The 123979-nt window shown below is 48.7% G+C and overlaps 3 protein-coding genes across 5 annotated transcripts; 1 reads left to right on the top strand and 2 right to left on the bottom strand.

Moving 5' to 3' along the window:
- The first annotated feature begins 2404 nt into the window (after nt 1–2404).
- LOC125627523 (hepatic lectin) lies at nt 2405–25648 on the top strand. 3 transcript variants are annotated; one of them, XM_048831692.2, is made up of 10 exons: nt 2406–2707; nt 8520–8570; nt 11576–11713; nt 11923–11973; nt 12763–12888; nt 14432–14494; nt 15571–15660; nt 16104–16273; nt 17064–17173; nt 23816–25648. In XM_048831692.2, exons 1-10 carry the CDS (start codon nt 2632–2634, stop codon nt 23949–23951), a joined length of 1011 nt encoding a protein of 336 aa, XP_048687649.1. In that variant the 5' UTR covers nt 2406–2631; the 3' UTR covers nt 23952–25648. The 3 variants fall into 3 exon arrangements, with proteins under 3 accessions (XP_048687650.1, XP_048687649.1, XP_048687652.1); XM_048831693.2 differs by lacking the exon at nt 8520–8570 and having other exon boundaries at nt 2405–2707; XM_048831695.2 differs by lacking the exon at nt 14432–14494 and having other exon boundaries at nt 2407–2707.
- A 9936-nt stretch (nt 25649–35584) lies between these two features.
- Nucleotides 35585–66284, bottom strand: LOC125627804 (adhesion G protein-coupled receptor E3-like). Its single transcript, XM_075121767.1, is given in 17 exon segments — nt 35585–37165; nt 38364–38468; nt 39582–39750; nt 41697–41863; nt 44038–44104; nt 46733–46968; nt 48892–49086; nt 49584–49745; nt 50678–50871; nt 51576–51661; nt 51663–51681; nt 52197–52374; nt 52889–52987; nt 53362–53438; nt 53871–54026; nt 64699–64842; nt 65830–66284. Coding segments are annotated over 17 exon segments (2196 nt in total). The 5' UTR covers nt 65951–66284; the 3' UTR covers nt 35585–37144.
- Nucleotides 66285–76354: 10070 nt separating this feature from the next.
- On the bottom strand, nt 76355–108002 carry ADGRE1 (adhesion G protein-coupled receptor E1). Its single transcript, XM_075121766.1, has 27 exons — nt 107767–108002; nt 102685–102735; nt 102273–102416; nt 99328–99471; nt 98252–98389; nt 97698–97844; nt 96594–96740; nt 96284–96421; nt 95731–95877; nt 94628–94774; nt 94319–94456; nt 93766–93912; nt 92674–92820; nt 92365–92502; nt 91762–91838; nt 90794–90877; nt 89381–89558; nt 88376–88495; nt 86886–87067; nt 85709–85879; nt 85205–85399; nt 84253–84488; nt 82446–82512; nt 79167–79258; nt 78140–78308; nt 77286–77378; nt 76355–76837 (listed from the first exon to the last, which is right to left on the bottom strand). The coding sequence occupies exons 1-27, from the start codon at nt 107795–107797 to the stop codon at nt 76832–76834; spliced, it is 3474 nt and encodes a 1157-aa protein (XP_074977867.1). The 5' UTR covers nt 107798–108002; the 3' UTR covers nt 76355–76831.
- Nucleotides 108003–123979: the final 15977 nt, after the last annotated feature.

Raw genomic sequence — 123979 nt, forward strand, 5'->3', positions numbered from 1 at the left:
CTTTGACATCTGAGGGGAGTTTCTGTTCTGGGCGTTTTCTTTTTTAAAAAACAGAGAGATTGTTACAAACATTTTGCCTGCGCATGCAAATTCACAGATCCCCTCTACTGGAGCATGGCAGCCTGTGTGGGTTTCTCTTTTAGTGGACGGTACATGAGTGGGTTTACCACATTTACCAGGGGCATATGGGTGAAAGTGTGAGACACCGTGTGAATCAGTGTGCGAATGTATGTGCATGCACACGTGAGTGTGTATGTGTGTCTGGTATGTTTGTATGTTGACACCAGCTGATCTGGCCGATTGAATTTAATGGACTTATTCGTGATTTACACCCGTATGTACAAGATCAGAATGAAGCCCCTTTTGTGTGTTATTCCTGCATGTCATGTTAAGGCGAGGAGCAGCAGAACGTTGGATTTCTGATAGTGCTAAGTAAAGATCTCCGGAGTAGATTCTGATCTTAGTTACACTGGTGTAAATCCAGAGTCACACCTTGGACCTCAGTGGAGTGACACCAGATTTACACCCGGGTAAGAGTGCAGAGCCTGGCCCTTTGGCTGAACTCTTCAGCGTATGTATGTTGTAGAGTTTAGGCCATGAGCCCCTGGGAGGAAGGATGGTGAAGATGGGAAAACATCTTTGCTCCATCCAGCATGAACATGTAATATGATTCAGCAAGTCAAGAGTTAAAGGATTACTTTAGGACCTCTATCTATAGCAGGTGAAAAGTCATTGCAAGCAACCCTTGTTTGGATGCCCTGGTCTCATGACGCCTGCAAGGCATCCCCAGGTGCTTCCAAGGTTTGGGTTACCTAGCTGCCTGGAAAACGGTCATTAGCTCAGGTTTGTCTGGATTGGGACTGGTTTCTTCCCACAAGAATTGCAGCTGCCCTGTCCTCCACCCCCACTTGTGACCTCCATCCCACAATTCAGTGCTTTGTGTTAAGAAATTCCCACAAGCCCCTTCTCCCAGGAACTACCAGACAGGTGAATCCCAGAATGCACTGAAACAACCATGGCTGCAAGGGGTGGATGGGCCTGGTGAGAAATACACACACATACACATACTGTAATGATCATAATAGGACCCTCACATCCGAGCTCACAGCTAGTATGGGGAGCCTCCTTCTTACCCTAACCCATGACGCCTTCCTGTGTGGGCAGGACAGGACCAGTTATAGGTGATGAGGATCACTGGGACTTAACAAATGTGATACATTATTAGCAGGTGCAGATACATCCTCTTCTAGCCCCTTCCTCACAGCACTGTGGTTTGCTGCATCAATGACCATCTTATTTATAAAACAAATAAATAGATGCTTAAAAATAAAAGTGTTGCCAGCCTATAACCTCCAGCCCTACAGCTGCTACTGGGCTACACGCTGCTCCGGCGATCTGACGGGATCGGTATCTCACAATGCACTAGGGGTGAAACAGACCTCACTGCAGAAGGCTAGCCCAAGGCTTAGGGCTTAAGGAGGATGTACATGGTGTCTCGGCGGGGGGAATGCTGTGTATGGATGCTCACTTTCCAACAGCCCAGCTCATAGCATAGGCACGCTTATTTGTAGCAGGGGCCTGCATTGGCACTGATCCCTGCTACAGGACTGAGGTATCGATTGAGTTGTAGGATAAAAATCTAGCCATTTATGCAAAGCAAGGAAGGACTGTGTGTTTTCTCCACGAACCACCCACAGCCAGGGCGTGGGGACATTGGTGCAGCTAGGACACACAGGTCTTCCTATGGACTCTAGGAGAAGCTGCAGTGGGGCTGGCTGCTGGTAGAGACAGGATATTGGCCTAAATGAACCACAGGTCCAATCCAGTATGGTGACTCCTATACTCTACAGTGTGGCTCTCAACCTTTCCAAACTACTGCACCCCTTCCAGGAGTTTGATCTGTCTTGCACCCCAACAAGTATCACCTCACTTAAAAACCACTTGCTTACAAAATCAGGCATAAAAAGACAAGTGTCCCAGCACACTATTACTGAAAAATGGCTGACTTTCTCATTTTCACCATATCATTATAAAATTAAATCAATTGGAATATAAATATGGTACTTACAGGTCAGTGGATGGTATATAGAGCAGTGTAAACAAGTCATTGACTGTATGAAATTTTAGTTTGTACTGACTTGGCTGGTGCTTTTAATGTATCCTGTTGTAAAACTAGGCAAATATCTAGATGAGCTGATGTACCCCTTGGAAGACCTGTGCGTACCACCAGGGATATGCATACCCCGACTGAGAACCACTGCTCTTCAAAGTGTGGGCAGTAGACCCATGCAGTTCACAGACCAGGTGGCCACCTCACCACCACTCAACCAGCCATCCCACGACTATGCACCCAGCGGAGGGGTTGTGGCATAGCTACCCTCCATGGCACGCAGCATGGTCTCCCCGCTTTCCTGGCTTCTGTGCACAACTGCTGCATTTCAGGCTATTTGCATAATCTTATTCATCCCACCCCAGCAGAGAGAGGAACTGAAAGTAAGGAAATAATACAACTGCTCTGAGCGAGGCACTGAGAGCAAGGGAGTGCCTCAAGCAGAACAGGGTCTGGGGTTGGGGTGGGGTCTGTTGCTTCAGCAGCAGCCCACCTAAGCCCCTGGTCCCCAGCAATAAGGAATGGCCCAGCAGGAGCTCTATGGGAACTGGCTGTGTCCTCCACCGTCACCAGGGAAGAGACTGGTGAGACAAACAGGTAAAGACAAAGTGGTTGGAAACAGGGCACCATCTGTATCCAGACTTAGAAGGGGCAGATGCGTGTTGTGTTGGGATTGTGTGAAGTGTGCAGCCATGTGCATTGTGGGGTATGTGCAAGGAACACGTACCTACATAGAATCATAGAATATCAGGGTTGGAAGGGATCTCTGGAGGCCATCTAGTTCAACCCCCTGCCCAGAGCAGGACCAATCCCAACTAAATCATCCCAGAAGTATGTGCTTTGTGTGTGTGTGTGCAGGGCTGTATGGGTACACACGTGCTGTTGTGTGTCTGTGTGTGTACATGGGTGTGTAGTACATCCATCTTTCCGTGTGCAGGGTTGGGTGTTCTGTGTGTGTAGGCAGGGGTGTGTGCCATTTGTATGGGAGGGGGATTGTATGTGTGTAAGTATGTGCAGATGTACATGCTGTATAGTGTGTGGTCATTTTGTGTGTGTAGCATAAAAGAATGCAGATATGTGTGCTCTTCGTGGTGTATGTCTGTTCAGAAGGGAGTGGGGTAAGATGGAATAAGGTCAGTCAACCATAAACACAATACATCTCCCACTCAAATCTAGTGGTAGCTGGGGAACCGCACTGCGGTTCTCACTTGTATCAGTTTAGATCTTTGTGGAAGAAAATTACTTGGAAAATAACTGAAGAACCATAACTGACTGTGGGCTGAATTCTGCTCCCACTCAAATGCAGGCAATGGGCTGATGGTGTTAGGAGGCCTAGTTCCTCTGGAGCTAGTAAAATTGCAACTGCTTGCACCCGGGTGGAATTTAGGGGGGCTGGATGTGGCCAGATCCCAAGCTGGTATAAATTGTCATCACTCCATTGACTTCAGCACAATGACGCTGTTTTACACCAACTGGGGATCTGGACCTTTGTCACTAAGGGCATGTCTACATCAGGGGATATTTTAATTTGAGGTTTACAAGCGTTTGGGAAGAATGCAAAACATCAACCATTACAAAGTTAACTTCTTCCAGTGAACTGGCTAGTAATTAACTTCAGGTCATAAACTCTTGTGTAGACAAGACCTGACGGTAGAAATAATATTAAAATGTCACCATGGTCATATAAGTCATGTCCAAGACTCTAGGACAGATCTCAGAGGCCGTTCAAACCCATACAGATCCTGGCTGTGCTGTAAGATTGAACTGTGTTTTAACAGTTTCTGGGAAAAGCATAACTGTAACCCCTGACCAGGCTGGATTCGTAGCAGGGATGGGATGTAGGAGGCTCAAGGGAGAGCAAAATCTCCCCAACCACGTCAGGACATACGACCTCCATGCCCAAGGAAAAATGCTTCTGAAGAGAAAATTTGTTTCCCTTTTGGAATACGCCAAGTATCAGGTATTTTCTAGGGCTGTCAAGCGATTAAAAAAATTAATCGCGATTAATCACCCAATTAAAAAAATTAATCAAGATTAATTGCACAACTGATCGCACTGCAAAACAATAATAGAATACTATTTAAATATTTGTGGGTGTTTTCTATTTTCAAATATATTGATTTCAATTACAACAAAGAATACAAAGTATAGAGTGCTCACTTTATTTTTATTACAAATATTTGCACGGTAAGAAACAAAAGAAATAGTATTTTTCAATTCACCTCATACAAGTACTGTAGTGCATTCTCTTTATCATGAAAGTTGAACTTACACATGTAGAATTATGTACAAAGAAAACCTGCATTCAAAAATAAAACAATGTAAAACTTTAAAGCCTACAAGTCCACTCAGTCCTACGTCAGCCAATCGCTCAGACAAACAAGTTGGGTTATAATTTGCAGGAGATAATGCTACCCGCTTTTGTTTCAATGTCACCCAAAAGTGAAAACAGGTATTCTCATGGCACTGTTGTAGCTGGCGTTGCAAGATATTTACATGCCAGATGTGCTAAAGATTCATATATGTCCCTTCATCTTCAACCACCATTCCATAGGACATGCATCCATGCTGATGGTGGGTTCTGCTCAATAACGATCCAAAGCAGAGCGGACAGATGCATGTTTGTTTTCATCATCTGACACAGATGCCACTAGTAGAAGGTCAAGAATTATTCAAAAACCAGTCAGAGAACACTTCAATCTCTCTGGTCACTCGATTACAGACCTAAATGTCGCAATATTACTACAAAAAGACTTCAAAAACAGACTCCAATGAGAGACTGCTGAATTGGAATTAATTTGCAAACTGGACACCATTAAATTAGACTTGAATAAAGACTGGGAGTGGATGTGTCATTACGCAAAGTAAAACTATTTCCCCATGTTTATTTTTCCCCCCTACTGTTCCTCACACGTTCTTGTCAACTGCTGGAAATGGCCCATCTTGATTATCACTACAAAAGGTTTGTTTTTTCTCTCCTGCTGGTAATAGCTCACCTTAACTGATCACTCTCATTATAGTGTGTATGGTAACACCCATTGTTTCATGTTCTCTGTGTATATAAAATCATCCTACTGTATTTTCCACTGCATGCATCTGATGAAGTGGGCTGTAGCCCATGAAAGCTTATGCTCAAATAAATTTGTTAGTCTCTAAGGTGCCACAAGTCCTCCTGTTCCTTTTGCAGATACAGACAAATACAGTCGCTACTCTGAAACCAGTAGAAGGTTGATTTTCTTTTTTGGTGTTTCGAGTTCTGTAGGTTCCACATCTGAGTGTTGCTCTTTGAAGACTTCTGAAAGCATGCTCCACATCTCGTCTCTCTCAGATTCTGGACAGCACTTCAGATTCTTAAACCTTGGGTCGAGTGCTGTAGTTACTTTTAGAAATCTCACACTTCGTTCTGTTTTGTCAAATCTGCTGTGAAAGTGTGAAAATGAACATGTACTGGGTCATCATCCGAGACTGCTATAACATGAATATATGGCAGAATGTGGGTAAAACAGAACAGGAGACATACAATTGTCCTCCAAGGAGTTCAGTCGCAAATCTAATTAACGCATTATTTTTTTAATGAGCATCATCAGCATGGAAGCATGTCTTCTGGAATGGTGGCCGAAGCATCAAGGGACATACGAATGTTTAGCATGTCTGGCACGTAAATACCTTGCAATGCCGGCTACAAAAGTGCCATGCGAACATGTGTTCTCACTTTCAGGTGACATTGTAAATAACAAGCAGGCAGAAGTATCTCCCATTAATGTAAACAAACTTGTTTGTCTTAACGATTGGCTGAACAAGAAATAGGACTGAGTGGACTTGTAGGCGCTAAAGTTTTACATTGTTTTGTTTTTGAGTGCAGTTTACATTTGTAAGTTACACTTTCACAATAAAGAGATCACACTACAGCACTTGTATGAGGTGAACTGAAAGACAGTATTTCTTTTGTTTATCATTTTACAGTGCAAATATTTGTAATAAAAATAATAATATAAAGTGAGAACTGTATACTTTGTATTCTGTGTTGTAATAGAAATCAGTATATTTGAAAATGTAGAAAAACATCCAAAATATTTAATAAATTTCAATTTTTATTTATTAAATATATAAAAAAATTTAATATTGTTTAACAGTGCGATTAATCGGGATTAATTTTTTTGAGTTAATCGCATGAGTTAACTGTGATTCATTGACAGCCCTAGTATTTTCAGAGGGCAGTTATCATGGAAACCTTCCTGCTACAAACCTTCAGTCCACCAACCTCCACGGGAGATGGCACTAGCTGAATTCTGTGCTTTGCTACCATTGGATAATTAGGGCCAGATCCCCAGCTCATGTTATTTTAGAGTTGTCTGCCCTAGAAATGTTTGTTGTTTTAACTATATACTGGTATTGCTAAAGTGGAAAACCCCAGGTAGCATGAATGCAGTTATACCAGCGTAAAAGTTTTTATCCTGGTAGTCTGCTGCAGTTTCCACGGCATGCATCCGATGAAGTGAGCTGTAGCTCACGAAAGCTCATGCTCAAATAAATTGGTTAGTCTCTAAGGTGCCACAAGTACTCCTTTTCTTTTTATCCTGGCATAGCTTCTTCCGATACAGGAAGAAGAATAAGCTATATTGGTATAAGGCACCTTTCAACCAGTATAAATGCATCTACACTTAGGCTTATACCAGAATTTGGTTAAAAAATCGTGCCCTCAATTGACAGTTGTACTGGTGACAGGTTTCAGAGTGGTAGCCGTGTCAGTCTGTATCAGCAAAAACAACAAGGAGTCCTTGTGGCACCTTAGAGACTAACAAATTTATTTGGGCATAAGCTTTCATGGGCTAAAACCCACTTCATCAGATGCATGGAGTGGAAAATACAGTAGCAGGTATATATACACATAGTACATGAAAAGATGGGAGTTGCCTTACCAAGTGGGGGGTCAGTGCTAATGAGACAATTCAATTAACAGTAGAATACCAAGGGAGGAAAAATCACTTTTGTAGTATAATGAGGGTGGCCCATTTCAAACAGTTGACAAGAAGGTGTGAGTAACAGTAGGGGGAAATTAGTATGGGGAAATTAGTTTTTGTAATGACCCATCCACTCCCAGTCTTTATTCAGGCCTAATTTGATGATGTCCAGTTTGCAAATTAATTCCAGTACTGCAGTTTCTCACTGGAGTCTGTTTTTGAAGTTTTTTTGTTGAAGAATTGCCACTTTTAAGTCTGTTATTGAGTAACCAGAGAGATTGAAGTGTTCTCCGACTGGTTTTTGAATGTTATAATTCCTGATGCCAGATTTGTGTCCATTTATTCTTTTGCATAGAGACTGTCTGGTTTGGCCAATGTACATGGCAGAGGGGCATTGCTGGCACATGATGGCATATATCACATTGGTAGATATGCAGGTGAACGAGCCCCTGATAGTGTGGCTGATGTGGTTAGGTCTATGATGGTCCTATCCCTTGAAGAGATATGCGGACAGAGTTGGCACTGGGGTTTGTTGCAGGGTTTGGTTCCTGGGTTAGTGTTTTTGTTGTGTGATGCGTAGTTGCTGGTGAGTATTTGCTTCAGGTTGGAGGGCTGTCTGTAAGCAAGGACTGGGTTGTCTCCCAAGATCTGTGAGAGCGATGGGTCGTCCTTCAGGGTAGGTTGTAGATCCTTGATGATGCGTTGGGAGAGGTTTTAATGTGGGGAAGTAGGTGACGGCTAGTGGTGTTCTGTTACTTTCTTTGTTGGGCCTGTCTTGCAGTAGGCGACTTCTGGGTACTCTTCTGGCTCTGTCAATCTGTTTCTTCATTTCACCAGGTGGGTATTGTAGTTGTAAGAATGTTTGATAGACTTCCTGTACTGGTATCACTCTTCTAGTGTAGACCAGCCCTTGGTGTTGCTCTCTTGGAGTCAATGAGCCAAACCGCAGCTGAAGAAAATCCGCTGTAGCTCCACTGAAGTAAATGCGGATTTACACCTGCTGAGAATCCGGCCCATAATTTGTAACGGACTTTTTCTTTGATGAGTTTCACCTCTTTTTTCCCCCCCGTTGGTGAACAGTTTCAATTTCTGTCCTAATTATGTGGTATCCGAAATGGTTTGCTGAGCAACTCCTCAGCTTGTAAGACCATTTGCCATATTTTGAATCCAAGGACACATGGCATCACTTCCTTTCCCTGACTGGATAACTGTACCTCCATGGATCAGGTTTCTAGTAGCAAAGGTTCACGCTTACAGGTTCAAAGATCTCTTACCAATGCTGCTTTAGTTTGATGTTGCCAAAGAGCAGCTGCAGTGAAGATGATTTGGTTTCACCAGCTTGAGGGCTGCCTCGCAGACTGTGGTATCAGCATCAGATCCCACAGTGGTATCCTCTAGAGAATTCTCACTTTCTCCAAACACATACCCTTTTCCTTCCTTGTTTGCAGGGATTTACTTATTATCAGGGGGACCAGCACATGCAAGTCACGTCAGATCTGGTGAGTACATATTATTTCCTCCTGATGTTCCTTGGATCAGGATTTCTGCATCTGGGCCAGAGCAGAGTCCTGGGCCATAGCATGGTGCAAAGCGAACCTTGATGAGATGCCAGTGTAGAGATTCTACTCCCAGCTCTGCAGGTGATTTATATGCGACCTTGGACCTCTTTTCTCTTTGTGCCTTGGTTTCCTCACCTGTGAAACGGGTATAACAACTTCAAACCCACCTTCAAACAGGTGCTTTGAGATCTGTGCATAAAGGGACTGATTCTCCTGTCCCACACACCAGTTTTATTATTTGTATTATGATAGCACCTCAAAGCCCCACCTGCGATCAGGGCCCCATTGTGCTGGGTGTTACACAGTCACATCATCAGAGATAGTCCCTGCCCTGTAGAGTTGACAGTCTAAATTTACAAGACAGGCAAATGTGACAGGACAGTGGCAGGAAGTGATTTGCTCAAGGTCACGTGGTGGGTCAGTAGCAGAGCAACAAACAGCACCAAGGACTCCCGAGTCTTAGACTAGTGTCCTATCCACTAGGCCACAGTGGCTTTTGGCTTTGCTCCACAAACCAAACCTACTGGACCAGCCAACGTCTCCTAACTTCAGCAGTTTCTATAGATTTTCACCATTAGAAGGGAGAAGAGAATGAGGCTCCAAAAGAAATGAGTAATATCATCATCATTCTTCCAGTAGTGAAGAGGGCAGTTGGTGAAATCTCACTGCAAGTGTTCTGTAATTCCAGAGCTACTAAGAGCTCCATGCCTGGAGCTCCATCCTCCCTATGAATGCTCTCAGATGCAAATGATTTGCTCTAATATAAATATATTAGCTCATTGGGCCAGATCCTCAGTTGATATAACTTGAAGCTATGCCCATTTATACTGTTTGAGGATTTGGTCCAGGAGAGCTGGCTGTATTTCAAGGAATCCCTGTTGAGGTTACAGGGACAAACCATCCCGATGTGTCGAAAGAATAGTAAATATGGCAGGCGACCAGCTTGGCTTAATGGTGAAATCCTAGCGGATCTTAAACATAAAAAAGAAGCTTACAAGAAGTGGAAGGTTGGACATATGACCAGGGAAGAGTATAAAAATATTGCTCGGGCATGTAGGAATGAAATCAGGAGGGCCAAATCGCACCTGGAGCTGCAGCTAGTGAGTGATGTCAAGAGTAACAAGAAGGGTTTCTTCAGGTATGTTGGCAACAAGAAGAAAGCCAAGGAAAGTGTGGGCCCCTTAATGAATGAGGGAGGCAACCTAGTGACAGAGGATGTGGAAAAAGCTAATGTACTCAATGCTTTTTTTGCCTCTGTCTTCACGAACAAGGTCAGCTCCCAGACTGCTGCGCTGGGCATCACAACATGGGGAATAGATGGCCAGCCCTCTGTGGAGAAAGAGGTGGTTAGGGACTATTTAGAAAAGCTGGACGTGCACAAGTCCATGGGGCCGGACGAGTTGCATCCGAGAGTGCTAAAGGAATTGGCGGCTGTGATTGCAGAGCCATTGGCCATTATCTTTGAAAACTCGTGGCGAACGGGGGAAGTCCCGGATGACTGGACAAAGGCTAATGTAGTGCCCATCTTTAAAAAAGGGAAGAAGGAGGATCCTGGGAACTACAGGCCAGTCAGCCTCACCTCAGTCCCCGGAAAAATCATGGAGCAGGTCCTCAAAGAATCAATCCTGAAGCACTTACATGAGAGGAAAGTGATCAGGAACAGTCAGCATGGATTCACCAAGGGAAGGTCATGCCTGACTAATCTAATCGCCTTCTATGATGAGATTACTGGTTCTGTGGATGAAGGGAAAGCAGTGGATGTATTGTAACTTGACTTTAGCAAAGCTTTTGACACGGTCTCCCACAGTATTCTTGTCAGCAAGTTAAAGAAGTGTGGGCACTATAAGGTGGGTAGAAAGTTGGCTAGATTGTCAGGCTCAACGGGTAGTGATCAATGGCTCCATGTCTAGTTGGCAGCCGGTGTCAAGTGGAGTGCCCCAGGGGTCGGTCCTGGGGCCAGTTTTGTTCAATATATTCATAAATGATCTGGAGAATGGTGTGGATTGCACCCTCAGCAAGTTTGCAGATGACACTAAACTGGGAGGAGTGGTAGATACGTTGGAGGGCAGGAATAGGATACAGAGGGACCTAGTCAAATTGGAGGATTGGACCAAAAGAAATCTGATGAGGTTCAATAAGGATAAGTGCAGGGTCCTGCACTTAGGACAGAAGAACCCAATGCACAGCTACAGACTGGGGACCGAATGGCTAGGCAGCAGTTCTGCGGAAAAGGACCTAGGGGTGACAGTGGACGAGAAGTTGGATATGAGTCAACAGTGTGCCCTTGTTGCCAAGAAGGCCAATGGCATTTTGGGATGTATAAGTAGGGGCATAGCGAGCAGATCGAGGGACGTGATCGTTCCCCTCTATTCGACATTAGTGAGGCCTCATCTGGAGTACTGTGTTCAGTTGTGGGCCCCACACTACAAGAAGGATGTGGATAAATTGGAGAGAGTCCAGCGAAGGGCAACCAAAATGATTAGGGGTCTGGAACACATGACTTATGAGGAGAGGCTGAGGGAGCTGGGATTGTTTAGCCTGCAGAAGAGAAGAATGAGCGGGGATTTGATAGCTGCTTTCAACTACCTGAGAGGTGGTTCCAGAGAGGATGGTTCTAGACTATTCTCAGTGGTAGAAGAGGACAGGACAAGGAGTAATGGTCTCAAGTTGCAGTGGGGGGGTTTAGGTTGGATATTAGGAAAAACTTTTTCACTAGGAGGGTGGTGAAACACTGGAATGCGTTACCTAGGGAGGTGGTAGAATCTCCTTCCTTAGAAGTTTTTAAGGTCAGGCTTGACAAAGCCCTGGCTGGGATGATTTAATTGGGGATTGGTCCTGCTTTGAGCAGGGGGTTGGACTAGATGACCTCTTGAGGTCCCTTCCAACCCTGATATTCTATGATTCTATGATTACTGCACTGGGATTAAGTCTTCTCATCTATTTAGGCTCACCTGATAGCTTTTCCAATGAGGAGGATTATGACGATGTGTCCCTGTCCGAGATGGGACATCAGATGCAAAAGAGGCTACCAGCTTATAAAGACAATACAGATGTAGCAAGCCAGAGAAGCAAGGAAGGCACAGGTAGAACCTACTTCTTCTCCTCCTGTTCACTCCCTGGCCTGAACTGATCCCTGGTGACGTCAGTGGGGATTCACCAGAGATGAGTTGGGGCCCATGACTGCATGTGGAGTTACATTCCCAGCAGCAACGTGGCCTGGAGAAGCCTGCATATTTGATCATGGGTGAATTGACACTTCCTCCAATGCCTGCATTTTCCTTCCTGTTTGCAGGCTTTTACGTGCTAGCCGGGAAACCAGCATCTTCAAGTCTCCCAAGGACAGGTTAGTTGGAATTCCTGCAGTCTCCTGTCCCTTGGACTCTACTGTCTGTGTTGCGCTGGGTAATTGGATTCATATGGGCTACGGAGCAGCCGTCAGATGGGAATGACTTTTGGTTGCTATAGACCTGGAACCAATCTATCTGTCTAAAGGTTTTATCCTGCCACCCATATCTGACCACCTTCCACATAAAGTTAATAGTATTAGCAGAGTCCCTAGTGGACTTCATGGAGTCTCTACCACTTCTCCCTTTTGGTTTGGATTAGGACTGATGCCCTAGAGATTAAAGTCCTCACATCCATTTTCCATGACACCCCACAGCCAACCCCCTGCCTGGAGCCAGATTGGAGCCAATGCTTTAGAGGTGAACGGTCCTGTATTCCCTTCCCCAACCTCTCAGTCTTCTGATCTAACCATGAGACTCCACTCACCTCTCAGAGCTGGGGAGAGAACCTGGGAATCCAGATGCCCAGTCCTAACCACCAGGCACCCCTCTCCTCTCAGAGATGGGGAGAGAATGCAGGAGTCCTGAATTCTGGGCCCCACCCAGATGTGACCACTAGACCACACCGCTTCCCATTACTCATTTAAAAGAGAGAGCCATTGTCTTTGTTTTCAGTGCAAGCCAACATGATTCTGAAAAGTTTAAATAACCACAAAGTCTTCCTTTAACATCAAGAGCCTGGGTGAAACCCTGTCCTGGGGTAAACGATTCCGGGGTCCTTCCTGCTAGGAAATGCTGAAAATACAGGGAGGTACGGTCAGAGATCTAACTAGTGCTGCTCTCCACAGCTGACCCCATTCCTGGCTCCAATCAAGGAATAGGCTACAGACCGAAGTCCATTGTGACACTCTATGTCCTGATGGGGATTTGTTTTGCAATGTGGGCAGTTCTCCTCTCAATAGCAGTGGTGAAATGTAAGTCTCAGCACAAGTTAGTATGGACACCTACGTGGGGGGGTTGGGGGTGGGAGGGGCCTACTGATGTTATTCTCTTCTCTAAATTAATATATCTGTGCTAGGACAGGCATGCCACAGGGGCAGAAGTGGGGAGAGAGCATCACAGAACAAAAATGCATGGCTATCAGCCCCCCCGGCCGCCCCACACACACTGATTTCAGTTACACTGGGGCTAAAACACCCCCTACACACACCGATCTACTATGCTAGTTCCAAAGCGTACACACACACGCACGCACCCCCCCCCCCCCGATTTCAGTGCCGCTGAAATCAGAATACACACTAATCTCGGGAACACTGGTGCAATAGCACCATACGCTGTGTCTCGGATCTGTTACACTAGTGTAAATCCAGAGTAACTCCAGTAAAGTCACAATGCTGTAAGCGTCATTTTAGGCTGTCCTGAGCCCTGTCCTGACTTGGTATTACTTTCCACTCACCTTGCACTGGTGTAACGGACTGCACAAGGTTCAGGGCAACAGGAGATCAAGCTCTCCTTTATCTACTTCCACAACCCATACAAGCAACACGGCTTTACCGCTGGATGTTAAATGGGTTCATGCGATTATTGAACATGGAGGATGAGGGTGGGGGAGTGCGACCAGCAACTCCAGACAAATCCCTGCTCCAGCGATTCACCCATCAAGTCCTCTCCAAGGGAGACTTAGTGCTACATCTCTTTCTCCCCGCCACGTGGTCTTATAATGATTTATTTATTACTATTCTTACTTGTATTACAAGATGAAGGCCCCATTGTGCTCGGCACTGTACAGGAATGTAGAGAAAGGCGGTCCTTGCCCTGTCAATCTAAATGGAGGAGGGTACATCTATACAGTAAAGAAAAGAACCCCAGAACCCGTGGCAGCGGTCTCAGATCAGGATCAGTTGACTTGGGCTTGTGGGGCTAAAACTAGCATGCAGATGTTCGGGCTTGGGCTGGAGCTGGGCTCCAGGACCCTCCCTGCTTTCAGAGCCCAGGGTCCCAGCCCGAGCCTGAACGTCTACGCTGCTAGTTTTAGTCCTGCAGCGTGAGGCCCGTGAGCCTAGCCAGTTGGCCTGGGCTCTGAGACTGGCTACCACCGGCCTTTTTTTCACCCCCTGTATAGACATACCCAAAGGGTGGGAGGGACTCCTGTCAGTGCAGTCGAGTCCCATACCAAGCAATCCCACCCTTAGGGATCAGATACTGCTCTTGGTTACAGTGGTGTAAATCTGGAGTAACTCCACTGGGTCAGATTTTCAGCTGTGTAAATCAACATCGCCCCACTGACTTCACGGCATAAGCATTATTGGGTCATGGGAGGAAACATCCCTTGGAGTCAGGTTATCACCAGTGCACCTTCCCCTGAAGCAGCGGGGGGAGGCCGCTGTTGGAGACAGGACACTAGACGAGATGAGATTCCTGATATGATCCAGTGTGGTCATTTCTAACTAGCTGAGGGGCTAGCCTCTTTATTTTAGCATGAATGGAAAAAGCCATATTCTTTTGTTTCCTTTTTAGACTTGGAGGTGTCAGAGGAGTTAAAAGTTTTAAACTATAACCACTCGGAGAGGCTAATGAACGGTAGGTTCTTGGACTGTAGCCAACGTGATGTAGGTACTTCTGGTTAACAGTGGAACTTGCTGGATTTGAATTAGGGGTGGGTGGGTCAATTTGGCAAAGCTAATCCTTTCAGGGATCCGGGGCCCGTCTCTAGCGCCACTGAAGCATCACAAAGCTTTTTGTAAGTAATGAAAAAAGCTAAACAAACCGCCCCCTGAATCTGATTCTCCTTTCATTTATATCAAGAAAAGAACCATTGACTTCGATAGAGTTACTTCTGATTTACACCAGAATTACACCTTTAGCCCTGATTCAGCTCTCACATCAGTTTATATTAGCGTAGCACCAATGGAATTACTGCAGGTGCCCACTTGTTTAAGGGCGATCAGGATCAGACCCACTGAGCTTAATGGAGTTACTCCTGATTTACACTGGATAGTATGAGAGGAGAATCAGATGGACAAACTGAAGCTGCAAGAGGCAAAGGATTTGGTTAAGGTCACACAAGAGAGACTGGACACTTAGAAGAGCCTTAGCTGATGTAAATCAATAAATGCCAATTGACATCAATTGAGGCTTATTGTTATCGTTTATCTGTATTGTGGTACCACATAGTGGCCCCATCCCTACCATGCCAGGCGCTGTGCAAACATATAAAAAAGTCATGGTCCCTGATCCAAAGAGCTTACACTCAAAGACAAGAAATATCAGGTGAAAACAACAAATAAATGGTAGGAGCACACAGTCACAATGAAGGAATTAAGGATCTGGCCCATCATGAGGAAGGCTGCCTCTCATAAGAGCTTAAGCTTAGTTTTTCAGCTCCAAATGGAGCTGAACTGAATTTCAGTTGTTACTTGCATTACACCAAAGTTAGGGCTCCATTGTGCTAGGCACTTTACAGGCACATGAAGAAAAACAGCCCTTGCCTACACAGTCTAAATAGGCAAGACAGACACAGGGTGAGAGGGAAAAGAGACTTGCCCAAACTTGCAGACAGAGGTGGGAATAGAACCGAGCTCCTTAGCACAGCACCTCATCTGCTAGACCATGCTGCCTACTTCCCATTGCTTCATATGATGCTTTGCACTTTTCAGTGGTGCAGGACCTGGCTGATGGACGAATAGAGCGAAAGAGAATCCAGAGCGACATGAACAAAAGCTATAAGGAATTGTGGGATTTGGCAGGTGAGAGAACATCGGGCATATTTTCATCGCTGTTATTTTCTCATGGTCTGTTCATGGTACCATGAAAACTATGGTTGACTGTTATCAATTTTACCCCAAGAAGCATCAGAAGGGGCTGGTGAATGAAAGTCAGTTTCTGCTCTTGGTTACCCAGTATAAATCCAGAGTAACTCAACAGAAGAATATTGAGTCACTTTGAGTTTATGGCAGTATGAATAAGAGCAAGATTTGGCGAAAGGAGGATTCTAAGGTAGGCAGAATCCAAATAAAAAAGGATTTACAGGTCAAAATGGCTCATGGAAACAAATTAGAAGACTGAAATTTCTGGAAAACATGTGACATGCTCCCAGTGAGCCACCTCACTAAATAAGCAAAAAACTGCTTTCTGCATGAGCCAGAGTTTCCAACAGTAAAGCAAGGCTGTCCTGAATTCTCCCTTACAGCATCCCTCTGCAGTGTTCTCCCAGAGTCTATAAAATGTGCAGCCGGCTGGAAGAAGTTTGGGAAAGCATGCTATTACTTTTCAAATACGACGACAGACTGGATGGGTGCGAAGCAGTTCTGTACTGATCAAAACTCTTACCTGGTTATCGTTAACAATGACAATGAACAGGTAAGCTATCCCCTCTGTTTGCTATAGTACGCCATTCAGAATGGAAAGAGTGAGGCATAAGGATCAGATCCTGCTCTCAGCTCCATCCATGTCAATCCAGAGTAACTCCAGTAAATTCAGGGGGGTTTCACAAGTTTACACTGCCTCATCTTCCTCTCTGACTGATGTAACTCGACTGGCTGCAATTAAGTTACGCTGATGGGAGAAGAGAATCAAGCTTGGGGTATCAGAGTAGCAGTCTGTATCCGCAAAAAGAAAAGGAGTGCTTGTGGCACCTTAGAGACGAACAAATTTATTTGAGCATAAGCTTTCGTGAGCTACAGCTCACTTCATCGGATGCGTTTGATTTGAGATTTGACCAGACCCTGAGATTTGAAAATCAGCATAGCTCTACTGAAGGCAATGGAGCTCCGCCAATTTAAATCAGCAGAGGATCTGGCCCTTTTGACTTCAGTAGAACTACACCAGCTGAGGATGTGGCCCTGAAAGCCCATATGTGCTTCTTTTAGAGCACTGGGGAGGAGGCTATAGTGGGAGGACGTTTGTCAGAGCGGTGCACCCTGCCCCACTGGGAACCCCCAAACTCATCTCCCCTAAGGCAGTGAAAAAACATTCAGAAGGCCGTGACTTTTGATCGCTAGACAGCTGGCTGACATACAAGGGAAAGGCTGTTGAGATACTATGCCGATGGGTGCATTAGAATTGTACAGACTGACCGCTCCATTTCACCTTGCCAGTCCCCAGAGCCATCATGCTGGCCTTCGTCATATTAAATTCTTTTCCGTTCTAGGCTTTTTTGAAAGACTGTAATAAACAGAAAAGGACATACTGGCTGGGACTGAGTGATGCAGTGGAGGAAGGGACGTGGCAGTGGGTAGACAATAGCCCGTATTCTGTCAGGTAAGCCCCTTCTCATGCAAATTCCTTAATCAGAAAATTAGTCCCAATACTCAGGAGTTTTGAAGCCATGGCTATGTCTGTTTTGCCTCTTATCTCATGAAAGGGGACTGAGCAGGATAGGCTCAGAACAGGCACTGAGCACGGGAAGCAGGGATGCAGAACTGGGGCTGGAATCTTAGCATGGGAGAACTCTTTCACACGAAGTTAGTGCCAATAAAAAGTACCCTGGAGACTGCAGTCCTTTGTTTATCTGCAGGGAAGGTACAGCTGAGCAAGCCCCACTTCTGCGCTGGCTCTTCCTTGCCAATACGCCTCCCCTCCACCCTGGAGCGACTCCTCTGGTGTGAGAGGGGAGTTCAGTCTCCATGGCCTATTCCATCCTTAGCCTCTCTGATCTGATGGCCAACATATTTTTGCTAATTAGGGAGTGAGTTTCTCACAACATCCTTCCTGTCCCAATGTTGGCGCACAGGGCGGAAACCAGTCTCTTCCACACTTATGGTGTTGAGATAGCCTATTCTGCCCTCCTTGCTAAGGGTTCTTCTTAAGGTTTTTCTTGGGTGCCCTAGATTCCTCACACCAGTTGGTTTCTACCTGGCAGCTTCATGTGGGAATCTGTGTGTTTTCATCCTGAGTGCAAGCCCCACATATGTCCAGCACTTCCTTCTGATTCTGATGGAAATGAGTTGCGGGTTGTTGATTTCTCAGATATCTTCATTGGTGATGATGTTTTTTTCAATCAACTCCCAGAATATTTCATAGACACTAAATTTCCAAAGTTGCCTAGTTTTCTGTCTAAGATTTTAGTAAATCTCCAGGTCTCGCAGCAGTATGTTAGCACCGAGATTATATTTCAATTGAAAATTCTCAGGTTTTGTTCTAGTACTGTATCTCTTTGATTTCTAGATGTTGCTGAATTTAGAAAGTGCTGTGGGTGGCTTTACTATCCTTGATGTCACTTCCTTCTTGAGGCCTCCATTGGCTAACTTTCTTGACATTTTTGCATTCTACTGTGATGTTACTGCTTGATATCTGGGTTTCAAGGATGTTTGTTTCAGAGTAATTAATTCTGAGCCCCCCTTGGCGTGCTATTTTTGCCAAGTTCTCTGTCTTTGTTTTTAACTTTCTGGTGTATTTCTCAGTAACACAATATAATCAGCAAAGTCTAGGTCTTCTAAGCTTTTTGGCATCTACCCTTGCTATATCAGTGTTTGTGTTGCTAATACACTTCTTTCTTAATTATACAGTCTATTGCAATGCCAAACAATGGTGGAGATAAAATTCAACTCTATTTCATGCGGTCCACTCTGAATCAGTCCGTGTTCTGGTTGTTCACCCTTACAGAGCACTTTGCATCTTTATACATGACTTTGATGTTGCCTATGACTTTAACTGGGATTTTGTAGGATTGGAGAATATTCCACAATGTATGTCTGTGCAGGCAGGCAAATGCCTTTTGAAAAAAAAAAAAAATCAATAAATCTGATGAAGAGTGGAGTTTGCTATAATGGTTCTTAGTGTGAATATCTGATCTACGTAGGATCTTTTGGGCCTGAATCCAACTGGTTCTTCTCTAAGCTTTGCATCCACTGCCTCTTTCATTCTGTGTAGTATCACACTGCAGAAGGCTTTCCCTACAACAGAGTAATGTAACTCCCCTCCAGCTGTTACCATCAGGAAGATCACTCTTTTGGGGTATTCTGACAGTGATTTCATGATTCCACTGGTCAGGAGGAAACCCCCTTTCCCCCAAATAATCATTGAACATCTCTGTCAATTTTGATAGGATAGTAGGATCAAATACTTTCATCATTTCTGCTATAACTTGGTCATCTCCCACCACTGTTACTTTTCAGATTTTTGACTGCAGCCTGTACTTCTGACATCTTTACTGGACTCTTGTTAATGTGAAGTTGATCAGCTTCCCACGTTCCATCAAACATGATGCTGAAATGGGACTGGGTCTATTGACGACTTCTTTGAAATGCTTTGCTCATCTGTTTTATCGGTTCTACTTCAGCTGTAAGCCTTTTTCTGTCTTTGCTTTTCATTGGCCCATGTCCGGTTTTGAAATTTTCACATGGGTTTTTAGTCACTTGGTAAACAGCTGTGTGGTTTCCTAACATAGCAGCAGCAGCAGCAACTGCTAGGTTTTCAACATATCTTTCCTTGTGTTGCTTCACACCGCTTTTCCTGCTTTCTTATACTCCTCTTTTGGCTTTTGCCTGGTCTTAGCATTCAGGAGTTTTCCTTTCAGTTCTTTCCTTGATGAGATACCACTGTCTCTTGGCTTATCCAATTCTTGCTCTATGTTGATAACCAACTCTGACTGCTGCCGCTTGAATCATATGGTTTCTGATCACTGCCCATTTTTCTTCAGGCCCAGTCTCTATCTCACCTCTCTCGGCCTCTGCCAGCGCCTGAAGCCCGTTTCTTAGTTCAAGCTGGAATTTCTCACACTACGCTTTTGCTTTCAGTTTTATAATGGTGATTTTCCTTTCCCGCTTTCTGCTTAGCATTGATGGTTCTCAATTTTAATTTCAGTTTAGCAATGCAAAGATTGTGGTCACCGCTAACATCTGCTGCTCGATATGTCCTTACATCTTGGATGGATTACTTGGATCTTGAGCTAGTGTGGATGTGCTCAGTCTGACTTTTCATTTTGCCATCTGATGAAATCCAGGTTTCTGTGTGTATTCCTTTGTTAGGGAACAGGTACTTGCAAGAACCAGGTAGGTAACCAAGCACAATTCAGTGAGTCTCTCACCATTTTGGTTGATGGTTCCCAACCCATGTTTCCCCATTGCTCTTTCCATTCCTTAGTTGTCACATCCTATTTTAACGTTAAAGTTGCCCATCGCACGGAGTAAGCCATGTATAGGTATTCAGTCAACCACACTTTGGAGACAATTGTAGAATTCATCTTTATCCTCAGCACTATGTTCCTTTGTTGGCGCTGTATGATGGACATTTTTAGGAATCTGGTTTGGTATCTGGCGCATATGATGCTTTGATTAATCAGTTCCCAGCCAGTGAGTAATTTTTCAGCAGAATCTGTCAGAATGAGAACTATTCCCCCGAGTGTTTGTTGTCACTACAACCTGAGTAAATGAGATGTTTCCTCTCTTGCTTGAAACGCTTATTATCCGCCTCTATCAACCGGCTCTCACTGATGCTCAAGATTTCGAGTCTGTCATTGTCCCTCTCTCTCATGACCTGCAAGATCTTTGATGTTTGAAACATTGTTCTCACATTCCAATAAACAACTCTGAAAGCCAGCATCAAACTTGTGGGGGTCCTGGCATCCACCAGGAGCCTTCTTGCAGCATGAAGGGTCAGCAGTGTTCGTTTTTACTGAAATGCTGAGATATTTTTACTAGGCTAGGTGGTTAGTATTGTGTTCAACCTGCCCCAGTTTATCCAGGCTTGGGGCCAACTTTCATGTGGTAAATAAGCACCCTGACTTTCACAATAAGCCAAAAATCAAGCTAATCCCATTTCAAAACAAGGCAAAAACAAGCCAATCCCTAAGAGCTCGGGCTGTCAAGTGATTAAAAAAAATTAATCATGCGATTAATCAGACTGCTAAACAATAATAGAATACCATTTATTTAAATATTTTTGGATGTCGTCTACATTTTCAAATATATTGGTTTCAATTAGAACCCAGAATACAAAGTATACAGTGCTCATTTTGTATTTATTTTTGATTACAACCTAATACAAGTACTGTAGTGCAATTTCTTTATAATGAGTTGAACTTACAAATGTAGAATTATGTACAAAAAATAACTGCATTCAAAAATAAAACAATGTAAAACTTTAGAACCTACAAGTCTCACTTTCAGGTGACATTGTAAATAAGCAGTAGTCAGCAGTGTCTCTCGTAAATGTAAACAAACTTGTTTGTCTTAGCAATTGGTTGAACAAGAAGTAGTACTGAGTGGACTTGTAGGCTCTAAAGTTTTACATTGTTTTGTTTTTGAGTGCAGTTATGTAACAAAAAATCTACATTTGTAAGTTACACTTTCACGATAAAGAGATTGCACAGCAGTACTTGAATGAGGTGAACTGAAAAATAGCATTTCTTTTGTTTATCATTTTTACAGTGCAAATATTTGTAATAAAATAATATAAAGTGAGCACTGTACTCTTTGTATTCTGTGTTGTAATAGAAATCAATACATTTGAAAATGTAGAAAAACATTCAAAAATATTTAATACATTTCAGTTGGTATTCTATTGTTTAACAGTGCAAGTAATCGCGATTAATTTTTTTAACCACAGTGAATTTTTTGGATTAATCGTGTGAGTTAACTGCGCTTAATCGACAGCCCTACTAAGAACCCCAACACTCTACGTGACTAGATCCCCCTGGCGTGCTGTCTGTGACTATGGTCGGCCCACCGTGCACCCCTGACTCTCTCCCCTCATTGTTCCTGCTTGCCCCTTGCCCTTGCTTGCCGGGATCCAAAAAAGCAACAAGCTACAACAAGCTCCAAGCCAAACAAGCAACAAGCTCAAGCCAAAAACTAGCCAACAAGCAACTCACAAGCCAATTAAGCCAAAAATAAGCCCAATTTCTGTGGTTTTTTTCATGGGTTTGGCATGTCTGACTGGCAGCCCCAGCATGCAGGAAGTGGGGTTCCATTATGGTGCTTTGTTGTTATTCTTCTCCATTGTTATATGGACTTGTCCCTCTGGTAAATGAATTGACACTAAGGGACAATTTGTGGCTTAGCATAAGTGGGTGCATCTCTGTGGAATTGCACCTGCTTTCACCAGACCAGACTTTAGTCCTCGGGATTCATTTCACATAGACCACCAAAGAGCCATCAGATGGTGACATCTCCTGGTTGTTTAGCCAACCTGGCTGGACTGACTCAGTACTTTAGAACTGGAACCCTCCAGTATTCAGAGCAATCCAATCTCCCCTGCCTTGGAATAACTCTGGCTGGAGAGTTGCCACTCTTGCCAGGGTTTGAGATGTTCTACAGAACCTTCCCCTCCTACAGCTCCTTCCCCGTATGTAGGGTGGCACCATGCCCTCCCAGAGCACTTCCTTGTGGTACAGCAAGGCCCTGCAGGCACACTTCCATCAGTTACCTCTACAGGGATTCAGAAATAAAATCACTCGCCTCCAGAATCTTTAAACAATATTCCCCTTCTCCTGGGGTCTAATTTATTTAGTGTATACACATAGGTCATCTGATTTTCAGCTGTAACAGGAAAAGACTGATAAAACACCATGATAGGAAAAGAAAAAAAAATCTGTGTTTATCCGATAAACACTGGAAAATATTACTTGTATCTAAGGGCTTGTCTGCACAGAGCAGTAATTCGGATTATGGGCATTGGGATGGGTGATTTTTAAAGCATACTAATGTGTTGTGCGTTAATTGGTCTGTGTAGATCCTGCTGGTGTGGACTAAAGGTTCTCAAGTGTGCTTTAACATAGTGCTGATGGAAACAATACTACGTTAAAGTGTGCCTAGGGAATATTACAAAGAGATGATTTACAGTATATACTGTGACAGACCCAGACCACTGGAATACAGGAGTCTGGTAGAAGGCAAATATACTGGCCAGCGGATGAAGAGTTTTCTGTTCCCTGAGTGACCAGAACAGGGGCTGCATTAGAGCAATCAGGAACCTGCTAGAACCAGTTAAGATAGGCAAGCTAATTAAGACACCTGGAGCCCATTAAGAACATACTAGAATCCATCATGGCAGGCATACTAATCAGGACACCTGGTTTAAAAAGGACCTCCCATCAGTGAGGGGAGGGTGTGCAAGGAGTGCTACTGGAGGACTGAGGAGTACAAGCGTGATCAGGCTTCAGGAGGAAGCTGGTCCTGCTTGGTTAGGAGAGGGTGGAGCCTTGCCTCACCATCTCTACAAGACTTCAGGTCCTGGACTCTTAAAAGAATAGCACAAGTTTTCACCAGTCAGACTCTTCCCTGGGACAGATTCTCCTCTCGCCATAGCTGCCTTTGTCATTTTCCAAGAACCTGGGGTACTAAACCTTAAAGGGACCACACTACAGGATAGGGGTGGGATGACCCCTAGGCCCTAACTGCAGGGCAACCATTGACCCATTGATCTGACTGGCATTGATTGCCCTCTTGCTAACACCAGTGCAAATCCAGAAAGCCAGATTCCCAGCTCATGTAAATTGGCATTGCTCCATTTACATGTCCACTTACATCAGATGAGGACCCGGGAATGTACTGATGACAGGACTTACTGGTGTAAGAGGATAATCAGGCCTGTAGCATTACCTTCTCAGGGTAAGCTTTTGGTCTCCATTACACTGGAGTAAATCTTTAATCTCTCCATTGACGTCCATTTGGCTTACTCTTACACTGTTACCAGAATATGGCCCGCTGATTTAATCTTAAACTCGATGGAAGAATTTGTAGATATCTGTCTCTGCAGTGGCAGAGCTGTATTTAATAAAGGGGGCTGAGATCTACAAAATTCCTCCTTAGAGGCTACAGTTATTACCACTGCCTTGAGAGGCGTGAACTTTTCCCATTTGTCTTAATGGGTTTTAACTCTGGAACCTGAAGGTGACCTTTTAAATGTCAGCACAGTTTAACTACATCAGCAGACTCTATGTGGCTTTGTTTTTCTTGGCAGCTTTTGGAACTTCGGGGAACCAGACATCAAGGGTGAGGAAGAAGACTGTGTCAGCATGAGGTCTACTGGGACATGGAGCGATTCCGAGTGCTCCCGGCCCAATTACTGGATTTGTGAAAAGACATGGATCTGCTGACCCACTTTTCAAACATGCTCTTGTTACGGGATTGAGCACAAGTCCCACTGCTCCTCCTGCACCTGCTCAGTGGCTGACAAGAACTCAGTCCGGCTCCCCAGTAGCTGAACTGAAGATGACGTTTCTCCAGATTGTTAATAGTGCTCTCCTGCATGCTAGTTAGTGCTGTAGGTTCAGGGGTCCAACTGGTCCCAAAAAAAGTGGCAGTATTATACCTCAGTCCTGCTCACTTCCTCGAGTTTTACCCATAAAATGCAGAGCAGTTGCACACTTCAGCTAAAATGATCAGCAGTTGAAATGTAACTGTGTTGACATGTAAATGGCCACCATTGAGCTTCAGAATCAACACCCACTTAAAACAAATGAGGAAAGTTCATGCCTCTCAGAGCTATGAGGCCCAATTCTTTACTTGCATCTGTTTTAAACTGAGGTAACAACAGATTTCAATATAGTTACTTCTGCATCAGTAGTGTCTACTTAACTCTCAGAAATTATACCTTCTATAGACTAATTCTTATACTTCAGATCCACTCCTCAAAAATATGACTGTGTTGACAAGACCCATTAAGGGGATGCAGCCACTTCACTCACACTCTATATTTAGGCTTGGCAGAATTAGACTGTTTTTATATATACAGTTTTGACAGATAAATAGTATCAACGTTTATTTATGTAAATTTTCACAGTTGTAGAAAATTATGGCCAGGTCAGACAATATTTATGACAGTAGATGTAGACATTCAAAAACTTAAACCATTATCACAGTTAAAACCACAAATTGTCAATGTCATATGTCAGAATGGTTGGTTTCAGAATAGCAGCCGTGTTAGTCTGTATTCGCAAAAAGAACAGGAGGACTTGTGGCACCTTAGAGACTAACCAATTTATCTGAGCATAAGCTTTCGTGAGCTACAGCTCACTTCATCGGATGCATACAGTGGAAAGTACAGTGAGGAGATTTTATATACACACAGACCATGAAAAAATATACACTGTACGGAGAGTGATCACTTAAGATGAGCTATTACCAGCAGGAGAGTGGGGTGGAGGGAGAGAAAACCTTTTGAAGCGATAATCAAGGTGGGCCATTTCCAGCACATATCCAGGAGTTAACAAGAACGTCTGAGGAACAGTGGAAAGAGGAATAAAAAAGGGGAAATAGTTTCACTTAGTATAATGACTCAACCACTCCCAATCTCTATTCAAGCCTATGTCAGAATAGACAAAGTAGATATCCTTAAATCAAACTCTAATATATGCTCAAGCAGTATTTTCCTTACTTTATCTGTCCGTAAATTCTGATTATTAGAAATGAACATTTTTTTGTCGGTTTGTTTGCATACTGTGAAATCGACATTTACCAACATTGAGTGATAAACATCTAATCCTTCCAATCTTACATATATTCCTCCTTCACTTTCTATCACTCCATGCAAATTGCATCTCTCCCTGCCTTAAGCCATGTCCTTTCATTCATTTGTGGAATAATAATTAGGTGATTCTGTAGCTACGGTCAAGTTGAGTATTGCCCTTTAAAACAGGGATTCTGCTTTATTGCTACATAGAAAGAATATAGCATATTTTCCTCAAACGTGCAGCAATTATAACTGATCACAGAATGAATTTTCTGAGGGTTTACAAATAAGTCTGTTGACTAGTTTGGATTATAATCAATTAAACTTGTGTCCTTTTAAGAAGTGCAGTGCACATTGCCAGAATTTTTTTTTTTGTACTGAATGAGAAAATCCTCTGTTGTGACAAACTGTCTGTTTAAAGATTGACTTTTCTAAGTGCTCTAAAATTGACATGTTTGTTGGATTTCTTTAAATTTGGTGTGCCTCAGGGGGATGCAGGGTAGGATTAGTGAAGCGAATTTGGAGTCATTCGAGCTAGGGATTCCAGAGATATAAGCCTGGAAAAAACAGATATTTTTTAAAAAAGGTTTCTAGGTGTTTTTTTTTTTTTTTTTTTTTTTTTTTTTGCAGAGAGCTAAAGATCAAACTATTGATGGGATGCAGGTAAAAATGGTCTCAATCTGTTGAGTTTTACCCAAGGTAGTGCGTGGCACTCACTAAATCTTTGAGGGACCCAAACTGATAACAGAATTTAAGAAAATGTACATTTTTACACTGCACATGCACCAATACAAAAAACCAGCTAGCTGGGTTCCATGCCAGTTTTTATATGCTTTAATCCTCAACTCGTAAGAGCTCTAAAATCTGCACAGTTAATCGGATTGCTTTGAAATCTGGTGTGCCTTACGGTGGCATAGGGTAGAGTTAGGGATCCAAATTTGGGGTCATTTGGCTGAGTTCCCGAGTTACTGGTCCCCTCCAAAAAACGATTTCCTTCTTTTGCCTTCTGCTGTTAATCTGCGAGGTACTAATGATTGGATGAATCTCAGGCCTGGTCTACACTACAGAGTTAGGTCAATGTAAGGCAGTTTATAGTGACTTAACTCTGTAAGTGTCTACACTACAATGTTGCTCCTGCCGATTTAAGTCGCCCACTACACCGACTTAATAACTCCATCTCCACAACAGGCATAGTGCTTAGGTTGATATAGACACTGCATTGCTTACGTCAGACTGTTCCGGCTGAGCCCGGGGCTCGTGGCTGGCAGTGCCCTACAATGCCCCACACAGACAGTTAAATCGATGCCAGCACTCCTGGTAAGAACATTCACTGCTGACAGAAGGAATTAGTGTGGACATGCAAAACCGATGTAATGACTGTGGTGGCTGTAGGTGTAACTGAAGTGGACTTTGTAGTGTAGACTTGCCCTCAGACCCCTTGATGGCTGTGAACTCACCCTGCAATTTCCTTAGCTAAGGATAAGTTAATCACAACCCCCCAACCTAAGACAAAAGGAGTTTGGAACTGAGTGGCTGGAGGTGTGAGTCATAGGTGCCAGATTTATTTTGGTGGAAATGTAATCAGACTATTTGGAGGGGGGAAAAGTCAGAATATGAATGCTTCTTGAGATGGGAGGGGTCTTAAGGAGGGGAAGGAATAGGGCTAGAGGGGTTTGGGGCTGGAGCAAGGAAAATTCTGGGGAATTGGATAAATAACGGATGGGATGGTAAGTGTGGTGAAAGAGTTTGGGGGCTCAGGGGAGGGAGGCATGGGACCCCCCACCTCTGCCAAACCATTCCAACCCACCAGCACCCCGACCACCAGCCCCAGCTCTGCCAGAGCACCTCAACCCCCTGCACACAAGCCAACATGCCTGTACCGCACAGCTCTGCCAGGGCACCCCAACCACCTTGCACCCCAACGTGTCCCCCATACCAGACCCTGAAAGTACACCTGCGGCATTTCCCTTTGCTCACACACTTTGGAGGATGCAAAACATAGATCTCCTCAGATCGTAATCACAGTTCTGTCACACACCTCAAAGTAATCCACATGTCCGCATATCACAGACTTACCTTTACTCAGCAGGCCCAACTACTGCCTCCACCATTTAGTGCAGGTACACCTAACACACTGACCGCACCTGGACTTTGGCCAAATTATTCCCGTTGGTCACTGCCAGCTCCTGGAAAACAGAGGGAAGAGATGCGGGCAACCATTTTTGTCGCTTTGTTTGTATCCTTTAACAGTGTTCAATGGAATTCTGTGGGTGGGAGTGAATGGGCTGCAAAAGGCGATGAAGGGCTTGTACATAGAATCATAGACTTTAAGGTCAGAAGGGACCATTAGGATCGTCTAGTCTGACCTCCTGCACAACGCAGGCCACAGAATCTCACCCACCCACTCCATGGGGTTGACACAGTAAAGGTATGTGTGTTAACAGGGTGTATTGGGGCATTGCTGAAAAAGGGCAGCGTTAAGGTTGCACAGGCAACCTTAACTCTGCATTTCCTGGTTTTCAGATGTTTGAGTTTTGCTCAACTCAGCGTTCTGCAAGGGGACGACGTACCACCTAGCTACATTAACGCAGAGTTAATGTAGGGTTTTTTGGTCACTGAATACATCTAGAAAAACAATAAGAAAGCAAAGAGAGAAGCCCCAAGCAGGGCAGGGGATATTGCAGTATCATGACTGTCGCAGTGATTGTGTCTTGGCCTGAGCATTATGCTCCAGCTCAGCCCAAACCATCCCATTCAAGTCACTGCAATGACCATTTCTATGTTGACTGTGGGCATTCAGATATCATCATGGCTTGGGAGAACTCCACATATTCTATGCACAAGTTCTTGAAATCTGATTCCTGGCTTTTGTGCTCACTTGGCCATGTGGGAGGTATCAGACAATAATTTTTTAATTACAGTAGATGTTGAGATTCAAAAAAAGTTAAAGCATTATAACAGTTAAAAATCAAATTGTCAGCATCACACTTTATAATTTATGAAGTAGATATCCTTAAATCAAACTAAGTTTTCATGCAACATTTTTCTTACTTTGCCTATCTGTAAATTTTGATTATTGCCGACAGAAATATTTGTCCATTGGTTTGTGTGTGTATGGTGAAATCAGTGTGACATTTACTGATAAAAATTTAATCCTTCCAAACCTGTGGATAATTCAGAGGAAAGTGGAAACTTCCCATAATTCAACTGGCCAATTGTGCAGTGCTGAATGGGGGGCAGTTTCCTTCCTGATTTGTTATGGTGAGCAGTAATGCCCTGAAGCAAGAGACTGGATGATCTTTATCTTATCACCTGGACCCTTAAGCTAATATCTCTTACACTGGCCTTTATACCAATGGTCATTGAAACAGAAGATTTTATAATTTTGGAATCAATTTGATTTTTTTCAACCCAAAGAAGTTCTTACCGGCTTTAATGACTTCCAAAATTTCCATCATGTAGTTCTCATAACTGCTCGATTCTTCAGTTTTTAAGAGCCTGATTTTATACACTAAAAAAAAAAAAAAAAAATTACACGAGTTAAAAGTTTGCAGAACTTTTCTGCAGAGAGTTCAGTGTGTGATCAACTCACTGGGAGTCAAAGGGATAAAGGGCGTTGATTCCATTGCTTACATGTGTTAAGAGAATCCTCCATGTCTCCCTGTAATAGGTTATACTTCCAGGGCCAGCTCCAGCTTTTTTGCCGCCCCAAGCGGTGAAGGAAAAAAAACAAAAAACCAAGCCTGGTTGAGCTGCCACCAAAATACCGCCGAAGAGGAAGAGAGGGACCTCAGGGCCTGCCGCTGAATTGCCGCCGAAGACCCGGACATGCCGCCCCGATGACGGACGGACTGCCTCCCCTTTCTATCGGCCGCCCCAGGCACCTGCTTCCTTCGCTGGTGCCTGGAGCCGGTCCTATATCCTTCTAGCACCTCTTTGAGGAGAGGATGGGCACTGCTCCTGGGGAGAGCCCAGGGCACAGCCCTCTGGCTGTGCTGTTAAGGGCTTCTGCCCCTTTCCAGAGGTATGCATCAAAGGAGTCCAAGCCAAAAAGTCAGTATGCTTCTGCAGCCAACAAAAAGCAGAGTCTGAAGCCCTCAAGAAGCCAAAGAGTTTTTTTTTTTAAATAAGGAGAGAGAAGTACCAGCCCTTCTCCTTTCTGAGGGGAGAGGGCATGGGCAGCTTAGGCTCTCAAGCCGTTTCCCTGGTCAAACCCTTCTTCCAGTCCTGGTCCCTTCATACTATTACCCTGCACTGAACAGGGATCCTCCTGGGGTTGATAAGCCCTCACCGGTGTGCTGGGTTGGGGACGACTGTGCCGAGTAGCTCTTTAACCCTTTTCCTGCCCTGGGTGGGAATCTACCCCGCCACACTTGGATTAGGAGTTTCACATTAAGAAAAGGAGTACTTGTGGCACCTTAGAGACTAACCAATTTATTTGAGCATGAGCTTTCGTGAGCTACAGCTCACTTCAGATGAAGTGAGCTGTAGCTCACGAAAGCTCATGCTCAAATAAATTGGTTAGTCTCTAAGGTGCCACAAGTACTCCTTTTCTTTTTGCGAATACAGACTAACACGGCTGTTCCTCTGAAACCTGTCAGAGTTTCACATTGGTTCTTGATCTGACTGTGACACCAAAAAGGGGCATTGGCGGGGTGTTAGGAGTTCCACCTAATTCATTTAACTAGGGGCGTCACAATGGCCAGCAGAGACAAAGCACCCCCCCCCCCACACACACACTCCTGTGTTCCCAACACGTTTGGTAAATTTTTGGCCCCGTGCTGGTGCCTCAGAGGCAGCAGAGTGCTAAGCCGGGAAGGGCGGGGGCAACAATGGAGGAGCTCAGGTTGGTACTGTTGCCTGTTGGCAGGGCTGGTGCTGCTTCTCCGGGGCTCCCCACATGCCCTGGTGCAAGTAGAAATCATTTCTTGCCGGTACTGCACTCATGGGAGGGACACAAGGGGGGGGGGGCAAGTGACCTCCCCACATGACCCTCCACGTGACTCCTCCCAGCTCCAGCCCGGGGCCCCGCCTTCTGCAAGTACAGGGAAATCTGTTCTCATTGTGAAAGAGGGTGTTTGGCGTCACTGGGCAAGTCATGTCCATCAACCCCATGCGTATTCTAGTGAGAACTTTCACAAAAAGTCCATTAAGTGTAGACAGACATTTTCCAGGGTCCATTGTGAGCTAAGTGTTCCTTAATAGGCCATTCAACTTGACTTGTCCCTTCATGTGCTGGCTAAACATCGCTAATATTCATAACTTCAGATACCAAGATGATACATGCATAGAAATAGCATAATCATAAGTACCAGCTATTTCACGTACATGACTATGCCCAAAAGAGAGTCTGAAAAATCACACCACGTACCTGAGACCCTATGTGCCAGCACCATGCCCCACTGGAGTTTTGTTATCTGTTATGTAACAACGAAGCCGGACCCAGTGACATGACTCTGTTTAGCCTAAAGGGCAAGGTTAATTTTTAGCTGTTCAGATGTGACTGAGCCTTTAGTTAAGTGAGGATATATGCTGGCACACATGCAGGGTAACGGGCTTCAGTGTTCCTTTGCGGTTAACTTTTTAATGTTCGTAAACCCAGTATGTGCTGAGATGGTTTAAAGCATAACACAGGTTTTTAGGTTTGCAAATCTGTTAACCTTTGCCTCTTTGAGATTTTAATATTTATTTATTGCTGGTCATATGTGGGGGAGGGGGTATCCTTTCCGCCCTCTACTCGTGGGGTTACGTATGTGTCTTGTAGCATTCTTCTGAACACCAGTTGGAAGGAATTTTTTTTCAGTAAGTGTGGACTGATTCTTTTCTCTGAGAAGGCATGTCATTTTTTCCAGGTACACACTGAGTAACACAGAAAACAATTGGGGCTGTTAAACTTTCTTCAAATTCCATAGAAAATTAAGTTCAACTATATTTTCCAGTCCAGTAATGAAATGGATGTTTGTATATACAAACATCAACATGCTTAACTACTCACTTTCCCCCGAAATATGTAGTATTTCAATCTGTTTATATGGAATATGGGAGTTGAATGAGGAGCCATTTCAGCATATGTAGGACTTATTAAAAGGAATTTTAAGTAGAACTGTATCCTAAACTGCATTATGGTATTGTACGCAAACATTGCATTTCAATGGGAGATTCAACTTCCTTTCTAGGAACAGAACAGACTCCTGAGACTCTTACCACAAAAGTGGTCCATAGTCGTGCAGATAATCCCATTGCCTTCAGTGGGATTGATCAAATGATCAAGGATTTACAGGGTTTGGTTCCAAGTTTGTAAATTGTTCTGGATGAAACTGACAATGTCTGAACTGTCAGATCAGAAGGAGCTTCATTCAAATAAAGGTGGGCAGATGTGTGATAAGGCTTAGCTCCATTGCTAAGATGAGGAACATATTTTCATCAAAGTTCTTGACAGATTCCTGAGGCAGCTAGTTTAAGGCTGTCAGTGTCTGGCATTATAATCTTCACTTAAGTTCTCTCACCCACAAAGCTGGAAAATGAGACATTTGTTTTCTTTGTTTTGCTGCTCCAGTTCCAGTTATCAAAATGCATGTTAGACTTATTTGGCTGCAAAGATGAATTCTGTGTACACTGGGGACAACACCTGATTCCTATCAGGCTGCAGAACTGGGCTGACATCAGAATCCAAACATCCTCTGGTCAGTGCAAGCAGAGGCATTCCTCTAATGATTTGGACTTGATGTGATGCAGTATGAACGTCATGGATAATTCAGACCAATGGGGAGAAACAGAATCAAAACCACTGTTTAAACACTTCCCCCCAGCCTCCCCTCTTGAGGATTCCTGACCAACTTACTAGCACAATACATATGCTAACAAACTTAAACAAAGCCTTTGTGTAAGTTTCCTAGCATATGTATTGTGCTGTTAAAGCCATATAAAGAATGAATGCTTGAGACACCAAGTGGTGCTCCTGCATTTAATAGCATAAATGATATAAGTGGCGCACAAAGACTACAGGTCTTAGCATGCAATGCTCATTTTGAGGCTAGCAGCCTTCCACTCAGTTCAAAACCGATCACTGGATAAGTCTTCATGGACCAAAACCAGTAACTTAAATCTGATCCCCTTGGAATTTTTCTGTGTGGGAAGCTGGATTTGAAACCCCACGTTCAAACTGTTTTGTTTCTGAGCTAGATCAAAACTTGGAAGAGACCGATCTTGCAGAGCTTTTTCAGAGACACATGAGAGCTGATGCAAATAGCTGATCAAAAGAGATGTATACCATTCCTCCAATTTGGGCCCAAAATCTCGTGAGATTTCTGCACCTGATTCAGCCTCAAACATGAATCTTAATTAGACTAAAAGAAAAGGAGTACTTGGGGCACCTTAGAGACTAACCAATTTGAACATAAGCTTTCGTGAGCTACAGAAGTGAGCTGTAGCTCACGAAAGCTTATGCTCAAATAAATTGGTTAGGTTAGTCTCTAAGGTGCCCCAAGTACTCCTTTTCTTTTTGCAAATACAGACTAACACGGCTGTTACTCTGAAACCTTAATTAGACTGATAGGAATGCCATAATTTAAGATTGCAGTGAAGTTTTATCACAACCCTCTGGATCCAGCTTGCAAGCTGCCGAGAACCTTCAGTGCCTATTGACTTAGGTCAGAGATGAGGGTACACAGCACCTTTTAGGTGTATCCCCAAGGACATATAAAGCACAGACAGCAGCATGGCAAGGTCCTCATATACACACGCTATTGCCTCACTGTCCAGGCCCCTCGATCCTCTTCTAGAAGGACTCTATCTAGGAGTAAGAAGACAGCTCAGTTTGTATGGGCCTCTCAACTCTTGGCCTTTGCTGAACCTGCCAACAAGGGGGCTGATTATTGCCAACTCACTGGGTGGGGAGTGTCTTTTATGATGTGGAAACCTTGGAATTAGTCTGAAAATGTCGGGTTTGTTCACACAAGGAATTCATGGGGAGATCATTGGTAAAATCCTAGCTCAGGCTGATGATGGCAAGTTGTTACTGTGGGATGGTTTCAGAGTAACAGCCGTGTTAGTCTGTATTTGCAAAAGGAAAAGGAGTACTTGTGGCACCTTAGAGACTAACCAATTTATTTGAGCATAAGCTTTCGTGAGCTACAGCTCACTTCATGATGATGGTTGTTTACCAGCAAGTAGGGTTGCCAGTTTTCGACCAGAACGCCTGGTCAAAAATGGACCCTGGCAGCTGCGGTCGGCACTGGCAGGCTAAGAAAGGTTCCCTACCCGCTCTGGCTTCACATGGCTCCTGGAAGTGGCCACCAGCCCCAAAACCAGCCATCAGATACTCAGGAAATTCAGAATTAAAGTTACCTGTAATGGTGTCATATAATAACAGCTTGATGATGATTAAAAACCTGGAACCACAAACACTATATTGTCTTAAAGTTTTTTAAACTGATTTTTAAAGAGAATTTTTCTCCTTAAGGCATCATTACAAGGGCAGAGATAAAGTTTTCTTGTGTGCTTGAAGAGTGCATTTCCATACTTCAATGCAATTGGATTTTTTTTTTTAAGTTTAACCTTAAATCTGACTGTCCTGCTTAATTTTGGAATGTTTACAACTTTTCTGTAATGTATTGTACTGATATGTACTCTCAACCTTTAACTCCATCTTAATGTAGCTATCATTTGGGAGTATTTCCAGGCATAAATGATACTAATAGAGTAATACTGACTTCAATGGGACTACTTAGAGTAAGCACTGTCCTTGACGGTAAGTATTTGAAGGACTGGGCCATTATGCTGTATCCCACATTGTTGTCTTTGTCTCCCTTTATCATTTTCGTTGCTCACTTTTGAATTCCCTTCCACCATGGCCACATCTTTCGGTTACTGAATTAGCCACAAAACTTTATCTTTCAAAGCTGTCATGAGCACCTTCTCATCATCCAGTTTGCCCAACAGGGCTAAAGCATAGGACGTTATAGCCACAGTGTAGGGTGTTGCCAGAGAGCTGTACCTTGTGGAGAAGTATTCCCCAGCTTTGCGGACACTCCCCTGAAAACTCTAGGAAGTTTAAAGAAAGACAAGGCAGAAATCATCATACTCCTGGATTAGGCTGAGATTCTATCTATTCATTTCATTAGTCACATAATTTTATTTTAGTTTGTCTTAGTTTGTTTTTGTGAATTCTGTTCTGCTGAAATGTATGAGACAGAGGAGTCTGGAGTTCTCTATCTACAGAATAGATACACTGCCAGGACATCTTTCCTCAACTCAGCCCCCACTCTGCCGCCACTATGCCTTTCCTTTGACCTGGATGGAACCCCCTGTAGAGGTTAGAGAGGTGAGTGCAGTTTCCCTGGCTCATTCAGTTCTTGGACTCCTCCTTGTTGTCAGGCAGAGAGACCTTGTTTCACTTAGACCACCAAAAACCATGAAATGGTAATATTTTTCAGTCACTACATGTCTGAGTCTAACTAAAATAAAGTATCTAGAGATGAAAGACATTATGTTCCGTTAACAACTCCGTGAGCTATCCAGTTTGCCCTACCTACAGTTCTTCTGTGCAAAATCACAGCAACAAGATGGAGTCTGTAGCCACCTGGGTAAGTCACAGGTCTATGAATGATTCAGCTTTTTGCAGGCCAACGCCATTGTTTACATGTTAGTTTGAATGTTCCCAGGAAAGCTCAGATGTGGATTGGCATCTCCCAAAGTCCATTCCTAGTTAAGTACTCCCAATTAGTTGAATAACCCCTTCACACTATGGTGACCAAATCTGCCTTATGAGCTTCCTACACTTTAAATACAAGCATAGAGCCAGCATTCATAATTTCAGATATAAAAATGATACATGCATACAAATAGGATGACTATATTCAGTAGATCATAACCTTTGCAAAGATATGTTACATGGCATATCTAGCTGTCAAGGTTCCTTCCCCACTCTGAACTCTAGGGTACAGATGTGGGGACCTGCATGAAAGACCCCCTAAGCTTATTCTTACCAGCTTAGGTTAAAAACTTCCCCAAGGTACAAACTTTGCCTTGTCCTTGACCAGTATGCTGCCACCACCAAGCGTTTTAAACAAAGAACAGGGAAAGAGACCACTTGGAGACGCCTTCCCCCAATATATCCCCCCCAAGCCCTACACACCCTTTCCTGGAGAAGGCTTGATAATAATCCTCACCAATTGGTACAGGTGAACACAGACCCAAATACTTGGATCTTAAGAACAATGAAAAATCAATCAGGTTCTTAAAAGAAAAATTTTAATTAAAGAAAAGATAAAAGGGTCACCTCTGTAAAATCAGGATGGTAAATACTTTACAGGGTAATCAGATTCAAAACATAGAGAATCCCTCTAGGCAAAACCTTAAGTTACAAAAAGACACAAAAACAGGACTATACATTCCCTCCAGCACAGCTTATTTTACCAGCCATTAAACAAAAGAAAATCTAATGCATTTTCTAGCTAGACTTACTAACTTTATAGGAGTTGTAAGGCTTACATTCCTGAACTGTTCCCGGCAAAAGCATCACACAGACAGCCCAAACCCTTTGTCCCCCTCCCCCCCCCAAACTCCAGCTTTGAAAGTATCTTGTCCCCTCATTGGTCATTTTTGTCAGGTGCCAGCAAGGTTACCGTCGCTTCTTAACCCTTTATAGGTGACAGGGTTTTGCCTCTGGCCAGGAGGGATTTTATAGCACTGTATACAGAAAGGTGGTTACCCTTCCCTTTATATTTATGACACTAGCATAAAACATATTCCAGTTATGTCATATTTACACTCATAAGCATATTTCTATAAAGCATTATGGAGTGCAAGTCACAACTCCTCAATATTCCCACAGCAAACACCTCATTTCACCTCTGACTCCTCTTGTGCTTTTCCAAAGCTTAACAAATAATAAAACTATAATTTTTCACAAACAGAGGCAAAATTTGAAGAGCAAATTACTAGCTGTACATTCTCCACTCGGCTCTAATAAGAATTTTGGATGTTTATAAGGAGCTGTCATATCTGGGGAGCATGGGTGAGCTTTTACACTTAAATGGAGATGGATCTTGACTCTCTAAAGCAGGCTTGTTTCTGTATTTTGCATCCTCACAGAGTTCATCTACACAATGTCCATCCAGCTGGCAGTAATTTGAGGAAAGACATGGCCTCATTTCAAACACTGGCTAAATCCTACGCAGATGCTAAGCAGTCAGTATTGGTTGAAGATCTTGCCTGGCTATTAATGCTGAACGGGTACAGGTACGCCAACCTCAGAGTTTTCAGTTCAACGTCAAGCACAATAGAAAGAAAGAAGCACAAGAGGCCACATTCTGCTTGCAGCTATCTTGGTGTGAATCCGGAGTAACTCCACTGACTTCAGTAATTCTGGATTTGTATCTGTCGAAACTGAGATGAGAAGCTGGCCCAAGTTCTCTCAGGCTGGGAAATGCCAAGCCTTAGGGTTTGGGGGAAGGTCAGGAAAATTAAATCATTTTTTCCACCTTTTATTAACTGGACAGATTTGCCAAGTCTTTGGCTCTCTGCTCCCAGTCCCGCTCCCACTGAAATCAATGGGAAAACTCCAGTTGACTTCAACTGGAGCAGAGTCAGGTCTTCACTCAAGACTTCAGGGTGAAGATGGCAACCACTTGGGTGAAGTCAAAGGTACTAAAATAGTTAAACATGTGAAACACAGCCTTCCCCTTCCCCATACAAGGATAAGCCATACAGTAGCAGCTATCAGAGGATTTTGGAGATAAGTAGCTTCCTCTTCTAGGTAAAAAAAAGGGGATTTCTGGTGCTGGGAATGGAGCAGGGCTTTGTTTTCCCCCACATGCAGTAGTAGACTTCACTTTTTCAGGAGGACTTTTCCCCTTCCTGGAAAGAAAGCAAAGATGTGATGACATGGTCAAGCCCACCTGAGTGTTTAATGTTGAAAAGGGGGACTCTCTCTGGAAGGCAGTAGACAAAGTTCCTGGATTCTTTCCCTCTAGGGGTGAAGGAACCAGGAGAAATTCCTTGCAGTGCAGTCTCCTCACTGGGGCCAGTTCATCTGCACTAATGAAGCTTCAGCCCCAGTCTTGCTCAGAAAACAATCCTGATCCAGTAATTTAGGTCACGATGTTTCGAAAGCTGGTGTCTGCCCACGGCACGCTGAGAGATCCACAGAGCTCACAAGAGAACCCAGAGAAGGAAATGTGGAGGGAAGGTGCTATTCAAAATGATTTCTCTGCTGGTCAGAACAGGAACCATGGGCACATAGGATTCCCCGAGGCCTGGATGTGACAAATACCCAGTAGCGAATACTCCCAAAGCTGTTCTCAGCTGGACTACAACAAGGTGCCAGTCAAAGCAAGCTACATACCATAATGATAGGCCCACTAGAAAAGCATCATTGGAAAAAGTAGAAAGATATGTATTAATAGATACATCTAGATATTTAAGGGGAGTCAGTGTTGCCTACTGAATAGAGCACTGGGCTGGGATTTGAGATCTGGGTTTGTTCAATACCCACCAAACCAGTCGCAGAGAGAGGAAACCCTCCAACAAGTCGTGCCCCCTCTGTGCCTCAGTTTCCCTTATGTAAAATGGGAATAATTACACTGACCAGCTTTGAGATCCACAGATAAAAAGTGCTATAAGAGATCTAGGAATTATTGTTATAACTATTCTAATGGATACAAAATAAAAGGGCACCCATTCTATTCTCAAGGTGCCTTAAACAATCACTATATACAATCCAGTAGTATAAACCCAGCAGCCTAAAGATAACCAGACAGAAGGAAAATTAAAAATAACCCAGTTTTTCCACAGAACCAGCTTTGATCCCTCAGTCCTGCCAACCCTCTCTCATATACAGCCAATAGATACAGAAGATACAGCAGTCATCTGTTTATTATTGCTAGAGTAGATGGAGATAGATATAGAGTAAGTAGATATTGTTGGGTTGGCCTATAACAATTTTGGCCATTTGATACGGTAGATAGCTACACAGCAGTGAGGCTGCTAAAACTAGACCCTGTTTGATGGATGTGTCCCCCAGGCCGGTATTGGAAAAGAGATCAGCATCACTTACAGTTCTCGTGGTGACGGGGTCAGCTGACATAGATAGCCTGGAAGTCTGAGACTTGGTTCTGCATGTCTCAATCCTTCTGATCCATCTCTTGTACTCCTCTCTCACCTAGAAAAATAAGGAACATGCTCATTGGCGCACGTAACCAATGCCCCATGAGAAGCTCGGACAGTTTTACACCACTCCTAAATCTGAACAGAGCAAAGGACTGAAATTCTTATGACCATCTTCCCCGCTGTGAATTCCCACACGTAAAGGGAAGGGGGAGGAGCGGTCCTCAGTCCCCTAGTTGCAATGAGACAGATTCGGACTTCAGCCGCACCCAGGCAACATCACTGACTTCATCAGGTTGCAAAGTCTGGGTAAAAAGAAAAGGAGTACTCGTGGATAGAAATTTAGCCTAGGAAATGCAAGTTGATGCAGCTCCCACCAAACTACATGTGAATGGGCTTGGTGCAGAAATTACCTGGGGAAATTCTATGGGGAATTACCTGGGGAAATTCTATGGGGAATTACCTGGGGAAATTCTATGACCTTTGTTACACAGGCCATGTCTACACTACCGCTTATGTCAGCAAAATGTATGTCACTCAGGGGTGTGAAAAAAAACACCATACGTCTTAGTGACATAATTTCCCTGGTGTAAGTGGCAGCGGGCACAGTGCTATGTCAGCGGGAGAGCTCTCCCCCGTCGGCACAGAGCGGCTACATGAGAGGTCTTGCAGTGGCGGAGCTCCATAGGTACAGCTGTGCCCCTGTAAGGTCTCTAGTGGAGACGTAACCCATGCCTGCTTGGTGTGGCACCCTGTCCCCCTCTAGTGGCACAGATTCATGAGATTAATGAGTCTGCCGCAGCCTTAGCTAAGAGGCATGTGGCTTTTGGCCCACGCAGTAGAGGCTCATGCATTTAGCTCCCGAGGTCCTAGGTTCGATCCCACCCACCAGGGGCTGTTGGTGTTATATAGACATGGTCCCTCCTGGACTTAAAAAAAAACAAACAAACAAAAAAACAAAAACAAAACCCCTGTGAATCTATGAAAATAGCACAATGCAAACTGCAGGAGAAAAAAAAAAGAGATTGGAGGAGAAAGGCTGAATCTCAAAATAGGGAAAGGAGCAACAGGCACGCAAGACCTGAAAAGAGTGAAACCAAGACAAATGTGAACAAAGAAGCTCGGCTGGCTGGACATTAGTGGAGCTGAACAGGTAAAAGGGCTTTACCTGCTTATTGAGGAGACAGTGCACCAGGAAGATGAAGGCTCCCTGCAGGCTGTTGATGATGGTGAATAAATACGCCATGACAGTGGCGGCTGGGCCGACTTGAAGGAGACTGAAAATCCACGTGCAGCCCAGAACGAAGACTTGAGCGATGGCTTTAAAGGTCAGTAGCCTGGATGAAAGAAATGGAGAGATCCCATTACAACCCTGTGCAGAGAGACCAAGTCAGTGGGCAGGATGGTTTGAAATGGCTAATGCCCTCCAAGTAGCAACTATGCAAAATTCCCCTAGGGACCACTGGTGAGTAATGCTTCTCTATAATGATTCTGCAAATAGGCCCTAGGCCAACCAGGTTAGAATGGCTTCTACCATCCCCTTTACTCTCTATGGGCCTGCTCCGAAGCCAAGAGAGAGACTGCCATTGACTTCAGTGAGTCTGGATCAGGCCCTAGTTTGCCGCCCCTTCTGCACAGCTTGTTCATTTCCTGATTTTGCTGCAAGCAGGCTCTGGCCACCAGTACCACACATCTGGGACAGCTGTCATTTCAATGAGCTGGGCCAGTGAAGGTTTTACTTGTTCTCTAATTCCAGGTAGGTATTTCTCCCCCCTTTTTATTCCTGATACTTCAGGTGAAGTATCAGAGCATCTTACAGTCTTGAAGATATTTACCTTCAGAGGTAGGACAGTGCGCTTATCCCCATTTTCCAGATGGAGAACCAAGGCACAGAGATTAAGCAACTTGCCCAATATCGCAAAGGAAGGCGGTGTCAGATCAGGAAGTTGAAGCCAGATCTCCCACATCCCAGACTAGCACACTAACCACTGAACCATCCTTTCTCTCCCTTTCTGATTGATTTGGAAACCCCTATAATAAAACCCTGCAAGGAGAACGGCTTGCCATTAAAGATTTGGTTCATTAGTCCTTACACAGCACTCATGATATGGAATAGGTAGCTCAATTATTTAAGGGTTTGTTGTGTGCCCATTGCTGTGAGAGTACAATGCAGACAGACGGAACCAGATACTAAAGTCAGCTGACAGCAAAAGCGGCCTATGCATAGCCGTACCAGGCAGATTCAGCCTCTGTGAAACTTCATTGGTTTCTGCAGAGTTACAGATTTTACCTAAGATTAATTCATGTATAGATATCTGTATAGGACCCAGCATTATACCATCTGACTTAAACCTGTGTTCTGATCCTAGCTCTGTCACTGACCTGTGGTGTAACGCTGACCACGTCAATTTCCCTCTGTTTCCCCTCACATCCTTTTGTAGCACCGGCAGGGAATATATAATCCACTAATAATGGTTACATAGTCAGAATAAAGGGTAAAGGCCTAAGGAATGAGTAGCAAAAAAAAACGCAAAATACCTGTAGACCGACACCTATAAAAATAGCTTAAGCAGTTAGTGTAAGTGCAAGGCCTTACAGCCTAGGTAGAAGTAGTTGCTCAATATGTTAGTATAAGTCAGTAAACTAAAAGTAATCGTAAGTCACAAAACGGCAAAAGGCTTTTTGTTTATTGTTTTGTAATAATCTCGTGTTGCAAACTGCTGATGGGGAACTGCAAAAAGACAGTTACTACCGGTTTCAAGTATTTTTAAAGGAGGACTTCAGCAAATGCCTAACCGCAGGTAACCGCAGTAATCCAATTAACATATTTTAATGAGTTTAACCAAGTTAATATACTAACCTGTAGAATAAGAACACCCCAACAAGGTAAAGGTAAAACCCTTAAAATATGGTTTAAAAAAAGCTATGCATAGATATGCATAAAAAATACCAAGGCCGAAAAAACATCTAGTCTGAGGAACAGCCATTAAAATTTGTCATCAGCATGCCAAAGACAAACCAAAATCTGTCTCAATCCCCCTTAAAGCTCTCCCCCAAAATATAGTATATACAGGTAATGGGGCTGGTCCCTCTCACACTGTTATACTATCTCACTTGTTTAAATTGTTTTACTTAAACTAGCCATTGTGATAATAAAACTTTGACAGTTACAGAAGGTCTTCACTAAGTGGAACTGGTTTTATGGCTGTGCCCACCCTGCCCCCCACCCTTTATTAGCTGTAACTCTAATAATACCAAGCCGAATCTTAAAACAAAAACCTACCAAATTACAAGTGTTACTTCGGCAAACCAAATCAATAACCTAATCAATAAGCCAGGCAAAACGTTGTCACTATTGGTCGTTTCGATTGTCAACTCCCTGGGGCCGGAAGTGTCGGTCACTCTGTTTGCACAGCTCCCAGCACACATTCTGGTTGGGCCCTCTGGACACTATTGTGATAGAAATAATAATGACAAATCTAGGAATAGACATCAAATCCGATTTCTGCTCCCATGCCGTTACTGCAAGCCCACCCTTCCATTTAAAAATTAGGGCCAATTTTTCCCTTCTTTTCCACCATGCAGCCTTGCTGAAATCAATGGAATTGCATGGATGTTAATGAAGGCAAAATTTGTCCCCAGCACTTTGAGCCTATAAATCCTCAAATTAGGTCTCTTCTCACCATTGTCAGTAGTAAATCCCAGCTACCATGGCCACATGTCCAGCTCTTCCAGAAAACATGGATTTAGCAATTAGATACCAAGAAATCACTGTGCAGTTTTCCTCATGCTGTCTCAGTTTTGCATAGCAAAAGGCATCAAACTAGGCTGAACAAAACACTAGAAAAAGTGTCCTTCCTGGAGGAGAGAATCCTGCACTGAATGAGGAAAATGGAACTGCATGATCTAACACCTCTTGTCCATTGCTGATATCTATAACGCTCTGGTTGACTGAAAGGACTAAGGGTTCTTACACTAGCCAAAAGAGAAGATGCAGGAGGATCTAACAGAAAACTCTGTACAAGGCAGTCTTGATTATCCATATTTCAGTTATGCAGAACAAGGATTCCCCAATTTGTTAATTACATTGAAAATTCCCTTGATTTTAGAGGAAGAATGGGGTAGTGGTTAGGGTCCTAATCTAGCACTTGGGAGACCCAGGTCCAATTCTATGCTCTGCCACAGATGGTCAAGGTCACACACACAAAGTCACTTAGCCTTTATGTGCCTCAGTTCCCCATCTGTATAATGGGGATAAGAGCCCTGTCCTGCCTCACAGGGGTGTTGGAGGATCAATGCATTAAAGATCGTGAAGCACTGTGAGATCTGTGGGTGAAAAGTGCTACATAAAAGCCAGGATACAAAATTGGGGCCCAGTCCCATGAGGTGCTCAGCACCTCCTAAAAGGTGCTGTGTACCCTCATCTCTGACCTAAGTCAATAGGCACTGAAGGTTCTCAGCAGCTTGCAGGACCAGGTATTCAGTGTTCTGTTCTCCATGACTTTCTGATACCAAGTCTGTATCACCCTGGTATTTCCTCAGTTTAATTGAGCCAAGAGTGCCTGTAGCAACCCCCACCGCAGAAGGCTAACAGGACCTCTCAGGCTGGTTTAGTGCTTTCCTACCTTGTGTTTTTGAGGGTGGAGACATCTGTATTGAGGGAGGAGATTGTGTCTCAGGATCCAGAGGGTTTTGATAAAAAAATGCTAAATTCATCTGTGGAAACACAACTCGAGTGGATCAGACCCCAGGTCCCTCTAGTCCAGTATTCTGCCTCTGACAGTGGCCAGTACCAACTGCTTCAGAGGCATGGATAATCTGCCCCGCAGATTAGTTCTCCTATTGGTCTTTGGTAGCTGGAGCTTGATTTAAATCCTGAAACCTGGGGTTTAATATCCCTTCCAGAACTTTTCTTAGCCCTCATTAGAACAACTCTGGATATTATTCTTGCTACCCATATAAATGCCCAATCTCTTTTTGAATCTTGCTTAAATTCATGTGTTCACAGTGCCTAGCACAATGGTACTTTGACCCCCGATGGGAGCCTCTAGCTGCTATTGTCAGCTGAATCCTTCCTGTACCGCCAGACATCTCTTAGGGCACAGATAAGGCTCCACCATCCTTCTCTATCCTGAGCTGCTCTGTCTGTCCTCTGTCTTATGTTCCATAAACTTTCCCTCTCTTTGTTGGATCATGGAAGGATTCTTTCAGCTGGCCTCTTTTCCATGTTCCTCCAGCTGCCCAGTTTCACACCTGCCATAGCCGAAGCTCTGGTTTCATTCTTAACACCTAGCCCAGATATTTCCGACTTCTCTTCCGGATAACTTTGGAGCGAAGGAGTTGCTGAACTCTGACAAATCCCAGCATTTGGTATAAATTCGTTCCACTCCATTGGAAACAAATCATGTGAGATTTATTAATTTACTGTAATACAAATAAAGAAGGTGACATTGTTACCTTGTCACTTTCCAGAGAATAAATCCATGGTATCTCGGCCACAACTCACTCCTTAAGCAAACATCCCAATGTCTGACTCATCTCACTATCAAAGTCCTTTCCCTGCAGCATAATTCATCCTTTCCCATTATCCACTGAAGAGAGGAGAAGAAAAGGAATATACCCACCACAATAATAAGGCAGACAGGTCCAAGGAAACTCCAGATAAAGCCTCCCTTTATTGTGAGCCAGCAGCTAAAAGGCAAGAAGAAAAAAAGAGTAGCAAATTATCCCTGGCATTAAAATGAAGTGAATTCTCTCCTTTTGGTTGTCAGATTTAATATCTGGGTGGGGTGGGAACAAGGTCCTCATTCAGAAGAGCACTTAAGTACATACACTAACTCCTTGCTTAACGTTTTTCTCACCAGACATGACTATATTTTATAATATATATTATATACACACAGTATAAGCTTTCAACAAACAATTTAATACTATACACAGCGATGATGATTGTGAAACTTGGTTGAGGTGGTGAAGTCAGAGGGTGGAAGAGGGTGGGATATTTCCCAGGGAAAGCCTTCCTGCTAAATGATGAACTAGCTTTTGGCTGAGCCCTTAAGGGTTCTCTACAAGGCAGCACGAATGAAAGGAGGGGAGACAGCATGGCAGACAGAAACAGAGACGCACACCGTGTGTGTGTGACAGAGAGATGTGCATTGGCCCTTTAAGTAGGCTAACCCCACTCTAAGTACACTGTCTTTTTAAAAAGAACAGGAGTACCTGTGGCTCCTTAGAGACTAACCAATTTATCCGAGCATAAGCTTTCGTGGGCTACCGCCCACTTCATCGGATGCATGCAGTGGAAAATACAGTGGGGAGATTTTATATACCCAGAGAACATGAGACAATGTGTGTTACCATACACACTGTAACAAGAGGTTTCAGAGTAGCAGCCGTGTTCGTCTGTATTCGCAAAAAGAAAAGGAGGACTTGTGGCACCTTAGAGACTAACCAATTTATTTGGTCAGTTAAGGGGAGCTATTACCAGCAGGAGAGAGAAAAAAAACAAAACACCTTTTGTAGTGATAATCAAGATGGGCCATTTCCAGCCGTTGATAAGAACGTGTGAGGAACAGTAGGGGGAAAAATAAACATGGGAAAATAGTTTTACTTTATTTCCCCCCCTCTACTGTTCCTCACACGTTCTTGTCAACTGCTGGAAATGGCCCATCTTGATTATCACTACAAAAGGTGTTTTGTTTTCTCTCCTCCTGGTAATAGCTCACCTTAATGGATCACTCTCGTTACAGTGTGTATGGTGACACCCATTGTCTCATGTTCTCCTGAGCTGTAGCTCACGAAAGCTTATGCTCTAATAGATTGGTTAGTCTCTAAGGTGCCACAAGTCCTCCTGGTTTTTTTGCGGATACAGACTGACTCGGCTGCTACTCTGAAACCTGGCTTTTGAAGTAGTTCACCAAGTTGAGACAACAGCTGCGGCTCCCAGGAAGCTCCCGCCGTTCTGAGCCTGTCCTGTCCGTCCCTTCCATGGAGATGGGGTAAGCGGGGTGCAGGAGCGGGGGGAGGGGGGTACCCTGACATTAGCGCCCCCCAGCTCCCACCCAGCAAGCAGGAGGCTCCCGGGGGCAGCTCCAAGGCAGAGGGCAGGAGCAGCACATGGCAGTGGGGGGAGGGACAGCTGAACTGTCAGCAATGGATAGCCTGCTAGACGGCTGTCGCACAGGGAACTTAGGGGAGCTGATGTGGGGGGGGGGGGGGGGGGCTGCCGGCCCACCCTGGTTCCAAGCCCCCACCAGCTCACTGCAACAGGCTGCTCTTCCTGCAAGCAGTGGACAAAGCAGGCGGCTGCCAAACGACATTATAAGGGAGCATTGCACAACTTTAGACGAGCATGTGCCCTAATTGATCAGCAACGAAACAATGTTAACCGGGATGATCTTAAGTGAGGAGTTACTGTACTTGAGTGCATTCCTGAACTGGGGCCTGGGAGAGGAAGAATGAAATATGAGGTATCCAGGGCCTCACTGACCCTCCATCTCCCCCTCGAAGAGGAAGGACAGTTCTTGGGGTAGAGCAGCAGATCGGGAGTCAAGGGCCCAAGTTCTATCCCTCACTCTGCCACTGATGGGTCTTGGATGTGTCACTTCCCTTCTGAGCCTCAGTTTGGGTTGCGAGTGGGTATTTTTATTGGGATAATTATTTTTATTGGGGATAATAATTGCGCTTTCTCAACAACCCTAGGGCCTGCAGACTGGTAGCTAGGCAGGTGAAAGCAAAGTAAGCGAATAATATGTATGCAAATAAGTTGTCTCCCCCTGCAAGTCTGGAGGCTCTTTTCTTGGGCACTTGGGGTGAGATGCAGGGTGAATGCTGCCTGCTTCCCTTTATGACAGTCTCATGGATGTAGCTTGAAGAAACTGGTCTCATAAGAGCATAACAATGGCCATACTGGGTCAGACCAAAGGTCCATTTAGCCCAGTATCCTGTCTTCTGACAGTGGCCAGTGCCAGGTGCCCCAGAGGGAATGAAGAGAAAAGGAAATCACCACATGATCCATCCTCTATGGCCCATTCCCAGCTTCTGGCAAACAAAGGCTAGGGACACCATCCCTGCTCATCCTGGCTAATAGCCATCAATGGACCTATCCTCCATGAATTTATCTAGTTCTTTTTTGAACCCTGTTATAGTCTTGGCCTTCACAACATCCTCTGGCAAGGAGTTCCACAGGTTGACTGTGCGTTGTGTGAAACATGTGAAGGAACAGGGATCGTAGAATATATTGTCTCTCTGAAATTCAGCCTATGAGTTGAGTGGGTAATGAGATATCTGTTCTCCCTCTGGGATGGGCTCTGCACGTACTATTTGGAAATTCTGTAGCCTCCAGGATTCACCACTGCAGAAATAGCCACCACCAGGGCTGGGACTCCGTAGCCGAACGGGTACGTGAATCTCTTCTTGAACCGGCTGGCGCTGGTGTAATTCACGACCTGCAGGTTCCGGACGGTGAGGAAGAGGTGCAGCCCCTCCAGGAACATCCAGGTGAAACAGGCCAGGAAGAGGTAGTGTAGGAAGCCAGCAATGACAGCACACGCCGCCTGGAGGAGACAGAGAGCTCAGGGACCCTGAACATCTAGCTCTCCAAGATAGGGGAAGCGTTAGTTATTTGATGTGTCCCTTCCAAGCTGGGGAGAAAATGGCATACAAGGCCTGTGAAATATTTAACAAAACCCCTAAGCCATCTAGGACTACACGCTGCATACCGTGGCCATTCAACTTCATCACAGCACGAGGGGTAGAACTCTGATCCTCCTGGTCCAAAAGCACTGGCTCCTACCTCATGAACTAAAAGAGAATCTCCATTAGTGGTTAACAGTATAGGGCTTATGACACATAGTGAGACAGACTGCTCTGCGTTCAGTTCCCAATCCTGCCACCGACTTCACGTGTGGCCTTGGGCAAGTCAATTCATCTCCCTGTGCCTCAGATCCCCACCTGTAAAATGGGGATAATGGAATTTTGTGCCCCCCCCCCATTCTCTCATCTGCTTAGACCATAAGCTCTTCAGGGTAACGACTGTCTCTTGCTCGATGCAGTGCCCAGCACAGTGGAGCTCTGATTTCGGTTGGCTCTCGTTGGCTACTAGAACACAAATAAAGGACTAGAATAGCGGAGGCAGTCCTGACCCCATCCAATAGGGGGCAGTGGTGTTTCACACACAGACACCAGATACTCGGTGACCATGTTAATTTGTTTTCTGGCAAGAACTCAGGGCGAGGAGTAAACCGAGGAAACCCACACACTGAAACACATGCACTTTCCTCACCCTCTGAGCCAGCTCATATTCACAGCTGTCTGTATTCCACATGTGGGCCAAGGGCATTTTTTAACCTTGGGAAACCCGCATCGGCCCAAATGTGCATCTTCAGCTGTTTGTGGTTGCGAAGTTGATTTCCTACGTTGCTCAGTCCAGGACCCCTCCTGTGGCTGGGGAGCTGAAGCCAAGGGATAATTCAACCCTGGCGCCCGATTCGGATTTTACGGATGCTGGTGTAAATCTGAGATACCTCCACTGAGGCCGGTGGTGTCAAAGCAGCGTAAGCAAGTTCAGAATCCGGACCACTGAATTTATTCTGGGCATCGTGATACCAGGCATGTGAAGGGTCCCAAGGGCAAAAGCAACCCACCTTGATTATTAGTGCATCACACAGGTCGTAGCTTGCAATCTGAATGCATTGCATGCATGTTCCTTGTATTCCTCTATCCCTCCCCCCACAAGCTCTCTGTGCCATCCTCCCATCCTCCTCTTCAAGGACTCCCTGCAAGCCCCCACATGCCTGGACTCATACCAGGGGCTGTGTTATCCCCACCCCACCACTGTCATCTCTCCACATACCATTGTCCCTTATTCATCATCCCTTGGTAGGGTCTCTGTGTGGTCCCCCATGTTTCCTCTTCCCCCCACATGCCAGGGGCTGTGTTCCACCCCCTTCCTACTGTCTTCTCTCCACATGCCAGTCCCTTATTTGCTGCCCCCCATCCTCCCCGGTAGGTCTCTGTGTGCCCCCCCTTGCTTCCTCTTCCCCCCCCCCCATGTCAAGGGCTCCATATGTGCCCCATTCCCCCTCATTCTTTCATTACAGGAACACTTAGGGGCCCCAAACAAGTTCAAGGACCCGTCGTGCTCTGCGCTGTACAAACACGCAGGAAGAGTGAGTCTCCACTGCAGCTGGGAGCACGCGTCCCCGGGCAGCAGCCCAGGCTAGCTGCTCAAGTACAATCCGCCCGACCCTCTGGATACTTATGCGGGCAGCTGGCCCACGCTGCCGAGGCTCTACAGCGAGTTTGAATGCATTCGCTCAAGCGGAGCCAGCATGTGTCTGTCTGTCTGTCCACTCTGGGAGGCACCCCCCACCCCCGCCCCAGCTGCAGTAGAGACCTACCTTTGAAGATGGTCCCTGCCCTGAAGAACTTACGATCTCATAGATAATGGGGGGGTGGATTTTGGCCGATTTCTCTACCTCATTGGTGACTCTGTCCACCGCGGTGAGGAAGAGCAGGTCGGCCAGGAAGAGGCAGAGGCAGAGCTGCAGGTGGAGGGAGGTGCTGATGTTGCGAATGGAGTGGCTCAGGAGGAAGGTGAGGATGGCAAGGAAGAGGCACAGCAGAGAGAGGGCCAGTCCCACGTAGGTGACGATGGTCAGTGGGTCACTCTCCTGCAAAAGGAAAAATTAAAAGGAAGAGTAAAATTTGCAAGTCATGCTGGAGAAACGGGGGCTTTGAAATAACCGGATAATTTCCCAGGGCAATCAGACCTCTAGCTCTGTTGTTGGAGAACATGGAGGACCCATCTGCTCCCTGCCCCTTTCACTGGGAACTCAGAAGAGCAACACATGTGTTGAGTTTGCAGCCCCCAGATGATCTCTGGATCTCGTAATGACTGTAAACAAAGTGGACCAAATACCAGGCTGACTCGCTCCCCATGCCAGCTCTCTGACATCTAACATGCTGGCCAAGTGCACCTGATCATGCCTTTCCTCGTGGCTGGCTCCGGACAGTGTAACTATTTACAGCCAGAGGCATTACTCCTTTTGCGTAAGTGGCAGACGCCTGCATTTAGGGTGTCAAATGTCCGGTTTGTCCTTGCAAACAGCCGCAGCATCTGTGCTAATGCAACCCGTGGACCATGAGCTTAAGTGGACGGTTGAAATACCTTGATAGCATGTGAAGCCATCAGGATCGCAAAGCTGGACAGGTGATTACAGTTGCAGGTGGTGTGAGTGCTGTTCGCGAGGAGAAGTCTGCAGCCTTCAGTAGACCAGGTGCCAGTGGGGTTCCAGAAAACACAGACAGTCTTCCCTTCCATTTCCTTTCTCTGGAAACAGAAATTGCAGCACCAGCGTCAGCCTCATCCTTTAAAGAGCCGAGGGCTAGTTTAGCCCAAGATAAACCAAAGAGGAGCCAGAGCTTGGCAGACAGAGCACTGGGTTAGGACTCAGGGAACTGGGGTTGTATTTCTAACTCTGCCATTGACCTGATGTGCAATCTCTTGAGAAGTCTCCGTGCCTCTGTTTCCCCTCCTACCCTTTGTCTGTCTTCTTTGGGACGGGGCCCATGTGTTTGTGCAGTGCCTGGTACAATGGGACCCTGCTTTCACTGAGCCTCCACATGCCACTATAATAATGGCTATGGGTTTCACACCACTATAAGTCCATTGATCTGGATTGGGGTAAACGAGAGCAGAGTCAGGCATCCAAGCTGACGCCCCACTGGTACAAGATATTGAGGTTTAGAAGTTCACCTGGGAATTTCCATGCTTTTTGTAGGCTTTAGGGTGGGTATTGGGGGACCCTTAGCATTCGCCCATTTTCAATGTTAAGTTGAATTGCCTCCTCATTTAAACTTGATGTGGTGGAGAAGGAAGAGCCAGTGGAAAGATTCAAGTTGTAGGGGATCTGTGGTACTGATGGGCAAGGAAGATCATTTTAGCAGGACTGAAGGGGGGAATTATGGGTACTGCGGGGCCCAGAGAGGAGGCTGCAGTAGAAAGGTGGAAGGTGACCAGAACCATGGCAAGGGAAGAGAGGAAAAGCCAGTTTTGCGGGGAAGAAACAGCATCAAGATTTGGACTCATCTTGGGGGCAGGGGAGGAGGCAGAAGGAGTGGAAGATGACCCTCATTCGTGAGCCCAACTGGAAGAGGACGGCAGTGTTGACAACAGAAGCAAAGAGAGAAGACAGTGAGGAAAAGGCCCTGGCCAAGAGGGGGCCCTCTTCCATATCAAGCAGGAACATGATTGCCAATTACCTGTTTATGCTTCAGGGTGAAGTTGAAAGGTTTGGAGAGGGGTCCAGGTTTCCCAGTGATCCCACTCACTACCTTGGAATTCAGCGTGATGGTACCCTGCTTGTCATCACCCATCAGGTTTTGCTGGTCGATAAAGTTATTGTTCAGGATGGACTCGAGAATGGCGTACGATATGAAGACAACGGCTCGGGAGCCTGCAGGAGCAAAGATGCAAGAGGCCAGAACAGCCTGTGTCCGACCACAATGAGCTGGAAGAGCTCTTGGCTGGTGGCACAGCCGAGCCAGAGATGAGAAGGACACAGGTACAGAGAGATGGGACGGCTTCCCCACATTCATGCAGAGCGTCAGTGGCCAAACTGGAACTAGGCCCCAGGACTCCTTACGCCCTGCACTGGCCAATGAATAACACTTCCTCCTAGGGGGCCATCAGCCAACCAGGACTCAGGTGAGCATGTTCTACTCCAGCTCTGCTACCACTAGCCCGGGAAAATCCACCCCCATCCTGGTCTGTCCAAACTCTCCAGCCCTGACATGCCCTCTGAACCAGGAAAGCCACAAGGGCGGAGCTTAATTTGTGCCAGGGCTGAGCCCCTGAACCTCTGGGCTTGGCAGTTCAGAGCCCCGGCACCCCCCGGCTTGCTGTGTCAGTTATGAAAGTAAAAACATTGCTCGAGTCCTGGCACCTCATTACTTGAGTCCTGACCCCACTTTCGTTACAAATGAAGCACTGCACGGAAGGTCGGTGTAAAGCAGCCCAGGACCCCCTGGGGAGTCTATCAGGGCTGCTTTCAGGTTTCTCTGCAGCACTGGAAGATCTGGTCTCACAGCCGGCTCTGTGGAATGCGTTGGAGTGGTTTGACTCCTTCTGTTGCCCACCCAGACAACGCCCGGATGGTACCTGGTTCGCTGGTGCCAACCACGGTCGTGCAGTCAATGCTCATCGAGTCGCTTTGAGAGTTTGGTTCGATCATCTTCCCTGCCCGTAACCTGCAGGGCTGCAATGGCTGGGGGCAGAAGGAGAAGTTCTTCACTGCGCTGCTTTGAAAGCTACCCTCCATTTAGCACATGGCCTGATTCTCCTCCCACTCCTGGGGCGGAAGGGAGCAACGCTGCTGTAAAACCAGCAGGGCCGAGAGAAGAATCAGGACCCCGGATTGTCTTTATGTCCTTTGTGCCTTGCCCCTAGCACAATGGGGCCCTGGTCCATCATGATTGCAGCTCACAATCCTGCTACTAGCCGTGATCAGAGCCTCGTTGTGCTGGGCACCATAGGCAAATGCAGTAAGAGACCACTCCTGCCCCAAACAGCAGGAAGGGTTTGTGTCCTCATTTCACAGACAGGGAAACATAAGCACCAAGCGATTTGCCAAGGTCACTCAAAGAACCTTTGACATAGGCAGGAATGGCACCCGACTCTCTTATGCTTCAGCCCAGCACCTTAGCCCCAAGGCCAAGCTTCAGCACCGAGAGCAGCTAGGGTGGTGCTCAGAGCTGTGTGGAGGTTTTTCCTTTTTCTTACTCATCATCTCGGTTGTGATAGTCTGCGGCTTGTTCTCGGGACTTTTCTGAGCAGCTTCCAAGGCGGCCAATTCTACGCGTTGCAGAAAGGCAGTGGCTGCCCATGTGACCTCCTCTTTGCTCCCAGTAGACTGCTGGGCAGTGGCATTGAAAAGCGAATCAAGAGAAGTGAAGACTTTCTGGGGTTTAAAAAGAAGATTCCCAGGGTAAAGCAGGGGCTGTCAAACAGTGGCCCACTGGTTAACAGAGAGATGGTCCCATGGATCCACCACTGATCCTCCCTATTCACCATCACAGAACATCCCAGGGCAGCTACAACTGCTTACATGGATGGGTGATTTTAGGCAGGCTTTTAGGGTCCCCTCCCCCTCCATGTGCTTCTTATAGTCTGGCCCTCCGCTCCACATGGTTCCCACGCTGCCCAGGTCCCAGCTCCCATCAAGATAGTGCCTCATTCCCTTTGCCCCAAGACATTCATCACCCACTCTTGGGTGGCAGCTGAAATTCCACTCGCTGTTGGCTCCAGTCTATTCTTCTTGACTAGAAGCAACTAAGCCTTGTTTTCAGAGGCTTTTAAAGACTCCCCCCAGGTTCATCTTTGAAAGGAAGTATCTGGAGACCGGTTGGGGACAAAGAGGAGGGACTTTGCCTCGGGGGGCAGGGACTGGCAAATACAGGTGCATAGCCTCTGACCTTCAGCAATACTGACTGGTTTCCATGGCCACATGCAGATTCCAGGCTCTTTGTGGTCTGATTCAGGATGATGCAAAATCTGTTGCTTTTCTGGTTTCCCTGTAGGGGAATCATGGAAAAAGGAGTTTATGCTGTAACATATCTATCTACTGGGGGGTGGAAGATGGGTGTCCATGTCCACCCACCTGTTCTGTCCCTCTTAATCCACTGTATCTTTCTATCCATCCTCTGTCTAGCTCTTTCTCCATCCACCCATCTTCTCTGCCTCCACCCTTCTCTAGTTACCAGCTCCAGTCCATCCATCCTCCCTCTCTATCTCTATCTCTATAGACTATCCAACCCAGAAGCAGCACACACACTGTGTGAGTGCACTACACAAACTCCACACACACACCCCTCACATCCATACTCTCCCTTTTCCCCTCCTGCCCTGCCCACAAAGATGCCCCAGTTTGGACTCACTCGACACATACGTGCTGGGTGGTGTTGCCGCACCGGCTTTTGAAATCATCTCCTTGCAGAATCCCGGGCTGGCAGATAAAGAGATTTTCTAGGGAAGGAAGGAGGGAGCCAACACTGGAGCCTCTCTTATAAGGATCAAATCTCTTTATAATGCGATCAAAGCATCATTACACTTCTGGGCACAGAAATGAAACCCGGCAAAGTCCAGACGACAGCAGAGCTGATGCTAAAGCTAAAGGGATTGGTTTATGGGGCCCAAGAAGGTGGCATCACTCCAGATGCAACTTTCCCCATAACAACAATATGAAGAATTTGCATGGTTGCAGTTGGCTCCTGTATACTACTGCCTACAAAACATACAAGGGCCTAGCTACACACACACACTGGTTTGTGGGCAGCTTCTGAACCACGGACCAGAGAGAGCCCCACTAGAGGGCTCACAGACCACTGTTAGCCTTTGGGCCATCAGGGCCTGATTATATTACATGAGTTTCCCAAGGCAGCTTGTAGTGACTGGTACCTGTGCAGTTCAAGGTGTGGGGGTCACCAGGTTTCCAAGAGGTCCCACTGGGAGAAGAATAACCTAGAGGACAGTGGCAGGTGAAACCCCCTGGGGTATTGATGCAGATGCTGTGAGGGCCACAGACTGATGGGACCTGAGAACATTCATCAATATCTAAACAGAAGAATATGGAATCAATTATTCATCACAGTGGCAGTTACAGGCTCAAACCAAGATCAGGTCCCCGTTGTGCAGGGCACTGCACAGACAGGGATGCACAGGGGATGTCTACATTGCACACTAAGCCCGGTCTCTGACTCAGGTTTTAGCCCAAGCCCCCCATGCAATCACACCCAAATTAATCGGACTCGGGGCAGCAAGCACTCAGGACCCAAGTCCTAGCATCTGGGTACTAGAGGGGTGGGTCAGAGTCTGAGACATGCTTCAACTCAGGTCCAAGTTCTGTCATTTTGCAGCGTGGATGCACCTCAAACCACAGACTGAAGTCAGAAGGTCTGTGCAGTGCAGTATGGATGCGTTAGCACAGCTGCAAGACCTGGGTCCAGCAACTGTAAACCCCGGTTAACAATGCAGTGTGGACACACAAGCACTGGCTGAGAAACACTGAGTCCACAAGCCTGGGTCCCACAGACAGTGGAGAGATACCCAGAGAGACAGTCCCTGCCCCAGAGAGCTTTGAATCTAAACAGACGTGACAGTCAAAGGAAATACGGTGATCCCCGCTGTGCGGATGAGGAGCTCAGGCAGATCGCTCGGATGACACTGAGGACCCAGCATAGGAAATACCTCGTGGATGAGCCCAGAGGGCCATCTGGTCCAGCGACTACCATCAAGGCATTCACAGCAATTGTTACCTGTGCACTTCAGGCTGGGGAAACCAACTGTCCCAGTGACAGTATCATAGCCCTTTAAGCATTTGCAGATGAAATTCCCATTGGTGTTGTTGCAGATAGCGTTAGTGTCACAGGGCGAGGGCACTTGATGGCATTAACGTCTACACGGGAAAACATGGAACCTATCATTGTGTAATCGCCGTGGGGAAGCATGGATATGCAATGTTATGTTTGCTATGGTACAGTAATTACAGTTACACTCTTTGATAGTCCTTTGACTCTGCCATGGAGAGACCTTCGAGTAAATGACAATAAAGGCCTTATCTTTCTAAACTATATGCTCTAATTCAATCAGGTTTTTGAGCTTAAGGTAGGAATGGCTGGGTGGAATTCTCTAGCCTGTGATATACAGGAGGTCAGATTATATATTATCACAATAGCCCCTTTATATGAATCCACAGAACAAGTGTGTTAACACTCCAGGAGTTCTTGTGAGTCCCTCAGATGAAATCCACTGCCAATACAATACCAATAGAAATATTGCTCATCACACCAGAAAGTCCATTTCAGTTTTCACGCTGGTCTTTTGAAGGTGCTGTGCAAAGGAACAAACATCTCCAAAAGATGAGCATGGCAACTTATATTCATAACTCTGCTAGTCCCTAAAAATCATGGTCTCAGGACAGCTCTACAATACAGACCGATATTGTTAAAATATGTTGCTCAGGAGTGTGAAGAATCCACATCCCTGAGTGATTGAGTTATACCAACCTAACCCGCCTTGTGTAGACAGGCTACATTCAAGGCCGGATTAACCCATAGGCTAATAAAGCTATAGCCTTAGGCCCTCCTATTTTTAGGCCCTACTGTAGGCCCTCCATTCCACATTGAAGTAACAGCTGAGAGCCAGTAGCGGGGCCATCGGAATTTTTTTGTCTCATTAGATATTATGTACAAATTATTCCATCACGATTGTGAATTCAATTTTTGGGGTTGTGATTTTGTCTTTGGGGGCTAAATTAGTGTTTGTGGGTGTGATGGGTTAGATCACAGTTGGCAACCCCAAGGGGGTTTCTGATGTGCCAAGACTTTCCCTGCTGTCCCACCTTGGGACTTCAGCGCCCTTCCTGGTTCGAGCCAGACCCGCTAGCCTGCTGAAAACCCAGACCCAGGTCTGAACCATGTCCCCTAACAGCTGTAGGCTTAACTAAAAGCAGCTTAGGAAGTGTTCCTGTCTTTAACACTCAGATGCCTAACTCCCAATGGGGTCCAAGCCCCAAATAAATCTATTTTACCCTGTATAAAGCTTACACAGGGTAAACTCATAAATTGTTCGCCCTCTATAACACTGATAGAGAGATATGCACAGCTGTTTGCCCCCACCCCAGGTATTAATACATAACTCTGGGTTAATTAATAAGTGATATTAAATACAGAAAGTAGGATTTAAGTGGTTCTAAGTAATGGCAGACAGAACAAAGTGAATTACCAAGCAAAATAAAATAGAACATGCAAGTCTATGTCTAATACAGTAAGAAAACTGAATACAGATAAAAATCTCACTCTCAGAGGAATTCCAGTAAGCTTCCTTTTACAGACTAGTCTCCTTCTAGTCTGGTCCAGCAATCACTCACACCCCGTGTAGTTACTGTCCTTTGTTCCAATTTCTTTCATAGAATATCAGGGCTGGAAGGGACCTCAGGAGGTCATCTAGTCCAATCCACTGCTCAAAGCAGGACTGATCCCCAATTAAATCATCCCAGCCAGGGCTTTGTCAAGCCTGACCTTAAAAATATCTAAGGAAGGAGATTCCACCACCTCCCTAGGTAACGCATTCCATTGTTTCACCACCCTCATAGTGAAAAAGTTATTCCTAATATCCAACCTAAATCTCCCCCACTGCAACTTGAAACCATTACTCCTTGTTCTGTCATCTGCTACCACTGAGAACAGTCTAGAGCCATCCCCTTTGGAACCCTCTTTCAGGTAGTTGAAAGCAGCTATCAAATCCCCCCACATTCTTCTCTTCTATAGACTAAACAATCCCAGTTCCCTCAACCTCTCCTCATAAGTCATGTGTTCCAGTCCCCTAATCATTTTTGTTGCCCTCCGCTGGACTCTTTCCAATTTTTCCACATCCTTCTTGTAGTGTGGGGCCCAAAACTGGACACAGTACTCCAGATGAGGCCTCACCAGTGTCGAATAGAGGGGAGCGATCATGTCCCTCGATCTGCTAGCAATGCCCTTACTTCTACATCCCAAAATGCCATTGGCCTTCTTGGCAACAAGGGCACATTGTTGACTCATATCCAGCTTCTCATCCACTGTAACCCCTAGGTCCTTTTCTGCAGAACTGCTGCCGAGCCATTCGGTCCCTAGTCTGTAGCGGTGGGATTCTTCCGTCCTAAGTGCAGGACTCTGTACTTGTCCTTGTTGAACCTCAGATTTCTTTTGGTCCAATCCTCCAATTTGTCTAGGTCCCTCTGTATCCTATCCCTACCCTCCAGCGTATCTACCTCTCCTCCCAGTTTAGTGTCATCTGCAAACTTGCTGAGCGTGCAATCCACACTGTCCTCCAGATCATTTATGAAGATATTGAACAAAACCAGCCCCAGGACTGACCCTTGGGGCACTCCACTTGATACCGGCTGCCAACGAGACATGGAGCCATTGATCACTACCTGTTGAGCCCGACAATCTAGCCAGCTTTCTATCCACCTTATAGTCCATTCATCCAGCCCATACTTCTTTAACTTGCCGGCAAGAATACTGTGGGAGACAATGTCAAAAGCTTTGCTAAAATCAAGGAACAACACGTCCACTGCTTTCATCCACAGAACCAGTTATCTCATCATACAAGGCAATTAGATTACTCAGGCATGACTTGCCCTTGGTGAATCCATGCTAACTGTTCCTGATCACTTTCCTTGAGGACCTGCTCCATGATTTTTCCAGGGACTGAGGTGAGGCTGACTGGCCTGTAGTTCCCAGGATCCTCCTTCTTCCCTTTTTTAAAGATGGGCACTACATTAGCCTTTTTCCAGTCATCCGGGACTTCCCCCAATCGCCATGAGTTTTCAAAGATAATGGCCAATGGCTCTGCAATCACATCCGCCAACTCCTTTAGCACTCTTGGATGCAACGCATCCAACCCCATGGACTTGCGCATGTCCAGCTTTTCTAAATAGTCCCGAACCACTTCTTTCTCCACAGAGGGCTGGTCACCTCCTCCCCATGCTGTGCAGTATCCTTGGGGGTGGAGAGGCTCTCTTTAGCCAGCTGAAGACAAAATGGAGGGGTCTCCCCAGGCTCTCTTGTGGGAGGAGACCCCCTCCTCTCTCCTATGCAAAGTCCAGCTCCAAGATGGAGTTTTGGGATCACATGGGCAAGTCACATGTCCATGCATGACTCAGTTTTTAAAGGCAGCAGCCATTGTCCACATGCAACCTTGAACGTCCTCAGGGAGACTTCTTATGTGGATTGGAGCCTTCCAAGATCCATTGTGCGTTAAGTGCTTCTTGATTGGGCACTTAACTTGCAAATTCCTATCTAAAGAAGCTGACCAAATACATTACTAAGGCTACTTAAAAAAAAAAAAAATCAAGCAAGTACACAGCCAATATTCATAACTTTGAATACAAAAAACAATACATGCATACAAATAGGATGAATAGATTCATTAGATCATAACCTTTACAGAGATACGTTACATGGCATATGTAGCATAAAACATATTCCAGTTATGTCATATATACATTCATAAGCATATTTCCAAAAATGCTTACGGGGTGCACCATCACAGCAGGCCCAGGCAATACTGACCTTTGTACCCAGTAGGCCTACACTGGACAATAGAAACCATGTCGAAGAAAGGAGGATGGCAGAAATGGAAGGAGACCAAAGAAAGATGGCAAAGGCAAGATGTAGTGCTGGAAGGAACTTCTCTCCTAACGTTCTTTCCTCCTACTCAGTCTGGTGGTGAGAAAGTCCAGGAGAACACCAGCCTAAGTGAATGGGCTCGCCTCCTGCGTCTTCCCTAGCTGCAGTCTCACCCCCACTCTGAGGACTTTTCTAGTGACAGTAATACAAAAATATCCTTCTCCAACGATCCAGGCGAATGGGACAGGACATCAAGATCTCATTGCATACTGGACTGAGAAGGGCCCACAGAAATGCCAGGATCTAGATGCTAACTTTTCATTGGTGTGTTCTCGCTTTGTCAATCAGAATCGTTATCTGACCAAATCAATGTTTGAATAGGTGAAGCCTAACAAACTGATTGGCAAGTGAGAATGGCTCATGTATTCACTTTCTAAGAAGAAAGTGAACTTGTTTTTATTGCTGCCTGTTTTCGGATACCAAAAAGTGGGGAATATTCTGCAAAAGCTTCAATGATGGGAAGAATACTCTATACCAGTGGTTCCCAAACTTGTTCCACCTCTTGTGCGGGGAAAGCCCCTGGCGGTCCGGGCCGGTTTGTCTACCTGCCGTGTCCGCAGGTTCGGCCGATCGCGGCTCCCAGTGACCGCGGTTCACTACTCCAGGCCAATGGGAGCTGCTGGAAGTGGCGTGGGCCGAGGGACGTACTGGGCTTTCCCTGCACAAGTGGCAGGACTAGTCTGGGTACCACTGTTCTATACATTACCAATCATGCAATGAGGATATAGATATTCAGGCCTGTCTGTAAAGGCCTAGACTCTAAGAATCTAGGTGTATTCTTATCACTTGGCTCGTTATAGAGGTACAAAAGAAAGAATCAAAATCACTGTCTGCTGGTGTAAGGGCCTTCTCTTACTGTGACAGCCTGAGGCCCTGTTCTTAGGCTAAGGCCTTTGGCTAAGCAGCAGAGGCAGCCATAAGCTAGGAAGCGAACAGTCACATCCTCACATTCCAAACTAGTCACATTGAAATAAGGTGCTATTGGGCTGTTAGGCACTATCAGGACAGGATTGTATTCCTATCACCTCCAGAGAAAGGGAAGTGCCTAGAAAATGTAAAAGGAAACTTAGTTTGATAGCATCCTGTCTGGCAAGAACTCACTTATCAATAGCTGGGATGTGAAATCCTCACTTCTGTATTGTCTTGTCATTATAGTTCCCACTTTGCTATTGTTTGTCTGTATAATCTGTCTGGTTCTGTGATTGTTTCTGTCTGCTGTATAATTAACTTTGCTGGGTGTAAACTAATTAAGGTGGTGGGATATAATTGGTTACATAATCATGTTACAATATGTTAGGATTGGTTAGTTAAATTTCAGGAAAATGATTGGTTAAGGTATAGCTAAGCAGAACTCAAGTTTTACTACATAATCTGTAGTCAATGAGGAAGTGAGTGGGTGTGTGGGGGAGATGGGAACAGGGAATGGGAGTAAGGAAGTTGGAATCATGTTTGGCTAAGGGTAGGAATGGGAACAGGGACACAGGTGTAAGGCTCTGTGGTGTCAGAGCTGGGAAGGAGGATACTAAGGAAGGAAACTGGAATCATGCTTGCTGGAAGTTCACCCCAATAAACATCGAATTGTTTGCACCTTTGGACTTCGGGTATTGTTGCTCTCTGTTCATGCGAGAAGGACCAGGGAAGTAAGTGGGTGAAGGAATAAGCCCCCTAACAAGTCTCATACATTGTTAGGTAGCAGCTGCCATGCCTGAAAGTAAGTTAGTGGTAGAATTGATACCCAAATGGAAAACCAGTTTTTGAAGCTCATGCTTATTGGAAGAACGTTCTTAGATGCATAGTTGAAACCATAGTTTTTCTTGCCGAGCGTGGTCTGTCATTCCGTGGCTCAGATGAGACTGTTGGATCAAAACATAATGGCAATTACCTTGGTGTTCTAGAGATAATTGTTAAGTTTGATTCTTTCTTAGCTCAGCACATCAATGAACACGCAAATCATGGAAAAGGCCATACTTCATATCTATCAAAGACTATTTGTGATGAATTCATTGCACTGCTAGCAAAGAAGACGCTATCAGTCATTGTAGAAGAGATCAAAGATGTGGGATACTTTTCAGTGTCTGTTGACTCAACACTGGATGTGTCACAGGTAGATCAGCTGACTGTCATCTTGTGTTATGTGCTATCCAGTGGACCAGTTGAGCATTTCATAACCTTCATAAACATCACCAGCCACACAGGGGAGAAACTTGCCTCGTACTGACTCAATTTCCTCACCGAAAATGGGATTGACAGCAGCCTTTGTCGTGGCCAAAGCAAGTAATATGAGCTGCAAATATTCAGGGACACAGGCAAAGATAAGAGAGCCCGATGCTCTGGTTGATTACATACCATGTGCTGCCCACTCACTCGACTTTGTTGGCCAGTCTGCCGTGGATTGTTGTGTTGCAGCAGTTTCTTTTCCTGGATTTGTCCAAGAATTGTACAATTTTTTCTAGGCATCAACCAGTCGTTGGATGATTTAGAGATTCACTACAAAAGGGATGTTCAGTGCCCAAATCACTCTCAGGGACAGGGCACAGTGCCAACGGTGAAGCTGTGAATGCAGTTGTTCTGGGATACCACAACATCATTGAAGCGTTAGAGCATCAAGGATGATGAATCTCAAAAATCAGCAACGAGGAAAGATGTGAAGATCCCCAGTGATGCAATGCTTACTTTGGAAACTGGTATTTGTGTGAGGTCTGGAATGATATACTTCAGCCATTCAGCAAGTGCAGTCTAAGCTTACAAAGTGCTCAAATTGATCTTTCCACTGCTGTAAACCTAATGAGGAGTCTTGGAAGTGTTCAACAAATGCGGGATAGTTTTGATGACTATGAAATTCAGAAAAAAAAGAAAAGGAGTACTTGTGGCACCTTAGAGACTACTCCTTTTCTTTTTTTGCGAATACAGACTAACACAGCTGTTACTCTGAAACATGAAATTGAGGGGGCTGCAAGGACTGCTAACCATGACTGTAAGTCAGCCAAACACCGCAAAAGACAGAAGACATATGATGACGCAACTGCCCACTCATTCAGTGACAAGGAGGCCTTCACAGTTAATACCTTCATCATAATCATTGACAAACTGAAGAGTTCATTAGAACATCAGATCGAGGCTTCTGAACTCTGTGTATAAGCTAATCCATAGGTTTATCTGGTATATCACCCTCCTTCACCAGCAGGTTATGAAGTTCCCCTATTAAACCATTTATAAACTGGCTTTTCACAAAGGATTCTCTCATGGCTTGCCACTGGGCATACGTTCCTATCTGCGTTGCCAGTTCCAAATTGAGCATAGCAAGTTCTGCTGCACTCAAGCCATCTCCCAGTCAGGTGGTGCAGGGAAAGAACTATCAAATAGTCTCCGCAAGGCACTCAAATAACTATGCGGGAGATCCCCTTCCTGCCACCTCATGGCTTGCCATTCCTCCCGGTATTTCAAAAGGGCTAATTCCCCACCACAGCAGTCGTATAACTGTTTGCATAACTGTCTACAGAACCCACGATCCACACTGGGAAGCTGCTGCCAAAATGCAAAGGAGAAAACACTGCAGCACAGTGCCTAGCTTTCTCATCAGTCTGCTCTTTCGTGGAGAGCAACAGCAGGAAGTCTGCCAAGGGCTCTCAGATTCCACGCTCATCTGCAGGAGCAGCATGTCTTCTCAGGCAAAAGTGCTTTTGCCATCTTAAAGAGTCATCCCCTGGTTAATTGGAGATTCACTAACTGGGGAGCTGTAAACAGGAAATTTACAAATCAGCGGAAAGACAGTTCGGCGCTCATATCCTGCCTCCCCACAAGATCCAGCAAGGGTATTTCCAGCATAAAACCGATGGAGTATAAAAAGGGGGACAAAAATGCCTGTACCCACCTACCCTGTCTACCTGATCTCTGTCTGCTTATAACATCAATGAATCCTTGAAAAACACTGAACTAAGGGAAGTGGTCCCAGAATGAAAGGAAATCCAGCCTGGGAACTGAGAACTTCCTGCAGCATCTGGGTGTAGTGAGAAGGATGTTGGCTTCAAATCTTATTTAGCTTGGTAACGTTTAGGAATTAGCTTGAGGTTTTCATCTTTTCATTTCTTTTGTAACCAGTTCTGACTTTTGTCCCTTACCACTTAAAAACCTCTCTCTCGTTAATAAACATGTTTTACTGTTTGATCTAAACCAGTGTGTTTGGGAAGCCTCTACTTGAGATAACAAAGGCTGGTGCATAAACATTACCCTTTGTTGGAATGTCAGACTATCTATGAGCTTACACTGTCCAAGGGTCTATTGAGCAGTATAGCATGCACATTTCAGGGGACACAAGGCTGGGAGTGGGGGTATATGGGTGTTTCCCTGTATCTATTCATGGATGGCTGGGACAGCATTCATGTAAACATCTGGGAGTGATTTTGCAGGCCAGTGGCTGTACATGAGCAGGCCAGGAGTAGCTGGTCTGACAGTAAAGCAGCGTAAAAGGAATCCCAGGATAGAGAGTTAAGGGGACACAGCAGTTCAGGTTGTACCCTGGGGAATTTCACAGTAGGAATGAAGGATGGGAGTTGGGGTAGGGAGGTTCTGATCCTGTGGACAGGAATCTTGGCTCCCATTCCAGGCACTGGAGCGGAGTGTCCACTAATGGGAACAGATTCTCCTGCATGCTCATACACAAGCCTGGCTCCTTCAGCCTTATTCTCCCTTCCGCCCCCGCCAACTTGTCCCTGTCCCAGTGCTGTCTCTTACCATCCCTGGCTCTTGTCCCCGTCCCAATCTGAACGCCTCAGGTCTCCTTTCCCAGCCAGTCCCAGTTCCCCTGCATCCCGGCTCCTCATCCCATTTATCTTTCTCCTCCCCTCCAAGTTTCCAGCTGTGCCAACTCCCCCCGCCCATATTCCCCAGTCCCACTGAGTCCCAGTGTCCCTCAGTCCAAGCTCCTTGTTGTTCCCCCAGCCCAGCTCCTCAACCCAGTCTCTTTCCCTGGCCAGTCCCATCTTCCCCCTGTTGCCTGGACTGATCTGTCTCCCCGCCCTACTTCCACACACTGGTTTCCAGTCCCAGTTTCCCATCCCAGTTCCTCATCCAACCGCAGTCTCCTCCACCAAAGACTGTCTCTCAGTTTGCCCCCATTTCCCTTCCCAGCTCCCAGGCTCAGTCTCCACCAGTAAGTTCCACAGGTTAACATAGCATTGCGTAAAACAAAAGCATTTCCTCTGATCCATTTAGGGGCCAGATTGTGATTAGCAGCCTCCCCCCAAACCCTCTCCACAGGCTGCACAAGGGTCACTGCTTCCACCCTGCTGCTCATGGTGGTTTGCGGTGCCCCAAAAGAGGGTGGGGAAAGAGGTGGGGCCATAATATGCTCCTCCCCTCTGCACTTGCCAAAGGATCTGTCTGGCCACATGAAGCTGGAATTGCAACATGTGAAGAATGTAACGGGATGGGGGTGGGACATTCCCCACATACCCTGGGCTGCTCAGGGAAAGATTCAGCCCCAGCAGGGTTGTACAGCTCCATGCCACCCCTGACCCAGGGCTCTGGGCCTATTGCTCAGTCTAATCTTACCCTGCTGCTTTTTGGTTTGACTGGACATCCCCTGGTTCATGGGGGGGGGGGGAGATTGACAGCTATGGGGGGGCTGTGGATCATCCCTTTCCTGCTCTTTTAGGGCATGCCTGCCCTTCGAGCTGGGGGCGTAATTCCCAGCTCGAGGAGACATACTCACGCTAGCTCCCATCAAGCCAGCATGCTAGAAGTAGAGCGTGACCGCAGCAGCATCATCTAAGGCGCTAGGTACAGACCGGGGGCAACTAGCCCGTCCCACCATTGCACCAGCCTGGCTACCCTCTATTGTTAGCATGCTGTCTCCGTGAGCGGGGAATTGCACCCCCAGCTGGAAGCGTAGACACGGTCTCAGTCACTGTGTCGCGTTCGCCAGTCAGCAGAGCACATGGATACATGGCTTTTCTGGCAAGAGCTTCTCGCAAGTGCAGTAGAGCACCCTACATTACAGTCACCCCATTACAGGGCTCCCGCTCGCTTAGCTGGGCTCCGGAGCCGAAACTCACCGACACACTTCACTCTTGGATCAGTGAATGGTTCCTCCCCAAAACTAGGCACAAACCCGGCTTTGCAGGTGCAGTGGTAGCCCCCAGGGATGTTTTGACAAGCTGCAAGATCAGGACAAGTAGACGAATTCACACAGATGTCATCTGTTAAAGGAAGAAGGAATCGTGTCATTTAAAGAGAGCAACGGATAACCCTTTGCACCTTTTGTTTGACTTCTTCAGTGTCGTTTACATTCATTCATTAATCCAGTTAATCATGCAGCGAGGGAGAAAGGGTGGAGCCAGCAGAGCATGTGGCTGGGGTGGGAGAACCAAGCCAGCTGGCTGACACTTCTGAAGGCATCAGGTGAGGGAACAAATCCCCATCCCTCTCCGCCTCCCCAGAAGCCCCAAAAGGAAAAGCAGGAGGAGGTAGGGAGGTATGGATGGAGGACTGGTGTTGGGGGCAGGGAGGATCTGAGCTGGCTTCAATGAGTTTTCAACCAACATATGGGTTTCCTAGTCTGCACCAGTGAGTCCCACAGGTTAACACTACACTGGGGAAAATCAAAGCCTTCATTTTTATCCATTTGATGGTGACTGGCCCCGACATGGCACACAGGAGGCGGGATGCACACAGAAAACCTCTCCGCCAGCGGCTGCATGAGGTACATTGCTTCCTCTTGGTGGGTCACAGTCCCACAAATGGGGGTTGAGAAACAGGTAGGGCCACAGTATGCTCCTCCCCTCCGCACTTGCCCAAGGTCTCTCTGACCACATAGAGGGAAGTATGCGGGATTCCCCCAGAAGAATGTAAGGGCTAGTGGGGACCTCTACACCCTGGGTGGCTCAGCAGCTTCCTCACCCAGGGCTGTGGGCAGTTTGCACATGGCTGCTTTCCAGTTTCATTGGATGTCCCTGACTTCATTGATGGCCAGATTAACAGGCAGGGGAAGCCAAGTCATTAAATCTCCTGGCCCTGGATCATTTCTTCCTTGGTCTCTTAGTCACATTTCCAGTTAGTAATGCTCTTTTTGATGGTGATGCATTGAGCACTTTCTTTGCAAGCTCTAATGCGGCTGAGCAAGTGACCGAACTGTCTCCCCTTTCCAGGGCTCCCCCTCACTGAGTTTGACTCAGGGGCTCAGTCACCTTTGCATTGAGCTGTTGGATCAGTGAAGTCTGGGTCCCCTGAAGTGGATACAAACCCAGGTTCGCAGGTACAGTAATGGCTCTGGATCGTATAGATGCACATTGCATGTTTAGGGCACATAGACGGATCATCACACCTATTAGTTGTAAAATGAAGAAGGAACCATGGAAAAAGCAATGATCATTTAATTAAAACACAGCCCTATTTAGCCACCAGTGGAGCATGTGGCTTTCTGGTGAATGGGGAAGAAGGAGGCAGAGACAAAGATCAAGAGATCAGAAGAGAATGAAAAATATGCATAGAGGCATAAGGAGGAAATGGGATGGAAAGTTCTTTGCCCATTCAAAGCCCCCCTCCAGCTGCAGGACACTCCGAGGTTCAGAACTGGAGATTTTGTTCAGGTTTCTAGGCATCAGCTTACGAGCTCTGGTGAAACATTGAGTCCCCTTGAAGCAGACGAGCCAGCAAATGCCTGAAAGAGGACAAACAACCAAGGATGCTCTTATTGCACTGGGTTTTATTGCTGTTACCCTGTAGGAGGCTGCATGGCCTAGTGGATAAAGCATTAGGCTGGGAGATCAGAGTTTTATTCCTGGCTCAGTCACTGACCTGCCAGTTGACCTTGGACAAGTCCTTACCCCTCTCAGTATCCCCTTGGTCCATCTTTTCTATTTAGACTGTAAGCTCAAGGTGAGCATTGTGTCCATACAGCGCCTAGCACAGAAAGGTCCTGATACCGGTGGAGGCCCCCCCCCCCAGCACTTTGGAATATAGTCTATAGAAAATAAAAGCAATTTTGGGGGGCTTACAGTGGGCCAAACCCTCCTCGTGGGGAGGATGGGGACCTGTAAAACAGGAGGGTTGGTAGGATTGAATGTTTATAGGTAGATGTTGGTAAACGTCAGTTTCGCCAGACACACACACAAACCCATAAAAAGAATATTTCCCTCAACAATTGAAATTGACCGGTAGGGAAAGAAAGAAAATGTTACTTGAGAACTTATTACAGTTTGATTTACTGATTTTTACTTTCTATATTGTGACTGACACTGACAATTTGTGTTTTAACAATGACAGAGCTTTGACTTTTTGAATCTCAAGGTCTGTGGTCATTAAACAAATACTGCCTGACTCCCCCCATGGCCTGACCCCTCCATAGTTTCCCCACAACCAAGAACATTTAAATCAATAAAAATAAAGAACTAAAATCGAGTTGTGCTCGGCCTACAAACCCGTGTGGCTCTGTTGACTGTAGCTCTGCTAAAGTAACTGATGAGCTGACCTCTGTCGTTGAAACCCCAAGGGAGTTTTGTCTGAGCAAACCCCGAGTGAGAACACTCGGGGTTTGTCTCATTCCCAAGCCTACGCTGTGAGAGAATGATTCACTTCTCCGATTGCCCAATGTCCCCACTGCACATTTATCAAATCGTCTCAGAAACCAGTCTCAAAACCATTTCTTTGTAACCTGCTGCCGCAGTACACATCAACTGACCCTCTGCGCCTTTCACGGATAGCGGAGCCTCAGAAACGTGCTTTGGATGCCACCATCAGAAGCCCAGCTGCTCAGGAAAAACCCCTCTGTAGCTGGGAATGCAGGTGGAATTCTCAGAAGTTTACTTCTGTTCCCTGCACTGTAGCAGCCCCAAAGAACGGCTACTTGATACTTCCTCTTCCACACTCAGCCAGAACTAAGAAATGCAGGGGCACACGGTGAGGATTTAAAAACGAAGGGACCAAACCTTTTTGGATGAACAATATTGTCACCTGATCCTTATTTTACCCTCCCAATGGATTCAGCAGTTTACAATAGAACAACAGGTCATGCCAGGCACAGTAGAAAGATCTCACTACCGTTGGCCGAGGGCTTTTCCCAACTCTCACTGCTTTGTGTTGGAGATCCAGCACTTTGCAGCCCATTACATGAGGGTCTTTTCCTTGTGGATCCAAGATGGCTGGACGTTAGAGGAAGGAGGTTTTGGAACCTTTTTCCAATAGGACTAGTCTGAACTAACCCACCCAGCTAGTCTGAAGATGGAATTAATCCCATTCATATAACAGGACTGTTATAAGACAGGACTGTGTATGACAACAGGGGCCTGGACTCCATGACCCAGATGGTCCCATGTCCTAAGGAAGTTTTACTAACTAAATCCACCCTTTGTTATATGGCTGCTCCAAGCTGCGTCATGAGTTAGGACAGCGGTTCTCAAACTTGCCAGATTACTGCACCCCTCTCAGGAGTCTGATTGGTCTTGCATACCCTCAAATTCAATTCACTTAAACGCGACTTGCTTACAAAAATCAGACATAAAAATACAGAAGTGTTTAGCATGCGATTACTGAAAAATTGCTGACTTTCTCATTGTTACCATATCATTATAAAATCAATTGGAATATAAATACTGTACTTATTGTTCAGTGGATGGTATATAGAGCAGTATAAACAAGTCATTGTCCATATGAAATTTTAGTTTGTCCTGACTTCGCTAGTGCTTTTTATGTCGCCTGTGGTAAAGCTAGGCAAATATCTAGATGGACCCCCTGGAAGACCCCTGCAGACCCCCAGAGGCATGTGTACCCCTGGTTGAGAACCACTGAGTTAGGATAAAGCTCTGGGGGCTAGTCTGGTCCCAGTTACACTGGTACCAATCTACAATAACGTCACTGAAGTCATCAAGAAAAATGGGGGTCTTGCAATTAAGGCCCGATCCACAAAGGTATTTAAGGGCCTATATCCCAGATCCACAAAACCCCTCCTCAGCTGCCCCCTAACCCTGTAGATGCCTAAACTCACAGGCTAAAACTTTCTCTAGGCACCTGAGTTTCTGCCTTTGGGCACATGCCCTGTTTGCCTTGCTCTTGATGCCTCTCTCACACCTAAACCCCACAAATTGGGGGGTGGGGGCCCCAATCTTGTAGGCATGCTCAGAGCATGCCTCCTGGACTGGGTCCCATTCAAAACTGGGGGAGGGGGATAAGCAGTGGGGGCTCCTTGTTCATACCTTTTAGCCTGGGGTTAGCTCACTCGCCTGGATTGCGAGAGACCGAGGCTCAATTCCCCCTTGTGCCTGATGGGGGGCGGGGGGGAGAAAAAGGGATTTGAACAGAGGGGTTTCTGCCTATAAAGAGTGTGTCCTAACCACTGTGCTACCAAAGTCTGTCATATTTAATTAATTATACAAAGCAGAAGAGCTAAAAGAGCCATTGGAGCGGGGGACTGGACGCTGGGTCTCCCGTGTCCCAAGCAGGTGTACTAACCCCCTCACTGCAGGGTCACTCTCACTCAGTCTGTGGCCCAATGGCTATCCCCAAAAGAGCTAGGAGAATTAGAGGATTGGAGCACGTGTGTAGGTGAAAGATTCAAAGAGCTCAATCTATTTAGTTTAAGGAAGAGAAGGTTAAGGGGTGTCTTGATTACCATTTATAAACATCTACACAGGAACGAATATTTAATATTGGGCTTTTTAACCTAGCAGAGAAAGGTGTAACACAATCCAATGGCAGGAAGATAAATCTAGACAAATTCAGACTGGAAAGAAGGCGTACATTTTTGACAGTGAGGGTAATTAACCATTAGAACAATTTACCAAGGGTCATGGTAGATTTCCCATCCCTGACGATATGAAAATCAAGATGGGATGCGTTTCTAAAAGATCTGCTCCAGACATTAGTTTGGAGGTAGTTCTATGGTCTATGTAGAGAGGAGGTCAGATTAAATGCTCACACTAGTCCTGTCTAGCCTTGGAATCTGTGGTTTATTAACTTTATCAGTGATGATTTTAGGTTTTCTTCCAGGTCATTGATGAAATGAGTGTTCATTTCAAGAGTCACAGATCTGGGCTGAATGCCCAGCAGTGAAGGGCCCTACAAAGATCCTAACACAATTATTGCAGCAGCAGCCAGTCATGGACCCTTGTGCTAGGCACTGTACGAACAGAGAAGAAAGAGAGTTTTCCTGCCCCAGAGACCTCAAGCTAAGATTTTTTTTTTTACCAAGCCCCCATTGGAAGAAAATAACCCAATTCCTTTCAAACTTACCCAGAAGGTGGGAGATAAGCTGCTTCATGGTGGCCGCTGCCTTCTGCAGCCAGGCAAGAAAACCACATCTACTTTATCCTGTTGTGATCTTTCTCAGAGGAAGTTTGCTGAGTGACACAGGTTTTACTGGGGCTTTTTATCACCGTGCCTTATCTCAGCTGTGTCTCTTTTTGGACGGTGTGAGGGAGCAAGGCCAGATGGCTATAGAAAAGTAGTGGGAGATAGATCTATTAGCTCCAGGCTAAACAAATCCCTGGTACCAGGATAAGTTAAATGGCAGCTGCTCCAGGTCAATTAAGACACCTGGGGCCCATTAAGAGCTTTCCAGAAGGCAGGGAGGACCACGGCCAGTGCAAGGATATTTTGCGCCCTGGGTGAAACTTCCACCTTGCTTCTCTCCCCCGCCCGTCCCGCCCATCAATTCACTGAGGGGCAAATCCCAATGATTATAGCTCTAACTGCACCTGTTACCTCTTGATTATTAAAAAGATAATTCTTAATGATCAGTAATGAATACAATCATACAGTACAAGGACAGAGGGGATATTTTATTATTGGGTTATAAATCTTTTTCTCTTATAATATAAATCATACATGCTGCTGAGAAGGAAGGTCTTATGTGTGAGTCACGTGCCAGGGAGCGAGCAGATCCATGTTCTATTCCCAGCTTTTCCTCAGAATTCCTGCAACACACAAATTCTCCTCCCTTGCAAGGCAACTCAGAGGAACATCTAGAAGAGCTAGCTTTTACACAGACATATCCTTGAGCCACCATGACACCCATGTGCCTCATATTCAATGGAATAGGCACATTGCCCCCCAAGAACTCCAGCGAGCAGGGATAGGGCGTGTTTAAACCATGTACTATGTGTCCTGGGGTGCAGGACAACACTAATCTGTCTGTTTATGGTTAAAGAGCACTTCAAATGCCATTGCATCTACTAACTGATGATTAGACAATACAGCACGGAGGCACTTGCTTAACTTCAACCGTGTGAGTAGCCCTGCTATGTTTAAAGTTACTCACATGCTTCAGTGCATGATACGTAGTAAATGATCGTCCCCAGGTGTTTACAGTCTAAAGACATGATATAATAGGTGCATAGACAAACAACTGGGCAGGCTGTCCGCGGTGCGTATGGCTGTGGGATGTTTCTTTTAGAACGAAATCCAAATTAATAAATCAAGTCACTTGGCATAGCCGATCAAGAATCAACTTTGCAGTTGACAAGTCCCCTTCAGTTAATTGCTCATCTAACTTCCAGCAACTTTCCTGAAAATCTAGGCTCTTTATCTCATAGATAAAAAATGTATTTCTCTCTCCCATCCTCTGGAAACCGAACTACTTGGTGGCTTCGTTGATATGAGTTCATTGTTTTTCATTTGACTTTCAAAACATGCTGTGCAGATATTTGAGTAACTACCTCAAAAGGCAGAAAAGGGGTGGCGGGGGAAAGGTTGTTTTTCCATACTCAACTTTCAAAATCATTTTCTTTCTTTGCGAATTGTTAACAATATTAAAGTTAGTGAAACAAGACTTTTTAAAAGATGTGATGGTCCAAGTATAAGCTGTGGCTCACGAAAGCTCATGCTCAAATAAATTGGTTAGTCTCTAAGGTGCCACAAGTACTCCTTTTCTTTTTGCGAATACAGACTAACACGGCTGTTCCTCTGAAACCTGTCACTTTGTATAAACATATTAAAATACTTTATATTTACTTCTCAACCATGTATTTGGTCTTTTTGTATCTGAAATCTGAAGAATATTCCCATTTTGCATGATAAACTATAATCTAGGGCTTCTTCTGAATTGTGTACCATTGTTCGGTAATGTAACCAAGATTTTCAATGGTGAGCACAGAATCTGCATTTCAAACACAAAACACAAAAGGCCAAAAATGCAATGTGATGGGATATCAAGTTATTGAAGAACCCTAAATATGCATTTACGCGCTGGCCCCCGTGCACCCCCCGGCTCCCCCCTCGCCGCGCTCGGGCTCTGCGGCTCCCGGGCGTGTGAGCTGCCGCTGGCGGGACACAGGGCCCTGGGCCTGCTCCGGGAGGGGCAGCGGCGGCTCACATGCCCAGGAGCCGCAGAACCCGAGCACGGTGAGGGGGGAACCGGGGAGTACACGGGGGCTGCCGCCCGCCTGCATCTGCTGCAGCCTGCAGGAGCCCCCCCCCGGGGGGGGTGCTGGGCCGCAGCCTGGGCAGGAGGGGCAGGGGGCGCGGCTGCTCCCCGCTAGCAGCACCGCCGCCTTTGCAGGGCTCGCCGCCCCCACAAGCCGACGGTCTGGCTCTCCGATGCTTCTGGAAGGTGGCTTCTCCCTGCCAAGCCAGGGCACCACTTTTTGTCCCCCCCCCCCCAACCTCTTAGCGCCCTGGGCCACCACCTAGTTCACCTAGTGGTTGCACCAGCCCTGGGGAGAACGCTAGGTTGATTGGGATACCTGAAGCCAATCAGGGTCTGGCTGAAACTAGTTACAAGCCTCCCAGTTAGTCAGGTGGTCACATGTGTCAGGAGCTGTGGGAGGAAGTTGCGCTGTTGGAGAGGCTGAGCAGTACACACCGTATCAGGCACAAGGAAGGAGGCCCTGAGGTAAGGGTGAAGTGGAACTTGAGGAAGTGAGGGCTGCTGTGGGGAAGTAGCCCAGGGAATTGTACATGTCATGTTTCTAAAAAGTCAGCTACCATAGCTGATACTATTAGGGTCCCTGGGTAGAGGGCGGGCCCGGGCTCCCCCCCCCCTTTGCCCCTCTGATTAATCACTGAGACTGGGAGACAACAGAGACTGTGCAAGGGAGGATAGCTTCTCCTCACCTCCCTCGCTGGCTTATGATGAAAATGGCTCAGTAGACTGTGGCCCTTGTCTCCAGAGAGAGAACGGCTAGGTGGAGGGTCACAGTGAGCCTCTGAGGCTAGCGAAATCTGCCAGGAAACGCGGGGCTCACGGAAGCAAGGACAGAGATTTGTCACAACAGATACACCTCCCCTACCCACGATGGCCTTTAAGCATCTCACTAATGTTTGTTATGAGGGTAAACCTACTTCCAGTGGTGCTGGAACTAAGGGTGCTGCCATGGCTCCCAGGTTGGAGCAGTAATAACAAACGCCAAATACATGATTTCCATCAGCAGCACCCCCCTCCCACTATAAAAATTGTTCCAGCTCTCCCGCCTACCTCCCTGCAATCTACAGGAAGGAAAGTAACAGGAGAAACTGTTCTCCTTTTCTTTCAGGAACTGAAACTGGCTAATAATAATAGTGGGATGTGAAGGCTTTAAATAATCTCATGGATGGTTCCTGGGACCCACATGTGACATTCTATAGCTTGGGGGAGCATCCTGTAACCCCCATATTCCTCATTTTTATATAATTGTGATCTTACATATAAAGCATGCCTTGTAAGGTTTCAGGGGAGAGGTTACGATCTGCTGAAAGTCGTGTCTCTATCCATAGATGTGTATCATTAATGCATATGAAGTTATGAGAATTATGTTGTATGGTTGTCACTAAAACATGCTGTAAGTTGGGGAATCCACCAGATATTTGCTCCCCAGAGTCAACAGCAAGGAAAGTAACCAACACCCCGGGCGGGGTGTCAAACAACCCATCAACAGCTATTGTCCAGCAAGGGAGCTACAATTCAATGACTCACCTGCATGAGGCCACACCAAGAGAACTGCTCAATCTTGCCTGGAGACTCAGCAATGCCCCCCAGACACGTCTGGACTTGTGCTCCCCAAGCACATGGCCTTTCTCCTTCACCCACCTATGCTGCAAGCAACAAGGACTCTCTGAAGCCTCCAAATGAGGGGACTGGCCCAGATTTCAAGAGTAAAATCTGTGTACTATCAACTGCAATATCCAGTGGGGTGAGAAAACCTGCTTAATCTAGATGTTGCCCAGTCTAACAGGGTTGAGAGTTTAGACTGCATGCTTATATTTTCTTTTCTTTTCTTTTAGTAACTAACTCTGACCTTTTTGCCTATAACTGTTGCCTTTCCTGCTGGAGTAGGAAGTTGTTCTGGGGCTCGGGACTGACTGTACAGCTTATAGAAAGGGAAACAAAGACCCTGTGCCCCATCTCGATTTCATGCCAGCCCCTTTAGGCCGCTCTAGCAGCATAAAGTGGGCAGATATGCCCCCCCCCTTGTAAACGTCCCGTGGGCAGGGGGCCTCGCTAGCTGGTGTAGGGGTCCTGCATCCCCCTGTCCCCAGAGTAGAGAGCAAATCAGGGGCATGACCAGAGTACACTGTACTACAGCTCTTCCCTGCTCCCCAGGAGGCTATAGGTTGCAGCATAAGTTAGAACAGCCTCGAGGCTGCTCTAACTTACACAGAGGGCTGGGCAGACTTCTGAATGGCCCCAGAATGGAAGGAACACAACATTTCTTCTGACTTAGCTGCTGTAGAGTCTCTCCCTACAAGCCCTACTCTGATATGGAATGACTCTCACTTCTGGATATGTCTGAAGTGGAGGTCATGGGGCCCAAGTGGGCCAGCCAGCCAGGGCTTTAGCACCTGACTGCCAGCGTTCCTGGCACTGACCTAGGCACTGTGTTCGCAGCACTATGCCTCAGAGGACATGAGGTAACACATCACAGTGGATCTCGTGCTCTGCTGCTAGGGGACAGCTGTGGGGACCAAGAACCCTGGTGAGGAGAACAATGGGGAGTTGTGGGGGGGAAGAGAAGAGTCTACATACTAGGAGTCCCCATCCGGCCAGCACTGCGAGGGTTAACACAGAATGCAGCACCAATCTCTCTGCTTTTCCCCTGCTGCTTTCTGCTGCCTTATCTCTCTGCCAGAGCTCAGCTCCCCTCCTTGGTTTCTTGCAGCAGCTCTTCTTATCGCCCTGGTGCAGGATGGTGGCACTTCTTGTGGAAGAAACTTCCCCTTTGAAGCCACAAGCTGGGGTTCCAAGAACTGCCCAGCAGGCCCACGTATGAGAACCAAGGAACCCCCGGGGGGCCCCTCACGGGGGCTCAGGGTATACCTACATTGCAACCAGGAGGTGTGACCACTGCACTTCTAGGCATATCTGAGCCAACGGTCGAGTCGCGCCGGAACGCTCCGCCACACCGTTCCAGCACTTCCCTGGCATCTTGCGATGCTTCCAGTACTTACATTCCAGCGCAGCTTGAGCGCTGCATCACCCCCTGATCGGGTGATGACCCCCTTTATCTAGCGAGATCACGGCTAGCTGGAGTATTAATAGCAGTGAAGTCCCAGTAGCACGGGGCAGCGGCTGCTCAAACATGTGCCCCGGGTCCTGGGCTAGCAGCAGGCGGCCAGCTGCTCCTCGAGCTAGCTAGACATGTCTGCTGTACGTCGGCTCCTGCTGCAGTCCCACACCCCCAGCTGCAGCATAGATATACCCTAAGGTGCGTCTCTCCCCCCACCCATTGGACTGTAATGTGCCAGGATCTCTGCTGGGTCCCTAAGCTAGAGGGAAAGGACCTGGGCAGAACTAATAACACTTCACCCTTATACAGTTCTTTTCATCAGTAGATCTCAAAGCTCGTAGAGGGCCCCCAGCTGCCCAGTTCAGAAGCTTGCTAGTAGCAGGTGACATAATCCACCCCAGCCCAGGGAAGGTATAACAGGGTTCCTGGAGGATAGGGCCCTCGCTGGCTGTTAGCCAAGACAGCTAAGCCTCCGACGGCCAGAAGCTGGGACTGGATGACAGGGGATGGATCACTCGCTAATTGCCCGGTTCCGTTCATTCCCTAGTTAGCGTCTGGCACTGGCCGCGGTCAGAGACAGGGTGCTGAGCGAGATGGACCATTGCTCTGACCCACGATGACCGTTCTTGAGACAATCACCTCCGGAGGTGGAGAGGGGGCTGGTGGCCACATGGGAGCCTGACAGCTGGCTGTGGAGCTAAGGCTGTGCCCCGGGCAGCCTGACGGCTGGGGCTGAAGGGATCCAGGCACAGTCGCACCCTGGTGATGGCGGAGGGGCAAAGCAGCAGGGGCAGTTGCACATGTGGGGGTGCGCACTGGTCCCGACAAGACCATGGACAAAAGAACCGAGCTCCGGCTCATTGCCTCCAAAGGTGGGGGGCCCCAGGAGCGGAGCAGAGACAGGACTCTGGGCGGATGCCTATAAAGGGGGGTCCTATATTGAGGCTGCTGGATACAGACCCACTGGTTCCCTCAGGCACTCTAGCTCCCAGACTGTACTTCCTGATGTCACCATGAGGCATCTCTCCAAATCCTGGCTTGCATTAAGCAGTCATGGAGCAGGGAGTGCAGGCTATACCGAATTCATAGGACAGCACTACTGGGCATGCTAGACAGCGCCCCCTTGCTGTCAGGGAGCACTAGGGACTGCATTTAGACTGAGCATTGTGGGGACTCGGGACTTGGTTGCTTGTACCCCATTTCCAGCCACTAGAGGGAGAAACAATTTAGCCTGTATATTTTAGGGTGTCGAAACAAAACCACTCGAGGAGGCATTTAAAAAGACACCACAAAGTCATGCATTCAAAATCAAACTCCTTTTACACTATTGAAATGGCACAGACATGCAAAACCTGCTCAGATTTCAGGGGACTGAAGGATTGGGGGTGGGGGGGCGGGACACACAATAAATAAGGAGAAAGGGAATCTCGGAAAAGGAGCAGCGGACCAGGGCTGGACTAAGCTATAGTATAGTTACACTCCCTAGCTACTGGCCCAGGTCTAGGGAGTGTAACTTGTTCTAACCTCTAGACCCCACAGCCAGGGATAGAAGAACCCAGGAGTCCTGACTGCCAGCACCTGCAGCTGTAATCCTCACACCCCACTCCCCAGCCCACTGATTTAACCCCGGGATCAAACTCCAGCCTAGACAGCTGGGAGGTTGGTTTCGAAGTTCTGATCCTGCAAGCGCTTTAAAGAAGGCGGATTCAAGTTCTGCGATAAGCTCTTCCTTCTTCTGTGGCGTGACGGCACCTCCTGCCTCCCGGCCAGAACGTCAGCCCTGCAAGGAAAGAGAGACACCGGCATGGTTCCGGAGGGGAAAACACAAGCTCCCAGGAGAGTTTTGATATCAGGTGAGTGGGATCAAGCCTTCTGTGCCCTCGGATTTAACCCTGACTTCAAGCTCCTAGCATAGCAGATTTCCATGTCTATTCGTGTCACTGAGGCTTCCCCCAGTGCTCCTAAGTCCCTGAGGGCTGGTCTGCACCCAGCTTTTGTACCAATTTAGCGACATCAGTCCAGACACCATGTCTGCCCTGCACCGGGGAGTCCTGACTCCCAGCCCCCTTTGCTCTAACCACTAGACCCACCCCGCTTCCAGCACCCGGAACAGAACCCAGGAGTCCTGACTCCCAGTCCAGTGCTGTAACCCTGCCCGGATCTCGCCTGGATTCTGGATGCATCTGGTGAGGGTTCGGCAAAGATCGCAGGGACATTGGCTCTCTCACCGCTTTGCTGCTGGTGGCTAAAGTAGACATGGAGACGTCGGAAACGTGGGACTTGGGTTTGCAGGTGAACCATCTCTTGTACTCCTCCCTCACCTGGAGATGCAGAGACAGTCAGTGGTGCTGCACCACTAAGAAATGGGAGAAGACCTCTTCTCTCTATGCCTTATCTCCGTTTCTAACGTGCCCAGCACCTCAGCATCGGGGCATTATGCAGATGAATAAGAGCATCGTTTAATCCTCCCTGATAAAAGGGACCGGAGCCCCTGATGCTGTCATTGGGGCTTATTCACTGTTACCCATGCAGAGACTTATAGCTATTTATGTTCCCCCCTCATCTATGCCTTGGTACAAATTAGAGCAGCCTCAGGGCTGCTGTAACACTCTGCTTCCTGTGGCAGCAGAGAATACCCATAGTGCAGTGCACACTAGCTTTGCACCCAATCCACCCCCTGCTTTGGAGGCAGAGCCTTTAGAGGAGCTATGCATGGAAGGGGATTCTCAGGAGGCCTTTCCCCTCTACTTTAACAGCCCTTCAGGGTGCCAGACTGATTATTTTAGGGAAGTTCTCCAGGGAACTGAGAGGCTGAGTGACTTGCCCAAGGAGTCGACAGCACGGCATGGAATTGTGCCCAGGTCTCCTAAGGGCTAAGCTAGTACTTCAGCCTCTGGGCCATCTTTCCTCTCCAAACAAGGGGCTGCTCCATTGCTCTGCTACTGGGGGAAACCCTGGGCAAAAAGCTGGGGGTGGGGGGATCTTGCCCAGCAGAATCAGTAAAGCATCGTTAGCCCGCCCTGCTCACTGCTGGCAGGGGGTCTGATGAGTCCATCAGGGCACGAAGGGCCCTGGGCGGTACCTGGCGATTGAGGAGACAGTGCACCAGGAAGATGAAGGCTCCCTGCAGGCTGTTGACGATGGTGAATAAATACGCCATGACAGTGGCAGCTGGGCCGACTTGAAGGATACCGAAAATCCACGTGCAGCCCAGAATGAAGACTTGGGCGATGGCTTTAAAGGTCAGTAGCCTGGAGAAAGGCAGACGGAGACATCCCGTGATGACAGCCCTCTGGAGGGCGGCTGAGTCAGGGGGGTCCGGGCCAAAAGGGCGAATGCTTCCAGGTAGCCACGCTCCATCTACAAGCATGAGAGCGGCTGGCCCAGAGTCTTCGAAAGGTAGACGCACAAGCTGCTATAGCCTGCACTAAAGACCCAAGCCTCGCTAAGAGGGGCTGGGACGGATTCAGATCCTGTGGGATCGGACAAAAGGAGCCCTGTGACACACCCACCAGCGCTCGCTGCAGGCACATATAAGCACAGAGGGATCTTTGCTTCTATGTGACCAGGCTTTCGGGGTGACTATCCCATCCGGGTCCCCTTTGCAGAGGAAGGTGTCCGTGGTGGGTACACAGCATGGAGCAGAGCAGGTTTGTAAACCCAAGGTGTCAGAGACGGGGGAAAGCCCCACAGGGAGCAGATCTCAGCTGGTTCAAATCGGCAGATCCCATAAAGAGACACCAGCTGAGCATCTGTCCATCCAGGCTTCGTAACAGCGTCACCCTCTGTCCTGCAATCTAGCACCTTGGCCACTCCACGGCTGAGGGACACAAACAATGGGGCATCCAAGGACTGCTCTTGGGGGGCCATCAGCCAGACTGAGGATCTCCAAGGGTTGTCCCAGCATTCAGGGAGGCTCACAACTCCCACTTCAGGGAGGCCAGTATCAGCTCAGTTTTAAAAGAGAGGGAAACTGAGGCACAGTGACTTGCCCAAAGTTACACTGCCAGTAGCAAAGCTGGGAATGGAACCCAGGAGTCCTGACTCCCACCCTCCCCCCTACCACCACTGAATGATACTTTTCAGCTCTGCTTTTAAACCAACATTACCTGGTGTCCTTGAGGGTGGACACATCAGTGTTGAGCCTGGAAAGCTTTCTCTGCAGCATCCAGAGGGTTAAGGCAAAAAGGACGGAATTAATCTAGAATCAAAGTAGAGAGGTGGCAAAATTTGCAGATACAAAATTGCTCAAGATAGTTAAGTCCCAGGCGGACTGCGAAGAGCTACAAAAGGATCTCTCAAACCCAGGTGACTGGGCAACAAAAGGCCTCAATGTTGATAAATGCAAAGTAATACACACAGGAAAACAGAACCCTAACTATACATATAAAATGATGGGGTCTAAATTGGCTGTTCCCACTCAAGAATGAGATCTTGGAGTCACTGTGTCTGGTTCTCTAAAAATATCCACTCAATGTGCAGCAGCCGTCAAAAAAGCAAACAGAATATTGCAAATCACGAAGGAAGGGATGATAATAAGACAGACAATATCATATTGCTTCTGTATAAATCCATGGTACGCCCGCATCTTGAATACTGCGTGCAGATGTGGTCGCCCCGTCTCAAAAAAGATATATTGGAATTGGAAAAGGTTCAGAAAAGGGCAACAAAAATGATTAGGGGTCTGGAACGGCTGCCATATGAACAGAGATTAATAAGACTGGGACTTTTCAGCGTGGCCTCGCCTACACTGGGGGGGGGAATCGATCTAAGTTACGCAACTTCAGCTACGTGAATAACGTAGCTGAAGTCGACATACTTAGATCTACTCTCCGCGGAGTCTTCACCGCAGTGAGTCGACTGCTGATGCTCCCCCGTCAACTCCGCCTGCACCTCTCACTCCGATGGAGTATAGGAATTGACGGGAGAGCGCTCAGGGGTCCATTTATCGTGTCTAGACTAGACGTAATAAATCGACCCCCGCTGGATTGATCGCTGCCTGCCAATCTGGCGGGTAGTATAGACATACTCTTAGAAAAGAGATAACTAAGGAGGGCTATGATAGAGATCTATAAAATCATGACTGATATGAAGAAAGTAAATAAGGAAGTGTTATTTACTCCTTCTCATAACACAAGAACTAGGGGGTCACCAAGTGAAATTAATAGGCAGCAGGTTTAAAACAAACAAAAGGAAGTATTTTTTCACACAACGCACAGTCAACCTGTGGAACTCCTTGCCAGAGGATGTTGTGAAGGCCAAGACTATAACAGGATTCAAAAAAGAGCTAGATAAGTTCATGGAAGATAGGTCCATCAATGGCTATTAGCCAGGATGGTGTCCCTAACCTCTGTTTGCCAGAAGCTGGGAATGGCGACAGGGATGGATCACTTGATGATTACCTGTTCTGTTCATTCCCTTTGGAGCACCTGGCATTGGCCACTGTCAGAAGACAGGATCCTGGGATAGATGAACTTTTGGTCTGACCCAGTATGGCTGTTCTTATCATAGAATATTAGGGTTTGAAGAGACCTCAGGAGGTCATCTAGTCCAACCCCCTGCTCAAAGCAGGACCAACCCCAACTAAATCATCCCAGCCAGGGCTTTGTCAAGCCAGGCCTTAAAAACTTCTATGGATGGAGATTCCACCACCTCCCTAGGTAACGCATTCCAGTGCTTCACCACCCTCCTAGTGAAATAGTGTTTCTTAATATCCAGCCTAGACCTCCCCCACTGCAACTTGAGACCATTACTCCTCGTTCTGTCATCTGCCACCGCTGAGAACAGTTGAGCTCCATATTCTTTGGAACCCTGTTTTGGGTAGTTGAAGGTTGCTATCAGATCCCCCCTCACTCTTCTCTTCCGCAGACTAAACAAGCCCAGTTCCCTCAGTCTCTCCTCGTAAGTCATGTGCCCCAGCCCCCTGATCATTTTCGTTGCCCTCTGCTGGACTCTCTCCAATTTCTCCACATCCTTTTTTAGTGGGGGACCCAAAACTGGACGCATTACTCCAGGTGTAGCCTCACCAGAGCTGAATAGAGGGGAATAAGCGCTTCCCTCCATCTGCTGGCAATGCTCCTACTAATACAGCCCAACATGCTGTTAGCCTTCTTGGCAACGAGCGCACACTGCTGACTCATATCCAGCTTCTCGTCCTCTGTAATCCCCAGGTCCTTTTCTGCAGAACTGCTGCCTAGCCAGTCGGTCCCCAGCCTGTAGCAGTGCATGGGATTCTTCCTTCCTCAGTGCAGGATTTTGCACTTGTCCTTGTTGAACCTCATTAGATTTCTTTTGGCCCAATCCTCCAATTTGTCTAGGTCACTCCATAGGCGCCGACTCCGCGGTTGCTCCGGGGCTGGAGCACTCATGGGGGAAAATTAGTGGGTGCTCTTCATTCACCGACAGCCAAGCTCCCCTCCCCACCTCACCCCACCTCCTCCTCCGCCTCCTCCCCTGAGAGGGCTGTGTCCCCGCTCCTCCGCCTACCTCCCAGGGCTTGGCTTGCTGCTGCCAAACAGCTGTTTGGCGGCGTAGCAAGCTCCGGGAGTGAGGGGGGAGGAGTGGGAACATGGTGTGCTCAGGGGTGAAGCTGGGGAAGAGGCGGGGCAGGGGCAGGGATTTGGGGAGGAAGTCGGAATAGGGGCAGGGAGAGGACGGAGTTGGGGCGGGGACTTTGGGGAAGGGGTTGGAATGGGGGGGCAGGGGTGGAGTTCGGGCGGGGCAGGGGGCAGAGTGGGGTCGAGCGTCCACCGGCGTGAGTAGAAGTCGGCGCCTATGGGTCACTCTGGACCCTACCCCTACCCTCCAGCGTATCTACCTCTCCCCTCCAGCTTAGTGTCATCTGCGAACTTGCTGAGGGTGCAATCCACACCATCCTCCAGATCATTAATAAACTTCTGTTTGTCTGTTCTTCGGTCACAGACCCTGATTTGCCTCAGGCTCTGGGGAAGGGATGTGCCGGGCAGCTGCAGGGTCTTGACATGAGCAGAAGCAGAAATTGTTGCCATCCAAAGCAAGCGTATTGCTGTTCGGTATGATTATTCGGCCAGATCCCCGGCTGGTGCAAATCAGCATTGCTCCATTGAAATCACCCGAGCAACACTGATTTACACCAGGTGAGGATCTGGCCCCATGGTCTGAAGTCCCAACGTGATGCCTACGGCATTGCACAAACTGGCTTTCGCAGGGTGGATCTGGTGGGTCTTATCACCCCATTCCCCGAGTGGGCCAAAATCCTCCTTGGCATATACTCCTTCGAGGTCCGTAGCACTACACCAGGGGATGAATTGGGCCCACAGTGCTTAGCCAGAGCCAAGGGAAGCCAGGCAGAGCTCCAGACTTCACCGTGCTGCGGGAGGCGGCAGGGTCAAGCCGCAGTGGATACGTACCCCGATGATGACACACACCGGTCCCAGGAAACTCCAGATGAACCCCTTCTCCATGCTGAGCCAGCAGCTACAAGAACAAAAGGTTAACGTGAGGTTCACTGAACAGTAGCAGCCTGGTGCAGCGATTCCCCTTGAGATTAGTGCTACCCGAAGAGGCTCCCCCCGAGACTGGAGTCCCCTTGGGCACAGCTACGGAGTGAGGGGCGGTCCCTGCCCTGCCCAGCACAGTCTAAATCAGGGGCGGGCAAACTTTTTGGCCTGAGGGCCGCAATTTCTGAAATTGTATGGCGGGCCGGTTAGGGGAGTCTGTGCCTCCCCAAACAGCCAGGCATGGCCCGGCCCCCGCCCCCTATCCGACCCCCCCTGCTTCTCGCCCCCCACTGCTTCTCGCCCGGGGACCCCTGCCCCATCCACCCGCCCCTGCTCTCGGTCTCCTGACCGCCCCCGGATCCCTGTCCCTAACTGCCCCCTCGGGCCCTATCTAACCCCCCTCTCCTTCCTGACTGCCCCCCCCCGGGACTCCTGCCCCATCCAACCACCCCTTTTCCCTGACTGCCCCGGACTCCTCGCCCCTACTTGCCCCCCCCACCCCATCCAACCCCCACTCTCCTTCCTGACTGCCCCACCGGGACCCCTGCCCACCCACCCACCCTGCTCTCGGTCCCCTGACCACCCCCCAGACAACTGCCCCCTGTGGCCCTATCCAACCCCCCTCTCCTTCCTGACTGCCCCCCCCCCGGGATCCCTGCGCCATCCACTCCCCCTGCTCCCTGTCCCCTGTCCGCCCCCCGCCACCCCATCCAATCCCTCCTCACCTTCCTGACTGCCTCCCCGGGGCTCCTGCCCCCATTCAACCCCCCTGTTCCCTGCCCTCTGACCGCTCTGACCCCTGTCCACGCCCCTGATCACCCCCCGAACTCCCCTGCCCTCTATCCAACCCCCCCCCCCCGCTCCCTGCCCCCTTACCGCACTGCCTGGAGCACCGGTGGCTGGCAGCGCGGCTGCACCAGGACAGAGCACCGGGTCAGGCTGGGCTCTGCATCCCCGCCGCCCAGAGCATGGCGCAGCAAGGTGAGGCTGCGGGGGAGGGGGGACAGCAGGGGAAGGGGAGGGGGCTAGCCTCCCGGGCCAGGAGCTCAGGGGCCGGGCAGGAAGGTCCCGCGGGCCAGATGTGGCCCACGGGCCGTAGTTTGCCCACCTCTGTGCTAGAAACTGATTCATTCATTCATGAATGACAACAGCACAGCTGTTGAGGCAGATGCCCACTGGTCCAGAGCATCTTTCACTGAGGAGTGCTGGGACACACACACACACACACACACTGCTAGCGTAAGACAGGACCTACTCTCTTCACTCCCCTTTTTGTACTCACACAGCAAATTTGGCCTGCAGGTCTAACCACAGTACATCAAATTTCCTTAATGCAGAGAATGCCTTAGATTAGGACCGTCTACCTCTAGGGACTTATAAGGCCCCATCACTGTAGCATCCAACAATCTTTAATCGATTTTGCCTCCCAGCGCCCCGGTGCAGCAGGGCAGTGCCGTTATCTTCATTTCACACCTGGGGAAACTGAGGCACAGAGTAGCGAATTGGCTTCCGCAGCACCCGGCCTGTAGTAGAGTTTGGACTTGAACCTGCATCTCCCCCTACCACATGTTCATGCCCTAACCACTGCAGCCTCCTGCCTGTCCTCCAGGAGGCCCCTCATTTCACCCCACTGCGGCGCTTGGCCGTGGAAGGGCGCAGCGAGCGATTGCAAAGGGCCGCGGTCGCAAAGGGCCAGTTCCCCAGCTCGGGCGCTCACTTTTCCTGCCTGCCGTAGCCCTGGGGCATAACCGCCGCCGAGACAGCCACCACCAGGGTGGGGAAGCCGTAGCCGAAGAGGCTTAGGTGCCGCATCTTGGGGCTGTGGGTGCTGAAATAGTTGACGACCCCGAGGTTGCGGATGGTGAGGAAGAGCACCACGGCCTCCAGGAACATCCAGGCGAAGCAGGCCAGGAACAGGTAGTGCAGGAGGCCGGCGATGATGGCGCACGCCAGCTGGGGAGGGAAGAACGCCCGCGTGAGCGCAGGGATCTGCTTCTGCGGGGTTCCCCAGGCCAGGCCGGCATTTAGGGCGACCCCTAGTGGCAACACTGTGCAGAACAGGGCGGGAGCTGGCGAGCCGGAGAGAACCACGGGGTCTGTGTCCAGCTGCCTGGCTAAATAACGTTTGAGCATTGCCTCCACCCTACCCCCAGGGCACTGTAGCCACCACTATCTTCTGCCACACAAACCCTAGCTCGGGGGGGGCGGGGGGGGCATTTCAAAGAGCCCACTCGAGGTCTGGGGCCTTCAGCCTGCATTAACCAGGACTTCTCGAGGTCCCTTCTAGTCCTATGATTCTTTTATTTCACAGCCTCTAATGAGCATCCCTGGGCTTGGTGCCCCTGCATCAAACACACCCCTGGGAATTACCATTGTAAGAAGGGGTTCTCCCCTAGGATCTCATTTCTGTCCTAAAGGCCACCGCTAGCTGCATACCCAATGATCACTCACTCTTCAAAGTAGGTCAGCATCATTACCCCATTTTACAGATAGGGAAACTGAGGCACAGGACAGTGCTTTGCCCAGCATCACCACCAGGTTAAGGACAGAGCCAGGACTTACATCCAGGACTAGAACCCAGGTCACCAGAGTTCCCACCCAGTGCTCTATCTACCAGGCCACTCTGCCTGCCACGTTAGGCACCCTGCGAGGGGGAGGGAGTGCTTTACCTGATGGCTGGGACTGTCCACCGCGGTGAGGAAGAGCAGGTCGGCCAGGAAGAGGCAGAGGCAGAGCTGCAGGTGGATGGAGGTGTTCACGTTGCGGATGGAGCGGCTCAAGAGGAAGGTGAGGATGGTGAGGAAGAGGCACAGCAGGGAGAGGGCCAGCCCGACGTGGGAGACGAGGAACAGTGGGAAGCCTGCCTATCGGGGAGGCGGGGCAGATGGCTCGTTAGGAGGCCACAAATCATCCCACGCGGGGCAGTTAATGCAGCTGGGGCTTTGTGGAGGGACCATGGAATGGGGAACCACCTGCGATCGGCCCATGATGCCCACCTCCAGTGCTCACCCCAGCCCCTTTGCGCTTTCTCCAGCGCTGCCCCCCACCCCCACGCCGGGGAGGGGCTCCTCGTAAACGTCCCCAGAACTACCTCCTTGTCCTCCTTCAATCTCTCCTTGGCTGAGAGGGTGCCTGATGTCCCCCAGCAAAGCCCGCAGCCTCGGTCCCATTACCGTTATCTCCCCCGATGCCATGAGGACGGCCAGGTTGGAGACGCGATTGCAGCTGCACGTGGTGTGAGTGGCATTGCTGTGCAGGACCCCGCACCCTGCCCGAGACCAGCTGCCACGCCAGGCCGTGGCCTCCCACGAGACGCAGATGAGCTGGTCAGGGCTGCTGCTTGGCTGCAAAAAAAAAAAAAAGGGAGGGGGGGAAGGTGGAAGGAATAACGCAGGATGGAAAAAACGTGATACCAGGGGAGCGGGTCAGGCACTCCAAGAGAGCGCTTGAGAGGCAGACTAACAGAGGCCGTGCGGGCCAGTGGACGGGGTGGAACTCAGGAGACCTGAGTTTTAGTCCTGACTCTGCCACTGGCCTGCTGTGTGACCTTGACTGAATCACTCGCCTGCTCTGTGCCTCAGTTTCCCCTCCCACCCTTTGTCTAGACAGACTAAGCGCTTGGCATCAAGGGCTCTCTCACACGATGAGCCGCTCCTGCCAGAAGGGGGCGCTCATTTCAGCCTGTGCATTAGCACAAATACTGAACAGTAGGGCAGAGGGTTAACAAGACTCTCCATCGCCCCCCACAGAGAGTGGGCCAGAGAACACATATGGGGTGGTTCTGAAGGGCTCCCAGACTCTGCGTCTGCCTTAATGAAGCAAAAGCAAATCTATCCCTGCTCCTAGTATTAACGCCTAGCTCTTCAGTGCTTTCCATCCATCTAACAAGGCGCTTTACAAAGAAGGTCACTATCATTACCCCCATTTGACATATGGGGAAACTGAGGCACCGAGCGAGGGAAAATATCAAGGTCACCCAGCAGGCCAGTAGCAGAACCAGGAGTAGAACCTAGATCTCTCACTAGTGCTCCATCCACTAGGCCACACTGTCTCCCCTGTTTTCCTCTTTGCTCTCTTCCCCTGCCTCCCAGCCCTAGTGGTGGGAGATTTGACTCAGATAATGGAAGTGGCCTGTTAGCGGCTGAAGCAGAAATTCAGACTTTTGGATCATGAGTTCAATCCCCCCCTTCCCCCCAAAAGGGAGCACCACACTTGGGGGACAACACAAGAATTCCTCCCCACCTGAGAGTTAATTCAATGCAGCATCCCCACCAGAGGAGCCAGGCTGCTCCTGAAAAGTCGGAATCAACCCCAGCAGCAGTTCACGGAGAGACATGCAGCCGGCCTTACCATGAGGTTCTGGAAGGTGTAGTTGGCTGGATCCGGGAAATCGGTCTTGGTCTGGCTGGTCAGGACGGCACTCACCACCCTGGAATTCATCCAGACTGAGGTGGCCCTTTGGCCATGGAAGAAGCTGCCATTCAGGATGGACTCCATGCCCATGTAGGAGGCAAACGCCACTCCAGCCCGGGCTGCAAGTATCCCCAAGGAGAAACCAGGTGAGTTAGCGGCTTTTTTACCCACATTCCACCGGGGGGCCCCTCAAAGCACTGTACAACTCCCCCATTTCAGGAGCTGGGTAATGTATTGCTTTAGACCCACACACGGATAAAAATGAGGCACAGAAAAGTAACACAACAGCACAGCAAACCTGCAGCAGCGCTGGGAAGAGAACCCAGGTGTCCGGATAGCCAGTGCAGCTCAGCTGGCACTGATGATAAGACAGAGGGGCTGTCCGTAAACTACAGAACACAACAGGGGGCAGAGGGCTCCTTAATGTTGTGTGTTTGTTTCAGTGTTATAAGGGGTGGGTGGATCTTGAAAATCCCCCCCAAATGTGTGACAGTTTTTGGAGAGCCCCTGAAGACGGTTTTCTCAAAACATCTCATATTAATAGAGCTAGTTGGAAAAGGGTTTTTTTCCCTGGTGAAAATCTTGAGTTTGGGCGGGGGGGATGGAAACCAAATTTTTGATTTGAAAATGCCACTGCAATGCCTCCTGGGAGTTGTGGTTCAGGTGCTTCGTGCTCCTGTTTCTCCTCTATGAGCCAGGCTCCCTGGTTGGACTGAATCTCCCATGATGCACCAGGGCAATCATCTAGCCACAGTGCATCATGGGAGACGAAGCCTGGCTGGAGACCCTAGCCTGTGGAGGGGAATGGGAGTATGAGGCTTCAGGGACACGATTTCAGAATCAAAATATTTTAGCTCTTCAGCCCAAAGCAGAAAATATTTCAGGTTTGAGGACATTTGGGGCAGCCAGTTTTTCAACATGTAATCTACATTTTCTGCAGAAATCAGCCACTTCATGAAGAATTGCATTTTCCGAGGACCCAGTTTTCCATTGAAGTACAGTGTAGATGGAACAGTTTTGACCAGCCCTCATTCTTAATTCTTCTAGTTCCCTTTATTCTAGTAAGCTTGACTAGGACAGAAGGAATTTATATTTGTAGGCGTAAGGACCCAGGAATTCCCATTCCATCACAGAGCCCTGTTCTGTGAGCCCTGTACCCCATACCCCAGCCACCCCAAATCACATAAATAGTGCATCTAATTCACTTTCTCATCTCTCTGTGTCAGCACAGACCAATGGTCCATCTAAGCTGGAATCTCCTGCCATTGCCAGTGATGCTTCCAGGGGTATAAAACCTCCTGTACTTTACCTGTGCAATACTGCCAGTTGGTGGTGAGGGCTGGGGGAGCCCATTCCCACCCCGAATGGGGCAGCTGAGAAGCAAGCCTGGAAAATCTGCCTCACACCCTCTGGTGGTGGTGATGTACCTTGTGCCACTGTTCCCTGGATCGTTCTGCAGCTAATCTTCATGGTCTCCCCTTTGACTTCCAGGCTGATGACTGAGTCCTTTCCGGGGCAGCCGTCCTCAATGACTTTGGTCTGGACATCTAAGGAGAGGGGGAAAGAGCATGGTCTGATACAGCACAATGGCTCCTCGGGCAGGGGCCATCACTTGCTCTGCAGAGCTGAGCCACGGGTGTGGCAGAGAGAGAAGGAAATGGAGAGACACGTCCAGCTGAAGGGAAGAGGCCCACAGGAAAGAGATGGGGAGGAAGTTTCATGGGGCCCTTGGACCAAGCCTCTCCCGAGGGGTTTAAGAACAAGGGGAGACTGGGGAGCTGTAGATGGGGGCAGGGGATGTGGCCTTGCTTGAGAATGGGAACTGCAGCTGCCGGCACACGCTGGCTGGAGTCCAAAGAGCTGGGACCTAGGGGTATGGCCTTGTGCTTCAGGCAGTCGCCTGGGACTCAGGAGATCCAAGCTGAATTCCCAGCTCTGCCACTGAATCCCTGTGTGACCCTGGGCAAGTCACTGCAGCTCCCTGCCTCAGTTTCCCACCTCTGTAAAATAGGGATATGAGCCTCCCTTTGTTTGTCTAAATTGTAAGTTCTTCGCGGCATGGACTGTCTCTCCGTCCGTGTCTGTGCAGCGCCTGGCACAACAGTGCCCCGGTCTCGGCTGGGGTTTCTAGGTGCTACCGTAATGTTCATAATAGGGAGGTCATGGAAAAATAGGTGATACCGTAATGTTCATAATAGGGAGAACATGAAAAAATAGGTGATACCGTAATGTTCATAATACGGAGGCCATGAAAAAATAGGTGATACCGTAACATTCATAATAAGGAGACTATAGAGAAATTGAGCTAACTAGATATGGCACCTGCTGATTGGTCACCAGGCAGGCTCCATCCCTATTGGGCTGAGTCACGCTGCTTGTGATGTGCAGTGGCCACCTGTTCTGACCCCCCCGCCCCCAACCCAGCTTCCTACCCAGTTGTTCCATCTGGATGGTCTGGCTCCCCTTCCTGGTGGGGTTGGCGAAGGCAGCCAGCAGGACGCTCTCCACCCTCTGCAGGAAGACGGTGGCCATGGTAGAGAGCTGCTCCATGCTCAGGTTGGACCAGGAGGGCGTCTGCTCCAGGATGGAGGCAAATCCCGCAGCGGCTTTCTACGGGGGGGGGGGGGGTGAGAGAGAGAGAGAGAGAGCTCTTATTGGCTGTGCTGCGTTACCCCAGCAACGGTCGGCCAATCTCCTAAGAGCTGCTGATGGGCACGCTCACAGCTGCCCTTCGTCCCACCTGCCCTGAGGTGCCACGTGTGCAGCATGCCCCCTCTAGTGGCTGGTCCATCAAGGTCTGAGCCAGCTACAGGGCCGGGGTCCGCTCCATGGCCAACGGGAGGCTTTGAATGACTTCACTGGGCTTAAGCTCAGGCCTGCAGCCTGTTGGCTCAAGCACTAGCGGCTCGTGCCTCTAAAGCTGAGCTTCCCCGGTCCAGCCCTGCCACGAGCCGGCGTGGCACCGATTAGATCTCTCGACAGCAAGAGGTTGGTGAAGCAAGAGCCGGGCCTGGCAGGTGGGCAGCTCAGCTCCGTGCGGGACTGGTGGCATGAGCCCTTCTGGAGCTGCGTCAATGGCCTCTGGGGGTCATCCCTTCCCTCCCCAAAGAACTCACCGACTCAGGAGAAGCAAAAAACCCAGCTCAGAAAAGGTCGGAAATCAGAGGCCAGCTGTGCCTTTCGGAAGGCGGGAGCTGGCCCCAGTGCTGGCCGTCCTTAGCAGGGTGTCATTTTCCAGCCATCAGCCCTGTTCTCTTCCAGGGAATTCTGAGACCCACCCACCCCCAAGTTATAGGGCTCAGTGGGGTGGGGGTTCGGTGATGCAAGAGGGTCTAGAGCAGGGGTGGGACAGGTAGGGAAGGCTGTGCCCCCCAAACAGCCTGGCCCCTGCCCCTATTCACCCCCTCCCACTTCCCACCCCCTGACTGCCCCCCTCAGAACCCCTGACCTAACCAACCCCTCCCCCGCTCCTTGTCCCCTGACTCCCCCCTCCTGGGACCCCCGGCCCCAAACCGCGCCGCCCGGGATCCCACCCCCTATCCAACCCCCCTGCTCCCTATGCCCTGACTGCCCCCCGGATCCCCGACCCAACCCCCACACCGCTGCGCACACCGCCGCCCCTTTCCATGCCACTGAGAGCGGCAGGAGCTGGCAGCCCCACTGCCCACGCGGCAGCATGGCTGCAGGGGAGGGGGAACAGCGGGGGAGGGGCCGGGGGCGAGCCTCCCGGGCCAGGAGCTCAGGAGCCGGGCAGGACGGTCCCGTGGGCCCCCGCGGGCCGTAGTTTGCCCACCTCTGGTCCAGAGAGACTGAAAGCTGCAATAAAACATCCAGACTTCTCTTACCACCAGAGAGACGGTGGAGTTCTTCCTTTCGTAGGGGTCTCCCAAGACGCTGAAGGTGGAGGTCAATAAAGTGCAGAAGGCAGCCTGTGCAGAAGGAGGGGGCCGGAGCAGAAGGGAAAGCCCGTCGTACAACACCAAGTCAGTCGTACAGCAGGAAGTTTGGTCTTGTGGTCAAGGAATGGGGCTGGGACCCATGGGTTCAAATTGCAGCACAGTCAGGAAGTCATTTTATTTCTCACCATTTCCGTTCCCCACCTGTACAGTGGGGCCACTAATCCTGTCTTGTCCACTTCCATTGTAAGTCTTGGGGGCATGGACTGCTTCTTCCTATGTGTCCATGCAGCACCTGGCACAATGCGGACCCAGATCTTGGTCCGGGGAGGGGGAAGAGGTCTCTGCAGCACCCTGCTTGAAGCCAGGGTGCCACTGCAAAGTATTGTGGGTGGCAGGAAGGGACAAGGGAGATTTGGGGTTCCAGAGGTTCTACTGGTGGTACCGTGAGGATCGGGACTGGTGCTGCTAGGGTCGGGGGGGGGGGGAGTGGGCTGCGGGGAGCTATGGCTTCCTACACTGGGATTTTCCACCCACAAAAGATTTGAAGATTCTTGTCAATCTCCTGCAACCTGCACTTTGCTGCTGGTTCACTGGCAGGGATGAGGATGTTTTGCCCCATGGATTAAAATCCTCAGAGCCAGTAGCTTTGCTGTGGCCGTCGAGGGCCGCACTGCAGATGAAATTGAGCAACTCAACTACATGGCAGCACTCGTGCAAGGTTCCTGAAAGGTGCCCAGGAAGTGGCGAACGCCGGCTCCCTGCAAACTCAGGCCCATTTGAAGGCATCTCAAGGCAGGCACCCCCAAAACAATCACTCAGCCGCTTTAAAGAATTTCAGCCAGCGTCCCCCACACGGCCTTTGCCGTGAGGGTCCCTAGATCAGCGGGGCGTGTCAACTATGCTGGGATACGTACATCGTCTGGGGATGAGCCGGGAGCCACGTCCAGCCTTTGGTTGTGGCATTTCCTCACCGGATCGTTTGAAGCGACCTCTAGGAGGAAATGAACAAAAAAAAGGGAAAAAAATCAAAGGCGCATGAAATCCCTGGGCATCCCCAGCCAGGATGCAAAGGGTTTAAAAAACCTGCTGGTAAAACCAGTGACTTCCAGGTCTAGCGGCTACTACCCAAGCAAGCCACACTGTTTGCTGACCCCAGATCTGGGTAAGAGGGAGATCCCTATTTTCACGCAGGATTCACATCCAGGAGTCTGGTCACACTTTTTCAAGGAGAAGTGGAGGGGGGGGTGATGCCGCCTCCCACAAAACCCCTTGGCAACGATAGCCCAGTGGGTAGCACGTGCACCTGAGATACGGGACACGAGGGGTCAATTTCCCCCTCTCTGCCTGATGTACAACCCTGGGTCTCCCAATCTCCCCGGAGAGAGCTCCAGGGTCGCACTCCAGGGTGGGCAGCAGGAGCCGCTCAGACCCTCGCTCTCGTCTACGGGACGACCGGCAAGCCGGCCTCAGCCTCCCACCCCCAGAGATCCACCCACAGCCCCCCACGGGACGCTTACCTGTGCAGCTGAACGGGATGCCAGGCTGGCTGGGGGGGAGGTAGCCCAGGGGACACGTGCAGGCGTAACTGCCCAGGGTGTTGGTGCACACGGAGCTGGGCCCGCAGGGCGATGGGTCCCGGGAACATTCGTCAATATCTAGGGGAGGGAATCCACGTTGGACTGAGCGATGCTACTACACCAGGGTTTTACTGCCCCAGGCCACCCACTCCCTGATCCAAAGCCCGTTGGAGTCAGTGGGAATCTTTCCACCAGCCTCATTGGCCCCTTGGATCGATCGCTCTGCTCTGTGCCAGAAGCAGCACCCACCGTTGCACTGCGCTGCTGGCTCGGTGAAGCGCTGCTCCCCAGAACTGGATGCAAACCCGGTATTGCAGGTGCAGAAGTGGCTTCCTGGGGTGTTGGTGCAGGTGGCGGACGCAGGGCACGATGCCAGATCCAGACACTCGTCGACATCTGTGACAGGGGAAGGAGCTATGGGTCCAGCTCTGCACAACGGAGCCTTCCCTTGATGGGAGGAGCAGGGGGAAAGACGGCAGGTCCCAGCAGCTGGCATCGGAGGGGGCACCGTGCCAGGAATATGGTTCCCAACAGGTTTGCAAAATCCTGCCCATTCCCAAGAGGCAGCGGGTGCTAGTGGCCTGAGAAGCGGGAGCCAGGATGCCTGGGTTCTCTCCTCAGCTTTGGGAGGAGAGTCAGGTTGGGGAACTGGAGTAAGGAGGGGCGGAGGGAGGGGGAGTCAGGATTCACATCTGGGAGTCTGGTCACCCTTTTTCAAGGAGAAGTGGAGGGGGGGTGATGCCGCCTCCCCCAAAATCCTTTGGCACCGATAGCCCAGCGGGTAGCGCGTGCACCAGAGATACGGGACATGAAGGGTCAATTTCCACCTCTCTGCCTGATCTACAACCCTCGGTCTCCCAGTCTCCCTGGAGAGGGCCCCAACCACTAGGCTACACGGCTTGTATCTCTCAAGCTCTCCGGTTGGGGAACACAGTCATTGCAACCAGGGGCCTGGAACCTGGCTCATCCCCTTGAGTATCTGGTCACAGCAGGTTGCCGGGCTGAGGCACCCAGGTCGGGTTCCTGTACCCACCATGGACTGGCTCCATCCCAGAGAGACACCAGAGACTGTTCCCCTTGGTGCTTTAACACACAGCCAGCGACAGCTGGTCCCGGCTCTGGCCAAGTACGTTATGCACGGGGCCACCAGGTGCTGAACATGATAATACAGTTTAGCCATCACCTGTGAGCTGGACAGACACTCTCTGGCCCCAGGAATATCCATGTCCCCTAGAGAAGCCCACCCTGACTGGGCAGAGAAGCTGTTTCAAACCAGGGTGGGGGCTCAGATTTTGTCCTTCTCGGGGGCGAGAGGCCGGGGAAGGTTGCTTGGATGGTCACCTGTGCAGAGGGTTGTTTCGGGTACCCACGGCCCTGGCGTAGACCGACGGTGCCCTGGTGAGCACTGGCAGGTGTAGCTCCCAGGTGTGTTGAGGCAGGAGGCATTGGGCCCGCAGATTGCAGGGTTTCGGGCACATTCATCCACATCTGCCAGGAGATGACTTGGAATTAGTCAGTGTGTTTATTACATGCATTACGGTACCACCTACAGGCCCCACTGCGCTAGGCGCTGCACAGTCCAACAAGACAAAGTGTGGGAGGGGGACAGAGGCCAGGAGAGGGGCAGAGACTCCGTAGGTCAGGGCAGCGCCGGGACTGGATCTCCCGTCTCCTCATTCCCGGGCAGCCGCCCGACCCACTGAGCAACCCTGTTGAGCCAGCCGTGAAGACACAGCCAGCTTGCCCCAGCTCCCAGGGCTCTGGAGACAGTCGCACTCCAGGGTGGGCAGCGGGAGCCGCTCAGACCCTCGCTCTCGTCTGCGGGACGACCGGCAAGCCGGCCTCAGCCTCCCACCCCCAGAGATCCACCCACAGCCCCCCACGGGACGCTTACCTGTGCAGCTGAACGGGATGCCAGGCTGGCTGGGGGGGAGGTAGCCTGGGGGACACGTGCAGGCGTAACTGCCCAGGGTGTTGGTGCACACGGAGCTGGGCCCGCAGGGCGATGGGTCCTGGGAACATTCGTCAATATCTAGGGGAGGGAATCCACGTTGGACTGAGCGATGCTAGGACACCAGGGTTTTACTGCCCCAGGCCACCCACTCCCTGATCCAAAGCCCATTGGAGTCAGTGGGAATCTTTCCACCAGCCTCAGTGACCCCTTGGATCGATCGCTCTGCTCTGTGCCAGAAGCAGCACCCACCGTTGCACTGCGCTGCTGGCTCGGTGAAGCGCTGCTCCCCAGAACTGGATGCAAACCCGGTATTGCAGGTGCAGAAGTGGCTTCCTGGGGTGTTGGTGCAGGTGGCGGACGCAGGGCACGATGCCAGATCCAGACACTCGTCGATATCTGTGACAGGGGAAGGACATATGGGTCCAGCTCTGCACAACGGAGCCTTCCCTTGATGGGAGGAGCAGGGGGAAAGACGGCAGGTCCCAGCAGCTGGCATCGGAGGGGGCACCGTGCCAGGAATATGGTTCCCAACAGGTTTGCAAAATCCTGCCCATTCCCAAGAGGCAGCGGTGCTAGTGGCCTGAGAAGCGGGAGCCAGGATGCCTGGGTTCTCTCCTCAGCTTTGGGAGGAGAGTCAGGTTGGGTAGTTGGAGCAAGGCGAGGCAGAGGGAGGGGGAGTCAGGATTCACATCCAGGAGTCTGTTCACCCTTTTTCAAGGAGAAGTGGACGGGGGTGATACCGCCTCCCCCAAAATCCTTTGGAACCGATAGCCCAGTGGGTAGCACGTGCACCTGAGATACGGGACATGAAGGGTCAATTTCCACCTCTCTGCCTGATCTACAACCCTGGGTCTCCCAATCTCCCTGGAGACAGCCCTAACCACTAGGCTACACGGCTTGTATCTCTCAAGCTCTCCGGTTGGGGAACACAGTCATTGCAACCAGGGGCCTGGAACCTGGCTCTCCCCCTTGAGTATCTGGTCACAGCAGGTTGCCGGGCAGAGGCACCCAGGTCAGGTTCCTGTACCCACCATGGACTGGCTCCATCCCAGAGAGACACCAGAGACTGTTCCCCTTGGTGCTTTAACACACAGCCAGCGACAGCTGGTCCCGGCTCTGGCCAAGTACGTTATGCACGGGGCCACCTGGTGCTGAATATGATAATACAGTTTAGCCGTCACCTGTGAGCTGGACAGACACTCTCTGGCCCCAGGAATATCTATGTCCCCCTACAGAAGCCCACCCTGACTGGGCAGAGAAGCTGTTTCAAACCAGGGTGGGGGCTCAGATTTTGTCCTTCTCGGGGGCAAGGGCTAGGGCGAGAGGCCGGGGAAGGTTGCTTTGATGGTCACCTCTGCAGAGGGTTGTTCTGGGTACCCACGGCCCTGGCGTAGACCGACGGTGCCCTGGTGAGCACTGGCAGGTGTAGCTCCCAGGTGTGTTGAGGCAGGAGGCATTGGGCCCGCAGATTGCAGGGTTTCGGGCACATTCATCCACATCTACCAGGAGATAACTTGGAATTAGTCTGTGTGTTTATTACATGCATTATGGTACCACCTACAGGCCCCACTGCGCTAGGCGCTGCACAGTCAGAGAAGACCAAGTGCGGGAGGGGGACAGAGGCCAGGAGAGGGGCAGAGACTCCGTAGGTCACGGCAGCGCCGGGACTGGAACTCCCGTCTCCTCATTCCCAGGCAGCCGCCCGACCCACTGAGCAAACCTTTTGAGCCAGCCGTGAAGACACAGCCAGCTTGCCCCAGCTCCCAGGGCTCTGGAGACAGTCACACTCCAGGGTGGGCAGCGGGAGCCGCTCAGACCCTCGCTCTCGTCTGTGGGACGACGGGAGAGCCGGCCTCAGCCTCCCACCCCCAGAGATCCACCCACAGCCCCCCACGGGACGCTTACCTGTGCAGCTGAACGGGATGCCAGGCTGGCTGGGGGGGAGGTAGCCTGGGGGACACGTGCAGGCGTAACTGCCCAGGGTGTTGGTGCACACGGAGCTGGGCCCGCAGGGCGATGGGTCCTGGGAACATTCGTCAATATCTAGGGGAGGGAATCCACGTTGGACCTGAGCGATGCTAGGACACCAGGCTTTTACTGCCCCAGGCCACCCACCCCCTGATCCAAAGCCCACTGGAGTCAGTGGGAATCTTTCCACCAGCCTCAGTGGCCCCTTGGATCGATCGCTCTGCTCTGTGCCAGAAGCAGCACCCACCGTTGCACTGCGCTGCTGGCTGGGTGAAGCGCTGCTCCCCAGAACTGGATGCAAACCCGGTATTGCAGGTGCAGAAGTGGCTTCCTGGGGTGTTGGTGCAGGTGGCGGACGCAGGGCACGATGCCAGATCCAGACACTCGTCGACATCTGTGACAGGGGAAGGAGCTATGGGTCCAGCTCTGCACAACGGAGCCTTCCCTTGATGGGAGGAGCAGGGGGAAAGACGGCAGGTCCCAGCAGCTGGCATCGGAGGGGGCACCGTGCCAGGAATATGGTTCCCAACAGGTTTGCAAAATGCTGCCCATTCCCAAGAGGCAGCGGGTGCTAGTGGCCTGAGAAGCGGGAGCCAGGATGCCTGGGTTCTCTCCTCAGCTTTGGGAGGAGAGTCAGGTTGGGTAGCTGGAGCAAGGAAGGGCGGAGGGACGAAGAGTCAGGATTCACATCCAGGAGTCTGGTCACCCTTTTTCAAGGAGAAGTGGACGGGGGTGATACCGCCTCCCACAAAACCCCTTGGCACCGATAGCCCAGTGGGTAGCACGTGCACCTGAGATACGGGACATGAAGGGTCAATTTCCCCCTGTCTGCCTCATGTACAACCCTGGGTCTCCCAATCTCCCTGGAGAGAGCCCCAACCACTAGGCTTCATGGCTGGTATCTCTCAAGCTCTCCGGTTGGGGAACACAGTCATTGCAACCAGCGGCCTGGAACCTGGCTCTCCCCCTTGAGTATCTGGTCACAGCAGGTTGCCGGGCTGAGGCACCCAGGTCAGGTTCCTGTACCCACCATGGACTGGCTCCATCCCAGAGAGACACCAGAGACTGTTCCTCTTGGTGCTTTAACACACAGCCAGCGACAGCTGGTCCCGGCTCTGGCCAAGTACGTTATGCACGGGGCCACCAGGTGCTGAATATGATAATACAGTTTAGCCATCACCTGTGAGCTGGACAGACACTCTCTGGCCCCAGGAATATCCATGTCTCCCTAGAGAAGCCCACCCTGACTGGGCAGAGAAGCTGTTTCAAACCAGGGTGGGGGCTCAGATTTTGTCCTTCTCGGGGGCAAGGGCTAGGGCGAGAGGCCGGGGAAGGTTGCTTGGATGGTCACCTGTGCAGAGGGTTGTTCCGGGTACCCACAGCCCTGGCGTAGACCGACGGTGCCCTGGTGAGCACTGGCAGGTGTAGCTCCCAGGTGTGTTGAGGCAGGAGGCATTGGGCCCGCAGATTGCAGGGTTTCGGGCACATTCATCCACATCTGCCAGGAGATAACTTGGAATTAGTCAGTGTGTTTATTACATGCATTACGGTACCACCTACAGGCCCCACTGCGCTAGGCGCTGCACAGTCCAACAAGACAAAGTGCGGGAGGGGGACAGAGGCCAGGAGAGGGGCAGAGACTCCGTAGGTCAGGGCAGCGCCGGGACTGGATCTCCCGTCTCCTCATTCCCGGGCAGCCGCCCGACCCACTGAGCAAACCTGTTGAGCCAGCAGTAAAGACACAGCCAGCTTGCCCCAGCTCCCAGGGCTCTGGAGACAATCGCACTCCAGGGTGGGCAGCGGGAGCCGCTCAGACCCTCGCTCTCGTCTGTGGGACGACGGGAGAGCCGGCCTCAGCCTCCCACCCCCAGAGATCCACCCACAGCCCCCCCACGGGACGCTTACCTGTGCAGCTGAACGGGATGCCAGGCTGGCTGGGGGGGAGGTAGCCCGGGGGACACGTGCAGGCGTAACTGCCCAGTTTGTTGGTGCACACGGAGCTGGGGCCGCAGGGCGATGGGTCCTGGGAACATTCGTCAATATCTAGGGGAGGGAATCCACGTTGGACTGAGCGATGCTACGACACCAGGCTTTTACTGCCCCAGGCCACCCACTCCCTGATCCAAAGCCCATTGGAGTCAGTGAGAATCTTTCCACCAGCCTCAGTGACCCCTTGGATCGATCGCTCTGCTCTGTGCCAGAACTGGCTCAGACCACGACCTATCTAGCCTGGAGTCCTGCTTTCAGCAGTGGCTGGTACTAGATGCTTTTGACGATCATTTCAGGTGTTCTCATTATTTATATCACACTCTAATCCTTCTTCAAAACCTGATAAATTTGCAGCCTCCATGGGATACGGTGGCAGGGAGTTTCACAGGTTAATACTGCATCATGTAAAAAGAAAAACAGTTTTCTTTTATCCATTTTAGGGGCTGGATTGTGAGTGCCCGGATATGGGTGCATAGGAGGAGGGAGCTCACAAGGAACCTCCCTGCGGGCCTCTGCAAGGATCATGCTTTCCTCCATATTCCTCCTGGTGGATCATGGTGTCCCAAAAGTGTGTGGGAAGGAGGTGGGGCCATTATATGCTCCTCCCCTCCATGCAAGGAATGGAATCGGGGCTGGAGGGGACTCTTTCTACACCCTGGGCTGCTCCGGGAGGAATTCAGCCACCATCCCCATGCCACCCTGCCCTGCTCCAGGGCTGCGTGCAGACTGCATTATGGCTTTTCCATTTTATTGGCTGTCCCATGGTTTGGGGAGGGACAGATTGACAGGCGGGGGAAGCCAAGTCACTGAATCTCCTTGGCCACATATATCCCTTCCTTGCTTTCTTAGTCACTGCATCATGCTTTCTAGTCAGCGAAGTACTCCATACCGAACCTTCCCTGCAAATGGAAGAGGCACTCCCGGTGACACTCGTGCAAGCTACATAACAGTGTCCCCAATGCACGGCTCCCCTTCTCCGAGCTCCCACTCACCGTTGCACTTCACTTTTCGATCAGTGAAGTACTGCTCCCCAGAGCTAGATGCAAACCCACGTTTGCAGGCGCAGCGGTGGCTCCCAGGGATGTTTTCACAGGTTGCAAAAGCCGGACAGACAGATGAAGCTGCACACGCATCAGCTGGGAAATGACGAAGAAACAATTTAATGAATTAATAAGCCTTTGCACCCTTTGTCTTACATCTTCAATGTGCTTCAATGTGCACTTAGGACGGAAGAACCCAATGCACCGCTACAGAGTAGGGACCGAATGGCTAGGCAGCAGTTCTGCGGAAAAGGACCTGGGGTGACAGTGGACGAGAAGCTGGATATGAGTCAGCAGTGTGCCCTTGTTGCCAAGAAGGACAATGGCATTTTGGGATGTATAAGTAGGGGCATTGCCAGCAGATCGAGGGACGTGATCGTCCCCCTCTATTCGACATTGGTGAGGCCTCATCTGGAGTACTGTGTCCAGTTTTGGGCCCCACACTACAAAAAGGATGTGGATAAATTGGAGAGAGACCAGCGGAGGGCAACAAAAATGATTAGGGGACTGGAACACATGACTTATGAGAAGAGGCTGAGGGGACTGGGATTGTTTAGTCTGCAGAAGAGAAGAATGAGGGGGGATTTGATAGCTGCTTTCAACTACCTGAGAGGTGGTTCCAGAGAGGATGGTTCTAGACTATTCTCAGTGGTAGAAGAGGACAGGACAAGGAGTAATGGTCTCAAGTTGCAGTGGGGGAGGTTTAGGTTGGATATTAGGAAAAACTTTTTCACTAGGAGGGTGGTGAAACACTGGAATGCGTTACCTAGGGAGGTGGTAGAATCTCCTTCCTTAGAAGTTTTTAAGGTCAGGCTTGACAAAGCCCTGGCTAGGATGATTTAATTGGGGATTGGTCCTGCTTTGAGCAGGGGGTTGGACTAGATGACCTCCTGAGGTCCCTTCCAACCCTGATATTCTATGATTCTAGATTCATATTCATTCTTTAAGCCGACCGCACATGAGGAAGAGTGGGCCTAGTAGAATAGGTGGGTGGGGAGGTAGGATCAAGGCAGCTGGGCTCGCTTCTGAAGGCATCTGATGAAGAAGCAAGGACAGGCCTCCAGCCCCCTCCCCTGACACCAGGAAAGGAAAAGCCAGAGGTGGGGAGCGTAGGAACGGACGCTGCGTTTCGAGGGAGCTGATCCTCCGATATCACTGCGAGGGGAGGGGCTATTATACCCATTTTTCAGATGGGGAATTGAGGCCCCGAGAGAGTAAGGTCCAAAGCAGTAATTCGGGGAACTGCATTTGAGGCACACGGGACCTGCTGGCTCAGCGTCCGTAGCCTTCTGTAGCCTGTTGCATGTGCAGAGCCCAGCTCCCCTTGATCTCACTCGCAGCCGTGAGTGCTCAGCCCATCTGAAGATCAGGCCCCGGGGCCTCAAGTCAACACACAGCTAGTGACTTGCCCAGCACTACACCGGAAGTCTGGGGGCCTGCAGATAACAAATCCCCTCCTTACCCAGCCCTGACTCGCCCCCAGAGCAGATCTAGCCCTGCACTGAATGTGGCCATGTAATGAAAGCCTATGGCATAATGCACACGCACAAGAGGAGAGAGAACACTTGTCTTCTGGCATTTCCTCACTTCTGAGTGGTTATCTGGCAACCTTTAGAACAGTGGTCCCCACACTGTGGGGTGCGCCCCCTAGGAGGGCACGGGGGAACGTTTGGGGGGCCAGCTCTGCACCCGGCCGCAGCGCCAGCCTCGGCCCCCTTACTCCTGTCCGTGTACCCCCTCACCCCGGGAGCCGCCGCCTTCCTCCGGCTGCTGGAGGGGAGGTGGGGTGGACATGGGTGAGAGAGGGACATGACGCTGAAAAGTTTGGGGACCACTGCTTGAGAATGGTCTTTTAACAAAGGCGTTTTTGGTGCATGTATTTTCCTAGGTTTTTTCCAAAAGCAAACTGAAAAAACCCATCACGTGGTATCGTACGAAGAGCCACATGGGTCAGCAGCCGAGCTGGACCCTTAACATCCATTGCACAGGCCTCAGGCACTTGAGCTGAGGGAGAAACCAAGAGCCGCAGCAGCTTGTCAATATCTATGCGAGGGAGGGGGCACTTTGCCGGGGAGTTCCCCAGATCCCTGCTGACAGCAGAGGAATGGGGAGACTCTGCAATCTTGGCCTCCATTCCAGGCTCTGGAGGGAGCATGGTCTAGTGGGTGCAGACCCATCCGCCCATTCCCCCAAGCTCGGCTCCTTCCACCCCATCCCCTCCAATCTGTCCTTGTTGCAGTTCTGTCTTTTCCCCAGTTCTGGCTCCTTGGCCCCATCCCATTCTGCACTCCTCAGGTTTCTCATCCCAGTCCCCATCTCCTTGCCCAGCCTGTCCCAGTCTCCTCCCCATGCCTGATCCCCCCTCCAGGGTGGATTTGATTTAAATCAGGGTGAGGGTGGGGAGAACTCCTCCTACACCTTGGATTAAGACCACAAGAACAGCCAGACTGGGTCAGACCAATGGTCCATCTAGCCCAGTACCCTGTCTTCCAACAGTTGCCGGTGCCAGGTGCTTCAGAGGGAATGACAAGAACAGGGCAGTGACCGAGTGATCCACTCGCTCTCCAGTCCCAGTTGGCCGCAGTCTGGGTTGCTCAGCTTCCCCACCCACGGCTGTGTGCAGTTTCCACCGTCTAACTTCCATTGCTCTTTTCCAGTGTGACTGGCCATTCCTGGGGTTGCTGATGGCCAGATTGCGGGAAGTCAAGTCATTAAATCTCCTTTGCCATGTATTGGCCTAGCCTGGCTCTCTTAGTCACCGCATCGTGCTTTCCAGTCCCCGATACTCTTTTCTCTAGTACCTGAGGTATTATCTTCATCACACGATCCAGAGCTACGCCATGGCAGTCTCCCCAGTACAGAGCTCCCCGTCCCTTAGCTCTAGGGCTCACACTCACCATTGCAGCGGACGGCTGGATCGGTGAACTCCGTGGCCCCCGAAGTGGATACAAACCCACGTTGGCAGGTGCAGTAGTAGCCCTGACGAGCATTGATGCACGTTGCATAATCAGGGCACAGCATTGGATCGTCGCACCTGTTCACTGGGAAATGAAGAAGGAACCAGGGCTGGGCATTGAATTAAAGCGCAGCCCTGTTTAGCTGCCAGCGGAGAAGGTGGCTTTGTGGCAAGCAGGGACACAGCGCAAGAGAGCAGAAGGGAATGAAAAAGAAAATACACAGAAAGGTGGGGAAAGGGGAGGAGGAAATGGGATGGAAAGTTCTTTGCCCGTTCAAAGCCCCCCTCCAGCTGCAGGACACTCCGGGGTTCAGATCTGGAGATTTTGTGCAGGTTTCTAGGCATTAACTTACCAGCGCTGGAGAAATGCTGAGTCCCCTTGAAGCAGATGAGCCAGCAAAAGCCTGAAAGAGGAGAAACAACCAAGGAGGCTCTTATTTCACTGGATTTTAGTGCTGTTACCCAGTAAGAGGGTGGGTGGCCTAGTGGGTAGAGCAGTGGGTCTCAGGGAAGGGTGGTTGGTTGGTTCTCTTCCTGGCTTTGCTAGTTGACCTCAGCCAAGTTGCTCGTCCTCTCTGTTTCCCCTGGGTCTGGCTTTTCCATTTTGATTATAAACTCTTCAGAGCAGCCTCTGTCTTCACATTGCTGATCGTAGCTGAGACCCCTAAGCACGACTGGAACGTAACCTATCAGAGTAACAGGTTTTCGATGGGCCAGATCCCAAGGTATTCAACTCAGGAACCAATCCCGGGGCGGTGTAAATCAGCGTGGCACTCTTGACTGCCGTGAGCAGCTGAGGATCTGGCCCTCAGACCCAGCCGGAGTTTAGCCTGAGTAAGCACCACGAAAGGATACACGAGTTCAGCTCATTCTGTGGGCCCCTTCACGAGAGAGAAGTTCGCAGGCACTCGCTCCTCCCACTGTTCCAGTGTCCCCGCTGCTTGGCGATGTAACCTCGAAAGCGGTGCTCGCTACCCAACTCCAGGGACAGCTGAGCCCCCAGAGGTTCAGAAACGTCCCTTGGCAGGGACAACCAGAAGCCCGGCGGCTCGATCTAAACCCCTCTGGAGCTGGGAAGGCAGGTGGAAACCTCAGACGATTCCTGCTGTCACTTGCACTGAAGACTGCCCCCGCACAAAGGGATTATTTTGACGCTCTCTCCTCTGACCGGGAACTCAGAGAGGCCGAGGCATGTGGGGCCATTTGATTTAAAAAAGAAAAGGGACCAAACTTTCAAAAAAACCCATTGGCCTGATCCTCATTTCCCCCACAAAGGGCCGTGCCGGGCACAATACGAGCAGAGGAACTTGGCATTTGCAGCTTCCATTTTGGATCCAAGCGTGGGCGCCAGGTTTGTATAATTTTTGGTGGTGCCCAGAACGTCCATTGGACAGACGACTAGTCCCATTGGGAGGCTGATCCAGAACCTCCCTCCTCTGCCAGTTAAAAACCTTCTTGTATTTTCTAGCCTGAACCTTCCCAGCCCCCTTGGAATGGGGGTGGGGCAGGGCGGGGCAGGCTGGGGCTGGGTCACTCACTGCTGCCCGCGCCGGGATCTCTGCTAACCCCCCAGGCCGGCCTGGACCCCGCGTCCCCTTGATGCACGGGACCCCCCAAAGCGCGGTAAGCCCAAACATTGGTGGAGCGGGCCCCGTTCCTAAATATTGATGGAGCACGGGCACCATGGGCCCATATAACTCGCCGCCTATGGATCCAAGGGGGCTGGGAAGTTGCAGGCTAGAAAATACAAGAAGGTTTTTAGCTGGCAGAGGAGGGAGGTTCTGGATCAGCCTCCCAATGGCTCTAGTGGTGTAAGGTGCGGCTGGATACATTTATACACAGGGTTATATGGCAGGATTGTGTGTGATCGCGGGGGACTGGACCGCTGCAAACCATCCCTTCCCCTGACCCAAGGGGTTCCCTTGACTTCCCCTCACTTCCCCCAGACCTCTGCTCCCTGCAATTCTCCAGCCAACCCCAGCTGAGCCACTCACTGGGTTTTATAACCACCTGATCCCCAGCTGCTCAGTCTCAGGTGAGGCTGGGCCCTGCCGCCCCCGGATTCTCCCCTCTCCCATCTTTATCTTCCACGAACAGTTTGAATCTCGGCTGGCTTGCTTGGAAAGCTCTTACCTCTCTCACCCCTGGGTGTCAGGCACCCCCTTGCTTCCCCCACCCTCAGCTTTGCGGAGAGAATCTTGGCCGCTCGGAGAGAAAACGCAGGGTGGAAATTGGGGGGGCCACCGTTTGTGGGGGCTGGGCAACGACCAAAGATCTGACGTCACAGCAAATCCTATATACGGCATGTTATGATGTTACTGCGTGTTATATTTGATTGCTGGGGGCAGGATTGGAAGGGGGCTGGGGGCAGGGCAAGGATTTGAGTGCAGGGAGCCGGGAGGCTGGGCTGGCCAGTGGAGAGGGTCGATTCCCACAACCACATAGGCAGGCATGGGTTAACCCGGGGGGCCAATTGGCACCTGTGTGGGGGCAGCAGCTGGCCTGCCTGCACCGCTCCCTGCTGGCTGTGTTGCTCCTCAGACAGGCCAAGAGCCTTCAGCCAGGAGCTCCTGATCCACACCCATGCCGCTCTCAGCTTCTGCATTCACAGGCTCGGATCTGGGTGGACCGAGGTGCTAACTGGGTGTGGCGGGGTCCACCTCTGGCTATGCCCCAGACTGGACTGAGTGACCTAGGAGGTCCCTTCCAGCCCTCTGCCCTGAAGCAGCCTCACTGACTTGACCCTCCATTCATTAACTGGGTGCTTCAAGTAGCATTGTAAGTCACCACCAGGCTCTGTGGGCGGGTCTGCTCTCGGGTACACCCGTCTACAGTCCTGGCACTGAGATGAACGGGGGTCTTACAGTTAAGGCCCAGGGACCCAGCTCATCAAAAGCACTTAGGCCTGCTTGGCTGCGCTCGGCACCCATACTGGTGACACTCCCAGTGGCCAAGGACTGCGCCGGTGCTCAGCTGAGACTGGTGATTTGCTTCTCCACATTAACAAACAAATACCTTATGCCTAGAAAGCCATGAGCACAACCCCTCTCGCTTGTGTCACTCTTATCTGTCCTCTGGCCCCACCCTTCCGCTCAGTTCCCTTTACCCACCTTCTCTTAAGATAAGGCCCTGATCCTCCAATGATCTTCACCCAAGCAGCTCCCCCATGCCTGTTAAAGTCAGGGGGACTCTGTAGGGGGCTCCTTGCAGAATCAGGGCTTAAAGAGACTAAGAATTTTAGGGCAGGAAGTGTCTTTTGCTATTTAGCTACACACAGCACCTAGCTATTTAGCTACACACAGGGCCGTGACAATAACCTTAATATATTATTGATTAACAACAGCCACCCAAGACCAATCATTCATAATCAATGTGCAACAATTAATAACAAACCACTAATAATCATGTCCACACACTGCAAACACCAATGAATCCTTCATTATTAGCCATTTGTGATTAATAATAAAAACACCCAAGGATACCCAGCGTGGCCAGCCACCGGTGTATTAATAGATCTGGAGGCAACTGTGAACATCTAATCTGACTTCCTGTGTGATACAGGCTATAGAACTTCCCTGAATTAATTCTTGTTTGAACAAGAGCAGATCTTTTAGAAAAACATCCAACCTTGATTTAAAGATTTCTAGTGCTGGAGAATCCACCATGACCCTTGGCAGGTTGCTCCGATGGTTAATTGGCCTCACTGTTAAAAATTGTACCTTATGTCAGGATGAATTTGTCTAGCTTCAACTTCCAGCCATTGGATCCTGTTAGACCTTTGTCCGCTAGACTGAAAAGCCCATGATCAAATATTTATTTCCCATGTCAGTACTTATAGACTGGGATCAGGTCACCCTTTAACCTTCTCTTTGTTAAGCTAAATAGATTGAGCTCCTGAGTCTATCACTATAAGACAAGTTTTCCAATCTTTTAATCATGCTCGTGGTTCTTCTCTGAACCCTTTCCAATTTTTTCGACACCCTTCTTGAATTGTGGACCCCAAAACTGGACACAGGATTCCAGCAGGGGTCACACCAGGGCCAAATACAGAGTAAAATAACCTCTCTCTCCAACTGGAGATTCCCCTCTTCATGCATCCCAGTACCACATTAGCCCTTTTAGTCACAGGTCACACTGAGACCTCATGTTCTGTTGATTATCCACCATGACCCCCAAATCTTTATCTGAGTCATTGCTTCTCCCCATGCTGTAAGTATGGCCGACATTCTTTGTTTATAGATGTGCGTCCATATATTTGACCACACCAAAATGCATATTTTCTGATTGCACCCAGCTTACCGAGGGATCCAGATCTCTCTGTATCCATGACCTGTCCTCTTCCTTACTACCACTTCCCCAATCCGCATGTCTTTTGCTGACTTTCTTAGTAACGATTCTACGTGTCTCTCCGGGTCATTGATCAAATTAGCATTTATATGAAAAGTCACAGATCTGGGCTGAATGCCCATCACTGAAAGACCCTACGACCCCTCAAAGATCCCAACACAATGACAATTATTGTTGCCCTTTTTCAGCCCAAGCGGCTAGTTGAAGTTCTGGGCCCTGGGCATGTTCCAACTGGGAGTAGAAACTGATGATGGAGTCTGGTATTTCCTTTGTTCCAATCTGGTTTAGTTACAAGTCCAGCTTCTCCAAATGCAGGAGGGACCAAAAACCAGGGATAGCTTCTTTTCCTAAAAAAACCAACAACGAGGAGTCCTTGTGGCATCTTAGAGACTACCAAATGTATTTGGGCATAAGCTTTCATGGACTAAAACCCACTTCATCAGATGTTTTAGCCCACGGAAGCTTATGCCCAAATAAATGTGTTCGTCTCTAAGGTGCCACAAGGGCTCCTCGTTGTTTTCGCTGATACAGACTAACACGGCTACCACTCTGTAACCTTCTTTTCTTACAGTCGCAAGCCTCTTTAGCCATCACCAAACCCCAAATCTCTCTCTGGTCTTCTCCCAGAGTCATTCAAACCCGTGTCTACAGCTCCTGTTTGGCTTTCTTCCTCTTTCTCTGAGTCTCTCCCAGTTTCTTGGCTGCCACTCCCCCTGCAGCTAGGCTAATTCCATGCCTAACATTAACGTACACACACACCTGGTCAGAATAATACCCAGATGGCACCCTCTGCCCACATAGTGCTAGTTTCTGGGCAGATTCCATCCTGCCTTGTTTTAGGCTGGCCCCCCTAAAGGTTCTCTTACAATTACCGTCACACATCTATTTCCATGAGCTTTTAACTCAACCGGTAACAAGGATTGATTGCACTCACGAGCCTCAATCATGGATTGGGCCCCCCGCAGTACTAGGTGCTGTATAAACACAGAACAAAAAACCGTCCCTGCCCCAAAGAGCTTCAGTTAAGTTTGTTTGTTTTTTGCCAAGCCCCCATTGGAAGAAAATAACACAATTCCTTACAAACTTACCTACAAGGTGGGTGATAAGCTGCTTCTTCATTATGCCACTGCCTTCTCTTACGAGACAAGAAAACTGCCCTACTTTGTCCTGTTGTGATCTTTCTCAGAGGAAGTTTGCTGAATGACACAGATTTTACTGGGGCTTCTTTTCTGGAGGCTTTAGCTCAGCGCCCCTTATTTTGTGACATTTCTTCTTCCTCTGCGCAGGACGGTCTCTGGGCATCTACTATGTGTTTATTATCAGTGTACCCAAATAACACCCCTGCAATGGACAGGAAACAACAGGGGAAGTTGCAATTTTATCTATTCAGGAACTGAAAGTGGGACATGGAGGGTGGGGGGAGTTGGTCTTATTATAGCATCATAGAATATCAGGGTTGGAAGAGACCTCAGGAGGTCATCTAGTCCAATCCCCTGCTCAAAGCAGGACCAACACCAACTAAATCATCCCAGCCAGGGCTTTGTCAAGCCAGGCCTTAAAAACTTCTATGGATGGAGATTCCACCACCTCCCTAGGTAACCCATTCCAGTGCTTCACCATCCTCCTAGTGAAATAGTGTTTCCTAATATCCAGCATAGACCTCCCCCACTGCAACTTGAGGCCATTGCTTCTTGTTCTGTCATCTGCGACCACTGAGAACAGTCAAGCTCCATCCTCTTTGGAACCCCCTTCAGGTAGTTGAAGACTGCTATCAAATCCCCCCTCACTCTTCTCTGCTGCAGACTAAACAAGCCCAGTCCCCTCTCTGGCATTGCACTCCATAATGTTTTATGGAAATATGCTTATGAGTGTGAATATAATGTAACTGGAATATGCTTCATGCAAAAGGTCTCTTGAAAGGTATTATTACAATGCTTATAATATACTGAGTGTGGTCATCCTATTTGTATGTATTTATCATTCTTGTATCTAAAACTAGAAATATAAAGTATAACTCTGAGGTCCTATTGTAATTATGTGGGCCATTAATGGTGGCTTAGAATCTTGATGGCTCCCAGTGACTAGGACAATTGGTTGTAAATGTTTATTTACCTGCATGCCTTCCTGTGTACCTGACATGGGTAATGAAGAATGAGGTCTCACAGGACATGTGACAAGGTCACATGACACTGGAACCTATCTTAAACCTGGTGCTTTTCCATTTAGAAGGAGGGGTGGGGATCCAGGGAGACAAAAGATTCCCGCCTTGTGCTAAAGCTATATAAGGGGGTGGAACAGAACAAAGGGGGTCCCAGTCATGAGAACACCCCTGTTTTCCACCTAAGATGTCTGCTGGAACTAACAAGGGCTGTACCGGGGAAAGGATTGGGTCTAGACTAGGAAGGAGTATGGTCTGTGAAAGAAGCTCTCAGGGTTCCCTCCCCACTCTGAACTCTGGGGTACAGATGTGGGGACCCACTTGAAAGACCCCTTAAGCTTATTTCTACCAGCTTAGGTTAAAAACTTCCCCAAGGCACAAATCCTTTCCTTGTCCTTGGACAGTATTGCTGCCACCACCAGGTGATTCACACAAAAATTCAGGAAAAGCGTCACTTGGAGTCCCTGTTTCCCCAAAATATTCCCCCAAGCCCCTTCACCCCCTTTCCTGGGGAGGCTTGAGAATAATATACTAACCAATTGGTTAAAATGTGAGCATAGATCAAACCGCTGGGTTTTTAGGACACTAAAAATCAATCAGGTTCTTAAAAGAAGAATTTTATTTATAAAAGAAAAGAGAATCACACCTGCAAAATCAGGATGGAAGATAAATTTACAGGGTAAATAAAAGATTTAAAACACAGAATATTCCCCTCTGACTCTGCTTCCCAGTTACAAAATAGGAATGAAATTACCTCTTAGCATAGGGAAAATTCACAAGCTAAAACAAAAGATAATCTAACGAATTTCCTTGCCCTTACTTACAATTTTTGTAATCTTATATGGAGCATTTCAAGTATATTTTCAGGAGATGTTTTACCTGTCTGGTCTCTCTCTCCATCCAGAGGGGCAACAAACAAAGAGAGCACAAAAAAAACCCTCTCCCCCCGCCCGCCCTCAGATTTGAAAGTATCTTCTTTCCTTATTGGTCCTTTTGGTCAGGTGCCAACCAGGTTATCCGAGCTTCTTAACCCCTAACAGGTAAAGTGATTCAGTACATCTGGCCAGGAGGGATTTTATGTTACTGCATACATAGAGGTTGTTAGCCTTCTCTTTATATTTATGACAGAAGCTTACTGGAACATCTCTGAGGGTGAGATTTTACCAGTAATCAGTTTCTTAATGTGTTAGGCTTAGACTTGCGTGTTTTTGCTTTATTTTACTTGGTGACTTACTTTGTTCTGTCTGTTATTACTTGAAAACACTTAAATCCTGCTTTTTATACTTAACGCAATCACTTTTGTTTATTGATAAACCCAGAGTAAGTGATTAATGCCTGGAGCTGTTTATATCTCTCTATCAGTGTTACAGAGGGCGGACAATTTATGAGTTTACCCTGTATAAGCTTTATACATAATAAAATGGATTTATTTGGAGTTTGGATCCCACTGGGAACTGGGTGTCTGGGTGCTGGAAGCAGGTAACCTGCTAAGCTGTTTTCAGTTAAGCCTGCAGCTTTGGGGCCGTGGACCAGACCCTGGGTCTGTGTTGCAGCAGGCTAGTGTGTCTGGCTCAAAAAGGCAGGGTTCTGGAGTCCCAAGCTGGCAGGGAAAACGGGCTCAGAGGTAACTTCAGCAGGTCAGGTGACAGTCCCAAGGGGGTCTCTGGGACCAAACCCATCACACCCTCAGCCTCTCCTCGTAAGTCATGTGCCCCAGCCCCCTGGTCATTTTCGCTGCCCTCCGCTGGACTCTCTCCAATTTGTCCACATCCTTTCTGCAGTGGGGGGCCCAAAGCTGGAAGCAATTCTCCAGATGTGGCCTCACCAGTGCCGAATAGAGGGGAATAAGCACTTCCCTCGATCTGCTGGCAATGCTCCGGATAATGCAGCCCAATATGCTGTTAGTCTTCTTGGCAACAAGGGCACACTGCTGACTCATATCCAGCTTCTTGTCCACTGTAATCCCCAGGTCCTTTTCTGCAGGACTGCTGCTTAGCCAGTCAGTCGCCAGCCTGTACTGGTTCATGGGATTCTTCCATCCTAAATGCAGGACTCTGCACTTGTCCTTGTTGAACCTCATCAGATTTCTTTTGGCCCAATCCTCCTTGTATGGGTCTAGAACTCCTGGGTCTCTTCCTAGCTCAAGATCTAATGGGTAGAACAGGAAGCTGGAATTTGGACATCTGGGTTCTCTTCCCAGGGCAGTGTTATCTAGTAGCTAAAGCGTGTGAGTAGGAGTCAAGATTCCTGGCAGAGGACGTTCATAATTTCAAACTTTGTTTTCACGGAAACCCGAAACTTTCAAAATTCTCTGTGAAAAAAATTTCAGGGGGGAAAAAATCATTTGGGGGGTAGATGAAAATGTTTCATCTTGACGAAGGTTTTTCATTTCAATTGCTGCTTCGACAATGTTATCTCGCATTACAACACGCACCCACCGTAACACGAAATACAAATTTCAAAAAGTGAAGCCATTTTGAAAAGAAAACGTGAACTGTTTGGCTCTGAAAATGTTAAAAATGAGACATTTTATCCTAAGACAAAATTTCGGTGAATCCAAATGTTTCCATTTTGAGGGAACCATAGTCTCCAATGGAAAAGGGGTCAGTTGAAGTTCTTCCATTCAATTCATCTCTTGGGTTCTATCTTCAGCTCAGAGGGGGAGGCTGGGAGTTAGGACTCCTGGGATCTCTTCCCAGTTCTAGGAGGAGCGTATTACCTAGTGGTGAGAGCACAGGATTGAGAGTCAGGGACAGAACCCAGAAGTCCTGGCTCTGGGAATATACTCTATTATGTGCATGTCTCTTGGGGCGTGTTCCTAACTTTGAGAACATGGTCTAGAGGTCTGAGTACTTGCCTGGGAATCCAGTGGTTTGCTTGCTAGTCCCATCTCAGCCATTGACTTGCTGTGTATCGTGGTCAAGTCACCGCTGCTCCGTGCCTCAGTTTCCCCAGCTGTGAAATGGGGCAATGATACTAAAGAAAAGTGTTTTGATATCTTTGGTTGAAATGTGCCAATGTAACTGCCACGTAGTGTTACTGGGGGTATTTTCTTGCCTGAGTAAAGAGAAGGTTTTTGTGGATGTAGCCAGAGCTAAGGGAAACAGGATAATAATGTACAAGGGAGGGCATACTGCTAAGAGATCCTGGTGCTGTAAAGTTATGTGCTCAGGGGGTGGAGTACTGCCCTGGGAAGGGGAGGCTGAGTGGAATTGTAACCCAGAAGTCTGTGGTCATATTTCATTCAGGATGTTTTTCATCATCGGTGCTTATTTCTGAGGCTGCTTTCTCAACAGCAGAGCCCATAAATCAGTAGACACTGTTCCCAACTGCTTACAACATGCCTAGTCCAGGGGATTTCTCCACACAGATGACGCCTGAGATGCGAGCTCTCCGTGCCCAGGAGGGCTGGACAGAGTGCTGAGTAGGGAGAGCTCAAGGAAAGCTTTGTGGGGCTGCAAGAGGGCAGGTGACAGGATGATGAGGGCAGTCCCTGGAGACATACATACAGCTAGGTAGATGTCTGTTGCCACTGGCTCAGCCGTCCGGCCTGCAGAGGGGTTCAGATCTGGAAGCCAGGTCGGGCCCTCCATGCTTCCCTGGGGCACACGGTTGTCCCGGTTTTCCTCTGCTGTTCTGCCGGGAGCTCTGAGATTCACAGGAACGTGGAGGGGGGAACCAATTCTGAGACCGCCCCGTCTGCAAAGCCGGGAGGGGACTGGGATGCCGTCACTGGTGGAGTAACAAGCTGAGCCATGCCTGGGCGACTGGGGAAACTGACCAACCGCGGGGCGTTTCTCTTGGGAAAAGTGCTGAGTCAGTCACGGGCAGAGCGTTTCCTCAGAGCCGCTCTCAGAGAAGGGGAATAGAAAGGCACATGTGTGGGTGGTGGCTCAACCGCAGCCTCGAGACTGAGGAGACTTGGATTCATTTCCTGGCACTGCTGCGTGACCTTTGGTGTGTCTGTGCCTCGGTTTCCCCATCTGTAAAATGGGGGCTAATGAGGCTGACTTCCTTTGATATAAAAAGTGCCGTGTGCATGCTTGGCGTTATCAATGCTGGTTAATAGTAATTCCTGTAGCAGCAGTGCCAGCTTTCCCTCGGAGCTGCCCTGTGCCTGGCATGGAGATGCCTGTGGCAGAGATGGGCTGCCTGGGAGCAGGAAGTCCTGGGAGAGGCAAGGAGGTGAGTGACCTTCCTGGCCTGGTGGGGCTTGTTTAAGCATTTTGTTTTTCAGGCCAAGGAGACATCTGCTTAGGATGTTACGCCTGGGCTCTGGGGTGGGAGCAGGGCTGCGGGGGCCGCAGTGTACAGGAATAGGGCAGTATCCCTTTAACTAACGTGAGCCCTCGCTTAGTGCTCACTGTGTTCTGGTTTAGATGCCGCCAGAGCAGCACGGGGTGCGTAGCCAGGGGAAAGGGCTCCCGGCCAATTCCTGCAGTGATAAATGGCAACCCAACCTCTTCAATTAACAGGCAGGGTGGTCCAATGGTGACAGCATCCCACTCTGCAGACCTGGGTTCTCTTTCAGGCTCGGCCACTGGCGTTGGCTGAGTCCCTGCCCCTCACTGTACCTGTCATAAATATAAAGGGAAGGGTAAACCCCTTTAAAATCCCTCCTGGCCAGAGGAAAAATCCTTTCACCTGTAAAGGGTTAAGAAGCTAAAGGTAACCTCGTTGGCACCTGACCAAAATGACCAATGAGGAGACAAGATACTTTCAAAAGCTGGGAGGAGGGAGAAAAACAAAGGGTCTGGGGCTGTCTGTATGCTGCTTTTGTCGGGGACAGAACAGGAATGGAGTCTTAGAACTTTTAGTAAGTAATCTAGCTAGGTATGTGTTAGATTATGATTTCTGTAACTGGCTGAGAAAAGAACTGTGCTGAATAGAATGACTATCCCTGTCTGTGTGTCTTTTTTGTAACTTAAGGTTTTGCCTAGAGGGATTCTCTATGTTTTGAATCTAATTACCCTGTAAGGTATCTACCATCCTGATTTTACAGAGGTGATTCCTTTACTTCTATTAAAAGTCTTCTTGTAAAAAAACTGAATGCTTTTTCATTGTTCTCAGATCCAAGGGTTTGGGTCTGTGGTCACCTATGCAAATTGGTGAGGATTTTTACCAAACCTTCCCCAGGAAGTGGGGTGCAAGGGTTGGGAGGATTTTGGGGGGAAAGACGTGTCCAAACTACGTTTCCCAGTAAATCCAGTTAAAGTTTGGTGGTGGCAGTAGACATTCCAAGGGCAAAGGGTAAAATTAATTTGTACCTTGGGGAAGTTTTAACCTAAGCTGGTAAAAGTAAGCTTCGGAGGTTTTCATGCAGGTCCCCACATCTGTACCCTAGAGTTCAGAGTGGGGGGGGGAACCTTGACATGGTGGCAGAGTGGTGGGATTAACCTGAAATCCTTTTGAGATCAATTTGAGATTTTTTTGAACCAGAAAAACAGATTTTAAAAAGGAAATATTTTTTTTCCTTTGGGGCTGCTGGAAAGGAGGTCCAACTGAAAGCAGCTAGTTTTTTCTCTGCTTTGGGGCCAGAGCAGAGACAAAAGGGGATTATCTTTGTGAATTGCAGGTTTTCTTTGCCTGGAGGCAGAGTAATTAACTCCTGCAGGGAAATTCACAGTCTTTGCAAACCAGAGGGTTTTTTTCCCCTAAAAGTAAATAAGGGGGGTGTTCTACTTGTTTGCCTGGAGACAAAAGTGGCAGGGTTTTTTTTTAGGATTTTGATTTTTTTTTTTTTTTTTTTTTTTTTTTACGAGGAGCACAGGTTTGAAAGGAATTTTTTTTCCTTTGGGCTGCTGGTAAGCAGGTTTCCAAGTAGTTGGAGGTTTTTTGCTTTGATTTGGGCCCAGAGCAGAGACAAAGGGAATTGTCTTTTTCTGTAGGCTGACAATCACTATCAGAGAATAGGTATCCTATTCCAGCACACGAAAATTTTACAGCCAAGTTTTGTTTGTTTATTTCTAAACCTCGGGTGTAAAGTTAGTTAAAAACAGAGCGTTTAGGATGACAGAATCCGCGGCTCAACAAAACCTGGAATTAGCCAGATTTCAGGCTGAGGAAAAACAAAAGGAACGTGAAAGACAGATAGAACTCATGCGGCTGCAGAAGGAGGTACAGGAGGCTGCCCACAGGAGGGAAATGGAGGCAAGGGCCAAAGAACTGGAGGAGAAGGAAAAAGAGAGGAAGCATGTGGAGGAGATGGAGAAGATAAAGGCTCAGCAGAATATACCAACAAACCCTAGCAATCCTTCTCCAAATACCACTTCCCATCCCAGAAAGTTCCCCACCTACAAGGCAGGCGATGATACGGAGGTCTTCTTAGAAAACTTCGAAAGGGCCTGCCTTGGGTACAGCATCTCTACCGACCAATACATGGTAAAGCTGAGGCCACAGCTCAGTGGACCCTTAGCTGAGGTGGCGGCTGAAATGCCTAAAGAACACATGAACAAGTATGAACTGTTTAAATCCAAGGCGAGAGTCAGAATGGGGATAACACCCGAGCATTCTCATCGGAGGTTCAGAGCCCTAAGGTGGAAACCAGACGTGCCATTTACCGAGATACCTACCACATTGTGAAACATTGGGATGCCTGGATATCAGGAGCAAGTGTTGAATCTCCAGTAAATTTGCCCTTCCTAATGCAAATGGAACAATTCTTAGAGGGTGTTTCTGAGGAAATAGAAAGATACATCCTAGATGGGAAGCCCAAAACTGTAATCGAGGCAGGAGAGATTGGAGCCAGATGGGTGGAGGTGGCAGAGAAGAAGAAAACTGGTCAAGTTGGAGCGGAGACCAGAAGGGACAACCCCAGACCACACCCTATTACCGGGGGCCGCCCAAAGCCCCACCTACCTCCCAAAGAACCCTCCAGACACCTTATCGTCCCACCACCCCGTTCTCCAGCAACCCACCTCGCCCCAGTGACCCGTCAGCTGGACAATGTTTTAAATGTAATGAGCTGGGGCATGTAAAGACCAACTGCCCCAAGACCCCCAACAGATTACAGTTCATTGCACTGGAATCACACCAGAGGTCTGCAGGCCCAGATACCTCCCAGATACCCTTGGAGCGGAGGGAAACTGTGAGTGTGGGCGGGAAGAAGGTCACCACGTGGAGGGACACCGGAGCACAAGTGTCAGCTATCCATGCTTCCTTAGTGGACCCCAATTTAATCAACCCAGAGATCCAAGTGACGATTCAACCCTTCCAGTCCAACTCTTTCGATTTGCCTACAGCCAAGTTGCCTGTCCAGTACAAGGGCTGGTCAGGAACGTGGACTTTTGCAGTCTATGATGATTATCCCATCCCCATGCTGTTGGGGGAAGACTTGGCCAATCATGTGAAGCGGGCCAAGAGGGTGGGAATGGTCACCCGCAGCCAGGCTAAACAAGCCATGAGGCCTAGCTCTGTTCTGGAAACTTCTATCAGGACCCAGTCAGAGGTGATGGACCCGGACCCCAGGCCAAGGTCTGCAACAGCAGTAGTGGATCCAGTCCCAGAGACCCAGACGGAACCAGTCCCAGAACTGGAACCAGCAGAACAACCAGCACCAGACCCGTTGCCAGCACTGAATCCAGTACTTGCAACCTCAACACCAGAGGGCCCCACCGAACCTGAGCCGGCAGCAGCCCATAACCCTACACAAGAGGCTCAGCCGGAGCCTGAACCCCAACATAGTGTCCCAGCGGAAAGCGGTTCACCGTCAACGGAAACAGCCCCATCCCCTACATCGCTTCCAGAGGGACCAAGCCTAGGTCCACAATCCAATGAGGAACTGATGTCTCCAGCATCAAGGGAACCGTTCCAGACCTAACAGGAAGCAGATGGAAGCCTCCAGAGAGGTTCGACGGCGGCACAGAGCAACCCACCGCCTCTCGGCTCTTCTAATCGATCCAGGTTTGTTGTAGAAAGAGGACTTTTATACAAGGAAACTCTTTCTGGTGGACACCAGGAAGACTGGCATCCTCAGAGACCGTTGATAGTTCCAACTAAATACCGGGCCAAGCTCTTGAGCTTAGCCCACGATCATCCTACTGGCCATGCTGGGGTGAACAGGACCAAAGACCGTTTCGGGGGGGGGTCATTCCACTGGGAGGGAATGGGCAAAGATGTCTATCTACCGATGTCCAGTCTTGTGAAGTATGCCAAAGAGTGGGAAAACCCCAAGACCAGGTCAAAGCACCTCTCCAGCCACTCCCCATCATTGAAGTTCCATTTCAGCGAGTAGCTGTGGATATTCTGGGTCCTTTTCCAAAAAAGACACCCAGAGGAAAGCAGTACATACTGACTTTTCATGGATTTTGCCACCCGATGGCCGGAAGCAGTAGCTCTAAGCAACTCCAGGGCTAAAAGTGTGTGCCAGGCACTAGCAGACATTTTTGCCAGGGTAGGTTGGCCCTCTGACATCCTCACAGATGCGGGGACTAATTTCCTGGCAGGAACTATGGAAAACCTTTGGGAAGCTCATGGGGTAAATCACTTGGTTGCCACTCCTTACCACCATCAAACAAATGGCCTGGTGGAGAAGTTTAATGGAACTTTGGGGGCCATGATACGTAAATTCGTAAATGAGCACTCCAATGATTGGGACCTAGTGTTGCAGCAGTTGCTCTTTGCCTACAGAGCTGTACCACATCCCAGTTTAGGATTTTCCCCATTTGAACTTGTATATGGCCGTGAGGTTAAGGGGCCATTACAGTTGGTGAAGCAGCAATGGGAGGGATTTACACCTTCTCCAGGAACTAACATTCTGGACTTTGTAACCAACCTACAAAACACCCTCCAAACCTCTTTAGCCCTTGCTAGAGAAAACTTACAGGATGTTCAAAAAGAGCAAAAAGTCTGGTATGATAAACATGCCAGAGAGCGTTCCTTCAAAGTAGGGTACCAGGTCATGGTCCTAAAGGCACTCCAGGCCCATAAAATGGAAGCATCATGGAAAGGGCCATTTACAGTCCAGGAGCGCCTGGGAGCTGTTAATTATCTCATAGCATTCCCCACCTCCAACCAAAAGCCTAAGGTGTACCATATTAATTCTCTAAAGCCCTTTTTTTCCAGAGAATTAAAGGTTTGTCAGTTTACAGCCCAGGGAGGAGACGACGCTGAGTGGCCTGAAGGTGTCTAATACGAAGGGAAAAGTGCTGGTGGTGTGGAAGAGGTGAACCTCTCCATGACCCTTGGGCGTATGCAGCGACAGCAGATCCAGGAGCTGTGCACTAGCTACGCGCCAACGTTCTCAGCCACCCCAGGACTGACTGAACGGGCATACCACTCCATTGACACAGGTAATGGTCGCCCAATTAGAGTCCAACCTTACCGGGTGTCTCCTCAAGCTAAAACTGCTATAGAACGGGAGATCCAGGATATGTTACAGATGGGGGTAATCCGCCCCTCTAACAGTGCATGGGCATCTCCAGTGGTTCTAGTTCCCAAACCAGATGGGGAGATACGTTTTTGCGTGGACTACCATAAGCTAAATGGGGTAACTCGCCCTGACAACTATCCCATGCCACGCACAGATGAACTATTAGAGAAACTGGGACGGGCCCAGTTCATCTCTACCTTGGACTTAACCAAGAGGTACTGGCAGGTACCACTAGATGAATCCGCCAAGGAAAGGTCAGTCTTCACCACACATCTCGGGCTGTATGAATTTAATGTACTCCCTTTCGGGCTGCGAAATGCACCCGCCACCTTCCAAAGACTTGTAGATGGTCTCCTAGCAGGATTAGGAGAATATGCAGTTGCCTACCTTGACGATGTGGCCATATTTTTGGATTACTGGGCTGAACACCTGGAACATCTACAAAAAGTCCTTGAGCGCATAAGGGAGGCAGGACTAACAGTTAAGGCTAAGAAGTGTCAAATAGGCCTAAACAGGGTGACTTTCCTTGGACACCAGGTGGTTCAAGGAACTATCAGCCCCCTAAAGGCCAAAGTGGATGCTATCCAAAAGTGGCCTGTCCCAAAGTCAAAGAAACAGGTTCAATCCTTCTTAGGCTTGGCCAGTTATTGCAGACGATTTGTACCGCAATACAGCGAAATCGCCGCCCCACTGACAGACCTAACCAAAAAGAAACAGCCAAATGCCGTTCAGTGGACCGAAAAGTGTCAGAAGGCCTTTAACCAGCTTAAAGCGACACTCATGTCTGACCCTGTACTAAGGGCCCCAGACTTTGACAAACCGTTCCTAGTAACCACAGATGCGTCCGAGCGTGGTGTGGGAGCAGTTTTAATGCAGAAAGGACCTGATCAAGAATTCCACCCTGTAGTGTTTCTCAGCAAAAAACTGTCTGAGAGGGAAAGCAACTCGTCAGTCATTGAAAAAGAATGTTACGCCATTGTCTACGCTCTGGAAAAGCTACGCCCATATGTTTGGGGACGGCGTTTCCACCTGCAAACCGACCATGCTGCACTGAAGTGGCTTCATACCGCCATGGGAAATAACAAAAAACTTATTCGGTAGAGTTTAGCTCTCCAAGGTTTTGATTTTGACATCCAACACATCTCAGGAGCTTCTAACAAAGTGGCTGATGCACTCTCCCGTGAAAGTTTCCCAGAATCAACTGGTTAAAATCGTCCTTGAGATGTGGAAAATATTGTTAGTCTTTATGTACTTGGTAGTATATTTAGAGGTGCATGTGTCTTATTAACTCTGTTTTTCCTAGAGCTCCAGGAAGAAATCACAGCCAGCGTTCCCCCCTAGCTGAGATTTGGGGGGCGTGTCATAAATATAAAGGGAAGGGTAAACCCCTTTAAAATCCCTCCTGGCCAGAGGAAAAATCCTCTCACTTGTAAAGGGTTAAGAAGCTAATCTAATTACCCTGTAAGGTATCTACTATTCTGATTTTACAGAGGTGATTCCTTTACTTCTATTAAAAGTCTTCTTGTAAGAAAACTGAATGCTTTTTCATTGTTCTCAGATCCAAGGGTTTGGGTCTGTGGTCACCTATGCAAATTGGTGAGGATTTTTACCAAACCTTCCCCAGGAAGTGGGGTGCAAGGGTTGGGAGGATTTGTGGGGGGGGGAAGATGTGTCCAAACTACGTTTCCCAGTAAACCCAGTTAAAGTTTGGTGGTGGCAGTGGAAATTCCAAGGGCAAAGGGTAAAATTAATTTGTACCTTGGGGAAGTTTTAACCTAAGCTGGTAAAAGTAAGCTTTGGAGGTTTTCATGCAGGTCCCCACATCTGTACCCTAGAGTTCAGAGTGGGGGAGGAACCTTGACAGTACCTTATCGTCCCCCTCTCATCCTGGGCTAGTGAGCTTGTTGGGGTGGGGACCGTGTCGCGGTCGGTGTTTGTGCAGCACAATAATTAGCACTTAGAGCACATTACAAAGGAGATGCGTATCGCTCACCCCATTTTACAGTGGGGGAAACTGAGGCTCTGCGATCTGGCAGGACTTGCCCAGGGTCACCTAGCAGCAGAGAAATAGAACCCGGGTTTCGTCAGTAGACGTCCCGTGCCGCTCGCTCGCATGCATGCACCCTGAGGCCACAATGTTCTGCTTGAAACTAAGTGCTTCCGTTTTCCTTGGGTTTCCTGGAATATTGCACAAACTCAAGACCCGGGGGGAAAATGCTGAGCCAGGGTTGAACTTACTGGTAGCTCAGCAAAACGCTGTAATGTATTCTGGCTCTGATCCCAACACTCTCCCACCCCACTTTTATCTCTTCCCAACCCCTATGGCCACTGGGCCTAGGCCGCATTTCCCTGGGTTGTGGAGCCTAGCAGGGGCAACGTGCTGGCCTGGCACACCCACACCTCGGTTTCTGTGCCTGACTCTGCTGCTGGGTGACGTGGGGCAAGCTGCTTCCCTGCTCTGTGCCTCAGTTTCCTGAGAGAACCATATTATCACCACCACCACACCATTTGGAGGTAACAGCGCCATTTAGGGGTAGCTACTTTGGATGCTAACACAGTAGCAGGCCTGGCGTGGCTGGGAATTGATGCTAAAGGGTGTCCGTGTCCCCAGGATCTACCCTGGCAGCTCATCCCTCTGGAAAATGCACTGCAGAGCCAATGGAGCAGAAGGGAGGAAACCCCGCACGGCCTGGGGTTTAGGCAGCATAGTGCAATGAAATGAATGAGTGAAGCGGACAAAAGGGAGGGGAACGTACATCAGCAAATGTTTTGATGCCTCCTTTTCGCTTTCATTAAGTTCCATTCTCAGCTCTGGGGGTGGAATGGGGGCTCATGAGTTAGAGGGGAATGGGATTCAGGACTCCTGGTTTCTCTTCCCTCTTCTGGGAGTGGAGTGGGGTCTAGCTGTTGCAGGGGTTCTCAAACTGGGGGTCATGAGGTAATGGGGGGGGCCGCATGTCACAGACCCCCATGCATCCTGGGCTCTGGCTGTCCGCCTTGTGCAGGGCGGACTGTCTGAGCCCTTCAAAGCTGGGTGTCTGGAGAGCAGCGGCTGCTGGCCAGGCGCCCAGCTCTGAAGGCAGCGTGGCCTCCAGCAACAGCTCAGAAGTAAGGGTGGCATGGTATGGGGTGGGGGGGTTGTCACTTTTTGGGGGGGGTCATCACAGCCTGAAATATTTTCGGGGGGCGGGGGCCAGCAAAAAAAGGGTGAGAACCCTTACGTTAAAGCATGGGGGGAGAATGGGAGTCAGGACTCCTGGGTTCTCTCCCCAGCTCAGGGAGGGGAGTGAGGCTTAGTGGTTAGAGCGGGAGGAGGGGCTCTGAAAGTCAAGACCCCCAGGTCCTAATGGTGGCCCTGAGAGGTTTAATTTAGTGCTTCGGAGCGACGGGCTGAAAGTCAGGGCTGCTGGATCTAACCCCAGTGCTGGGAGGAAGTGTGTGTGACGGTGCCCCCTAAGACTTTATGGAAATAGGCTTATGAATATATATATATGACATAACTGGCATATGTTTTATGCTACATATACCATGTAACATATCTATGTAAAGGTTATGATCTATTGAATCTATTAATCCTACTTGTAGGCATATGTCAGTTTTGTATTCAAATATGAATATTGGCTGTGTACTGGCTTGATTTTTTTAAGTAGCCTTTGTAAAGCATTTGGTCAGCTTCTTGAGAAAGGAACGTGCAAATTAAGTACGCAGTCAAGCAGCATTTAACAAACAATGGATGTTGGAAGGCTCCAATCCACATAAGAAGTCTTCCTGGAGACATTCAAGATAGCATGTGGGCAATGGCTGCCACCTGTAAGTTCTGACTCATGCATGGACATATGACTTGCCCATGTGACTCCAAAACTCCATCGTGTAGCTGGACTTTGCACAGGAGAGAAGAGGGGGGCTCCACCCACAAGAGAGTCTATTTAAGCCCGTGGGAGACCCCTCCATTTGGTCTTCAGCTGGCTAAAGAGAGAACCTCTCCACCCCCAGCAAGGATACCTGAAAGAAACTGGAACAAAGGACAGTACAGGGGGTGTGAGTGATTGCTGGACCCAGACTAGAAGGAGGCTAGTCTGTAAAAGGAAGCTTACTGGATGAGGATTTTATCTGTATTCAGTTTTATTACTGTTCTAGACTTAGACTTGCGTGTTTTATTTTATTTTGCTTGGTAATTCACTTTGTTCTGTCTGTTAATATTTGGAACCACTTAAATCCTACTGTCTGTATTTAATAAAATCACTTTTTACTTATTAATTAACCCAGAGTATGTATTAATACCTGGGGGTGGGGGGCAAACAGTTGTGCATATCTCTCTATCAGTGTTACAGAGGGTGAACAATTTATGAGTTTACCCTGTATAAGCTTTATACAGGGTAAAACAGATTTATTTGGGGTTTGGACCCCATTGGGAGTTGGGCATCTGAGTGTTAAAGACAGGAACACTTCTTAAATTGTTTTCAGTTAAGTCTGCAGCTTTGCGGCACGTGGTTCAGACCCTGGGTCTGCGTTGGAGCAGACTGGTGTCTCTGGCTCAGCAAGACAGGGTGCTGGAGTCCCAAGGTGGCAGGGAAAGCTGGGACAGAAATAGTCTTGGCACATCAGGTGGCAGCCCCCAGGGAGTTTCTGTGATCCAACCCGTCACAGTGTGGTCTAGTGGTTAGAAGAGGGGCCTGGCTGTCAGGACTCCTGGGTTCTGTTCCTGGCTCATAAATTGACTTGCCAGCAAGTCCCCTGCCCCCCCCCCCCCCCGGATGCCTTGGCTCACCCTGCTGACCAACTTAGTAAAGGGTTAATGTGATACCCGTCAGCTCTGTGTTCTTGGGGAACCAGGGCACAGTATCCAGCCTGTCTGACTCATAAAGGATGCCCCCAGCCTCTGCTTGAACCAAAATCGATCAGAGAAAAGACTTGCAGAGAGCAGTGAAGGGCAGTGTGAGACACACCTAGACCCCTCCTGACAAGGGTGATAGATTAAGGCAACTCCCCTAGCCTCATCTGCATCAAAGATAGGACAAGGAGGCATCTCCATTAGCATACAGAATGGAGAACGGAGATTCCAAGGCAAGAACCGCAGGGAACTCTGGGACCAGAAAAGCAGGGAAGCACGGCATGATGGGGGATCTCTGCTCCAGATGTTAATGAACCCACGCCTGCACACACCCAGCTCAGCAGTTATCAGACCAATTCTAGTAATGAATCCTTGATTGGTATCCAAAATACTGAAACTGCCTAATTGCATTGTGAGCTCTCTCCAAGGAACATCACCCATGTCAAGCCTGAATGATGTAGTGTTCTCCCATGAACCATTGATGTTTCTCTACAAAACCCCCCTACCTATGTTCAAGTAAGTGTTCTGATGCCTGGATCCAAACTCTGCATCAGTTCCATTGGGACTTCATCTTCTCCTGACTGATCATGCTGGGGGCTCTGCCTGTTTCCAGCATTCAGGGCCCTGAGCAACTACCATCACCTGGGAACTCCGACCAGTTCAAACTTCGTGGAGCGGTGAGATCCTCCCCCCTCTGTTTTCTTTTCTTCCTCAGGTATAACTTTCTAACCCTGACTTGTTTGATCAGGTACCGTTTTCTATATATGACTTTTGTAACCTTTAATAATGTAACTGTTATTTTGGTTTAGGCTCTCCTTGTGTAGTTATCACTGTTATTCAATAAATAACTTTTATGGTTAAGCTGGTTGCTTCCCTCCCTCTCTTTCTCTCTGAACTTTACTCTTTTGTGGTTTTGGCTTCCCCATTTACTCTGAAGCAATG

Source organism: Caretta caretta, chromosome 20 (genome assembly GCF_965140235.1).
Source record: "Caretta caretta isolate rCarCar2 chromosome 20, rCarCar1.hap1, whole genome shotgun sequence".
NCBI lineage: Eukaryota > Metazoa > Chordata > Testudines > Cheloniidae > Caretta > Caretta caretta.

Coding starts and splice junctions, on each gene's coding strand:
- LOC125627523 (XM_048831692.2), top strand. CDS start 2,632: ATGGCCCAGCAGGAGCTCTATGGGAACTGGCTGTGTCCTCCACCGTCA. Junction 11,714..11,922: donor GAGAAGCAAGGAAGGCACAG/GTAGAACCTACT, acceptor TCCTGTTTGCAG/GCTTTTACGTGCTAGCCGGG. Junction 11,974..12,762: donor TTCAAGTCTCCCAAGGACAG/GTTAGTTGGAAT, acceptor TGCTCTCCACAG/CTGACCCCATTCCTGGCTCC.
- ADGRE1 (XM_075121766.1), bottom strand. CDS start 107,797: ATGAAGAAGCAGCTTATCACCCACCTTGTAG. Junction 95,878..96,283: donor CATCCCGTTCAGCTGCACAG/GTAAGCGTCCCG, acceptor ATCTCCTGGTAG/ATGTGGATGAATGTGCCCGA. Junction 92,503..92,673: donor GCCAGCAGCGCAGTGCAACG/GTGGGTGCTGCT, acceptor TCCCTCCCCTAG/ATATTGACGAATGTTCCCGG.